We start from the raw sequence: 122,105 nt of genomic DNA, 5'->3' as shown, positions 1-122,105 counted from the left end.
ACACACACACACACACACACACACACACACACACACACACACACCTACCTACATGCACACCCTCAGCTGACTGAAACTATCATTTTCTTTATGGTGGTCATGCAATAAAGCCATTGTGTAGTGTCTCTATAAGCACTGTAGAGTTCTCAAGGTCAAAGTCAACTCATGAACTCCTATAAGACGTGATGTTCCCAGGCTGGCTAGGCAGGTAACCTTGAGGTTTTCACATGTTTACTTGCATTTGTCCTTTTCCCCAGCCTTTCATGCAAACTACAATGGGACTGTTTTGAGTTTCATAGACTACTTGGTTATGAGTTTGTTCTGGTTTTTGTCTTGGCACTTGCTGATGGTGTTAAACATCCTAAGAATCTTGTTTGTTTGTTGGCTGTTGTTAAAATGATCCTCCTGCTGTACAAACTGATGTTCTGGTGCAAATATTATAGACTTGTTTGTCTTTTTTGGCAGTGGACTGCCAACTGTGAAGGTCATTCTGGGGCTAGAACCCTTCCTACGGTTCTTTTCATCTCTAGAAGCGAAGCCATCAGGCCTGAGCCCGTCTCGGGTAGAACCTTGAGTGGTGCTCTTCTCAGAACCCCTAAAATCAAGGTTCCCCCCTCAGGAACACTTTTGCTTCTTCTCTTTTAGAACCACTACATATCTCGTAGTTGTTTAAGAGGAAGAGATGTTGATGCTCCCCTGTGCACTGCTATTAATAGTCCAGCTGCCACATTATATGTTTTCATGTGTGCCATATTATGCACCTACCCACGGCCAGCAGGGCTGGAGATGTTTCTGTGAATAACAATGAGCGGCACAGTTGTGTGTCTGATCTCACACAGAGGGCTTTGTGCCGTGGCCAATGATGAATAGTTACACACTGCCCTCTAGAGGATGGCGGCCAGTATTGCGTCTGTAGCAGGCTCAGGCTTGTCTCACCTATGGTTGTGTGTGTGTGTGTGAGTATTATGGGCTGTTCATTTGCAAGGCAGATCTGGGCAGGGGTAGGCATGGAGAGGCTTTTGTTGATGGCTTCGTGGTGCAGTGCCAAGCTCTTATCTCCTTAGCTGGGTAGAAAACGATTTTATTAATTGCTTCATTTAACCCTCCCTGCCACACACACACACACACACACACACACACACACGCATGCACGCACCCGCTCGCGCAGGCACACACACACACACACGCACACATACAGACACCACATACAAACACATACAGATACCACATACATACACATACATACACACACACACAAACACACATACAGTCTCAGTGCAGCCGTGTTGTTTATACAGGAGCCATTGGCTTGGCTCTTTCATCTCTCCCTGCAGGGACACACAGCAGCGTCAGTGGTGCTGTAAAGTCCACATGCTTCTCCTTACACACACACATACACACTCACACACACACACATACAGACAGTCATACAAACATGCACACACTCATACATGGTCATTCACTCAGATCAAATGTTCTGTATGCATACACTCGTGCAGTATATAGACAGGCCATTCTGTAGGCTACGTCAAATCAATATTGAATGCAGCCCTTTTTTATGTAGATGCACACAGTCACATGGCTCCTGTGCAGGTCAAAGGCACTCCACCTTCTCATGTTTGTGTATGCAACATCAAATGCATTTCCTGTGTCCTGCTGAAGGAGCTCTCTCTCCAGCTGAAGATCCTGCTGCTTGCGTTGTCCAGGGCATTATTATCCCTCATCAGCACCAGTGGTCACATCCCTTAAGATGCCAGCGCAGCGTGACAAAAGCCTGCCCATGCCTCATAACATGTACCCCCACCCCCCTTTAATTCAGAATCATCTGGGCTCTGTGTCCAGAAAAATCTGCCAGAGAAATCTGTCAGTGTGACAGTAATTAGCTTGTGTTCCATGCAGAAACAGTTACCCTTATAATGGGAAATCCAATCTGGAGTGTTTGGTCATTGGACCGGGGGATGGGATAATTGCACTACCTTCCCACGCCAGTTAGTTTCATGAGGAAAGAGGGTGATAATTAGCTAATAGCTAATCACCATTCTTTTATGAAAGGGACTGTTCCGGCCCGAGGTGCTGATTGGACAAAAAGCATCCAGCAGTGCGTGCCCTCCCCTCGGCTGGGGTTCATCTACCTGGTGCAGTTGAGCTAGCTTAAGTGCACAGCAAGAACAAAGTCAGGTTGTTAAATAACCCAGCAGCACTGGCTTGAGAATACTCACTGAAAACCTAATTGGAAATAGGAGGAATTTTCACATTATTATTTTACGAGCAGTATTGCTTAGCTACTTAAAGTTGCTCTTGTATATTTACTTATGGACTGATGACCCCATGAATGGTCCAGTTATCCAGCCATAAAACACAGGTGCTTTGTGCATTGCCTGTAGATTCAGCTTTTAATTTGAGAAATCTAATTTATGTGAAATAACTAATAACAACAAAAGTAGAAGTTGCCATTCAAAGTTATGTTAGTGCAATGCAGGCCATGCATTAGTTATAACATTGTATTAAAATGCTAATAACAAATGCACAGATCGTTTTTAGCAAGTAAAGCATTTTTAAAGACTGATCCGGTTGGTGGAGGATAAGTGTGATTGGTGTTAATGAGGGATTAGTGTGGAGCAGGCTGGTGTGTGAGGAGACATGTTGCTGAGGAGATTCAGTGAGCAGACTCCATGCTTCTCCAGGAGCTGCATTATTAAAGCTTTAGGAAGCCGTGAGAAAAGAACACAGTCGTGTAAGATGCATGTTCTATTCCAGCAGTCAGACGGAGCCCAGAGAACACCCAGAGCTCAGAGAGCCTCAAAGCTTAGAAGATAACACACACACACACGCACACACACACATAAAAACACACACACGCACACACACTTGCTTTGCTTGCTTGTAGTTGTCCATCGAGGCCGATGATGACGTTCACTTCTGACTCTCAACGGTGAGTTTTCTGGTGGCTGTATAGTCCTATCCTGGATCCACAGGTCTTGTCTGAGGTGGGACATGCGAATGTAGTAGTGGTGGTACTGGCAACTTTAGTTGTTTTTCTTGTATGCCTTCTTTCTTGCCGTTCCTGTCTCCTGGCTGTCCTGTCCTCCTCCAGTGCTTTGGTCCCATCTTGGCACATCTGACGCCAGGTGTTACGGTCAGCAGCCAAGCCCTCCAGGTCCCCAGGCCTGATTTTGCACTTCTTTAGCGCTGTTTTTATCTGGTCTTTATAGCGCTTCTTCTGCCCTCCAGCAGAGCGTTAGCCTTGGGCGAGCTGGCCATACAGCACTTTGTGAGGCAGCCGATTGAGGGGCATCCTTATAACGTGCCCCAGCCATCGTAGCTGGTAGTGGGTGATGGTGGCCTCAATGCTCCTACAGCCTGCTCTCCTGAGGATCTCGGTGTGTGGCACTCGGTCACGCCAAGTGATTCCTAGCATTCGCTGGAGACAGCGGATGTGAAAATGCTCCAGGGACTTCACATGGCGGCTGTAAGTGACTTATGCTTCACAACTGTAGAGGAGGGTGGTGATGCAAACTGCTTGATACACAGAGATTTTTGTATAGTGATATAAGTTCTTGTTTTCGAAGACCCGGCGCCTGAGTCTCCCAAAGGCAGCTGATGCTTGATTGATTCTGTTCTGGACCTCATTGTTGATGTTATTGTCCTCAGAGAGGATACTCCCCAGGTATTTGAATGATGGTACTACAGACAGATTCTTACCAGTGAGTTTGAAGATGGGTGGCGTGGGTGGGATGTTGGTGCTCCACTGACAGACTACCTCTGTTTTGGTGATGTTGATGGTCAGCCCCATCCTGCTGTAAGCCTTCACAGCTGCATCCAGGACAGCCTGGAGGTCTTGTGGAGTGTGAGCCACAAGAGCGCAGTCATCTGCATACTGCAGCTCAAGGACCCTCACTCTGTGCAGCTTGGTGGTTGCTTGCAGCCTCCTGATGTTAAAGAGGTTGCCATCTAGCCTATAGACCACTGTCACCCCGCTGTTGTCCTCAATTTCCTTATGGAGAAGCTGGGTGACGCATAGGAGGAAGATGTTAAAGAGCACTGGTGCTAGTACACACCCCTGCCTGACCCCTGTGCACACAGGGAAGGAGGCAGACTCTTGTCCTCTTATTGTCACCCTAGCATTCATACCATCATGAAACTGTCGGAGGATGTTGACAAACTTGCTAGGGCATCTAAACCGGAGCAGGATGTCCCACAGTAGGTCTCTCTGCACAGTGTCGAAGGCTTTGGAGAGGTCGACAAAAGCCATAAACAGGTCTTGATGTTGCTCCCTGCACTTTTCCTGAAGTTGCCGGGCTGTGAAGACCATGTCGACTGTACTCCTGTTCTTTCTAAAGCCACACTGTGATTCTGGGAGCAATGACTCTGTGATGTTGTTGAGTAGCCTCTGCAGCAACACCTTGGCCAGGACCTTACCAGCAACAGCAAGGAGGGATATAGCCCTGTGGTTGCCACAGATGGTCTTGTCACCTTTGTTCTTATATATGGTGACAATTTTGGCATCCCTCCATTGCTGTGGGATATTTTCATCAGCCCATACTTTAGTGATGTGTTGATGTAGCGCTCTTGTACAGAGGTAACCACCCTGTTTAAGCAGTTCCGCAGGGATACAGGGATATAGGGTGATACACACACACACATAAAAACACACACACACACACACACACACACACACACACACACATACTTATCTCCACACACCTTTTTCTGTACCAATGAGATGGTGTTTGAGATCTTGGCATTAGCCTGGTACATAATAAGTGCGAAAGTGTGTGTGAGAGAGTGTTGATGAACAGGTGTTTTTGAGATTTGAGTCTCTCCCTGCATATTGTGTAATGGGACACCAGCCCCATCTCCAAAGGTAAATACATGTAGACTGATTTGTGTGTGTGACCAAGAAGGCCTGGTTTTGTGTGTGTCAGGAGGATGCTGACAGAAAGGGATTATAAAATTAATCCTTGGAGATGATGTCACTTAAGTGGTACAGTGTGTGTGTGTATGTATGTGTGTGTGTGTGTGTGTTGCCTCTTCTCATCTCCTTCTCTGTCTCTTCCAGGGTCCTCCCGGGTCACAGCAGTCCCCTCACGCACAGCCTCCTCCACACAACCCCAACAACCCCATGATGGGACCTCACGGCCAGGTAGCACTCCCATACACGCATGCACACACACACACACACACATACACTTACACACACACACCACACACACACAGAGACATACGCACGCACGCACGCACACACACACACACTTTCTTCACTTTGTCAAGTTGCAGCCTTATGCTAAAATCATTTCAATTAATGTCTTCCCTCATCAATCTACACTCAATACCCCATAATGACAAAGCGAAAACATTAAAAGAAAAAAGAAATATCACATTGATGTATTTAGGCATTTGCAGTCCACCTATGGTTAATTCAATTGATGACAATGCATAACAGAGCAAAAACCAAGGCATGAGGTTGAAAGAACTGCCTTCAAACCTCAGAGAGGATTGTGTCGAGGCACAGATCTAGGGAAGGCTGCAAAAAATATTCTGCTACATTGAAGGTTCCCAAAAGCACCATGGCCTCCATAATTCTTAAATGGAAGAGGATGGAACAACCAGGACTCTTCCTAGTACTGGCCACCCGACCACACTGAGCAATTGGGGAGAAGGGCCTTGGTAAGAGAGGTGACAAAGAGCCTGATGATAACTCTGGCTGAGCTCCAGATATCCTGTTGTGAGGTGGGTGTGAGAATCTTCCAGAAGGACAACCATCACTGCAACACTCCACTGATATGGGCTTTATGACAGAGTGGCCAGAAGGAAGCCTCACCTCAGTGAAAGACACAGGAAAGCCTGCTTAGAGTTTACAGAAAAGCACTTAAAGGACTCTCAGACTGTGAGAAACAAGATTGTCTGGTCTGATGAAACCATAATTGAACTGTTTGGCCTTAATTCTTAGTGCTATGTCCAGGCACCGCTCATCACCTGCCCAATACCATCCCAACAGTGAAGCATGGTGGTGGCAGCATCATGCTGTGGAGGTGTTTTTCAGTGGCAAGGCCTGGGTGACTGATTAGGTTTGAGAGGAAGCTGAATGGAGCAAAGCACAAAGATATCCTTAATGAAAACCTGGTCCAAAGCGCTCAGGACCTCAGACTAGGCCGAAGGTTCACCTTCCAACAGGATAATGACTAAGCATACAACCAAGGACAATGACCCTAAGCACACAGCTAAGACAATAGAGGGGTGGCTTAGGGGCAACTCAGTGAATGTCTTTGAGTGGCCCAGCCAGAGCCCTGGCTTGATCCCAGTCACACATCTCTGGAGAGACTTGGAAATGGCTGACAGTCCCCACCCCACCTGACAGAGCTTGAGAGGATCTACAGAGAAAAATACCCAAAATACCCAAATCAAGGTGTGCACAGTTGTCACAGTCGTGTCATACCCAAGAAGACTCAAGGCTGTAATCCCTGCCAAAGGTGCTTCAACTAAGTACTGAGAAAAGGGTCTTAATAATTATGTCAATGTGATATTTCAGTTTTTCCTTTTTAATACATTTGCAAACATTTCTAAAATCCTGTTTTTGCCTTGTCATTAGGGGGTATGGAGAGCAGACTGATGAGGGAAAACATTACTTTAAATGATTTTAGCATAAGGCTGCAACAACAAAATGTGAAAACAGTGAAGGGATCTAAATACCTTCTGAATGGACTGGATGTAATAAAGCCAATGAAAGTGTCCTCCTGTGCACTAGAAATGATAACCAGTTTCAGCCACATTTAGTTCAGACGGAGTAAAACGTGTCCAATCCAGCATAGGAGAACACTCACCAGCTGACCACGCTCATGCTCTCCTCCTCTGCCTTCCAGCCTTTCATGTCGCCACGATACCCAGGTGGACCTCGCCCCTCCCTCCGCATGCCAAACCAGGTAAATACACACCTCCATGTTAGCATCAGAGTATCGTTTGATTTGCCTTGAGCAGTGATTAGAGGTGATGATGTTTTCAGGCAGGTGATTCAGACCGGTTTACACCATAAATATCTGTTTGTTCCCACACTTCACTCATTTTGTGTCGTTCTCGTTCACTCACTCATTCACACTCTTTCTCAAGTGTTGCAATTTTGTAAAACGTGTTGTTGCGCACTTTCATTATTTTTATCTCACTCCTGCATTCTATGTCTCTCTCTGTCTCTCTCTATCTTACTCACTTTATTCCTCATTGTCACTCTTTCACCTAGCCATTCATTCAGGCACTCATCCAGTCTCTCAGCAACTTTCCATTTCCTTTGTAGATCATCCCAAAGCATGAATATGATCTATTGCCTTTCTCTTTCAGCCTCCAGTTGGAGTTCCAGGATCACAGCCACTATTGCCCAACAGCCTGGACCAAGCCAGACCGCAGGGTAGGTCCTGTGTGTGTGTGTGTTGTGTGCGCGTGCACATGTGTCTGTGTCTTTGTGTATGGGTGTGTGGGTGTGTATTGATGTGTCTGATGTCTTCACCCTGCAGGACATCCAAACATGGGCGGCCCGATGAGGATGAATCCCCCCAGAGGCATGGGTGGCATGGGTCCACAGGTACACATCCTCTTCTCATTACCTTCCCTCTGCTTCTCCTCCTCCTCATCATCCTCCTCTCTCTCTCCCCCAGTGCTCGACTTTTTTTTTTTCTTCTTTACTTTCTGTCTTCTGTCCTCTTTTACATCCCCTGGTCCCCGTCTCGCTCTCGCATGCTCTCGTATCCCCCTGGCTGTTTGTGAGTGTGGTTCTTGTGTGGACTGAGCGAGTGAACGAGAGAGAGACAGAGACAGAGAGAGTGAGTGCTGAGGATGCAGCTGGCTTCAGCCCGGTATCGTGTGTGTGTGAGCGGTGTGTCGTGCGGCTGCACCAGCATCAGTATGATCCTCAGCAGCCACGCAAGTGTGTGTTTCTGGCAGGCAGAGACTTAGCAGCTGCTGTAACATCTGTTTGTGTGTGCGAGCGCGTGTGTGTGTGTATTTGTAATGACGTGCTTAGCTGCACTGAGCCTGACAGACAAGCTGTGCTGAGCTCAACTCTCACAGTGTGATACAGAGTCCCCTGCTGCATCCCCACATAGCACACACAGACACACACAAACAGAGACAGAGAGTCGCTCTCACACACACACACACACACACACACACACACACACACACACACACACACACACACACACACACACACACACACACATACAGACTCAGACAGACACAGACGCACAATGGAAACTTTGTCCCTTTCTCACACCCGTGCACACAGGGACACACACTATCCCACAAAGAACCACGCATTGCGACAATGTCACATCACATGATTAAATTATTGGCCATTTTGGTGGGCTTTAATGAACAGCTCTGACCTTGTACGTCTATATATATATATCTGTGTGTGCAGAACTATGGTGGTGGGATGAGACCTCCCCACAACTCACTTGGTGGGCCTGGAATGCCAGGGATGAACATGTAAGTATGGCTGCGCACCTTTCTTCCTTTCTCACTAATCTGAGGGCCTCCCAAGGGAAACATTCATTGAAATCTCATCCTAATTTTTTGGGGAAAACTGTTGAATCTGGAGTGATCTTAAAGTAAACACATTGTTTTGGCCAGAACTTTGGCACTTGTTTGGGATTTGCTGTGTCATTTTTATTTATGCTCTCTCTCTCTATCTCTCTCGCTCGCTCGCGCTCTCTCTCTCTCTCTCTCTCTCTCTCTCTCACCCTCTCTCTCTCAGGGGTCCTGGAGGAAGAGGTCCATGGCCTAACCCTAATGCAAACTCAGTGAGTTGACACTAATAGTACTGTTAGTAACTTCAAGTTTTGTTTTTGTTATTTTGAATAGTTCTTGCTTTCCCCATGGTTACAAAATCTTAACATCTGGGTGTCACTTTACAGATAGCGTATTCGTCCTCATCTCCAGGTAACTATGTGGTAAGTTTTGGCCATTTTCAGTGACTGGAATGCCTGTGTCTTATTTGTGTGAGTGAGTCTGTGTGCACTGCGCGTGCATTGGTTTGTTACCATACCTGTTTCTCTGGATGGAAGTATTGCACTGTTAATATCTAACGACTGCTCTCTGTTCTCTATGGGTTGCAGGGCCCTCCGGGTGGTAGTGGGCCTCCAGGAACTCCCATCATGCCCAGCCCAGGAGGTGAGAGTCATGTATCCCACCGTGTGTTTTGGACTTATACTATATCAGAACAGAAACAGAAACAGCACAGTGACTGTGATAAACGCCTGACTCGACACGATTATCTCTTCATGTATGGACCTTATGAAAGTGTGGCAGAGAACTTCTTAAAGGGATGTGTGTTCACCTTTTGTCTGTGTGTTCTCCTCATCCAGACTCCACAAACTCCAGTGAAAACATCTACACAATGATGAACCCCATTGGCCCCGGCGGCAACAGACCTAACGTAAGCGCTCGCGCGCACACACACACACAAACACTCAAAAACAAACTTTATTTGTATGTGACCGTGACACTGATGAGATTTTTATATATTATAATATTTTTCTGTATTCGTGTGTGTGTGTGTGTGTGTGTGTGTGTGTGTTTGCCTTTCGGCAGTTCCCTATGGGTCCAGGTCCTGATGGCCCGATGGGTGGTATGGGAGCAATGGAACCTCATCATATGAACGGATCACTAGGTGAGCCCCACACAGACAACACACAAGCACCTCATACACCTCATCGTCAGCGTTGCTTTTAAATGGAAATAGGATATGAAGTGATGTACCAGAGCTGCAAGATGGATAAAACATCATTTGACTGTGTTGGTATGTTTATGGTCGTAATACCTGCACCACTGATTCTTTATCTTTATCTCAATGCGCACAAGCAATTAATGGAGATGATTTGTGCAGTGAGAGTGGACATGGTCAGGTGAAACAGAGGTCACTGAGGGATTTCCATGAATGAGAACATATGGAGATGTGTCGATCTAAAAGGGCTTGTGTCAGACCTGAGTGATTAAGGGCAAAAGAAAAAAACTAATAAAGAGAGTGTTTGCCTCAAATGGTACTGTAGCACCCCCTTTAGGAAATTCAGGGGAACAACCCAAGAAGTCAGCTAGAATAGGCTGCAGAGGGTGCATATAGATTGTGCTGACAGGTGAGCCCTGGCCAATATCAGCAAGTCTAGTCTGCTCTGTTATCTCCTGAAATGAAATGACTCAATTAAAGTGCATCCTGTGCTGAATTGTAAGCTGCCTGCCTCTAGTGAAAGCTGAATTCCTTTGACTCCTGAAATGATGTACATGGCTCATTTATGTGGATTGTCTTCCAAAAACTTAAGAGAGATAATCTCTAAGAAGGAGGAGGCATGACTCACAGGTCTGGGTCTCTCCCACTAGTTACATTTTTGAATGTGCTAAGGCTTGGAATGTCAAAGCAGTAGGAAGGTATGCTGTGGTTGGTTAACATTCGTTTGTTTGTTTACAGGCTCTGGCGACATGGATGGGTTGCCAAAGGTGAGATTATATAACTCACTGCTTTTGTCTGTAAAAATATTTTATGTAGATGAACAATGTGTCAGTGGTTTGGTAAGTCAGTAACAAAACAGATAAGGATTTGCTGCTGGGATTTGCTTATTAAAAGAAATTGTGCCTAAACTGAAGCATGGTTTGGCTGATTTAGCAGCGGTGAGAACGCATTCTGATATGCCCCATGTGTCTCTGCAGACTAGCAGTCTAGCTCAGGGATTTTAAATGTGCCCTCAAGCGCAGAGCCTCATTCTTATTTGAAACTCTCTTGAGTGAAACTATATGCATCTGTTCCATATTCTAGAACTCTCCCAACAACATGGCGGGCATGAACAACCCCCCGGGCACTCCGCGAGATGACGGCGAGATGGGAGGAAATTTCTTAAACCCATTCCAAAGCGAAAGTGTGAGTCTCTAATCTTATCCTGTCTATCCCTACCCCTCTTATCCATTAAGCCTGAGAGTGATCAACATGTTATGACCACCACTGTGCTTATATAAACATGAATAAAATAGTAATTTAGTGAGATGTGTCATATTTGCTTATTGATCAACATTTGTGTAATGCTGTTCCTTTCCCTCTTCTCTTTTTTGCAGTATTCACCCAACATGACAATGAGTGTGTGATTTTCTTTTTTTCATTTTACTTTTTGTTTTTTTATTTTATTTCTTTTTTATCTCTCCCTTCCCTTTGTTTCCCATCCCTCTCTCTGCTGCATCTTGGCTCACTCCTCCCTACCCCTCAACCCACCTCGTCGGCCACCCACCACCACTTTCTCTCGGACAGCGGGTGATGCCCCATGGCCTCCTGGGATAGCAGGGAGTAGTGACAGCAGCCCAGGAAGAGCCACCTGACTGCCCTCTGCCACGCTCCCCACGCTCCAGCTTCCTGTCCAGCCTCACGCACTGAGGGCTCATGGGGCATGTCAGTCCTCCAGGAACCCTTCTCAGCAAACCAGCCAATCAGAAACTAAGGCTGGTGGCCTATTTTCAGACTCTTTTTTTTTTTTGTTGTTGGTTTCTTCTTTTGAATCTGAAAATATTTCATCGCCCAGCAATTGACCTAGCAGGTCAGAAACATCTGATTTGTTAGATGTATCAATTGTTGTGTGGATTTTTTAAAGAAAATTGAACTGTTGATATATTAGGGTGACACTTTTCATTACTGTTGTCTGTATTTTATTGATAATATTAATGATTATATAATTCTCACAACTGACATTGTTAAGATGACGTAGGAATAATGTTATGGGTTCACCTGCAAAGGGCACATTGAATTTCAACCGCATTGACGACATAATAAGCACACACTCAGAAATGCACAATGACACTTCTGTTTACATGATTTTAGGTGTTTGTTGTCTCATGTTATTGATTTTTAGGTTTGTTTGTTTGTTTAAATGTCTCCCTGCACATACCTCTTCCTGTGTCTTCTCTGTGGAACTTGCATCAGCACCACTCCACACACCTAAAGAGCCTCAAAATGTCTGCCAAGATGGCCACCCATGCTCTGGCTTTACTCCTGCTCTCTGCTCCCTCTTTCCTACTCCTCAGTCCAGCACTGGAAACCCCCAACGCACACACACACACACACACACACACACACACACACACACACACACACACACACACACACACACACACACACACACACACACACACACACACACACACACACACACACACACACACACACACACACACACAGACAGTCTTTTCCATGCTCTCTTTACCAGGCACCATCTGTACTGATTACATGTTTCCTCGTAGAAGTGCTCATCCTTTTGTTTCAAAGGAACTGCCTGAGTTTAGGCTGATCCTAATAACCAGCCTGTCACTACCACACATAGGTTAGACATTTATTTGTTTTTTTCAGAGGAGGGAAATAACGGACTCCTTGAAACTTCAGCTCCTCTTCAACCTTGTTTCTACATTTTTGTTGTTATGATATTGATTTATTTTGAAAGCACAACTTGGAAGAGTGACATGGTGATCAGGTAGGGGAAAATGTCGAAGCACTCTCTTTGGACATGGGCTCCTGTAAAGTCTATTCCTAGCCACATCACTCCGTACATACTCACATTCACTGCTTGACATGTCCTCCACTGATGTAATCATTAAAATGATTGAAATGTTCTGATTTTAATTATTTGAAAGAGAAAAGCCCATAATTATGCATGTATGTTTGGAGGGATGTAACTCCAAGGTCATCATTCAGCAACATCTGTTAGCAGTATTCCAGTCACTCTCTAAACTAATGAAGCTGGAGGTGTGTGTGTGTGTGTGTGTGTGTGTGTGTGTGTGTGTGTGTGTGTGTGTGTGTGTGTGTGTGCCTGCAAGTGTGTGTGTCTGTGTGTGCGTGCAAGTGTGTATGTGTTTGCTTTTAATCATGTACAGTAACACCACGTCCCTTGGTGGCGGTGTGCGGCCATACACCTCAGCTGTAATCACAAGCCCTGCTGACACCCTCTCCCTCCCCCACCCATAGCCCCTTGCCGCCTCTATAATATGTCTGTAATCTATTCTGTTGGTTTTTATTTGAACTGAGAAAGACTGCTGCTGGGCCATAGTGCAGTGACTTAAGCATAGCAGGCAGGAGGTCATGGACTCTTAGGGGTTGTCTGGAGGAATGTCTTGCCCAATACTCCTCAGCCACCATGAAGAGCACCACCCAACCCCACCCTCCTCCCTTCTTACCCCCCTCAGCCCGAAACCCCCACCCCATCCTCGTTCTTATTTGTAAATACTGTAAAATGCATTTTGATATCATTGACATGTTTTGATATGTCTGTCACTACCAATGAATACAGCTTACAAAATGATGATGATGATAAGAGTATAAATCAATTGTCCATGTTTTATTTTTATTTTATTTTTAAAGATGGTAAAGCTTCAGAAACTGCAGCCTTTCAGATAAAATCACCGTTTAAAAGAGTTTAACTGTCCCTTGGGAAAGAGAGAATACCTGAAATCTCCTTTAATTTCTCACAGCATAACATTCATGATCTCAAAAGAAAAGATTATCTGAATCAGATTACAGGTTTAGACACAGACAGAATATGGTCCAAAACTAGCAGAATGGGGCAGTTATTATACACATACTTGACCTGCAGAATGTTTCAACCCATATGTCTATATCTGCATCAGTGGTTCTGTCCTCATTGTTGTCAACCAGAGCCGTAGGAAGTGGGGGAACGGGAGACTAATCCCGACCTCAATACTGAATCAGGGCAGTAGTGTCTCCCTCATTAAAGTATGACCTCTGAATTTGTTAAGACCACAACCCACACCAAGCTACCAGTAATCTATCATTATTGTTGACAATGATGATCTAGTCAATAACAGGCTTACCACATTCTAAATAATAATGAGAACCCCATTTTGTGAAAATATGAAGGATTTTGTGTTATTGCTGAACAGAAACACCACAAGAATATATTTATTCTAAGTGTAACGCCAAGTTCTCTGACCCTTTTAAAAAGCCTTGTATAAACTGATGTTCACAGATCCTGTCAGTTCTCTGTTAAGCTGTTGGCCATCTCTGTAATTCTATTGTGCTGTATAATAGTGTAATATTAGAATGGATTGGGGGTGGGGGTGGGGAAGTGTGTATTGTGGACTTGGGTGGGGGGAGGGAGTTGAGGGAAGGGTTGATTTGAATCTCATGTACCGTTCATTGTCCTATTTGGCGGCACAACAGTATTTAATATGAAGCAGTCTGTCTCTTTAGGTTTGCTTTGTATTTCATGGTAGGGTAGCTTTGATCTTTGTCTTAGGGACTTAGGTGTCTTGTGTAGGTAATAAAGATGTCCTTTGTATGTTTCTTTATATTGTAAAGTTTCTTTAGACTGAACGGGAAAAATTTGCTTATCAAAAAAAGACTGCATCAATAATAAATGTAATTTGATATTTTGTACTGTTTGTGTCTTTTTTCCCATCTGATGTGTTCATGCAGATATACAATGACATTCATGGCGTGAAAGTTTTATTAGACCTACCTTTGGCGAATTAATCTGTTTTGAAAGAGAAACCCAGTGCCCCAATTGCTGAAACCTACTCCAGCACCTGCTTATTGGTATAACCTGGCAGATTTGACTCATTTGATAGCAGAAGAGCAACTACTGATTATTAGACAGAAAAAAAACTAAACATGAGGGAAAGTTTGAATAGACATGCACATTTGAACATGTTGGCTACGTGCTGCCCCTGATAGGGTTGAAATACTACACATTTAATGTAATTTACTCCATATTGGGTCAAAGAAAACACTGTTATGACAAAAGCTAAAACTGTAATATGTCAGTTATTTTGCAGTATACCAACCATAGACAGAAACTGAACTGGACTGCCAAAAGTTGTGATGTTGTAAGCAGGGAAAGCCTCCCCACCTCCCGACATAAGTGGGAGGTGGGGAGTGGGAGTGCATGAAATTATATTTCATAATACTACAGTACACATGCTTTACCTGCTGACTCTTCAGAAGATTTCTGGAAGTGTAGGTGAAGCTTTCATTTCTCTGTCTTTGTCGAGCAAAGTGCTGATAGACTTCTCTGACTCAAATAATACTTCTCATTGCTCTACAAGCTCTTTCCATATTCATATAACGACTTCAGCTACACAGAGAGGTACAGGTGTGTCAGCACAGACTCAACAATGTGATGAAAGCAAAAGGAAAGATTCTGTGAATATGCAGGATGCCCTGTAGGCTACACGTAGAGACACTACGATTAAAAATGGCCCATAAATCAAGCATATTGCCTTAGGATTTGATCAGTGTAGCCTAACTTAGGACAGCAAAAGGGAGCTACTCAAGTAAAGGAAACCTTTGAGTTTGAGTGTCTGAAATTAATGAAAATATTATTTTCAGTGATGGAGTATTCAGGGAGATGAACAATAATCAGTGGCACCGGGGAGAACAGCCAGTCTAAAACCTTCAAGTTACTGGGCTCAAATGTGGTTAATAAACACTAGGTTGGAATATTTCGTTCAACACCATACCTAGGCGTCACAACATTGTACACTCTTTTAAACTTTTATGGAGGCTGTGCCGATAGAGTTTGTGGGATGAGATGAGAAATTAAGACTTCTTAAAAAGATGTACAGTTGTGGTTATGGGTACAACGACACTTGATATCTAAAAAAAAAAAAAAATCCGCTCTCACTTTACTAGTCATTGAATAGCTGGGCAATGGTCTGACAAACTCATTAACACTTTAGCTAGTGGTGCGAGGACTTTTATCGATGTCTTGTTGTTTTCATTTCGTGACCCGGAAGCAGTGTAAATGCAATTCCTTACCAACAGAGAGACAGATGGGAGTAGAATCTGGTAGCATTGAGCTAACAAGACATAAACAGTGGATACTCGCAATCCAACAGTACTGTGACATCCTTCCCCGAGGTAATTCTCCTGACATGATCACTTGTGTTTTTTTTTTTCGAACTCTACAATTAATGTCGTTGGACAACTGATTTCTCTGACAATGGCTACTGAACAAGGTTGATGATTCCATAACCACAACTTAACGTTGCTGCTTTTCAGAGAAATTGGCTTCTGCTAGCCAGCTAGGTATGATACCTTACATGCTAAAAAGCTAGCTTGTTAGCTAAAGAAACTTCACAGAAAGTTCTGGAAACTAGAAAATAACAAGGTGTAAACATTTCGCAGGTTGAAAGTGAAATATTCTGTTGTTTGTTGGTGAGATCAAATTATGTAAAATATACCCTAACATTACATCTTGCTAAGTAGCTGGAGTGAATCAGAACGGGTTAATTTGATCCAAGTGGACTCGATCTAGCTGTCATTCAGCCTATGCTTGTTAGCCGCGTGTAACTGTCAGATTTCGACAAACTAGCCAGCTTGCTAACTAGCCCATTTTAATAGCTTGCTAACTCACATATCATAACTGAGTTTTCCCCCCTTGCGTTTGCGTGTGACCGACCTTTTCAATGTACGTTTGCTAACTTTGTTATACTTGATTTATATTTGGCGACTGTGTCTTGACCATGTTATGTGTAGACCTTAGTAAATGTTTTATTACAATTAAAGATCGTGTATTCCCTCTTACAATGATCAGTTGTGCTCTCGCAAATAACACAATGCGGTTGGCTGTTCACTGTGTATTGCCAGTGTATTAGCTCATGTGTTTTTGTATGTTTGATGTTCGCTATGTGTTCTAGTTGTATTTAATGTTCTATAACACCCCTTAAACTTACCATGATATTTCATGTTTGACAAGTGAATTTGATATGGTTCATTTGTTTTAAGTTAAAGTGGAATTTTAAATGCCCCAAACCCATACATCTTGTAATAATTACAGCATTACTTGTTTAAGTGTCTGATATGTATAAACCTTTAGTGTGCTTACTTGGGACTGTGCTCTACGTTGAAACTTTTCCCAAATGGATCAACTGACCCTTTGCCCTTCACTTGCCTCCAGATGGCTGATGTGGAGGAGACACTGGCGAGTGGTGCTGGCGACCATCAGGACTCGACCACAAGTGCAAAACATTCAAGCCGCACTCTGCTGCTGGACAGTGGAGAGGACTTTGAGATGCTGGAGAACAGCGAGGATGACGGAGGTGACGATGACCTTCCCCCACTAGAGGACGCCGGGGGCGGGGAAAAGAAGGGACAGGGGGCAGAGCACACTGCTCAGTCCGAAGACAGCACTCCACAGCTCTCCGCTCCGAAAGATGAATGGGTCGATATTCTCGGTAGGACTGGACTCATTGTTTGGGTTTTCTCGTCTTATTTTAGTGTCTGTGTGCTGGCCTTGTCCCAATGATTAGCTCAGTTTTCAACGGTGACGGGCTAATGGTACTGTAATCATCAGGTGGTAGTGTAGTACAATCTTTCATTGGCAAATAAAAGACAAAAGCAAAGCAAAACAGTTAACATCCATCATATTCTAGCCATCCACTATCAAGTCTATGTCATGTGTTCTGTACAGAAGGATAAACAAATTGTAAAGTCATGGGCTGGTCTTCTTGGCAACTAGGGGCGACAGTGGTACAGGAGGTAGAGAAGTCGTTAAGTAATCAGAAGGTTGCTAGTTCGATTCCCTGTCGAAGTGTCCTTGAGCAAGACATTGAACCCCTAATTGCTCCTGATGTGCAGTGTGCCATCAGTGTAAAGGTAAAATGTGTATACATCCTTGTAAGTCGCTTTGGATAAAAGCGTCTGCTAAATGACTAAATGTAAATGTAACTAACACCCAACATCAAATTTGCTTTGGTGGTTCTCAGGTTGTGCTGTGTGCTGTATTCATCATAAATTACCTTTAATGTAGGTCCTAGCCTTGTAGTAAACAATGTTTATGTGGCAGTAACTCACACTTTCAATTCAGGAGGTTTAATAAATATAGAGCATGCTCACCAACTGAATGCAATGTCATTTTGCACAAATAATGTGGATGTTAATTGAAATGTTCTCAGAATATTGCAAGTGCTTTGTAGAGGGATACAACAATGTTTGTGGAGCAGCATTCCTTTTTAGCTATGCTGAGGATATGGAATATGGCGCCAGTACTGGGTGGAAAGGTGTTAAATCAATGTGAGTCAGTTTTGTCTTTTGTAATGATCTTAACCCCATGTTTCCACAGGTAGTGGTCTCCTGCGGAAGAAAGTGCTGGAAGGGGGTGAAGGGCTAGACACCCGCCCGACGAGAGGGCAGAATGTCCAGATTAAGCTGAAGACCTTGCTGTTTGATGGTACTATCGTAGAGGAAGATTCTGAGCTTGCGTTCACGCTTGGTGATGGAGATGTCATCCAGGTACATTTCAACCAGCACATATCCTAACAGCACCACTTAAGCTAAGTGTTAAGCAGAATGTGCTCCAGATTGTTGTGATATTAATGCAGCAATAAGTATTTCCGTTCCAAAACTAGCAAGCTACCTACCTAAAAGGCATGCAAAAACCTTGCAAACACCACCAACGGCCCAGTTGCCACTGATGGAAGCTTGTCAACACACTATCTGGTGTCTTGGCAGTATAGCTGGCAATGTCATGCTGTGAAAGCTTTTATTCCATTTTTTCCGGGTGTTCCAGACTACATAGTACATATCCTGGATGGCTAGTGGGAAAGACACAGGTGTTTATCTGTCCTTCACATGACCATATGCTATCAAAATGAATTTGAGCATGGTACCAGAACTAGTTGCCTAGAAAACCATACCTCAAAAAGTGACAAATTGTTGCATAGTGTTGCCTTAAGTCTATAAAGTCAAGATTTCCATGATTTTCATTCTGTGCAGCCATTGATTGAGTGATTGAGCCACTAAATGCCTACCAAATGGCTCAGTAGGAGGTGTTAACCTCACCAGTGGAGCATTCAGCCTACAGAGACCACAGGGCTCAGGCTGGCCACCCGGCACACCATCTGCAGGGTGTGACTGGCACCACCTACGCACCTACGTACTGGTGTCACAGTGGGTAGATTGAGTGTCCAGTCCAATGCCTCTTGAGAGCTCTAAGTGTGTGTGTGTGTTTGTGTTTCCAGGCTCTGGATCTGGCGGTACAGCTGATGGAGATGGGAGAGAAGGCCCTAGTGGAGGCTGATGCTAAATATGCCTATGGTTCTGTGGGAAGGTGAGCCACCTACATTTTGATATTCGGCTAGGCCTGGGCTTCGCAGCAAACTTCGCAAGTTCTCCACAGTTTTCTTCTCGTAGTTCTCTTTCCCCTGTTATCGACAGTACAAGTAATTGGAACAGTCATTTAAGCCTGTTGTGTAAATTATTATTGTGATCTTGTTTTGAAGTCATATTTCCCATCCCTTTGAGTCAGCATGTCATGGTGGTGAACAGGACAGGACGTGTGTTACCAGATAATCCTTTGCTGATTTAAATGTTTTGTTTTGGACTTACACATCCGAGGGCATTTATCTAGTGGTGATAAAGTTGTGCTATCAGTCTGACATGCCCTAGCAGCAGAACTTTTTGCCCTTGACCAGAGAGATGAGTGCATTTGGAAAGAACAACCAGTGAAATCACGTTACGTGGTGGTGCTGCCACTGCACCGTGTCTGCTGGTCCAGCTCTGCTGTTTAATCTCAAACCTTGTGCACAATAGACTACACCACACTGGCCCTTTCAGCCATGTTAAATTGATCTGAGCATGAAGTGAATGAAGGTGTGTCCTGTGTTCCCCATGGCAGTGCCTGCCCACCGGTGGTCCCCAACTCCAACCTCACCATGGAGGTGCAGCTGTTGACTGCCCTCGATGGCCCAGATATAGAGCTGATGACCCCCGAGGGCCGGATTGCCCTGGCGGGGCAGAAACGTGAGCGGGGCAACGCGCACTACCAGCGGGGGGACTACGCCTTCGCTGTTAACTCCTATGGCATTGCCTTACAGATCACAGAAGCCAGCTCCAAAGGTCAGATGGGCTGTTGAGATGAGTTGGATTTGTGGTTGGAATATGAGATAATGTAGTAATTTAAGATAGCCCTCATAATGTACCGTATACAGCTCTGTTTAGCATAGTGCTGAGCTAGCGTTCATGTTAAAGTAAAGACGAGTCAAGTCTGAAAGAGTGTGTCGAAGTGGGCATCAGTCATCCATGCATGTAAGCTCAATGGTGTGTGTTTTATTTTTTTTTCTGTCTACATGTAACAGTAGACATCAATGCACTGTATCACGTTTCAAACACGGCTTGATGTTGCAGTATACATCACCATTCACTGCGTGCTCATCCGAGTGTGTTTGCCTTGCAGTGGACATCACATCGGAGCAGGAGGCGGAGCTGATGGAGGTGAAGGTGAAGTGTCTGAACAACATGGCCGCTGCGCAGCTCAAGCTGGAGCACTATGAGGCCGCCAAGCGCTCCTGTGTGTCCGTGCTCGTCCACGAGCCGGACAACGTCAAGGCCCTCTTCCGCTATGGCAAAGTATGACTACACACCACACCACTCTCCATGTGTACACACACACAGACTGACGGGTTTCAGACTACGTCAATTTGCATGGTCTTCATTTACGTCGGTGACAGTTTGTTTTATACAAATTTTCCCACGAAGTCAGTAGGCCTACATTTCAAACTTTAAATATAAACAAAAATGATCTGAAATGCATCTGAATTTTCGTGTGTATGTGTTGTTTCTGCACAGGTCCTGGCCTTAAAGGGAGAGGTTGCTGACGCTATCCGTACGCTGAAAAGAGCACTGAAACTGGAGCCTAGTAATAAGGTACAATGCCTAAACACCATATAGAATATTGTGCACTGTTTTAGTAAAGAGAATTTATTGCATTTATTTTCAATATGTCCGTTCCATTTCATGCCAGTTTCCACATACTGGGGGTGGGGTGGCGAGGTGTAGAGCTAGTCCCTGAAAGAGAAAGTGGCCAATTTTAAGCTAAAGAAAATGCTAATTTGTTTTCAACTGAAACGCTTAGCATTTATTCAAAATATGTCAACTGTCAAGTTGTGTTTTGATTTTAAGAAATGTTAACTGTTTTCTGACTATAATGTTGGGCAAATCGGACAACTTTCACGCTTGCAATCCTTTTTTAAATACCGGTAAGGTTTCAAACTTTCCCATTGCTGTCTTCCTGAGGTGTCCGCCAGCAGATGGCGCTCTCCCCTCAAACATGTTAGACTGCACATTGATCAACAACTCTGAGGATCTGATTTCTTCTTCTCTCCAGAGCAGACTGACTGTCGCTACACGATGGTAGTCCTTTGGCGGATAGTAGTCCCTCACATTGCGCATGCTCAGACACAAACGGTTTACGGCATAAGGCTCAACATCAACATCAACATATCTGGCTTGTCTTAACGCATAATGTAGGTTTATTTAACGTAATATTTAATAATGTTGTAAACGGTTTAAACGTCAACATATGGGGCTTGTCTTAACGCATAATGTGGGTATATTTAATGTTATATTTAATTATGTTGTAAACGGCTAACAGCATAAGGCTCTACGTCAACATATGAAACGAAACTGGGGAGAGACTTTTTGATCCTCCACCTCATCTGTTTTGTCCACTGTGACAACATCTTCTTTGTTTTTAAATAAATGGTCATGTTTTCAAAAAACTGGCTTTCGTAGCTTTTCTCCATGATTGAAAACGGATCTGTCGTTGTGACGCATGCGCGCGCGGCTTCGCTGTCGACAGCAGTCGACAGTGTCGCAAAATGACACATGCGCAATGTGAGGGACTACTATCCGCCAAAGTACTACCATCGTGTAGCGACACTGACCATAAAGCACAACCTTCAAAGCTCATGCCATTGGCCTGTTTGATCTATCACTTCGTCTTTCTTCCTTTGTAGCTTCTTCCTTTTCTTTCACTGTTTTGTATCTTGTTTGGCTATTACATGACAGACTGCATAGAGCCATCCTTGAGGAATTTGTCCACTTTGACAGTTGGGAAAGAAAATTTGCCGTTTTCTATTTTATCACAAAACCTCCAAACAATTGATTTAACCTTTTCTTATGTCGCCATCCTTCCTCTTGTTTATCAAGGGGAAGTTGGTTCACTGTTTCGGTCTCTGCCTCTCCAGGGCAAAATCGCTAGCACGATGTCCTGGGACAATAAAGTTTTCATGTCGGGCTACCAAAACTGTAACACCCTGTCCGACAGGCCATCAGAAATGATCCCCTAAGTCAGTGGTTCCCAAACTTTTTACAGTCCCGTACCCATTCAATCTCCAGCTACGTACCCCCCCCCCCCCCCTCCCGTAAAAAAAAAAGTTTTCCTTTTCACCTTTTAGGCAAATTCCGTTTCGGCTCATTTTTTTCACCCTGAGGTACATTGATGGCTTAAAATGAGTGAATAATATGTGCCACAAGTGACCCTGTTGTTTGCCAGCCATCAACAGAACATAAGACTAAAAAAACATTATTTGCAGGCGATTGGGAAGATGAGTGAATTCATTTGACAGGCTGTAGGAGGTGTGTGTGTGTCAACCGTTGAAAAGGGGGGACGTGGCCAGAGCGGAGTTCAGCACAGACGTGACATTTTCTCAGTGGTTTTGTTTTTTAATTAATGCTTCTTCATTGTTGCGATCGTTGTTGTGTTTATTAGAAATAAATACAGCCGTGCAGGGCAAAATACAGGGGAATTTGGGCGATTTTGATGCACAAAATTATGTTTCCTTCTGAAAGTTGCAATTCTGTTTCAAAGGGTACATTCCGCGAATTCCGTCCGTTTTCTGTTATCGCGGAAATTTTCTCCCCGTGTACCCCCTGAACCACTTCGCGTACCCCAGTTTGGGAACCGAGGCCCTAAGTGAAATACAATGACCTCCTTTTCACCTTTTATGCTCATCTTGCTATTTGGAGGAAAAACTTGGACGGTTGGTCGAATAGTTTGTCGCTACGAATTGTAATCGGAATGCGTAAATCGGAAAAGGTAGCCTACTTAACGCGGGTTGTATTTGAAGCCACACCATCATTCCACGCAAAATTGTGTACCACAAAAGCTGATGTTTTGTGCACAGAAAGGACAAATGTATACATCTTATGACAGAATTTAAAGCACAACATGATATGAGGGCTATAGGCAACGGTTTAGTAAAGACAAGGTAGAAAGGCAACCAAAGTCGGGAGTAGTAGAGAAAAAGACCGTCTGGGCCAAAGTTCTTTTCAACTTTACCTTACGGTACTTAGCCCCCTGCCGGTATTCAGCCTAGATGGAGTTTTGCTTAGGGTTTAGGGCCCCCTAAAGACCAGCATTGGCCCCAGAAGGAAGAGGAGGATAATGATGATTGTAAATTAATGTATTATTGTTTTATCGAATGTATCTACCTTTCTGCATGAAACATTGTGCTTTTTTATTTGGGGGTTTTCGTTTTGTGCAGCCAAAATCTAAAGAATGCCTGCCCGAAAGGGCTACCAGGGGTTTAGAAATGTTGCGAGCCCTACTCTCTTCTCTTTCTCCCTTTCTCTCCCTTTCTCTCTCTCTCTCTCTCTCTCTCTCTCTCTCTCTCTCTCTCTCTCTCTCTCTCTCTCATTCCCTCCCCCATGTGTAAGACAAATGGAGTGTGAGCTAAGACCCTGGCTCCACTGAGTGTAGGGAGAGGTTTGGAACAGACCACAGAAGGTAGCTCTGCCCACTGAGGAGGCAGCACTCCATCGCCATGAGAGCCTCCACACTGACTCACTATCGTTTCACTCATTTGTCCAAGTCGTGTTTGAGATCACTTTTGATTCTCGTGAGCTACGTTTGCTAGCAAAAGTAGCAATATGAAAAGTTATGGTCATGAAAAAGAGAGAGCACTGTGCAAAGTTGACAACTTTCAACGCTGACATGGCATGAGAATCAGTGAGCTTGGCTAAAACAAGTGTATTTTTTATTTTATTTTTTTGCGTGAGATGCATTAAAGTCAAAGGGATTTTTGTTTCATTCTAGCATGAGTCAGGACAAAGTGCGAGTTGGCAGCCATGACCGTGTCTGTGGCACAGTGCTGTAAAAAGAAATGTGTGATGTCTGACTCATCAGAGGGAGATGTCAAAGAGAGATTGCAGATGGCCTTTTGAGGGAGACCACCTTCCTTTCTCTAGTGTATGTCTTACACATGATCTCATACATGCTGCAATGCACTGTCTCACTGTGTGTGTGTGTGTGTGTGTGTGTGTGTGTGTGTGTGTGTGTGTGTGTGTGTGTGTGTGTGTTTTTTGCACAGACCATCCATGCTGAGCTGTCCAAGCTAGCGAAGAAGCACTCGGAACAAAAGGGTGCAGAGCAGGCCATGTACAAGAAGATGCTGGGAAACCCCTCAGACGTCAGCTGTGCCACGCCGCAGCCCAAGGCCTCATGGGTAAGAGAGCCTCACTTCAGCAGTTGATGTTATTTCTCTCCGAGTCCATTCAGACCAATTTGAATTGACTGTTAATGAGAAGTGGGTGATATTACAATGCGACACGACTGTGCTATGAAGCCTGATTGTTGTTGTCATTAGGAAACACAATCCCAAAAACATTTAGCTCTGCATCTACAGTAGTGTCCCCATAACCACAAAAGGATTTGTTCCAAGAACTACCGCAGATAGCTGAAACCGTGGATAGTAGCAAACACCATATATAACTTCTTTTGTTTCTTTTTTTTTTTTCGTGTACATACATAGCTATGGTTAAGTTTCATAAAAAATTTTTTTTGCTTTTTCCCTTCCTTTCTTTCGCTATGTCCTAGCCCCTCCCTTTGATAAAAACGTGAAGGAAAGGGGGACAGAATGCAACATTGATGGAGGAATCGAGGACAGACGTGAGAAATGGGATGTGCTTAAAAACATGAGTCACATTATAAGCACGAAGGTGCAGAAAGGCTACTCAGAGTGGCGCGGAATTTAAAACTTTAAAACCGTTTATTTTTTGATGTTCCACATAATATTTGCGGGCGGATAACTGAAACCGTGGTTACCGAATCTGCGGATACAGTGGTTCCACTGTAATTCCATTTGGCCTAAAAATGTACTATTCATTACTATACTATACATAAAAGTGGTTGGACTTGACCATTCTTAATAACTGACATGTGTCCTTACTAAACCATTCATTAGTCAGTTGTCAGTTTTGATTTGGTATAATAGTGCACTACAGTTTTGATGTGGTGCAATCAAAGCATTCTTAAATGACGCTATGAAGTGCTACATCTTAAAACCTTTTAACATCTTCTTAAATATGTTATCAGAAGAACATAATTGGATGTGATGGAGGGCCCTTCTGAAGTTCCCAGTCTCTGTGTTGTCTTTAGATGCTCTTTTTGATGTCTCTCCTCATCTCAGCTGAAGCCTCTGCGTGTGCTAAAAGAAAATGGCTGACAGACCAGCTGACTTGCTGTGACTGTCTGCAGGGAGAGCTGTGCCACTGATGGGATGGGATGGGATGGGATAAGGGAGGGAAGCTGGCTGTTAGAACCTGACAAAGCCTCTGTCTGTAGCCATGAAAAACATCTCACTTGTGATTTACGAAACATTCCTTTGGATGTTGATGCACATCATTGTTGCGATTGTGTTGAATCACTCATAAGCACATATTTTGAATTTGCTCTAGAATGGAAATGGAACGCGTGTATGGAATGCAGAAATTCCCCTATGGTCCCACTATGTTCAGTATGTTTGGTAATTAAGAACCATGTCCGCTTACTTTTTGAAAATTCTTTCCCTCTCTCCCTTAACCCTAACCCCATCCCCCACCCCTTCTCTCTCTCTCTCCTTCTTTGTCTCTCTCTTATTATAGGGGTTCAGCTGGAAATGGCTTTTCGGAGCAACCGCTGTTGCTATTGGAGGTGTAGCCTTGTCAGTTGTCATTGCTGCTAGAAATTAGGCCGAGTGCTGGCCTGGCCATGGACCACTGGGGCTCTCGCTAGCGGTGGCCCTCGTCATCACAGCTCTGCTCCCGTGGAAAGCAGATGCGCGACCAAGACGGTCCTAGTCTGCCACGAACCTATACAGACGGACATGTCCGAAACTGTTTTTAAGTTTTACTTTTGCTGGTGTTGTCCACTGAAAGAGCTGACCAAAAAAAAACAATATCAAGTAATTCCTTATTTATGTCTGAGCAGTAACTGAGATGTCAAAAGTATGTACAGTGTGTGAATTGTAAATGCATTCCGTCATTCCTGCAAATTAATTGTGTAATCTCCTCATGTTAACACTAGCTTCAGCGTGTTCAGATTTGTGAATTCTACCAGACTTGTCTGAAAGTTGGTTACATGAGCTTTTGCTAGCCATTGTAAATTTAAACCAGAAGATTGTATGCTTTTTCTTGCTTTTTCAACCCAAGGTTGTTTTACTGCTAAATCTAAATCAGATTATTTCCTATTTAGTATGCAGTTAATTCTTTCATTGGGGCGCTTTTGCACAAGTTGTAATGAAAAGCAAGCTTGCGTAAAACCCCTGTTTTGTCATTGTGCTTTTTCTATAATTTGTTTTTTTCTTTTGTACTGGAATTGCCTCACGGTCCTCTAATCTTGTGCTAGGGTTCTGTGATCAATCCTAGCCAATTGTTCTGCTTTGCCAGGTGTGTCTGACATTAATCCTGAATTAGCTCTCATATTACAGCTTCTGATACAGAGACAAAAAATACCTCACTTTTAAATGTTTCCTTAGCCAAACTTTTTTTTTTTTCATCCCATCGTAGATTATTTGAGTTCATGATGATTCCTTTCACTTAACACATTAAGTGTTATGTTTATGTTGTTTTGTCCATGTTTAATGTGAATGGAGTTCTAGATTTATGTTGATAATATCATACAAGGATTATTTATTTTAGTAGCTGCTGTTTGTCTCCACAGAGCCAGAATAACTATTTACAGTAAATGGGACATGTATGTAAGATCATCATTGTTCCTTATTCCATATAAAAGGCGTGAGTTCAAATCTTATGTTTGTTCATTTTATAATTCTTCAAATAAACTTTTGCACATTAAGTTTATACATGCAAACATTTGATTGCCATTCATATAGGAGGCTACATGTAACTTACTGTGAGTAATTGTCAGAAACGTATTGATGACGTGACCGTTGTCTATCGGTTCTGTGCAATTAATAATCGTTTTTCCCCCTTGTAATATATGGGGCATTCCCCAAACACTGACGTCTTTCTGACGAAGAATTGTGGCCTAGCATTTCCCTTTCCTTACGCACTTTCCCAATGACCAGTGAAGAGACGAGCGAAACACATCCAGGTCGGCCCATCTCATTAATAAATAATAACGTGTCTTGGGGTTTATCAGTTACATGCAATTTTACATTATACCTGATCGTGGCTTTACTGGATATAGTTGTGTGTGCATATTCCATGGTTCATAATGAATGTCATGAATATGATGGGTTTTAAAAAAGTCAAAACTTGTGTTGTCAGACCACGCCTCTCGCGGACAACCTCGTAATATGAATATTCATTCGAATCCAAGAGTTTTCATGCGTTTACGATAGGGTACGTGAGCGTGGTGGAAATGGTAGCAAGATGGCGGCGTTGAAGGAGGAGCAGTGTTACGGGCTGTCCTGTGGAAGAGTGAGCAATGGCAGCAATATCTCCGTCTTTCACGTCAAACTCACTGACAGCGCATTGAAAGCTTTTGAAGAATATCAGAACAGCAAGGTATGTTTACAGCTCGTATACAATTGTGTTTTACTAGCTGAGAAGCTATCGCTGCCTGCCTATTTGTGGTACGCTGTCCAAGCTAGCCTGAGAGACCCAGCTTGGAGTTCTGTAACGTTTACACCAGCTGCTTCCCATGCCATATAGATTTAATCGGACTGTTTAAGTTCCGTCATAGAAAGGCATGAACCAGTGTCGTTTTTATTAAGATGTATATATGTGGCTCTTTAACTCAAGTTTCTAGTTAATTCAGAAAGCTAGCTAGATAGTTTTGTATGTGGCCATGCCCTCAGACACGTAAGTTGGCTAACGTTAGGTATTGGACTTGCTAACCACTTCACTAGCAAGCTTGATTAACGTTAGGCCAATGATCTCAATTAGCTAAAATAGCGTGATTAGAATTGAGAATCTAATTGTTAGTATATAAAATCCATACACAACGCTAACATTACCACAAACGTTCATTTGTAGCTAGCAGATTTGCTGAGGATAGTTGATATTAGCTGTGTAACGTCGGTCAGCTAGCTAGTAAAGCTCTTCCCAAGATAAGCCAGTGTTGAATTGGTCTATTACTTCTATCTATATGGCTTATTAATAAAACTAAACTCATCAATTCAACTCGTATAAACTGGCAATTCGTGTCGTTGATTCGTCGTTCAACTTGTCATGTAACATTAGCTAACGTGAACTAGCTAGCTAACATTAACATACTGTTTACATGCTTAGCTTTACAGCTAAGCTCAGTTAGACATGTACTTCTGAATGAATTAGATACTTCCTAATCAACGCTAAATTAACAATTACACGAGGTACTAGGAGGGTCCGGGATATTTGCCAACATATTTGATTGATATGATAATCTTGGCTCATCGTACTTTTAGGGATTCTGCAGTGGCTAACATTGGCTAATGGTTGAGTTTTCCTGAGTGCTTTGTAGAAGATCAGTTGGCTTCTAGCTAAACAATACATGGTTAGCTTGAAAGTATTTGTATTGCTAATATCAGCCAGGTCTGTTACCTAGTTCACACAACTGCTATCCTAAGTGTCCAACGTTATGTGTATCCGATTGTAATTAGCAGGTGACTCATATCTCTCAATTCAAATGTTTCTCGTCGTATTGCACAATTCTTTCACGTCAACAAGCACTGGGTCAACTAACGTAACCCCTCATATTGGTAGTACGAACATGTCAAGTGTGCTGACTCTGAAACAGTTTGCTAACAATCTGAAAACACTTGGTAACGTTAGCCTGTCCACTTGACAAACTATCTGCCTACCAGATGAAGCTATCCTCGCTAACCAGCAAAACATCGAACGCTATACACAGCTTGCTCAGTAAAGTCGTAACGTTAGTCGTTTGAAAAAGCCAAAATACGCATTTGTCAATGTTTTTAGTTTCGTACTGAACGTATCAGGTTGTGTAACCACTGCCTACCATTAGCTAGAAGTATTAAACGGTCACACGGTGGCTTGGCTACTACGGCTGAAAATCATGGCCATAAATGGATAGTCATATCACATACTAGCTAGCAAGGTGGGTAGATACTATAATGGGGATATGCGGTCAGCCAGTGTAATAGAATATTGGTTATAATGTTACATTGAAATGTATCGATATCGCTTCCCTGTGGATTACCCCCGGATGTTGTAAGCCTACCTATGATTTAAACTCAAGGCAAAACTCACTAGATCGAGGCACCATAGTGTTCTTGTTAGGGGAGGCTGCTATTGTGAAAACGGAACTGTTGAGCTGTTTTCCCAGTGCCGTGTGATATGACGAACTGGATCAATGATTCATTGCTGATTAAGACCTTGCCATTATCTCTTAAGACCTCTTGAAAACAGCTTTATTGGGAAGTGTTAATTTCTTGCAAGATGGTACATTTAGTCATAGTTTTGGCATACCCCCTCACGTCCTCTCTGTGTGTGTGAGGGGGGGGGGGGTTCTTTGCTCAAGGAACCGTTTTAGAATAGCCCATGGTAGTTGAGCTGCCCCAATGGAAAAAAAGAAAACGTCATTTGACTTACCGCCTGCACCTTATATGTTTAGAAATTATGGGTTGTCTTTTTTTGGTAGTCATATAGAAGGGCAATGTGGTGAATTAAAGTCCCCTTGTAATGTCATCTTCCGCTACAGAAAATGTTAGCTCCAATGACAGCAATACCAAATTTGCAAGCAAAAAGGATGGGAGCAGACATCACATGAGCTGAGGAATTTGTGCACGAGAAGTTGGCTCGGGCCCCGTGCTGTCGAAAGAGTCAGCGGAAATGGGCCCGGCTGGAGGGCATTCAATTGAACATGCTTCAGCGCAGCACATCAAATGGCTTGCAGGGCTTGGACCACATCAGTGAGGCCTGTCATGATAGCTGAACGCCATGCTCAGATATGCATCCATCCCATAATTTCGGTCTGCCCCCCTCTCTGCCTACCAGGTCCTGTTAGGTGTTCCATTGGTTTGAGTAAGATGGTGGAGTTAAACCACCATCTTCCTTTTTTTTTTTTTTTTTTTAACAACACACTTGCTGCCTACTTTGGCACCATTTTACCATTTTATTGGCATTGGTAATGTCACTGTTGTTCCTGTTTGAAAAGCCAAATATAGAAACAGTCTTAACAAGCCGCAGTGAGAGTTAGCTGTCTAACGTCATAGCATAGCCCCTTTAGGAGTTGGAGCCATTTGGGTCAGAGGCCATTCCTGCCAGGCCTATCCCTGACTGTGAAAGAGCCTGAGGCTGCAGCCAGCCTGGTCTGGCGTGGAAGAAATGCACAATAGCAAACAGGAGGCAGAGGAAATTCACTAGGCAACTCAAGCCTCCTGCTCAAGTCTTCTTTGAGAGGTGGCCATGTAAACATCATTTATGACAAGGGAAGGAGTCTGTTTTATGGGTTGCCACTGTCTGGTAAGCTGCCTCTGAAACAAAGTTCAAACGCCCCTCTCGTTTTACTGGCGCCTTAAAGACCATGGCCTTTGCTTTCCTTTTAAAAATGCATGAGCGTCACTCAAACTGTGGCCTGAAACATGGCTCTACAAACACTGAGCAGGGCTACTCGCTGTCAATGTAGTCACACACAAAGGAGGCACAAGACCTGGCATTAAGATTACAAAGGAGAAAGAAAGGTAAAAAAGGAAAAAATAAGGCATAAAGATGTAATGAGTGCACATGCCACCAGGGGAGTTAGCCACAGTCTGTCAGGGCCATCAGAGAGTGGGTTGGGAGCAGATCAAGACCGAAAGGTTTGATGTATGTAGAGAAGAACACTTGTCTCTAAGTATTGGCTCATTATTCTGTATGCCGCAGTGTCCCTGAGGGTATTCTGCCTCAATCGAAACCTGCATGTCCCTAGCCCACCGACATCTACTGTAAACACTGGTGAACCACCTTAACTTCCTTAACTGTATGGTTGCACAAATGTGAGGTCTATGAGAGCTCTGTGTTAGGCAAATGCATTCAAAATATCACCAACATAAACTAGTAGTTGTAGTGCAAACATCATAAAGAAAAGAGCTAATGTTATGAAAAAATAGAAGACATGTTCACATGAAATGTGATGGAAAGAAATGAAGTTATGGCCTGTGTGATTGTAATGCCAAGAAAATCCCCCATCTAGTCTGCAAGCCTGAAAATACCCTTCCAGACAGCCTGAGCACCTTGCATTAATGCAGACCCTCTTTTTTTTAAAGTGGTGTAAATCTAGTGGACTGTACCAGACTGCTGTGGTATGCCATCTAATAAACTCCGCACTGATTTGATTTTTCTGAAGAGGACATGTCGTCTAATGTCTGCTGCCCTCTGAATGGCTTTTACTGCCGCATTCCCTGTCTGGGCAGCGGTAGCAAAGTTTAATCAGTCAAATGGCAGCAGCATTTGGTGTTTGTATATTCAAGTAAGTCTTTATTGTGTTACCTGACAGTGAGTCAAATTTGCAATCCAACTTGTTAAGGTCAGAATCACAAGGATATTAGAAACGTCACTGGTAAGGAGGGGGTGTTGGCAATATCACGTCGCTAAAACCTTGGGATAACTGCATTCCACAGCCATAGCCACCTTTGTAAGATGCGATATTAACCATAGACCCCCACCCCCCAAAAAAGAGGACCAACAGGTTTTTACCAACTTGTTCATGAACAGCAGTTGTAGCATCTATGAAACTGCATGATGAATTGCATGTCATGATTTAAAAAAGACTATACATAACTTATATAATGTTATACACTTTCTTAATTATAGAATCAACAGTGATGGATGAAATTGATTTAGAGTCTATCTGTCAAAACCTGTGCTGCAGCCCCTTACCTCTAGATGCCAGCTAAAAATCTGGCCCAGGGCCTTCTGGTGTGTGTGAGTGAAGTAATGCTTCGGTTATTCTTGGATCTTATGCAGGCAGTGTGAGTTTTTACAATATGCTTCTCACAGTCTGTGAAGAGGGCTGTGCCTGGCAACGATTCGCATGTTATTTCATTCCTTAAAGCTAGTGTAAATTGCATGCTCACATTTTCACTGTCTGAGCAACACATGCAACAACACACACCAGCTGTAATGAAATCGTAACTCCTCAAACAAATTATTTGTTCTGTCAGATGTGCTCCTTCTCGTGCATGGCTCTCCAGTTCAGGTTCACATGGTGGAACTTGTTTCTCAGCTGTGTGTGTTAGTGTGTTAGCCCTTGCATGTGCATGTAAGCGCCCAGCCTGCTGATGCTCTGAATCAGCCTCATGTTGGTATGATGTCAGCTTCCTGAGCCTCACAGTCACGTACCCGCGAGCTGCGCTCTGAGGGTGGTGTAGTGGAGGAGGACGCGTGGGCATCTGCCGTGCTGTGCTGTGTGATGCCACCCTGAGGAGGATGTGCCGGTCTCTCTCTCTGTGTTAGCCTGTGATCTAATACAGTCCTGTCATGCGGAGGATGACACTGATGATCATGCTGTAAACGCTTTCTGGAAGTGGTTGTATGAATCTGTTTCCTGTCATTGGTGTCATTGCGCAATGATAATGGTATGTGTCTTGTGTGTTAAGTAAATGACACACTGAGAGTCTTCATTCAGTACCCCTGTGTATGTATGGATTTGACTCTGCATTGCCTGATTGTCCAACAGGGGAACAGTAGCCCCTAGGATTAGGAAAACACACATACTGGTATGCCTCACAGCTGTAGCCTAATTCTGTAGCACAACAAGGACGTGCACTGTCTTAAACAGACTGAATATCCATGCTTCCTGCTGCACTCTTGCACTCAGGGACCTCGGCGTGGTCTGTCTTTTGTCTCCAGAGATGAATCACTTAATCTATACTCTGGTTCAAGAGGAGCTGTCCTCCTCTTCCACTGAGGTAGTACTTTCTGTAGATCTTTTGACTGGCCATGACCATTCAACAAGCATCTCTTTTTCTTTCTCTGTCTCTCTTGCTTTTTTCTCGCTCTCTCGCTTTTTTCTCCCTCGCTCGCTTTTTTCTCCCTCTCTCGACTCATTATAGCCACTACCCATTCAGGCTGTGGTACTGGACACTGCACTAAGCCTTCATTAGCACCAAGTACACTTGACGAATCTCAATTGAGAATTTCGGAGGAAAAGTGTGACCATCCCAGTTGCATCTCGAAATGATTGATGGAGTACGCTGGATGAGCGACTAAGCTGACAATAACGTCATCCCACCTGTGGCTGACTGCATTGGGAAGTGTTTAAGGCTCTTGCTCGGCAGCCGGTAGCAGGTGATGCAGTGCCAGGAGTAAGAGCTCGGGTGACCCCGCAGGCTCAGAGCCTGAGCTATAGGCCAGCCATCACCGCCGCCTGCATTAAACCTACATTCTGTACGGCTAATGAATGTCAGTCATTTGAGCTTGACAGATTTCAGTGGATCAGTGGCACACTTTTTTTTTTTTTTTTTTTTGTGTTTGTTTCATTTCTGCATTTTTTTTTCAGATGGCAAAGCACAAACCAAAATAAGACCCTCAAGACAGTAAGCCCATTGTGGTCTCATTTGGTGAATGTAGAACCAAAACGTAAAGCCTGTATATGTCAGGTATGCAAAAAAATCTTCTTTGCAGCCTTTGTGTTAGAAATGTGATGTATTTGATAAACGAATGAAACGCCACACAAATATATTGAAGTTGAAGGTGCCCAGTGTTGTTTCAGTAAGTCAGTTGAGTTGTGGTCTGTAGCCCTTGTAATAAGCCCAGTTTACTTGCAATAGGGGTGAGACCCCATCCAACTGGCGTGCCTGTAACCTTTCTGCTGAAGCGTCAGCTATGTCAGGCCAGGACTCCATGTTTAGGTCAGCCGGTGTGCCATGGGATATTAAAGGAATGCTGAGTCAGCAGATATAGGCGGGATACCAGGGTGGAATTGAGCACTGGTGCCAGATGCAGCTACCAGAGGGACACCCTGTCCCGCCAGCACCCCCTCACGTGGCCTAGCCTGGCATAAATACTCCCCCCCCCCCCCCCCCCCCCCCCCCCCCCAACCCTCTGCCGTCTCACTCAAAGGAGTCCTGGGGGGTACTCCAAGTGTGTGGTTTAGTGACAAACCTGGGTAAGTTAACTCCTAGTAAGTGGTAAACCTCCAAATAGATGAGCCCTTTTCCTTTCCTTCACTCGGAGTGAACTTACCCAGGTTTGACACTAAACCACGTGCTTGCAGTATCCCTCTGATAGCCCATGAAGGTCCAGGCTTATGTTGCCTAACCACCCCAGCTGACCCGAAGTCCGTTTGATACAGCTGGGAAAAGATTTAGGAAACTTTCATGAATCAGATCAGATGTGAGACATCTGTATTTGATCTCATCTGTGGTAAATTGACCTTCACATTCATGCTGTTTCCTTTCAGAGTATGCCCAGATAAAGTACATTTCCACAGCTTTCTTGAATTCAGTGAAAGGTATCCTAGTTCTCCAGTGCCACACCGCGATCAGGTATCTAGGCAGTGCTACTCATGTTCCACCTACTGTTGCAAACTGTGGGTAGGGACCCACGGGTCATTATGTATGAGGAAAATTCAGGTCTTAAAATTTGTCTGACAACTCAATGACAGCACTCGCACATCAGTACTGTATTATATTTTCAAGAATAGCAGGAAAAAAAAGTAAACACTGAACATTTGATATTGCTAGTTCAGTTTAGGCTGATCTCTGCTCCATTTCAGTCACTGCTCCCCCAACAAAAGTTGAATAGGACAAACCTGGTTGTCATTGAGACTGGCAACAGTAAGCAGTCAGCTAAAACTAGTTTGGGAACTTACCAATCACCATAGAGACTTTAGGCGGATACATACAGTGTGGTAGTCCAACTGTGAAACTCTTGGGACCCTGTGCGTGTGTGTTTGAGGGTGTTTGTGGCCATGTGTGAAGGGATTGTTCATTTTTCTGCTATACCACAATCCACAAAGAATGTGTGGGTAATGCATGAGAGCAGTAAGGGATACACTGGAGGTCAGAACAGCTCTTATTGCTGTTGTCACCAAGCAGGAACTTTAAGGGCCCTAGTTTGGCAGTGGAAATTATGTGAAGATGGCCTATTCCGCCCAGGCAGGTTGTCTTAAGTTCCGGCGATTTTAATTATTCTCGCCAAGGCGTGGGTTTTGTATTTAGGTGTGGCGACATTCTTCTCTGACAGGGCACATTTGCATGTGCCAGTCACAAACCAACACTGCCCAATTCTGATTTATCTATCTGCAAAAAATATTACATTCCCTTTATTGAAAGAGTGGCCCATTATGCCTACATACTTCTGTACTAATGAGGAAGCAGAAGTTATGGGTTAGTCTAATTAATCTATCTGGGATATCCTCGAAATTAACACACATCCTAGCAGGCTTTTAAAAAAAGAATAAAATATATTTTTTTAAAGGTTAAGCCGCTTTAAAGACTCCGGCACCTGGGAAGAGGCAGGCCTAGTCTAATTTGTCCAACTTGAATTAAATGTGGTCAGCAGTAAACGAATGTCATCCATGATGTAAATACACAATAATGACTTTACGTTACATTATCTGAATAGAAATAACAAGTAATTAGACTAAGGTAGAAGAAGAAATACGTGCCACTTGAATGCATTTCCACACCAGAATCCAGAGAGAGAGAGAGCATTTGGGTTAGTCCAGGTGTTCAAATCCATCAATGTAAACATAAAGGCAACTCACAACCTCCCATATCTCATGCACTCCCCATTCATTTAGTCTGACTGCTTCTTTCCCATGCTGACCACTGTCTCTTAGATATCTCAGAGCGGTAGCAGTATATCTAATCATTGTGCAAATGGTACATTTATGGTATGTGTCTACTCTAAAGTGAAATGTCTCATGTGTTGCAAATGTTAAATACACTTTACCTGCTAGGCTAAAATACATTCTTTAGAATGGGTGCGTTTATGGGATGGGCTATATCGATCTCGACAAAAATAGCTTGTCAAGAAATTCAATTGAACAAAACTATTTTACAGACTCAATCACACCCTGATTAACAATGTAACAGTCAGTCCAAAGGGATGTGACCTGGGCGTTTTTTTAAAAACATGTCTGACGAGCTACAATTATGTGTCATCAAATGTAATTGTTCTGGACAACCGAAGTAGAACTATCGTTCACACCTTGCAAAAACGCTCCCGTTGAATACTATCCAGAACCCGCAGAGATATTACGATTTCTTTAAATTGCAATCTCGTCTGACTCATTCCGTTTAAAGGGATTGCTCAGCACTGCTATTAGTCGTCTTTAACCAAACCTTTCACTAATTAACCTCCACCTGGCTTTGCCCACACCTTAACCTCTCTCTCTTAAGCGTCTTTATTTTGCACAACAGTGTGCATACGCTGCCTTTTCCACCAGCCATTTTCATTCTCAAATTAGGGCCCTAAATGTTGATGTGCGTGTTTTCAAGACCGCTTTCCAATCACGCGTTTTAAAGTCTTAGTCTTGTTTTCTGCACAATTTTATATTCATTCCACATCTGATTATATTCACAGTGAGCTGACTGACGATGACTACTCCCATTATTGGAGAGATGCCATTGTCTCAGTTGTTAGAAACTAAAGATTTCTGCTCACCAAATTCAAGTCAAAGTCAAAGTGTTTATTGTCGCATGCACCAAATTGCTTCAGCGTAGGGAAATTCTCAACACTTGGCAGGCAACATCTACGCAGTAGACGGCATACAGATAACAAAATAACATATAACATTACCAGCGAACGAATTTCCAGAAGTGCTAGTCGATCATACTGTATGAACGACAGTGCAGTGTGTACAAAAAAACAAACAATAAAAATGGTAATAAACATAAAGCTGCGTAGTGCATGTGGAGCCATTGTCAGTGCGACCTTTCTCTATGGCGCACCAATCCACAAATTCTTCAGAGTTTCACACAGTGTGCACATGGAACAGTTTCCCGATACTTCCTTTTTCTTTTATTTACACTTCAGTCATAACTCGGGTTTTAAATCACTCGCACACATAAAACATCATCTGTGTTTCTCAAGCTCAAGTAGTAGAGCAGTGTGTTGCCAGACTAGATATAGCCTAGTTGGAAGTGGAAGTAGGCAGGGTATGGACAGCAGAGAGACTGCGAAGCTGGTGATTTATGGCTTGCATTGTTTATGTATTTTGAAAATTGGTTAAAACATTAGAGCAGGAAATAAAAAATGTTATTAGTATATGCCCCTCTACAGCTATGTTGACAGTTAGGATGTGTTTGAATTAGCAACTCAGTATGGCACGCTAACGCCAATCCTTTGTACATGAAACTAATACTTCATTAGGTGCAACTCCTGTATGTGAAATGCTTCCCCCCCCCCCCAAAAAAAACTGCAAGTCCGTGTCCTACATGATCATGAGTTGCACGGCCTGCAACATTTCATAATCCTGGGCCAATATGCAAATTAGATTGCATAGCGAACATTTCAAGCAGTTCTCATTGCAGCTTATAATGCGTAGCAGTTGTAGCTTTTCCCATGACCTGCAAGCACAGATTAAGTAGTTTTGCTGCTGTTCTTTATCCCGCTACTGTTCTGGTCCACAGGCTTTCCTATTCTCATTTTGGTCTAATATTTATTTTGCATCGGTCAGACGCAGCCAAAGGTCTCACTTTCAGGAGCTGTTAAAAGAGCTGTGCATACTGTGTGGTTAAGTGGCAGCTGGAAGCCCCGCTCCGCTGTGTCCTAAGGTTAGCCCTGTGGAACGTTCTAGGCTGCTGTCCCAGAGAATAGTGACATGTCAGCAGGCCATTCAAATGAACAGGCTGAGTATTGCACTCTGTGGGTGTGCGGAGGGAGGGGTAGAATGAATGAGAGAGGGTGAGTGAGTGGTATGACTGGGGGAAAAGGGGCTAAATTTGAGTCCCTGCTTTGGATGATCGAGAGCTTGAGTAGGAGACGGGGATTCAACTTTTTGTGTGTTGGTGTGGTAGTCACTGTGCTACAGCTGATGTCAACTGTATAAAACTCCTTAACATAGTCTGTTTTTGGCAGGAGTGATATTTAATGTTTGTTTCTTGTAGGTAAACATTGGCTATGAGCCCCCTCACTCATTAAAATTATGTGATGTGTTGAATTGCAAATTGTTAATAATCACGAAGCAAATTCCTTCCTTCCTTTTTATTTACTCGTTTTGCTTTTACTATTTGTTTGACCCCTGCTAAAACTATAATTCTACAGTCACTAGGCCAACATTTAATAACTACTCACGATCAATGATGAGGCTGGCATATTGCTGAGACGGTTATTACAGTTGGACTGATGGTGCCAGCTGGATTCTTTCTGCATGCCAGAGGACTAGTGGCTGAGGGCCCCCGCTGACCTGGTCGGCTCTGGTTCCATAGATCTGTCTGAGTGACTCGGTTTGATGTTTACACTGTTTTTCATGTATCTGGACATCTCCTCAGACTTCTCTCCATACTGCAGGCACTTGAGAAGGCTTCTGCTAGATCCTTTCCCTTACCTGTTGTTTTCCCTTACCTCTGTTTAGCGTCCATTTTGTGAATCTTCACTCAGTCTGCGCTATCACTGCCTGCTCCTCTGATGTGGCTGTCATACCACTCAGGAGGAACTGCACCACTACAGTCTTGCTTTCACCAGCTGTAGTGGTGTGCCATTACACTGACAACCTGTGTTTAGAAGGTGGTTTGACTTCGCCAAGCCCATCACCATCTTCATTCCCGGGGCGCACCAGGTTGCTTGTCAGTCAGTATATCAGCAGGAGTCATATAAGTGGATAAAATTTCTAACTTAGGATTTCTAACGCAAGTTGCCAACTGCTTTTCTTAAACCTTTGTTCAAGCCTCTTATTATTAGTAGTGATATAGTACTCCGTGTTGTGGACGCCAGAGGTGTTAGGAGAAGGCATTGAGCTAGCTTATTTTTCCACCCTTCTGTTTTTCTCTCCTTCATACTCCATCACCATGAAATGTTGGTTGTACTTCATTTATCTTGGGTGAGGAGTGGCTTGTATTTTTTAAATATATATTGCTCAAACCTGTCTGGCTGGGTTTCGAGTGGAACGAATTTCTGAAAATAAGACCTCTATGGTCAAATGTGCGAGTATTCCTCCATTACCTGTGTTTTTTGTCATACTTGCTTTTTTTGGAATGACTCAAAGGAGCACACTCAAGAAGTAGTCCATCTGTGCTTCTGTTCTTTTTACAGCCCTTTATTCAGCCATGGCACGTAATGTTTAGAGTCTGTTCCTCTCATTCACGACCCTTTTACTGGCCTGTATCAATGCTCAGATGGAGAGTCTCTTTTTATGTTCCTGCTGAACAGCTGTGTAGAAGATGTGAGGTCAGACCCCTCTCCTTATCCCCGAATCTCAAGCAGGGACTGTCACCACCTGTATGAGGCCACAAGTCCACAACATGTGATGGTAGTGTCAGCATTCACATGAGAGGGAATAATCTTCTCTTAAAGGAGATGGAGGCTTGATGCAGACTTGTTATCTGTCTTCAAACAAAAACAAAATCACCCTGTGCTAAGCCTTCTATCTTCTTGTTAAATAGGCAATGTGGAGTTTGTCTGAAACTAGTGCGATGGCTAGGGAACAGTCCAAAGACTTGCCTTGCAGAGACCAAAAACAGAACAGATGGCACTGATGAAAGCTAGCATGCTTGTCTGGAGAACCTTCTGAATGTTGCATTCAATTGGTAGTCAGATTTCATTTTCAGTGTAGTGCACATTATATAAATAGTAAGTCACTGCTGTGGATCAATCTTGACTTTTGTGAGTGTAGATACAGCCATTCTAGGTTAGAGGTCAGACGTTGGGATCTCAGTCTGTTCTCCTGGTGGTCCTGGCAGATTGGACTAAATGCATCACCACTTTGTTATTACAGCTCAATGTCTTCTGGTATTCATTTATTCACTTAATTTTTCTCATTCTTCTCTGTTTCAGGCCCAGTCATCTCAGCCACGCATCCGGTTTAATGGAAACCAAGGGGTAAGACTTCCCGTTTTCCTTGTTTCTCCCTCTCTCTCACCCACCCACCCACTCCTGTGTGTGCTGGCACCTCACCAAAAGCTTGCTATGACTGCATCCTGTCCAGGAGGGGTTTTCGTTGTACTTGTGAAACTTGAAAGAGCAAAGATGACGAAGCAATTGGGGTTGAGTCGGAGTATATGTTCCAACTTCTGTCTTTTCTGTCTGGAGTAATGTGTGACACCGTGTGTACTTTGTCCAGTGTATTCTGTCTAGGTTATTAATTCAAGCGTGTATTGATTTGTGATACTTATTTGGACTTAAACCACTTCCACAAGTTTTTCAGCTGTTTTTGTCAGTTGGTTAATGGAAAACATGTCAACATGCCATGTCTCAGTGTTCAGTGTAAGACTGAAGGCAGGGACGTTCCAAAAGGTCAGTGTTTGTGTACGAGTTGGACAGAGTGTTGAGCTGTAGTGATCCAATAAGCCGTTGCTCTTTGGTCAGTGCAACATTATGGAGCCCAACTTTATTTATTGCCATGTGTCTGCCAAAGGGAATTACAGCAGTGGTCAGAATGCTCCAAGTCCACTGGATTGTTGATTGATGTGTCTAGAGGGGCAAAATGAGCCTAGCTATGAGCTCTCCGAGAGGAATATCCAACTACTTGAGGACAACATGGGTACAAACCTAGCCTCTTATCACTATACTGTTATCTTTATGAGTTAAGCATTTCTGTCAGTGGTGGAACACTGCCTGGCTCGCCTGGGGTGGCTCCTTCCAGGGTGGGTTATCTGGCTGCGGGGCTCTGCTGCAGGCCCTGGCACCAGGCGCACCCGTCTCTGAACCGCTGGCCGAGGTGCAATATTTGCACACGTCCACAAGTGCAGTGCAAAAAGATGTTTGTACCCTGTGCTGCTATGTTTGCAGAGCCTCTCTGTTGAAGGTGCTCCAAGGACATTGTGTGTGTATGCGTATGTTTGTGTGTATGCGCCATCTGCATGCATGCATTTTTGTGGGGGTGTGTGTGTACACAGCCGTAGAAATGTGATGGATTATTATTGTAAAGTTTCACTCCTGATTTCTTGGTCTAGACAATCATGGCAGTATTTTGATTTTGTTCTCCTCCCTATAAATATGAAAGTTTGAAGCTTCTATCACACTTGTGCTGTCATCTTGGAAGCGCCTATACTTTTTGAAAAACGAAATACATTTTCAGGGCATCCTGATGTGAACCCGGGGCAGAAAGCATAAGGAAGGCTTAGAATCTTAAAGCCTTCAGCTCCATATATTTGTAAGAGACCAGTGGCTTTGCCCTGGGCTGAGAAGAAGCTGATGACGGTAGGGTGTGATCTGATCGGGTCAGACGAGTCACATGCTCAGGGGCAGCATTAGCAGCTAAACGCTGGAAGGGCTTTAAAATGGATTTCCTCTGAGGCAAGCATTGTTGTCGCCCTCCGCACCACTGCCACACGCATTCCTGGCATTAGCCGAGCTGGAGCCTTGGACCCCTACCAGCGCATGGCACTCCCATGCACCAGCACACAGGCCATGTATGACCTGTCATTTGAGATTTCATCCTGACGTTTGATGTCTGAAAACCAGCGTAGCATAGTCGGGCTAGGTCGGGGTGGGGTTGCACATGCGCTGCTTCCTAGTGGCTAAAGGTTTGATCGATCACAGCAAAGTGCTCCGTCACTGGCTCTCCAGAAGCGGTAGGCCATCTCCTGCCTTCCTACGATTGCTCACTACAGAAGAGTAAAGTAGAGGAGTATGGCTGCCTGAGGCCCTTTGCTGCCATTCCTTTCATGTGATCTTTCTCTTCCTCCATCAGAAAAAAATGGAGTGTTGTGACTCCAACACACACAAGCAGTACAGGCTGTTGAGACAAGCACTCGGCCTTTAGCTCTGAAAGCACACAAACGGAGATGGACCCTTGCTCAATGGGATGCGTATAAAGGCCTAGGTTGCTTGGTAGCCTGTGAACCAGAAGTTAAATGGCCTCCTGGGAGCCTTCACTGAGCTTAAGAGTCTTTGGCCTCTCAGTTAAAAATGGGGGTGGAGGTGACCCTGTAGGTCAAGGCAGAAGAGAGAATGGGCTTTGCCGTAAGAAGCATTGACCTCATTTAACCCAGGGGTTTTATTTAGAATTGCTCAGTGCCTTTACAAGCCAAGAGCAGCATATAATTTGTGCTGTTGCTGTCCCTCCTCTCAGATATTCCACTGATGTGGATTTTTATTCACATATGAATATGATCAACCATCTCGAAGTGAGAAGTTCCCTGGAGCCCCAAGAGTTCAACTTTTAAATGTTAGAAAATTATATCAGTTTTCGGTGTAGTACCCACACAGTCTGCCCTCCAAACATACGGCACAAATGTTGCTTCTGCTTTTTTTTCTACTGGTAGATGCCAACAGAATGGAAGTAATGGAAATGTATTGCTGTCAAAAAAACATTACTTCAGATATATACCCATGTCTTTTACACACAGTTGTTTTTGAGAATAGCAGTCAATAAAGCAGGTCAAATGTCCTAGGCTAGTGCTAATCTCACTGACCGGGTTGCTAGGTAAACTAAATATCTGTATTATAATCTGATGATTATAATAAAGCTTGAATGCTAATATCATGTGCAAAAGAATGTATCCTTATTGGAAACAATTAGCCTAGTCCAATGACTAATATCGTTTCACATTTTGACAGGTATGTGTGAGATTATTTTATTTAAATTCTAACTATATAATATTGCAAAAGTGACCATACTATTACCTTTCCTTTAGTGTGTTGTATAGCTTTTTGTGCATGCAAACATTCTGCAAAGCTACAAAAGCCCAAAGTACATGCCAGAAGGAGTAACTCACTCCCACAGAAAAAAAAAAAAAAAAAAACTTTTCTCAGCTGCAAGCACAAGTCCTCTTTAACAATGTTTTTCCCATGTTGTGCAAGTGGCAGTAAAATCACAGATGAATCGTCACTAAGCTAACGCTTGCCTGTGTTTAGCTGTGTGGCTCAGCAGAGCAGAGGACGTGTGGTTTGAGAGGAACAGCACGGGGGTAGGCAGGGGCACGGTGGAGGCCCACTGAAGCCACACGCGTGTTCCCAAGGCTGCTGAGTACCTCACACCAGACATGGTCATGGGCACTTGGGTCAGCCTCTACCCAGCCTGAGACGTGTGTACATGCGTGCACGCACGCACGCACACACATACTCACGCATGTATCCTATGTGTGTGCACACACTAGATCTCTGCCATAGTTGCCCTTTTAGCCCTTACCTTTTGTTGCTGACACAAAAATGTTGCGCAGTATGCTTCCTCCTTTCATGAGCAACATCCATGGAAGTGCGCCTGTGTTTCCTCACAGAGACGGAGTTCACATCATCTATCTGCTAAGATTACGAATGCATGAGTTCTGTGTCAATGAGCACGTACACAGGGCAGCACCTCTGGATTTATCTGTTTCTCTGGAAAACCCCTGCTGCTGTTATTAGTCTCAGTTGAGAAATGATGAATACATTATTTGATTAAATTGATGAAGATTCTGATTTAAAAGTTGTGCAACAGTAGTTGGTGTGCACATTTAAAAGGGATAAATAGCCTCAGTAAAAATTGGAAAGTGGTGTGTGTGTGTGAGTGTGAGTAGTGGAAAGCTCCCAGAGTGGAGGCAGGAACATGGTGTTTATTTATAGTTGGCCACCTGCAGGCCTCACACGTGTGTGTGTGTGTGTGTGTGTGTGTGTGTGTGTGTGTGTGGTGCAGCTGAACTGACCCGAGCGAGAGGAGCCACTGTGTGTATCATCAGCAATGCAGCAGGGAGGTTTCCACGCACACACGCACACGCACACACTTCTCTGTCCCTCTCTGTTTCAGACCAAAGGTCAGACTCTGTTGGTTGCCTCATTCTCCCCACTGAAATATAACTGGAACTGGCACCAGCAGAGTTGTCTCAAGAGGAGTAAACAAACCCATCAGCTTTTTTTCCCCCTCTGGTTCCAAACTCTACTCTGGAGGCACTAATGAGCCTGTGATTTTCACTGCCAGTTATGTGTTGGTACTCTAAAGAGATTACCTGCTGCTTGTATAACACAAGCATCTTAAGGCCTGCTGGCGCACACGCACATATATATACACTCCTACACATTTGCCTAAGCTGTGATATACAAGAAGAGGTGTGTGTGTGTGTGTGTGTGTGTGTGTGTGTGTGTGTGTGTGTGTGTGTGTGTGTGTGTGTGTGTGTTAGGGCTGCACGATTAATTGAATTTTAATCGCGATCACGATTTTGGCTGCCACAATTAAATGAGGATGATCGTCTGCGATTAAAATGCGTGCTCGAAAACCGTTATTCTGTCTCTTCCGGGTTTATAAGATACCTTGAAATCGACCGAGTGACGGTCATTTTTCAAGGTAGCATTGATGCAGCCTTGAAGCTGCCTATTATCCATACAACTGTGCGCCAGCTCCCTCCGGCAACTGCAAATTGTAAATAAAGATGGCTGACCAAACTCCGCTGACAGCTGTGTTTTGTATGTAAATTATTCCTTGTTTTCTCGCTTAGATTTTTTTTAAAGTTACAGAGAAATAGACACTGTACCATCCGATAACACCGTTTATGTAACCAGCAATAATGGTTGATTTGATTTTGCGAGGCGTCAGTCTGATTGGTCCAGATTTGACAGGAGAGTCTCATATTCAGGACAACCGTTTACATTTAATTTACATTTAGTCATTTAGCACACGCTTTTGTCCAAAGCGACGTACAAGGGAGAGAATAGTCAAGCTACGAGCAATAGAACCTGGTGTAACAATAAATACTACTTTACATAAGAAATATAAGCTACCGTTTACCAAACTCCGTTACGTAGCTACATATGCCATGTGTTTGTATGGTGAAGACTGATATTTAATGACAAAGTAGGTAACATAGCTAGCTACTAGCAAGCGTTAGATTCCTGCGCTAGCAAGAAGCCTTTGCTTGCTAACTGTTGTAGCTTGCTCTTGCTCCTGAGTTTTCAAAGTTGACTTCAATGTTTCAATGTAATTTATTCCATGATCAGGGTGTTTTTGCTGCTTTCAACACTGCTAGCTACAACAGTAAGCAAGCAAAGGCTTCTTGCTAGCGCAGGAATCTTCTGAGGCAGTCAGCGGAGCTCTAGAATCTTAGCTAGATCAGCAAGCTAGCAGCTAAACAATACAATGTAATAACATGAGAGGACAAGCCACGTTCGCAATTACAAGGGCTAACTGTAAGAATGATGAACACATTCAATAAAATGATCTTTGTGACTGAAATTACTGTTTACTGTGTAGTGCTCAACATTTCATACTAGCAGCAAGCTTAAAGCTAGCTAGGAGCCATGTTACCTACTGGCAGATCAACGTCAACTGTTGAACAGGGGGGCGTGGCCGGAGCGAGATCAGCGCAGACGTGACAGTGGTTTCAGTGGTTTTGTTTTTTAATTAATGTTTGTTCATTATTGCGATCGTTGTTGTGTTTTTTGAAAGAATGCAGGCCAAAATACAGGGGAATTTGGGCGATTTTTATGCACAAAATGATAATATATAATAATCGTGATAAATAATCGTGATCTCAATTTTGATCAAAATAATCGCGATTATGATTTTGGCCATAATCGTGCAGCCTTAGTGTGTGTGTTCATTTGCACATACAGACTGCTTTGTATGGGTGCCACATGGAGAATGAGGGGGGCTTTCAGGCTTTTACTCAGCAGGGCTATAGTTGCCCATTACTGGTCACAAGGTCTCACCACCACCTGTGCCTGCACTGCAGAAGCTGGGATGCAGACTGCTTGACCTATGACCTTGACCCTCGGCATTGGTTCTAGAAGCTTGGTGTGAGGGCGTGTGTGTTTGTGTTTGGCCAAGGAGTACGTCTGCAGAGCTCCATGCGTGGGTTCACTGACCGCTTGCTGCATACACACCAGAATCAATCCACAGGATGGACCAACAGTGGCTGCAGGCAGGAAGTGTGACAGACACACGAGTCATGATGACACACTGGTGACTCAGCTGCTTACACCCCGCCTCAGACGGCGCGGGTGGGGAGCGAGCCCTATGGTTATCCTGGCTATTGGAACGCACCACAACACAAAGGATCCTGGAAATAGAAAAATAGAACAAAATTGGTACCAGCCAGATTTAGATGCAGCTGAAGTGCTTGTTTTGAGACTGATAGATTGTACATGCGTGTTGGAAACACAATAGCCAGGTTTCTGTGACATTTTTACAGCCCATCTCTAGGCTGACACACGCACGCAACACGCTGATTTTTGAATGCTCTTTTTTAACACGTGACGTGTCTCCTGTGAACAGAAAATCTCCATCCCTTGCTCGGACAGTCCCAGTGAGCTGCGCACATTCACGTTTTACCTGTCCAACGTGGGCCGGGACAACCCTCAGGGCAGCTTCGACTGCATCCAGCAGTACACTACCGGGTGAGACTTCCGCCCCACCCCTCATTCATGCTCTCTTCACTGTTTCACTTTCTTTCAATCTCTCACTCACACTTCCTGTTCTGTCACTCTTACTTTGTTCCATTGACTGTCTCTCTCCTACTCACTTCCTTCGACTCACTCATCTCTCTCTCTCTCACTCTCTCACTCACTCCTTTACACTCTCTCACACACACAAACAGATTAATTTTAATGCTATGATTTATGCTTGCTCTAGGCCTGAGTCTGAGACATTGCAGCAGGTCATTTCTGTAAGCTTGTTTAAAGACCATGGGCGAGTGGGTTTGTGCATGTCTCTTCAGTGTTGAGAAGATGGCTAGACGGCTAGAGGGCTTGTCCAGTTGTACCCCCATCCATCAGAAATGTGCGTGCTGAATCCCTGGCTTTGGTCCAGCACCAGAACACCAGCTGCCCAATTACCTCATTGGCCACTGTGCAGAGGGCAACGGCAACACCACATTTTATTCCAGCAGATGGCTAATGGGAATCGGAAGCAGGAGCGTAGTCTGGCCCCAGCAAGCCACTGTGTCCAGCCCCCTCTACTACCCGATGGGCCAGACAAACTGCCCTTAGCTAGTGGCCATGAGGAGGGTTGGGATGGGTGTTGATATGTAGGAATGGGTCCCATCATCATGATGATGATTTTGTTAGTGATGACAGTTTTATCTGCTGAGTTAAAGTAAAGCAAAACTTTGACAGTACATTGTTGTCATAGAAGACTGCATGGTCAAAATTAGGTCAAGCCTGAATTGTCTTCCCACACATGACCCTTCTGATGACCTATCTGATCCTACACTCTGTCAGCTTCTGTCTTTTTTGTCGTGCCTCTGTCCGTGTCTTCTGCTCGTGTCTGATCTGCCCCTGTGTTTGTCTCCTCTCAGAGAAGGCAGTGTGGAGCTGGACTGCCTAGGCGGGATCCAAGACAAGATCACGGTGTGCGCCACGGACGACTCCTACCAGAAGGCCCGGCAGAGCATGGCTCTCGTCGAGGAGGAGACACGCAGCAGGGGTGCCATCGTCATCAAGCCTGGAGGCCGATACGTGGGTAAGACACACAGGCAGCCTGCGCTGATCAATGCTGTTCAGTAAGGAGTTGACCACTGCAGTGTCCAGAAACGACATGCCATGCAGCACTATTCAGCATCCGGTAAAGACAATCGCACTGAATTATTTAGTGTTCAGTAAGAACAGCCTCTGTTCTGGGTTCAGTAGGGGATTGCATACTGCGCCATTTGGCCTTTGGTAGGGACTGTGTGTGTCCAGTTCTGTGTTCAATAAAAACGTTACACAATTCAACGTTAGAACTGGTGTGCCACGCTCTTCGATTTGTGTGGATCAGCGCTGTACACTCCCTGGTTAAGCAAGCAAAGATACACTGCTCTCTTCTGGTTTGGGTGTAATTGGCACGGCTGGCACGATGACGTCTTTGCTTGAGGACTGGCAAGCCCCACCACGCTCCTCCTGGAGAGACGGGCACAGGTTTGCTTATTGTTTACCCCCCTTGGCCGAGGAGTGGACACAAGCTGTACTTGCGCCACTCCTAATCTGGTTCCCTCTCGCAGCTATTTAGAGGATTTCCTGTGCTAGAAATTGTGTGAAATCTTAAGTGATGCTGCATGCTGTGTCATTGTAGGGAGGTGTTAGAGTGCAATGACTTTAGTAGTTTTCTGTGAGCATGTTGGCGCTCGCTGGTGTATGCTAGTACCTTATGACAAGTTTTGAAGCAATACCTTGCAACAGTATACCACATTTGCCCCAGCTAAAGGCTTGACATGATTACATATAGGTCTGTGAGTACAGTTCCTCTTGTTTTACCATATTCTGATGAGAGGACTGACTTACCCGAAGGAAGTTCTCGGGGGTTTGGCAATATAGCTCCAGCTCTCATGAGCGCCACTCTGTTTGCCCCTTCCTCAGAACATTCCTCTGCCCTCTCTGCGCTGAGGAGTTTGCCACCTTCATTAGAGTGCTTTTGTGTAGATTTGGTCAGGGTCAGATTTCTAAGTGAGCAGCGATACTGAATACAAACAGTGTGAGTTAAAATGTTAGCGTATTTATTAGTTTGTCTATATGCTGAAAGAACCGCAGAGCAATCGAGAAGCAACGTTTTCATGTGAATGTATTCAGTGCTGTAAAGATTACTGAAATGACTTACTCACAGGTTATGAGGCATACTTGCTGTGTGTGTGTGTGTGTGTGTGGCTGTAAGGCAGCTCCACTGCCAGGTAGGGTTCACACCAATCTCCTGCCTGATGGGAATTGAGTCGAGCGGTGGAACTGCTGGCTGTGTGGGTTCGTTTGGACCCGAGAGCAGGGGGACTCGGCGCAAGGTGTTGGCATGCGGTGCCAAAGTCTAGGTCAGCAGCCAGAGCTCTCTGTGTGGCTTAATCAGAGATCTGTGGGAGGTGCGCACAGCTGCTGTGATGGAAAGAGAAACTCAGACTCATCAGAGAGAGAGAGAGAGAGAGGAGCGCTGGAGGTGCTTGAGGCCAGTCACATGATTTTGTTGTCATATGACCTGCTCTCACATGATGAGTTCCACTGACACTTTTAAGGGCTCATGCCCATGGATCACTCAACATGAGACCAAATTTCCATGAGCATATTCCAAAGGACCCAAAACAGCCAGAATTTGAAAAGCCAGCACTGACTGTATTTAATGTTTATGCTTCGTAAACTGGTTGATGTGTCTGTGTAATTGCTTAATGTTGTGTATATTTCCTGGTATGTGCAATTGCTTAAGTGTGTGTGTGTTGGAGGTAATCACTGATGGTGTTTGCTATTTCCTGTATTGGTCGCTGATTACTGAGTTGGAGTTGTGCTGGCACGTGTGCAGTGCAACTGGCATAGGAATTGAAGCCTATGTAATGATTTAAGTGTGTGTTATCACTATATGTATGTAATAACACGTGTGTGTGTGTGTGTGTGTGTGTGTGTGTGCCCCTAGGGAAGCGTGTGCAGCGGCGCGGGCCGGCCGCCGGCCTGACGGACATTGCGCCGTCACGCCGCACCTCGCGGCCCGTCATCATCTCGTCCAGCGCTCCGCGGAAGGGTGGGGGGGGCGGGGCACAACTCCGCCCCCTGCGGGAGAGGCTCACCCACCTGCTGGCGCTCAAGCCCTACCGCAAGCCCGAGCTCATCCTGCGCCTGCAGAAGGACGGCCTCACCTTTCCAGACAAGGACTCCCTGGACGCCCTCCTGCAACAGGCAAGTACCACCCACAGCTCCGTAGAGACGGCGAGAGAGAGATACAGATTGTGCACAAGGGGCGGACCGAGAGGGGGAGCAAGGGGTGCGGAAAAGGAGATGCACGCACAGACGCTTGCACACACACACACACACACACACACACACGCACAGACACTAACGCACAGACACACACGCACAGACATTAAGGGAGAGATGGTGAATGAGAGAGACTGTGAGGCACATACTGACAGGCAGGGTTATGCAATGGGTGATTTTGAGGTGCTTAGAGGAAGCGTTTAGCTAACACCATGAACAAATTGGAGAAGATTTGCTGGATTCATTGGAGGCTAAGACACCAGGGAACAGTGCATGAAACAGAGTGCATTTAACATGCCGGCTGGATGGTCTGTCTCTGGGGTTTGCAAATTCATGCGCCTTGTGTTTTCCCCGTGCTTTTAACGAGAATATCCGCTCCAGATGCACGGAAAGCCCTTTTAAAAGTGTCCGCAGAATTCCCAAGAGTGGCTCGGCGGTGTCTGGCGGTTATTTTCGGGCGTCGCATTTTCTGCTGCTCTGGGTGTCACCCCGCACACGCTGCAGAGAATTCCATAGCGCAGCAGATTCCACTCCTCTCACGCAGCCATTGTTGCCTTGAGTGTGCCCTGGAGATCACTGAAGTGTGCACCGTTTCCATCACTGAGTCACTGTGGTGTTCAGAGTGCACCCAAACTGCATCTATACACCAGCCATCTGTGGGTGCATTTATGAAAGGGCTACAGGCGTAACCCAGGTCACGCAACTACACAGCAAGCTGCTATTAGGGTCTTAGGGCTTTAAAAGACAAAAGGATTGCTGGTTGCCACGGGACACAAACTGAATCTAGTAGTTAAAGTCTTAAGTTTGTGATTGTGTGTGTGTGTGTGTGTGTGTGTTAAACTGAGTAATGGTTAACATTTGGCTCCTCCACCACTCCCTCCATCTGCAGGTGGCTAACCTGAACGCGAAAGACAACACCTTCACGCTGAAGGACGGCCTGTTCAAGGATATCCAGAAGGACTGGCCGGGTTATGCCGAGGTGGACCAGCAGATCCTGAAACGGATTCTTGTACGGTAAGCAAAGCCCCTCGTCTCCTCAACCTAGCTTCAAGGAGACGGTCCCGACAGGGGAAACGGATTGACCACATTTGTCCCAAAAAATGCTGGGGGGAAAAAAAAAAATCTAAGTGTTACGTGAAAATTCACTCAAGTTACCTCAGGACTCGGGGAGTTGCATATAAGTATATTTATTCAACAACAACAGGCCTGCCAGGACGTGAGTGAGCCTGACAAGCAAGAGAGAGGCACGGGCCCACTCTGAGAGAGAGAGAGAGAGAGAGAGAGCGCGCGCCCGGGCTCACTCCCAGACTGCAGCAGACGAGAGAGAAGCAAAGTTAAACACATCACACAAGGTTTATATAGAAAGAAGTTGGCGTTCTCTGACGTCCGAGGTCATCTAACTATGCTTTTTGCAACATAATGCATCAGCAAGGCAGAAAAGAAGGACTATCTTCTTCTTATCAGCCCTTGCTCACACACACACACACACACACACACACACACACACAGAAGGTACACGTTTAAGCACATACAGAGTTAGAACAGTCAGCACTTAAGAATCAAATATATATACAGAAACAGAACAGGCATATCATTAACACACATACATACTTGATTAGAGTCAGAGTTTCATATTTCCCCATCACAAAGTCTTTGAAATGGGTGGCTGTTCTGAAATTCAAATTTTTTATTTTATTTTTAAAGGTAAAAATTATTTTGTATTTTTTGTATGTCAGCCCCAGATGAGTCCCTGAAGCCAGCCTTGACGAGGACAGACCATGGCCATGTCAGTTCTGTCCCTTCAATGAAGGTTGGAGGGGGCAGGTGTTTCACGGCTGGCTTTTGGGGGCGGACATATTGTGTGCTCTGCTGGATTACATGAAGTTTCACATTTCCCCATCTTGGTGCCTCACTGACATTGAGAGTGTAGGTTGGCAATTGCTTTTGGTGTGGGCTGTATTGGTCGTATTTAGAGTAGCACTTGATGAGTTTGGACCAAAGCTGGGTGGGTTTTGATTGGTGTTGAGCTTGTATGAGCTGGATACGGTCCTTGGTGGAGTTGTGGTGGTCACTGCGCTACACTGCACTACATAATGAGCTTTGTTTCAGGCTCAACATGGCTGAGTTTAGTACAGTAGTGGGCCTGTGGTGGCTGTCCTGGAGCAGGGGCTGTGTCCTGGCCTGAGCTGGCCGGTGCCGTTCCAAGTCGCTGAGGCTTTTCTGTCTGTTTGTCTGTGCTCCTCGCTGCCCCAGTGGAAAACTCCGGTTTCTCATGAGCTCAGAACGGGCGGCACAGCACAACACAGCACAGCACGCAGTGCAGCCAAGCAGCTAAATATAGCGCTGAGCAGTGGGATGCTGGGTAAACCCACACCAGCCCAGCAGTCTGGACACCACTCATCAAAATATTTTCCCACAGTCTCGTTTTCTGAATGAGCGCCCTTTCAGAAATAACATTTACGCCGATGGGCCACAGGTCTAGTCTTGGTCAAAATGTTGTCATGTCCTGTGCTCACTCATGCGTGTGCTCGGCGTGTGTATTTAGGCTAAACTTGACATGCACTGGGTTCGACTGGGACTAAATGTCTTAGCAGAGTTGTGGTGGATAGTAGAGCGGTCCTGAGAGGCTGTGTGGAAGGGCCTTGCTGCAGTGGGTTGCGGTGAAGAAGACACAGGGGACGTTAGTAATGGCAGACTGTCCCCGGACATGCTGATCCATGTGAGAAGGTGGCAGCCAGCCAGCACTTGGCTTCAGGCCCTCCCCTCAGAGCTGCTCTGTTGGTTCGACCTACAACACGCACACACGCACACACACACACACACACACACACACACACACACACGCACGCACACACGCACACACGCACATATACGCACACATATACATACATATACATACGTACATACATATCCCTGTGCTCCAGAGAAACACTCTTTGGTCTGTGACACACACCCCCACCTATCATTGGGCTTCAACACACACATGCAAGCACTTTACTGGGCTCTTGCACGCACACATGCACACAAAAACTACCCCCCACGCTCCGAATCACTGCATAACAAACGCACTCTTCTCATGAGTGGGCTGGAGCCATCTGCTGCTGCCCTCTACTGGCAAACTGCTAGCAATGGACCTATTGAGTCACACTGATTGCGCTGTGATTTGCCAGAGCTCAATGAATCATTGAGAAGAGCCTGTTGCCATGCGTCTTGTGGATAGACCTTTTCTAATGGAACATCTTTCTTTTTTTCAATGCTGCGCTTCATCGATTTCCGACCTGTTTTCATTGTTCACCTTGCCAGCCCTCTCTGCTGTCATGCTAGGCGTGAGCCAGCAGTCCAGAAGCCAGGCTCCAGACCTAGATCCAGCGCTTGCATCAGGCAGCCTGTGATGTGGCTGGTGTGCCTGCTCATGGTTAATGAGAGGGGGTGTGTAGGCCTCTCTACAGCTCCACCATGGGAGGTGTGTGTGGGGGGAGAGCTGAGCACTGATTTTGTGTGTCTTGGGAAATGAGTGATTTGTAAGTGTGTGTGTGACTATGTATGATTGTGTGTAGGATAGGTGTGTGAGTGACTGTGTGATTGTGTGTGCGTGTGTGTCTGACTATGTGTGATGATTGTGTGTAGGATCAGTGTTTGTGTGTGACTATGTATGATGATTTATGTAGGTTCGGTGTGAGTGACTATGTATGATTGTGTGTAGGATCGTTGTGTGTGTGACAGCGAGTGTGATGGAGCTGAGCTGGTGGTGCGTGGCTGGCTGAGTGGGCGTGTGAGTGGAGAGCAGTCTGCCATGTCCTCAGCTCCTGCCCACAGCAGCACTGATTCACTCAGGCCTGCGAGTCCATTCTGTTCTAGGTGATTTATCCAACTCCAAACTGATTCAAACTTTAATTTGCTCTAGTATCAATATCTTGCTGGTCATGTGTTTGTTTGTGTGATATGTTAGTCATGTGTGAGTCGAGGCTCGTCACCAAGTTATGAGTGTAATGTGTCTAGAGGTGGCTGCTGTGTATTCATTGGAGTGTGTCTGCACTGGTGTACCCACAGGAAACTGTGCAAGGCTCCCCCCAGCAGGACCCCAACTGCAGTCGAGGCTCCTGGAAGTCCCCCCAAAGAGCCAGCCAGCAGCTCGCCATCTCAGGTTAACACACACACACACACACACACACACACACACACACACACACATATATTACTTGTTCAGAGATTTTATCATAACTGCTCAGCTCATTTGTTTGTTGTGTTTTTTTATTTTTTTCAATAATGAGTCCTTTTTTCGTACTACAGAAACGCCCAGCTACAGAGTTCATTGACCCTTTGGCCAACAAAAAGCCTCGTATATCACATATGGTCAGCAAGGCTCCTACACCAATTAACGGCAAGCTGAGCTCCTCCAACGGCAAGGAGGCATCATCTGGGCCGTCGCACCAGACGACATTGCCGTCGCACCAGATGACATTGTCGTCGTTGGGCGAGAGCGGCGCATCCAACTCGCAGCCCCCGCTAGACTTACCCAAGCTGGACTTGCCGCGGCCTTTCGACCCACTCTCGGACGTCAGCAACGACTCGAGCCACAACGGCCGCGACGGGGAGGTCCGGGAAGCGGCGGTGGCGGAGCGACTGGCCCAGCCAGCCCCCCAGCCCCTCTCGGGACCAGCCTCCAGCCTGCACCCCCCTGCGCCCCGGACCCTCTCCCCGCCCCTAGACCCCGCACGCGCCCACGCCAAGCCGCCCTCCCCCACCCCGCACGGCAAGTCCAAGAAGAAGTCCAAGAAGCACAAGGACAAGGACAAGACGAAAGACAAGGAGAGGGATAGAGAGAGGGAGGGCCGCAAGGAGAGGAGGGGAGGGGAGGAGCGCGTGGCTGAGCAGCGCGTGGCCGAGCAGAGGAAAGCCTGCGAGATCTCCTCCAGTCCGGAGACCATGAAGGCTGGCAGTGGTCCACACAAGAGCACAGGTATGCACCTCTACAGAAACTTGCATTTTACAATTGAAAACCCCATCGTCAAGTACAAAACCCATAGGCACCTGTATCCGTACACTTATTTCTTTCTTCAATGCCCAGTAACCTGTATTCTGTTTTCTCTTGCCATGAATTTTGTTTCTTCTTTTGTTAAACAGTTAATTGTACTGTTTTAATCGCTAAACTGTCTTCAGATCTCAATGGAACGTGTGACAGCTCCAGTACCCCTACGCCACCAGAGGTGGCAGACTATTTATTGTAAGTCTTTTATTGATTATACAGAACAAAATTGTGTTCTGTAGTGGTGTAACTGTAGTGTGATTGCATCCAGGACTCCTAACCCTAACCCTCATCTTGTTCATTCATGTTCTTGTTCATGTGTGTGGCGACAGGAAGTACACTGTGATTGAATCCCCGGAGCAGCGGCAGACCTACAAGAATGACTTTAACTTGGAGTACAGCGAATACCGGGGGCTGCACGCTCGCATCGAGGGCATCACTCGCCAGTTCACCATACTGGACGCCGAGCTCAAGCAGCTGCAGCAGGGCACAGACAAATACAAGGTACATTCAACACGCGCACACACACACACATAATCTCTCCTCCTTAGTCGGTTCACGAACACAAACCTTCAGAAGCCGTACATGTAACACAACGCTAACCTTTCTCAGTTTTAGGAAGAGCTTGATTTTTGTCTAACCCAGTGGAGTCTGTCTTGGTTAGAGCAACATGTTGCCTCATTAGTGTGCTACAGGATGTGAAGAGCATTTAAGCTGTGTCTGCTTTAACTAAAATACCTTTGCTATACTGTTACGGTCTATATGCTGTCCATTTAGCAAAGCGGGCAACTGCCAGTGAAATACACTAATCATGAGGTTTGATCCCCAGCAGTTGATTGGCTTAGAGTGAAATACTCTAAGTACTCTAAATACTCTAAATACTGCTGTTGAGCTACTGTTCAATCAGACAATAAATATGTGACTTTACCAGCACATGGTTAGAAAGGTCTCCACACAGCTGCTCAGTCACTGCGTTATGTTACCACCATCTGGTCAAGTAGTCCCTGCCAAACGTTTTCTGATTGACATATACTCTGTTTCTGTGTCCACAGCTAATCCACAATCAGATACTTGAAGAGTATCGCAAAATTAAAAAGGTACTATATTTTTATTTATGTATTTTTTGGTTTATTATTTGTATCACTTTCTCCTTATCATCGCTCACCACTCTTTCTGTCTCTCCCAGACTAACCCGCACTACAGCCAGGAGAAGAACCGCTGTGAGTACCTGCACAACAAGCTGGCTCACATCAAGAGACTGATAGCGGAGTACGACCAGCAGCAGCTGCAAAGCTGGCACTAGCTTCTCCGCGTGCCGCCTGCCCCGTCTGGAAACCAGGCCGGGGGTGCAGGCGGCCCCAGGACTGGCTGGCGTCTCAGGCTCACGCCACAAACAAGCTCTAATGTGCCACGCCACGGAGGGATGGGCCCACCACTCCGACAGTGTCCCCCCCGACCCTCACCTGATCTCCCCAGGCAGGGTCCCTCAGTGCCCCCAATCTCTTTCTCTCTTTCTCTTTTTCTCTCTTTTTCTCTCACTTTTTTTCTCCATCTACATCTCCATCTCACTTAATTTTCCTCTGTTGATCCAACTTCTTTGGGAGAAAGCCTCAAGTCCCTCCTCAACCCACTGCCCATCCCTCCTAGCACACAGAGTGTCTGTAGAGAGTGCCTGTGGAAAATCCACCTCTCTCCGAGGACCCCCTGCATCAGCTCCCACTCCCCCTCCCCTTTTGCCCTGGCTGCTGACACTGAGCTCGGGTTGGGCAGAATTGCTTCCCGAAGTGCTAATAGTTTATAAAAAAAGTACAAGATAAAAATGAAATGGATTATTATTTTTCCCTTTGTTTGGAAATGGAAAGCTCCTATGATATTTTATTAATTTTTTTATTTATTCTGTAATTTTTGTTTAGTTTTTTTTTTTTTTTTGCGGACTTCCATGGGGATCTTGATTTATTTACACTCCGCAGTATGGGCGCCGCAGAGCCTCTGCTCTGGGGAATCTGCTTTCCTTTCGGTCCTCTCCCTCTTGACTATCAGTATTTTATGCAAAAGCTGCCTTTGGCTATCAAATTGTCCCAGCTGTAGCCATTCATGACAAGTCTCCCCTCTCCCTTAACTATACAAGCAGTATACGTTCAGCCAGTTAAAACAGAGGGCTGTTCAGATCGTTCACTGTTGCACACACGCATAGAGCAGGCTGGTTGAGCTTTGTCGGCTGCAACTGGGTTCAGGCCATAGCAGTGTTCCTGTATGTCAATGAGATTGTAAAGTGAAGCTATCAGTGTATTGGGACTGATAGCAGCAATGGTGCCACTAAGTCATCTCTCGCAGTATAGACCGCCACTACTGACTCGAAGCTGTGCTCAGATTACACACCACCTTTCACCCTCCACACATTTCATTCAGAGCCAACCTACCACAAGTCCCAGCTCTGTGTTTGCATTACATTTGGGTGGGTTAGGCTTTAAAACATTAAAAATCTCAGAACTACAAAATAGTGTTTCCGGTATGTGAGATCCAAGTTTGTTTTTAGCATTTCTCTCTGATCATCTGCCATCCATTCCGGGCCTTCTGTTGGTCAAGGCTTCCTTTAATGAAATGAGTCCCCACGCATTGAGCTTCACTAATGGACGTTTACACACCTACTGACTGGCTGAATGTCAAATCCACACAGACACACTCACTCACTCACACTTCCATGCCCCAAACCTGGAAGAGACTGTTATTTTAAAAGAAGATTAGGAAAAAAAGAGCTTGAAGCTTCTTCCATGAAGAGTGGATTGTATGTTTTTCTTGATCCCTCAAGGATACAGAGCCTGGAGTCTTCATTCTCCCAACAGCCAGGGAGGATCTCCCCACCAACCCCTTTCAGACTGTCACTGCCCTGGTTTAGTCCGGCAGAAGGACCCATTGTATTTCTGATATTGATCTCTTTATGTTGATATTAAAACTCAGCACTTTCTTGCGTTCCGCCTCTTGCTGTTACTCTGACCTGGGTTGTGTTCTGAGGGAGAGTGTCTTTTTTGTTTCGTTTTTTTTTTTTTGGCCTTGTCCCAGCGGAAGTGCATGCTTTCTTAGTGAATGTGTTTTAAGTACAGTCAGACCAGTATTTGCAATTCAGTTTTTAAACTGCTGTTCTAAGGCATTCAAATCCAAACAAAGACCTACACCCCCCCCACCCCCTATTATATTACCATGAGGAGGGATTTCACATGTATTTAAAACATGCACAGGAACTAAGCCACTCCTCAACCTTCAATGAACACACAAAGCTGAAACGTTCAGCTAAACATCATGGTGCTTCTACCTGCTGCTGTCCAGGCAGTCAGACAACTGTAGATTTACACTATTAACACACAGGGAAGACCGTGTGTGTGTGTGCGCGTGTGTTTGTGTGTGTGTGTGTGTGTGTGTGTGTGTGTGTGAGAGAGAGACATGTTTACGGCATATCTGACCTGTGTGATTGAAACACCATATGTGTTTCTCTTGCAAGAGTGCAAGAGTCTTCTCCCTGCCCTGAAATCTCTCCCATGGTTTGAATTCCTCCTAGCAATGGCAGTGTTCACAATGATCTCTGGTCATGAGGGTGATGATTACCAGGGTTTTGTTTGGATTTGGAGATACCTGTGTTGTTTTGTTTTTGACTTTGAGTTGCAAGTACACAACACCACATGGGTTGAATGTGCCAGATGAGCTGCAGATGCAGATTGTACAGGACCTGCTGTTGCCAATTCAGCATTAGAGGGTCCCACGACTCGAGAGGGAAGCACCAAAGCACGCTTTCTGAAAACAATAAGGGACTGGGACTGAAATTTCTCTTGACATTTGAATAAAAACCCTAGAAAATCAAGTCTTTTTGTTTCTTTGAAACCTGATTATTAGTTTATTTGTGAGTGCTCAAACCTTTTGTGATCTTCCCATATTACTACATGGTGGAATAGGTTGATTGCATACGGGCACACTTTCATGCAAGCCTTTGTAATAATCCTGAACCGAGATGTCCACAAGGGGGCAGCGGATACTGGCGTTTAAACAGCCCCAAGGCTATTGTAAATACTGAATGTGATGTGATGTCTGAAATGTGCGAGGTGTTTCTGGAAGCCCACCCCACCACGGTAACAGAGAAGGATATAACTGCAGTGTCATCAAGCGGATGTAACCATACAGACGCAGTGTAGCCTAATTGTCTCCTATGTGAAATATCGAGAGTGTGACAACGTAGTTGTGACTTATTAAATTAAGGTAAGAGATCTATTGCATCCAGTTTCCATGTGATTGGAAAGGGCTTCCATATACATATTACAATTATTCCTTAAACTCGAGGATGGAAGGCTAACCATTAGTGTACGTATGTAATAGATGAAGAAATTGGGAGGATGTGATGGTGAAAATTGTTTAGGGGTGACTAACAGATTATATAGATAGGGCAGAGTTGTGGCAGTTCTCAAAAAGCCATGCTAGGCTGAAGTTGGCAAGTCGCACAGCTCTTGGCTGTGGCTCGGTAGAGCGCGCTGGCCTCAATCCGGGCCGCTCACGGAGTGTCAGTGAGTTCAGTTTGGCACGGTGCCCACTCGAGCTCGCTCACGGTGCACACTGCCCCTCCTTTGACCATCTTATGCATTACGCGCGCGGACGAACACGCCAGAGTGCTCAGTCACTTTAGACAGCGTCTACTGTGATTTGTTCTGGCACATTTACTGCAGGTTACATTTAGCGTATTCGTCACGTTGCTTGTATTCAAAGTGCGACAAAAAACACAACATGTTGGGCCCAGCTCTAGTATAGCTTGCTGCAGAAAGTGTCTTGTGTACCCAACAGACTAGTGTGGACCTACTGTCCTAATGAAAGTACGTCCTGTTTCAGATGCAAAATTAGTCATTCAGCCTTTCTTCATTCATCAGCTATAAATAATCATCACCTGATGGACAGAGAACGTCACAGCTCAACAGACAGATGGACGGTGGTAATACTGTGAAATTGCCTGTTGTCTCCTGGCATAGATGAGCAGTATTTGGACTCCACCATAGGCGAGGTTTTTTATGCTTCAGCGCTAAATGGCAGCCAAAGTCAGAGGGTCCAATCCTGTTGAAATCACATTTATTGAGCCGGATCTGCCTTTCGCTGAACTGTAGGCTACAATTCAATGGCTGAAAGTGCAACTGGATAGGCCTCAGCCTAGGCGCCCTAACCTCAGCAGTGATTTTGCTCAGACATCATCTGTGGGGTTTTGATCCTCCTATTGTGCAACCATGTACCTTATCTCTAACCCATCACATATATCTTTAATTTGTGGTTATTGCTGAGCGTTATGCATTGTGTGTTTGTTACTATGTAACTGTCTCATTATGTACAGTTAGGGGGTGAATAACACGCCACAGTATCTAGGAAACCTGACCTGTACGGCCATGTACTTTCAGGTGAATATTATTTGGTTATAATGTTACCCTGGCATAACTTCCATATGGTATATTCTGAAATATAGGCTACAAAAAACAGCTGCTAATAGGTGGAACACTTTACCTGAGATACCTTTAAGGTTGAAATATGCTTCTACGACTGCGTTACTGCATGGTCACTCAGTTGCATACGTCTGAGGGGATTTGCGAGGTGTCTAAGCCAGCTATCTAATGTTAGCATGATACTGCCCACAAGGTAAACAGCGATCATTTATGTCCTTGAATGTTCCAAAACCATTATTTTTCATATAATTTATCATTATAAGGTCCTCTTTAATTCTACTGTATGTAATTGTAAAGAGAGACAATGAATAACCATTTGGGTTGTTGCAATGATTTGTACCCACATTGACACAGCCCTACATTTCATTTTATTATTCATCATGATTATTTACTTTGTCTGTTATGCCAAATGTTTGTATCTATTTAGATAGTAATACAGAGGTTATTTATTCACAACTAAGTATCAAATCTAACCACCTGACTAAGGATGAAACACAAGGAGACCTCAACATGAAGGCAAGCAAATTCTCACACATCTTCACCTCAGTGGCATTGACTGTACTGGAAAAAGCGCCATAGTATGGCTCCCCCTGTAGAAATGAAGCACAATCATCAAGCACAAAAAGCCATACATGGTTGGGCTCACTGATAAAAATGCAGAGCATTGACATGTCTTATCTCTGCATCAAGCAGCCATCTCTCTGCGAAGGACTGGCCCGAGGCGCTGAAATAGCCTCCCTCTGACCGGGTGAAATGCCACTCCGTAGAGTGAAACTCAGCCTTTGCCTACGGAAACCTGTGCGCCTGAATGAGAGAAGGCTGCATTTGTCCTGAGTTCTTCTGTATATATTCAAAAAGAGTTTTTTAACAAATCTTACAGGATGAATGTTATGCATTAAAATGTTCAAATGGTCCTTCCAACTGTTAACAGGTAACAAGTTCACTGATGCGTGTCAACTACACGAGAGTGAGGGAGACTAATTCTGAAATAGCTTACCTCTGCCCAGGGTGAAATGCCACTGTAGAGTGGAACTCTGCAGATCGTGTCTGCATAGCCTCCACCTCAGGAATCCTGAGGCCTGGATAAGGAAAGGCTGCACTTGTCCTGGCTCCTCCTTTGTATATCCAAAGACAGTTTTTGAATTATCTCTTAGGCCAGTTACAAAAGAATGTTAAACAGCTGAGATGATCACATGATCGACAGGCCTATCTGTAATCTGACCTGAGAAGTATAAGAACCGAATCCTCACAGGCTGTGAATGACATAACAAGCCAAAACGAGACAGCAAATGATTATGACAAACAGCCAGGAATATCACATAAACGGGGAATAATTATTTAATGTCAACCAAGTACACGCCAGTATGGCCTCAAATATCAAAGCAAATGTTTATATGGATGGATATTTCATTACAGCTGGCAAAATCCTGCAGTTCAGTTACTTTTTCATTTTGTTTGTCTAATTTGTTGACGGAGGTTAATAGAGGCTTCTAAATTTTTATTTAATTTAGCCCTAAGCTACGTAGACCAGTCTACTAGTTAAACAGACATAGGCTAGCTACTCAGATGCCTTTGTCCAAAGCCACAGTACAGATATTTTCATCAGCAGGCATATGTTTGCTCCCTGGGTACTGAATCCATTGGTGTTTTTTCATACCTGCTATCTACCAGTTGACCTACAGGACTGTGCTGGGAAAATGGAAAAGTTAGTCCAAACATTTATATTATATCTAATGTAAAGAGCTCAGTACAAGGGAGATCCACACAACCAAAGATGGCCTGGTGAATCCCAAGTACAGCTCCCAATCATATCCTTTGTAACCCAGCATATTTCAAAGACATCCCCTTCTAGAACGTTTACTCTCTTCAATCATTCCTTTTTTTAAACTGATGCCCATTTTTGGATGTCAGCATCATACTCTCACGGCCTCAAGGGGATGGATGTCTTCTCCCCCCTCCATCATACTTTCTGACAAATACTCCCTCCTTTCATGTAACTGCTTTCTTTCACTTTCACAGTATGACATGTTTGTGCATATAATATTTGAACTTAAGGCTCAAGAGTTTGTACTGTATGTGTGTGTGCACATTATTACAAATAAAAAATAAAAAATTGATGTACAATTTGTGCATGCAGTGTATATTCTTTAATGAGCATATGGCAAAAACAGATCTTCTTATATACAGGCCTACTAGGCTGAAACAAATTTGCACACCTTAACAATCACCTCAATTTTACTCTTTTGTCATCATCTTACTATGTTAGTGCTATATTTTTAAGCAACTTTGTTAGACACTATAGTAGACGCTACATTCAACAGTTCTTGGTTCCCGGGTCAAACAGAGGTCAGGTCGTGGTCATACATGTGTAAGCATAAAAATATAATATAGAATATAAATATATTACCCTCAAGACTACTGTACTCCAACATTATTGCCATCACCATCCTCACAGGTTTTGGAGCAAAATAAACTTCAGTCGGAGAGCTGCCTTTACACCTTGTGTTGTGTGCTGGTTTGGAAGTCGTGTGTGAGGACATCTTCATAGTTCTGATCGTGAACTGGAAGTGAGGTTAAAACTTTGGAGCATGGTTTTGTTCTTTTAGCTTCCAGTGTCTGTGGTTGAGCCAGTAAGCTTGAAGAACTGAAGACAACCAAGCAAGTAGAACTCATAAGGCAGTGGAGACCATGATGGTTTTGTTGCATCCAGCGGCCTGGGCCAACTGCTTGTGCCCATCCTTAAAAAATAACTGCCCTAGTAACCTATTTTCTGAGGGAATTGAGGGCAGGTCCCATTGAAGAGATAATTTAGCACAGAGTGCTTTGGAAATGGCCATACTATAATTTAAACACTGAGTGGAGTACTAGGTGTGTTTCTGAGGTAATCTTACATAACTAACATCTGCAGGAAACATGCTTGCTCAAAAGCATGCTGGTGTTCATGGGTTCAATTAGGGACATCTGTATAATTACCTAGTATCTATCGGTTTTTCTAAGTTCAATCTGCATGTCAACTTTGCCTCATAAGTGTTCTTATGTTTGATGTCACTGGAGGAATCCTTGTTGTTCCTAGTGGTACTCCAGTTGTCTTCACTTCCTTGATGCTCATGCTCTAAGACAGGGGTTTTCAACTGGTTTTGTCCCAGGGACCACCATTCTGACTAGAAAGTAATTTGCGGCCCACTGATGTGCCTGCACACGCGTGTGTGTTTGTAACCGCCGCCACCACGCCCCCTCCCCCTGCACAGATATTCTGCCTATAACACTTAAATATGTGAAATTATCAGGGTACATCGCTAGCCGCCGCCACGCCCCTCCCCCTGCACAGATATTCTGCCTATAACACTTAAATATGTGCAGTTATCAGGGTAGATCACTAACCATCGTCGCCACGCCCCCTCCCCGCACGCACATATTCTGCCTGTAGCACTTCTCAGTGTAATTCCTTCGATATTTTTCACGCTATTCAAGAGTAATCTTGAAATGTGTTGAAATATCCAAGCGAATTTATAAAAATAAAAAAATTCAATGGTGAACTGATCAACATAGGCTCATGTCGCGGACCCCCTGCAATGCTGTCGCGGACCACCAGGGTGCCACGGACCCCCGGTTGAAAACCCCTGCTCTAAGACCTCATTCTCCTCATCATTCCTTCCAAATCCTTGTAAAAAAAAATAGCTCCCTCCTCATCCTTCACCTTTCTTTCCATTTTTTTTCTCAGCAAGCAATCTTAAATCACTCCAATGCAAATTCACGTGTCAGACTATTTCAGCCATAGGATTAGCCTAACCTTACTCACGCCGACAGAGTAACGTAAGGCATGGTTGAAAGTTAGGCGCTACCCTGGAAAGAGACAAAGGAGCAAAGATTTGGAGATCACCATCAGTGTAGTGGTAGTTTCTTGGCTTTGCGTCCCTGTTTCCTCAATATAGATGAACAGAACACACAACTTAATAAAATACGGTAGGTGTGTCTGGGGGGGTGGGGGGGGTTGCAAGGTCCCAAACAGACAAGCGATGGCAGCAAGGAAAATCACCCTAACTGGAGGAATCAGAGATAGACTGAATAGAAATGAAGGTCAAGAGACAGGAAAACAGAGGAAAGAATCATGCAAACTTCAAGGTGTTCTCCTACAACAGAGATGACCTATTTCAGAAATGTCATACCTACAAACAGTCCAACCTTTCTCTTGTACAAAAAAATTATCACATTTCCTGCTGCAATATTATAGGGGTAAATCTAGGTCTTCATGCAGTGGTTGTTTTTGGTCTACTACAAGAGGGATAGAGATATCATAATGCAAACTTCATACAAGAGACAAATGTATGTACCATTTCTTTCTCTGGCCTTCATGTGTCTATGGCTTTTCATTTCACTCATTAATTCATGTCACTTATTGATTTCCATTCTTAGGATACATCACATCCTCCACCAGTACTCTTCAGAAGATGCCAGATGTTGGAGACAGAGCTTGAAAAATGACATTACTGTCATATGCCATGTGTAAGTTGATGAGTGTCAGGCATCACATAGAATTGGTTATAGGTGAAGTCCTCAATCCTGCCGAAAGATGCAACCCTCCCTTCAGTGCTTCTGGAGTAACATTGTTGATTAGCTGGAATAGTTTATTGCTTGGTCCAAGCCAATGTGTTTGTTTCCCATTCACAAAGCCAGGACTGTGTATAAACACCAGATTTGCTAATTCTCTCTGCACTTAAGTGATAGATATAATATATAATATATAATCTTGTGACTGCGGGATGGACAATCCAAGTTTGGTCATTCTTGGAGGTCATTTGGTAACTTTTAACCACATCTGGAATCTTTTTTCATCAACTGCAAACCCTTCTACTCGCCACATGAGTTTGCAATCTTCATACTGGTCAGTGTTTACATTCCACCGCTGACCAACTTTTGAGAGGCACAAACCAAGATCACAAAACATAAACCTAAATCCCACCACTCCATCAGCGACTTGCATCTAGCCAACGAGCTGAATGCTTTCTGCTGTTAGTTTAAAAGACGGAAATTACGACAGAAATACTGTTGAAAGACAGTCCTGACACCATCCCCCACAACCTCAGCAGTCAACATGAACTCCAGCTCCAACTTTCCCACTTCAGCAGGGGCTCACTTCAGAGACTCCCTCCTCCCTTACCCCAACAAGACTCTCACCATATCAGAATGGGATGTTAACAGTCTATTCAAGAGACAGAGCAAAGCAGCTGGACCAGACTCTGTCTCTCCTTCCACCCTGAAGCAGCTCTCTCTGGGGTTCACAGACATCTTTAACACCTCACTGGAGACATGCCACGTTCCTGCCTGCTTCAAATCCTCCACTATAATTCCTGTCCCCACAAAGCCTATAGGTGCACACTGCACAGGACTTAATGACTACAGACCCGTTGTACTGACCTCTGTGGTAATGAAGTGATTTGAGCGCCTGGTGCTATCCCACCTTGAAGCCATCACAAATCCACTCCTGGACACCCGACAGTGTGCCTACAGAGTAAATAGATCTGTTGACGATGTGATAAACGTGGCCCTCTACTACATTCTCCAGCACCTGTCTGACAGGAGGCAGCACGTGAAGTTGGGAAAGCCCACCTCTCCACTTAACCATCAGCATTGGTTCCCCATAAGGCTGTGTTCTCTCCTCTTTACTCTTCACCCTGTATAGGAACAGCTGAGCCTCCAGTCATTATCAGTCTGTCAAGCTCCAGAAGTTTGCAGATGACACCCTCATCAGGCTCATCTCTGGTGGGGATGAATCTGCCTATGGGTGGGAAATTGACCATCTGGTGCCACCAAAACAGCTCAACGCTCTAAAAACAGTGGAGATGTTTGTGGACTTCAGGATGAAGCCTGCCCCACCATATTTCTTATTCCTTTCATGCCCAGTGGTCACAACAGTGGACAGATATTCAAACACCGTTTTAACCACATTATTTAAAATAATTACTTTAAACTAGCAGAGGACCATCTCCTAAACCTTCTCTTTATTGTTGTATGATCATTATCTTCATTGATATTTGTTACCCTTTGTAATCCAAAATGGCATATGGTAGTGTGTTGAGTCTGTCAACTCTGGATTATTTGTTAAATCCTTTTATTCTAAAAGGTACATGCAAATGCCAAAATATTTGCTGATTAACTATAGTGTAGGGAATACTTTGCTGAAAGTTTAATCAATATTTTTTATCTATGAGTGAAAATATAAACTGTCCACTGTAGTGGACGTTATGCATCAATGGTCATATCTTATTATCCTATTATAAAATGTTATAGGATCCCCCCATGTGTCTAATTGATGAAGTAGCCTTGGTTTTTGTATGTGTGTTCGCGGGTAAGCAGGGTGTTGTGATCCCATGTGAACACACAGAGCTTGTGTGTCTTTGAATGTGTGTGTGACAGAGATAGAGCAAAATGGAGAGAGGGGGAAAAGTGTGTGTGAATATGTGTATGCATGTACATGTGTGAACTTGTATATGCTTGTGGGGGCAGGTTTAAATGTTACCTTATGTCCCCCTACAAACCCGCAATTGGTCCTATAACTGCTAGTTATCAATATTTAAGAATAATATGCCATGGCATTGAAAAGGAGGAGAGGTTTACCATGAGTTTACACCTATAAGGGTCTATTCTTTACTGTGGGGGCACCTTAGAAGGCACATTCATGGCATTTTCTCATGGGGAACAGGGGGTGAGGGGCCAGTTTTTGATGTTGTTGGTTGTAATTATATTTTGTATATTCATATTGTTATAGATTTTGGTTGGTTGAAAAGTAATATTAACTATTGAAGAGCATTTTATACCACCGATGGCCTGTGTCCACTGTAGTGGACAGTTGTGTATCTTGCTCAAAAGTATAGGCTTTGTAATAAAGATGAGAGATGTTTGAACAAGTCCTGTTGGAGAAGGCTAATATAAAAAAATAGTGGGGGGAAATTCTCTCTCAATTACTTAATAATTTGTGCATGAAATGGTTGTTTTAGTGTGTTCTGCATCAATAATGCATATATATATGCTCCGGTAGGCTATTATGCGGTTAAGTTACGGTGTCCCAAAGATGACACAGACTTGTCATGAAACCACAATATCAACGCAAATACTTGTGAACATCTCTTAACTGCTATTGTTTCTAGCGCACATGTCTAGTTCTACCAGACCATCTTGAAGTGGTACCTCCCGCCCATTTAACGTTACAGCCACCGGGAACTTTATTTCAAAACTTTCTAGTGGAAGAAACTGCCTCCCCCTCACTGAATGAAGGTATTAAAAAATGAAACAACCCGATCGCACATTCATGTTTACAGCTGATGTCCCCAGTGTTTGCGCTAAGCATAGAGAGTTTCTCCCTGTCGTTTTCGGTCTTTTGGTAGTGTCCAAACAAGCAAGAGTTTTTTTTTCACGCCGGTCAAGATGGCGGCTGTGCCGAGGGAAAGCAGCCGCTCGGCATGAGCATTTTTTATTGAAAATTCTATAATTCACAGTGGAACTCGGACTTCGTGTATACCTAGTCACTTAGGTAGCATTTTGAAATCAGTACCAACCTGGTTATACATTTTTCATTGATATCTCAGTCATCATGTTCAAATTATATTGCTAGTTCAGTTCGGACATCTAGCATAGCTAACGTTAGAAATCGCCGGAGAAAGTACGGTAGAATGGGAGAGAAGCTAGAACTGAAGCTAAAATCGCCGGTTGGAGCCGAAGCAGCGGGTTATCCTTGGCCATTACCAATATATGTAAGTATACAGTTTGTCGATTTCCAAATGTCATTAAATCACAAAGAAAGAACCGACAATTCCACGGGAAATGGCACGGGGGCTAGCTGGTTGACAAGCTAGCTTACCACCTATCCTAGCTAGGTTACTGCTCTATTTCACATCGAATGAGAGATGCAGTCATGGCCAACTAAGCTGTCTAGTCTGTACAACGTTACAACATGATACCGTGGGGAAACTTATTATCTGCTGAAGAGTATTGCACATGATATCATATCTCTGCGTATTAGCTGCATAGGAAAACATTGTCTTAGGGTTACTAATAGACGTTATACACGTGTTTGAGTAGCTCGCCAGCCATATTAACCGTAAGAGCTAGTTAAGTTAACTTAAATTGCCCTAGTAGCTACCATTGTAGTGAGCATATTTAACATTACTCCGCTGACCGTTTGTATTTGGTTGTGACTTGGTGGTTAATGTAGATAGTTAAGTGGCTATGTAGGATAGAGTTGGTAAAGTTTAGAGGCATCACTGAGTTATTTAGCTTGATACATTTACACCAGATTAAAGGAAATTGGTTATAAGCACGGACGGCCTGATTAAACAAAACGTAGATCTATGTTAAGGTATTAGCGTGGTTCAAAGATAAACATGAAACATCAGCTAGGAAAACAGGCTGTTACTCGTTCGCCAGTCAATCTCTAATAGCCAGCTGACAACTTGTGAGCCACTGGATTGTTGACAATCTAGCTTGGCCATAAACATTGTACCCAGGCTAATTTAAACTAACGTTAGTTTTATGAATGAAAGCGCATTCAGTCTTGACACTATCGATTACAAGGCTTAAACACAACAACCAGCTAACCTGTTATACTGGCTTTTTGTCGGCAGTGTAGCTCGGTGTAGCCAACTACATTTGAACAAAAGGTGCCCATGGTTGGAATCCCAGGCGTAGCTAGTTAGTTAGCGATATAGCTGGAGATTACTTGTTCTCTACGTTATATTGTCCTGTTTTGGGGAACGTCAATATTATTGGCGAATATTTTCAGAGCATGGATTGTATGTTGTTATGGTCACATTCTGTAAGTCATTGGGACCATAAGCGTCTACTCGGCTGGTTGGACACCTAACGTTAACGATATGGCTAAAGAAAAGAAAAATCTCCCTTGGTATTTGAACCCGTGAAGCTAAATGGCTGGCTACCTAGCTAACGTAGTTGATTTGGAGTGGGTTAAGCTAAACCGGCAAGATGTCAGCCAGGGCACCAGTCACAAAGCTAGCTTGCTATCGCTAATAGCGCTACAACTGCCTAACGTTACACGGTGAAACAAGCTGTCGATACAATTCTCCCAAATAAATACAATAACATTCCATAACATCTCGGCTTTTTGTTTAAAGTAACAACACTCAAATTGTCGTTTACTTTTTAGTTGTTTCCACCGCCAATATGTGGTCACTAACTTCATGGCTGGAAACGTTAGCCTTGAGGTTGGTCGAGGTAATGGTTGGTATGTTAGCAATCGAAGGAACTGACACGAACAACAAAACACGATTCGAACCTTCGTGTTACTGTGACCATTCCCGTCTTGGTTGTCTTTCATCAACTATACGTATGTGGTGTGTATTTTAGTTAATTCATGTCAGCTATTTGGCTAGTTACCCTAACGCTACGAGTCAGCAGATGTTTTGTTTTGCTCTGCTCTTGCAGGCAATACTGATGATGACACTTCATTGTCGATCGGGAAATTAGACCAAGGAAACATCTGTCTGTAGTAATATTTATCATAATCATTGTACATAGAACGTTACCACCTATATTGAATTGGTAGAAGTGCATTCTTAAGCGAACAGATTAACAAACGATTTGGTTCGTGGTAACGAGTCGGGCTTTCTTAGGCGACCCATTGTTTACATAGCAAGCATAGCACTCTGTCCTGTTGTTGGACCCGAAAGCTCCCAGAGGTGTAAGACACCCTAAACGAAACTGTGATTATTTCAAATATGCCAGTGTCAAGATTAAAATTTCGATTAATTGATGTTACTATGACAATCAACGTTGTGTCATTGTTTCGCAGTTATTCGCTTCACCTACTTCGTTTACCTTAAGTAACCCCCCTCGAAACTGATTAGGCTTTGGCTGGCGGTCTTTGCGAATAGTGGTATCAGCGAAATATGTCGCCTCTGCTTAACAAAGCAACACCTTTTGGCTTTGGGTGCGAAGAGGAAGGCATGATGTCAGATGAACGAGTAACGTTTTCGGCCACAGTGTGTTGTTCCTCATTGGTAACATATGTGTATCCGTTGTCTCAGACATAATGCGTTTATGTCCTTATGCCTGCGGCTAAGGAATGCTAAGTGAAAGGGAGACTGCTGAGCGTAACCATCCCAAACAGAAAAATGGGTGTGCGTTGTGAAGAAGAAGAAATTATAACCATGCTTAAGTCCTGTGGGATGACTGGTAATGGAGTTACAGAATTCTTGAATGAAGAATGGTCCTGTTAAAGTTGCTGAGTGTCGTCATATTGCCTGAAACTGAAGGGGATGAATCACATTCCATGAATATTTTTCTCTGTGGAAGTAGTTATTCATTCCGAGATTTGATGTAAAGCACTTGACAGAGCACTGTGGCAGCCATACATACTGAATTGTTTTCTTATGGTTTTAGGTTGCCACACCACTGTTCAAGCCATTCTAAACTGCTGTTTTCATATATGCACATATGTGCACCATTGTTTTTGCTTTTTTATTTGAAATGTTCTTAATTCTAACATTTGTGGTGAGCTAAGAGTGTGTGTTTGTGTGTGTGGTCTACACAATCCTCTCTTGGAACACGCTGAAGCTATAAATGCATTAAGTGGTACTCAGACCCCATGCAGACGAAGCCTAGTTTGCCTGAACCCGGGTTCATTTTTCACACATATCAACTTTTTAAATCTCGTGCACATGAACCCAGCGAATCCGATTGACTCAGCTGTAGTACATCCCCACGCCTGTTGGTGGCGCTTTGGTGCTACAGACAACTGAAGAAAACGGAGAAGAAGACAGGAGCATGCTATCAAAGTAACATATGACAGTAGTTGAGCTCCAACTAGCAACGTTTAGCTTAGCCGCATAGCCTACATTTAATCTGTACAATAACACATTATGGTGGTTTATAAAATCAGTTGTAAGAGCAGACTAGGTTAAGCGAAAAATAATTATATTTGTTATTGATAATAAAGAGTTTAGAACAGTGCAACAAAGCAATGTGCAACATGACATGTCTGAGTTGTTTAAATGCCTGTGCTTTATGGAGATGCTGAGCTTGAGCACGAGAGACCACAATGCAAGTGCTGTGGATCCTGGATGTTTCATGGTTTACAATTGCTTCCAATTTCATGGTTTTATTACTAACAACAAATGTAGGCTATTGTTGAGGGCTTTGTCCTTCACGTACTGTAGGCTACCTCTGAAGTAACGTTAACGCTAGCTAGTAGTTATCGTTGTCTGACAGGACTAAAGCTAACGTAACATTCATCTGTTTTGAAACTTCCGTCTATAATAAAAAATCTTTTCACGTCAGATTTGCTCATATAGGCTATTGCTGACGCTTTTAAAAACTGGTTTTGAAAAATGGTCTGATGCAAATAGATTAAACAGTGATAGATTAAAGTGTGGCTTGTTAATGTCATCCCTTTCCTAACAACAGATAGATAGATACATTTGTATTAATCCCGTTAGGGAAATTCACGTGGAAAAGGAGCAAGGTAATAGGAAGAATTTTTTTTTTTTTTAAACTGGAGAGCTGTTATAACTGGCTGCCAAACTCACTGCGCCATGGCAACCCATTCAGTTATTAAATAATGCTGGTTGAGTCCGTTGTTTTGGCTGGTCTAATGATGCGATCACGTGGGGCAATCCGATTAGGTATGCGGATAGCGTGCAGACGAACACCAACCGCGATCGGATTTCGAGTTTACTCACTTTGGACCCCCGATTCGAGGGAGTGCGGATACAGTGTGCGGATACAGTGCGTTCGTCTGCACGATAGGGCTATCCGGAGACGGGGTTCTCCGGGTTCAGGCAAACTAGACTCCGTCTGCATTGGGCCTCAGTTCTGAGGCGGGGAAAAAGTGGCACAGGAGGAGTAGATGAAAGGCTGAGGCTCTTCCCCCCCCCCCCCCCCCCTCCTTCAATGGGAGCATGTGTGTCTCAGCTGTGGCCTCCACACTTACACATTCATAGCCTAGACACAGACAGACAGACAGACAGACAGACAGACAGACAGACAGACAGACAGACAGACAGACAGACAGACAGACAGACAGACAGACAGACAGACAGACAGACAAGACGGTGTGATGAGTCAAATCATGCATGAGTTTCACACCGTACGAATTAAAAAGCAAACTCAACCGCATGAGGTTTAATGTAGAAAGTGGAGGTGTCTCTCCTGCTTGTGGTGTGGTTAGCGTCTGCTTCCCTGAGCACTCATGTGCACAGACGCATACTGTGGTTTTGACACAACCGCACTGAAGCAAGCCCATCCCGGCACCGAGTCAAGGCTTTGGCCACTGATAAGACTAATGCTCCAAAAGTGCCGCACCCATAGAAGTACACACAGCGGAGATTATAGTTGATGCTAGCTCTCTCGCTCTCTTAGTCTCTATGTGCAATCTGACAAAGAGCTACTGAGTGCACTCGAGCCAGTGAAACAGTGCCGGCGAAATTGCTCAATAGGTGAGAGGTTCAGTGAGAGTGTATGACGGCTATTACGTAGGATGGAAGGATTTTTCTACAACACCCGTCAGGGATTCCATATATTTGTAGATGACATTGCATATGGCTAAAATCCCTTTCCCTTATGTTGTGGAGTGCATCTATAGAGTGGAGTTTCTCCATGGATCTCCTTCAATGTTGGCAGACTCAAAGTCAACTTTTGCAGTAGCCTTGCAGACCCACTGATTCCCATTCGACATGCTTAACAGTCCACTCATCTGCAGACCTCAGTCATCTGCAAGTGCTTCCACATGATGGTTAACCTTTCTCCTCAGTCAGTGTGTTTACATGATGGTATAATTCGAATCTTTGCTTAGTCGGACTATGCTTTCTTTCGAGGGTAGGTGCTATTATCCCAATATACATGGCAGTGAATAAATCGAATCATTGGCCGAAAGCATGTCATATCCGATACGATAGGTGGCGCTGTTTTTATTACAACTAGTGGTGATACAGCCCTTTCCGCTTGACCTCTTCACCACTACCAATAACAACAACAGTTGATTGAGCATGAATCGCGTCTGTTCATCGGTCCAGAAATGCGTGTTGCCTCTTGGGTGGTTTGTTTGTTTGTTTGTTTGTTTCTGCCAGGCCGATGTGTTTATAAGTTACATTATTCAAAGGTGAAAGATAAAAGACGAGAGAAACGCACGCACATTCACACACGCGCGCAAATAATGGGTTACAGCCTAAACGCAGTGCCCTTCTGCCAGTTGCATCAAATTGTTTTAGTACTTCTTCGCTGTCGATTTCCAAATCTGTGTGAATATTCATGAGAGCAAGTCCAGTCAGTCTTTTCGTAGATAGATACAAGACCTTCAGGACGCAATGAATGTTTGGCTAGAAATTTGCCGAACTTTCCAGGGCTTGATAAAGTTCACTGCGTAACTCATTTAGCTGTTTCCAGCTCTGTATCTGCATCGTCAACGCTGGGCATTAGTTGTCTGTACTCCGATTTTATAGTTTCCCCATTTTAATAAATGTATTAATTAAATGGGGAAACTATAAAATCGGAGTAAAGACAACTAATGCCCAGCGTTGACGATGCAGATACATATATGCGTTCATGATATATTTTTCTTCTTCTCGCGTAGCAGAAGGTACGCACAGTGCGTACGGCTGCATGCGCCACTGGAACTCTGTGCAATTAATACAATACATAATAGGCTAATTGATACAATATCTCCTCGTTTGAGTGTGGTTGTTTGAGTGCAATGGGAGTGTATGATCGATGTTGTCTATAAAGGTATTTAGGTAAAGGTATTTACGGGAAAATATCTCGATCCACCTGTCACGTCTCTGTCTTTAGAGGGCAGCGCCAAATAACTGAACACAACTAAAGTCACGCGTGCCTCGCGGGCACAATACCAAATTTCATCATATTTGATAGAATGAAGGACATATTAGTTGTGAATAGTATCACCGAGTTTGATAGGTATTGGTCAGGTAATAGCCGAGTGACAGCTGATTTGCTTTCTGATTTAACAGTACTTATTCGTGGTTTTTTTCAGCGCCAGATAACTGAACACAACTAAACTCACGCGTGCCTCGCGGGCACAATACCAAATGTCATCATATTTGATAAAATGAAGGACAAATTAGTTGTGAATAGTATCACCAAGTTTGACAGGTATTGGTCAGGGGAGACGGCCCAGTGTTCCGAAAGCCCGATATTCCGAAATCTCAATATTCCGAAAAATAGTCCCCCTGGCAAAATTTAGAAATATTTTAAGTGGCACAAAACACTCAAAGCATTTCGTTTGCACAGCAGAGCGGAGACGCTCACCGGGCTATCACGCATATAACTTTTCCTAGGCAATATTTGTTAACTTAGCCTACTCTGGTTTTGAATATGGGGTAGGCTACCACTCATGCGAAGGAAATCACCGGCAGATTGTCGCAGGACATTACGCAGATCTTGTCAAGCACTGACAAAGCATGCATGCGTTGGCAATCATACAAATATTTTTGTATCATCGCGATGCAAATGCATGTGTGTATAATAATATTCTGAATTCAAGTTAATGCTTGTGAAATAAAGGCATTTATATGTTTATGATTGTGTGATTCATTGGGATGTGCATGTGGGCAATAGTGGTTCACGTTGCTGTACTCACAATTTCGGAACAGCGGGCTGTCGGAAAAATGGGCTTTCGGAACATTGCCATGGAACCTTGGTCAGGTAATAGCCGAGTGACAGCTGATTTGACAGTACTGCTGTTGTTTTAAGCAAATAAAATGTGGAACGTCCTTATACGTGTTTAAGGGGTTGTAAAGGTGCTCATATCTTCGGACCTCTTCTGTTATGTTTGTTCATAATCAACAAGAATAAGCTTGTGAGACAGTCTGCAGGATATTCATAAAAAACCGTGTCATTAGTATGAACAGTTGAGACAACTTATCCCTCTTTCGTCTTCCGGGTCACGACCTGGCAGGGAGAGAGGGAGCATGCGCAAAGACGCAAAGTCCAGTTCCTTATCCAATTCACCGTTACATGCCGCAATAGTCGAACTATCAACTGGATCGGATCGAGTTATCCAGGGGTGTTAGTCCGACTATGTGCGATCCGACTAAGGTGCTTACATGAAACGGATAATGCGATTTCAGTCCGACTAAGGCAGTTATTCGAATCCATGTAACCACGGTCAGTGCCTTCTTTTCTAACCCCCCCCCCCCCCCCCGTGACCCTATTTGACTCTGCCTTTTTCTTTCTGTTTCAACCCCCAGTCTTCCTCGCAGTTTGTGCCAACTCTGCACAGAAAAGTAAAACATCACCATTGCCACTATTACCACCACCACCCCCCACATTCAAGCAGATGTGACCTTTCCCCTTAGTTTAAAAGATAAGAGAGGATTATTCACTGACATGTCGAGACAGACTCTGTGGCCCACAAACATACTGATTAACACTCTCTTACACACACTCTCTTACACACACACTCTTACACACACACTCTCTTACACACACACACTCTCTTACACACACACACTCTCTTACACACACACACTCTCTTACACACACACACACACACACTCTCTTACACACACACACTCTCTTACACACACACACACACACTCTCTTACACACACACACACACTCTCTTACACACACACACTCTTACACACACACACTCTCTTACACACACACACTCTCTTACACACACTTGAGTCTACTGAGCTCAGTCCTACACGGGAGGATGGTCACGCGAGCCAGGAATGCGTCAGGGCAGAGAGCTGTCGTCATCTGGGGGAGGGGGGAGGGGGGCGTTGGTGGAGAGAACGTAGTGGACAGGAATTTCTTGCCCTTTTTGTTTTCGGTGAAAGAGTGCTGCTGACGTAATGGGTAGTCACGTATTCCGTGGGCTTTGTACTAACAAGGTGTAGTCCCCCCCACACATATACGCCTTCAAGTGTGAGTCATGCTCACTGGCGAGAAGGTGTGTGTGTGTCAAACGCAACACTGAACACGCCACTCACGACGTAGCTAATTGTAATAAGGGAGAGAGGGAGGTGAAGAGAATGAGAGAGAAACCGGGTCAGATTTGGTTGTCATGGTTTCTTACACTCTTTCTATTTCTTTCTCTCGTTCGCCCTCCCCCTTCTTTTGGGTGTTTCTTTTCTCAGCCAGAGTTTATTTTTAGCTGCCGCGCTAGTGTTGCTGTGCGCCGTGGTAGTGTGTGAGCCTGCGTGCGTATGTGCGTGTGTGTGTGTGAGAGAGTGAGTAGGAGCAGGAACACCTCCTTCCTCTCACACGCAGAGGACACAGTGTGTGTGTGTGTGTGTGTGTGTGTGTGTGTGTGTGTGTGTGTGTGTGTGTGTGTGTGCACTCACTCACATACTCTGCTCTCTTAGTCTGGACTGGCCTCCATTTTGAGAGGTGGGTGCCATGAGCTTAACCCTGCCCTACTCACGACCTACGTGAGCTGCCACTCTGGTGACATTAGCAGACTTAAGACCTCCGAGTCTGCACTGGTTCTGCTGAACACCGTGCAATTCTGCATCCTGGAAGTTTGAAATTGAGCTGCCCTTAATCTTTGTGTGTGTGTGTCCTGGCAGGAATGCAGGCGCGCGAAATATAACGGTTTGATTATAAATAGGAGACGTTTGTGTTTGCATCTGTCTGTGTGTGCGCGCACACAGGACGGCAATGTTGAGCGGGAACCCTATGACACTCCCCAAAGGAGGAGTTTTGTTGTGGCAGAGTGCCACTGCTCAGCTGACGACAGGCTCTGGGCCGGAGCGTGCAGGACGGGGCCAGAGGAGGCTGGCTGGAGCCAGCGGTGGTTGCATGGGGCTCGTGCAGGGGCTGAGCAGAGCCTGAGGAGGAGGGCTGGACTTGGCTTTAGCCAGCAGAAGGGGGCTGTATTTGGACTGGGGCGGGCAGGAGGGGTTGTAGCCTGGCGCTTAGCAGCAGCAGCAACAACAGCAGCAGCAGAAAGTAGGTCATTGGGTCAGGCAGAGCGGGAAAAGAATTCTGCGGAGCAGCTCGGGAGTGAACTCGATGCACTGCCCTCTCTCACTCGCTCCGTATATTTTCGGAGGTCCACCCATCCCCATGTACCCTCCTCCCTCTTTCCTTCCACCTCCTCCTGTTCACTGCTTATCCTCACTTCTGCAATTCCCCTCCTTTCCCCCTCCTCCCTCCCTCTCTCTCTCATTGCAGCATTTCCTTTACCACAAGCACAGACCGGCTCACTCTCTTATGTTTTCCCACAGGTCTGAAATGTACCTATATTGGCATGCCAGTCCTGCTTCACAGGTATTGCATTCCAAGGAGCGAGAGAAATAAAATCCACTCATGTTGGAGGAAAGTAAAGCCATTAAGGAAAACATTCTGCTTAGTCTAGCATGGTGTAAGCAGAGTAGGTCTACCAGAGCATTTGGGGAATGCCACACAACTGTCCCTGAGCTCTTTGCTTGTGAGGGGTTGTGGGATTTTTATGCCTGAGGTGTCGAGTGGTCTCGATGTTGTTTTCTTTCAGGTCTGTGTCACTCTGAAGTCCTTTTGACATGCAGACAGTGAAGTGGCTCCGTAAGGTCACCCCCCTGCAAACACTTGCTCAGAGTGGCGGTCACGCTTTCACGCGTACACCCTACGTGTGTCACAGAGCCAAGCGCTAAATGGGTAAGTGAATGCATGAGATCAGCAAGATATCCGAGATCGTAGCGGAGTCTCTCTACTGCTCTGGGAATCTGTGAACCCAGCTGCAGCCTCAAGGCCAGTTTCTAGGGCCAGGTGAAGGGTGTAGCTTGAAAATGAAAAGGGTGTTGTGACAGTGCAGCACTTGTGGGCTTTCTGTCTGTCACTGATGACAAACTGGCTCAGAACAGAAAGCGTAAATTCTATGCAAACTCAGTTACCTGGCTAACATTAGTTAACTAGTTCAAGTTGTAAAAGGGTAACTCATTCATGTTCATTTTCAGTGTTGATAATTACATTTTTTGGGTCTACTACAATAGATTAACATGCTTCAATAATCCGAAACCACATTATTCTTGTACTGAACATCTAAATATAACCTCTAAAATGAGGTTACAGCTCCTGTCTTAAAGTTCCCCCAACTCCCGATGAGTGCGTCCAGTGTGCTCTGATTGGTCACCTCTGCTGGCAATAACATCATCGGACAATAAGGAATCTGTTACGAGATTGCGTTATCATTTTGTCTCTTTAGTCTTTTATGTCAATTGTTTGTTGAGCGCCACTTATCACTGGGACTATGAATTGGCCTTCAGGCTGCTCCAGTAACTGGATAAATATTCTGTTTTGTCATAAGCTCCACGGCAACCTCTGTACAACCTCTGTTGTATCTCTATGTGATCTACTCAGTTTAGTGGCCTAGTGGGGCCTGGCAGGAAATGGGGTGGTGGAAATGGTGTGGTTGTGGAGTCCTCAAATGACATTTCGCCTCTTGACTTTTTCCTCTTAATGACATGTAATTGCTCAGAAAATTGTTTTGTAACCTTGTTCGTTCTTTCTTTCTTTCTTTCTTTCTTTTTCTCCTCTCTCTTTCTCTCCCCTGTCTGTTATCCTCTCCTTTTCTTTTCAGGACAAACACCATGATGCTGCGCATGAGATCATCGAGACCATCAGGTACGCGACTGCCTCCTTATCCTTACTGCCTTTCATCTGGCCAGACATCAGAGGACTGTCATGCCTGATAACTGTTTCTCTTCCCTGTTCATCTGCAGGTGGGTCTGTGAGGAGATCCCCGATCTTAAGCTGGCCATGGAGAATTATGTCCTCATTGACTACGACACCAAAAGGTGAGCTCCAGTTCCCCACAAATCCATCTTGGACAGTATTTATTAGAAGTGTAATAGAATATCACAGATGTTGCGGTGTTGTCCATGGGCTGTCTTAAAGACCGAAACTGTCTTGAATATAGCCTGTGTTGCTCTTCTCTCCTGATCTATTGTTTTTACTTCCTGCAGCTTTGAGAGCATGCAGAGGCTGTGCGACAAGTACAACCGGGCCATCGACAGCATCCACCAGCTGGTGAGTACAGACACACGCACGCAGACACAGACTTACTGGGGAACAAAAACCTGACACCTATGCTTTTGCTTTCGAAACAACAGGCCACAGGCAGGAGTCCCTGCACAGTGTTAGCTTGTCTGCACTGCTCTCCCTGGCAGTGGGCTGCTGTAGTCGCCTTCCCTACAGTGCGGGATGCAGCCACTGCCAGGGAGCAGAGAGTACTCACACAGAAATGTGAAGATCCCTTACAGTCTGGCTATTTCAGGACTCTTAAAGCTCCTGCACAACCCTCATGTGCTGTAAAACCTGTCCTCGGTCAGCAGACATCTGCAGTTTTGCCTTTTAAGAGCAGCCAAGCCCCCTAAAAATTGCAATCCCTCCTGTGAGCTGTCTTGCATTTTCCATGTTTGAGTAAACACACACACACACACACACACACACACACACACACACACACCTGACGCTTGCCACTTGACACTGGCCTGTGGAGATTTTCCATATGCACCACCCGTGTTACTGACATTTCTCCTTTTTCTGTGTGTTTTTGTTTGTGATTGTTTACATGGTGATGCTATTGTGTGTGTGTGTGTGCGCACTTGTGTTAATGCTTGCGTGTTTGTCTGTGCGTTCCTCCTCAAAGTGGAAAGGCACTACGCAGCCCATGAAGCTGAACAAGCGGCCGTCAAACGGGCTACTGCGGCACATCCTGCAGCAGGTCTACAATCACTCCATCACCGACCCCGAGAAACTCAACAACTATGAGCCCTTCTCGCCTGAGGTGTACGGCGAGACCTCGTTCGACCTGGTGGCACAGATCATTGACGAGGTGGAGCTGATGGAGGAGGACACCTTCGTGGACCTAGGCAGTGGTCAGTTCAGACCTCTCAAGCTGCCAAAGAGCTATTTTCTATAAAGCCGGTGAACTGTCCACATGGTGTTGACTAGGCTTGTTCTGTGCTCTTTCATTGCAGGTGTGGGCCAGGTAGTGCTACAGGTTGCCGCAGCGACCAACTGTAAACACTACTATGGAGTGGAGAAAGCAGAAACCCCTGCCACTTATGCAGAGGTACAATGAGCTGAATTTACACATATAGACCTCCCAGCATATTGTACTTGTTAATGGCTTTGTTGAAAGACGTCTTCAGTTTCCATACTATAAGGTGCGGATGCATGACTTAACTCTGCATTTCTGCAGGCAATGGATTCAGAGTTTAGGAAATGGATGAAGTGGTATGGGAAGAAGCATGGAGATTACACGGTGAGAGACAGCCTGGATGTGCATTTACGAGCCTTTAATCAGGGCGACTTCCTCCTTTTAATAGCTACTTGTGTACTCATTGTTTTCTGGTTCTCACTCTCCAGCTTGAAAGGGGTGACTTCCTTTCGGAAGAGTGGAGAGACAGGATAGCCAACACAAGGTAGGGAGTACTCCTCCTTCTCTTCCTCATCCATTCATGTCTCCTCTATAGCGTAATGGCAGCTTTTTTTCTGCTGGCAAAATAGCTAGATTTGACACAGATAAGCTATAGCAGCATATACAACCTTCTGATTCTGATTGGAATTTTCCAGATTCTTCCCCTGCTTGCAGTGACTATTTTTTATTTTTTCATTTTGTTATTTTTTTGGTTTATAATCTCTTCTTCCCTCTTGACAGTGTTATTTTTGTGAATAACTTTGCCTTCGGTCCGGAGGTGGACCATCAGCTGAAGGAGCGCTTTGCGAACATGAAGGAAGGTGGGTGGCTCTGGAGTTGGAAAAAGCTCCTCCATGTGGCCTGTCTCTTGTACTCAGTCCAAATTCAATTTAGAGCTAGCGCTTCCATTTCAACTGCATGCTTTCAGTCTTACCATGTCCTCATGTGACCCCACTCTTATCCATTTCTAAACGAGAAGTGAAGTACGATCTCGGCTGCTAACTCCTTGCCCTCTGATCGGTTTGGTCGGGGGGTGGGGGGGGGCTGGGTGATATGACCTTCAGTGTCTTAGACATGACTGGTCTTTGAGGCTGTCGGTTTTGTTTACTTGAGTTCCTCTTTACATTCATGTACTTCCTTTGTCATTTGTACAGGTGGAAAAATTGTATCCTCAAAACCCTTTGCACCTCTCAACTTTAGAATCAACAGTCGAAACTTGAGTGGTGAGTTGAATGGAGGGTGGGGGCGTTCTGGTCAGGGTTGGACTGCCGTTGGGCTGTGAGCTAGAGTGTAAAGGCTATGCATTCTCTGTGTGTGTGTGTTGCAGACATTGGCACAATAATGCGAGTGGTGGAGCTTTCCCCCCTGAGGGGCTCGGTGTCCTGGACTGGGAAGCCAGTTTCTTACTATCTCCATACGATAGACCGCACCATAGTGAGTGTCTGCCTCCCGCTCATTCCTGGCTCTTATCTGTATGCCTGTATTTTTGTCAGCGTTAGGAGCTCTGGCCTGTCTCTCACACTCTAATCATGACTTTATGCTTGTCTTTTACAGCTTGAAAACTATTTTTCTGGCCTAAAAAATCCTAAACTCAGGGTGAGTACATTTTGGTTCTTATTCCTCAACCTCCTGTAGTAGTATTGATGAGTGTGACTAATCAGACCCTCCAGGAAGTTGCGATGTTGCGATCGCACCAATTCACGCGAATTCAGCGATTCCCCGCAAATTCAGCGCGACGTTGCAATTTTAAAACATCACCGCAACTTTCCCGCAAATTTGACAAATCATTGTCATCTCCCACAACTTTCTCCCTCCCCCGGCTACACCAAGGGCGGAAAACTAGCAGAGTTCTAATCCGTTGTAAACAATGAGAATGGCTACACCAGAGGTGGAAACGGAACGCAGCCCATGTCCTCCGATAATTCAGAAATAGATCTAGCTTCAATTTTTATAATTTTCTGCAAGGTGTGCATGGCCCTTTCTACATAGAGTCTGGTAATACATCTATGAAATGTAATGAAAATTATATATTTTGCTGTGAATAATAAAGGAAGCAATGAATCCGATTATTTCCCAAACCCTCTAGAGCTGTTGCCATGGAGATTTAACGTTACGTTCTGCTGATAAGGTAGCAGCCAGTGTTGAAGAATGGATAACTTGAAATTGGACGACTTTAAATTAATATATGAAATTGAACAACATAAACACCTATACGGATAAAACAAATCAACAAGGATAGCAAAACATATTGATCAGCATAGAATGAGAACGGCAGAAACGCAGGAAGGACGTCAGACAGACAGATCAGTGACACAGGCTGTTTTTTTTTTCGTTATATGTGAAGGCTGAGACATTCATAACATTTCATTCAGTCTTACTGGTGGTCCTTTTGTAATACCAACAGCTTACTTCGTTGTGGATAAGTAAAGCCTATGTACTGTTCCCGCTACGGTTTTACACCACCAGTACATTAACGTAGGTAAACATACAGCCAAACTCGATTACACAAGCTAAGTAGCGAGCGACTTGCTCCTTTATTGATTGTCAGGTGAAATTTATGAGTGAAACTGTAATACAGAAAATACTTAGAAGGTATACTAAACACAGCAAGTTACTATTATACTCGTTACATCAAGAATCAGAGCAACAACAGATTACAGCACAGCTGGCTAACAAGTGCTAACGTTAGCCATTAAAGGAATTATGAATGAATAACGGTCATATCGCTATATTACTAATAATTACAGTACAGTATAACACAGTTCATGGAAATTAAATTAAGGTCACTTAAACATGTTTATCACAGTATGAAACAGTCAAAACACGTAGTCATTGTTTTCGAGGGTGTGAGGGAAACAGCTGTTGCCATTCTCATGACACGAACATTTTAATGATGTCAAAGTAAAAGTCCAATACTATACTGTTTTTGTTTCTATAACAACAATACAAGCAATACACATTTGCTGACCTAAATAAGCAGAGGGCAGAACAGCCTATTTTGCTACATTTTTGTCGTCATGGTAATCTTTTGTTTGGCATGTTGGTAAGGTTATTTAGGGGACCATTTATCAATAGTTTTGTTCTTTAATGAATGTTTGTTTATTAATTACTTATTTTTCAACCAATAACTAAATTATAATTACAAAGAGGGAAATTCGCAACTTTTTTATCGCAACTTTCACTTACTCCCGCAATTTCATCCAACAAACACCTAAAAAACACCGCAACTTTCATCGCAACTTTTTGGAAAAGCTCCCGCAAAATCAGGAATTTTAGGCCGCAACTATCACAAAAAAGGCCCGCGAAATCCTGGGGGGACTGACTAATGGCCGGTCTCAGAGTTTCAAATATAAGGTGGTATCTTGGCCCGAGTTTTGACGGTTAAATCAGCCCCTTTTGTAGTAGGACAGCAAGGGTTTTTGATCCTAGGAAGTTACTGCTCAGTCTTTGTTTTCATCATTTTCAGGCGTACAATGTTCCAGTGTAGGAAGATGGGTAGATTGTTATGACATGTGGATAGACCGTGTGTGTGTGTGTTTGTTTGGCAGAGTGTTCTTGGCATCATTGACATGTGCCGCCTGTGTTTCAGGAAGAACAGGAGGCAGTCAGGCGGCGTCAACAGAAGGATAAGGACAGCAAGAGCAACACCACCACCCCCACTAAGGCCCGGGAGCAGAAGGTACGGAACGCGGCCCGCAACACACCCCCTCAATACGCACGCGTGCAGGCACGTACTCCAACATTTCTTTCCACACCACACATCCAGCTCCACAAGTTTTCAGTTATGGTTTTTGTTCCTCTTCTAAAGTTCTATATCAACTTCAGCGGGTTGCTCTGTGGAGGCGTAAATAACGGTTGTGTGTTTGTCCACGTGACTCTGTGTGTGTGTGTGTGTTTGTCCACGTGACTGTGTATGGGTGTGTGTGTTTGTCCACGTGGGTGTGTGTGTTTGTCCACGTGTGTGTGTGTGTGTTTGTCCACGTGACTGTGTGTCTGTGTGTATGTATGTGCTGCAGCAGCAACAACAACAACAGCAGCAGCAGCAGCAGCAGCAAGACTCGTGTGGGGAGGATGAGAGGCCGGGGCTGCTGAGCGTGACCAAACCTTCGCCCAAACAGCGCCGCTCTCGCCTCATCACCAAGGGACGCAAGCTGGGTAGCAAGAAGAGAGGCCGGCCCAAGAAGGCCCCCGGTGCTGCCGCCATCCCTGGTGTCACAGTCGCTGCCCAGCGCAAAAACAAAAAGGGCCAGAGCGCTCTGGAGCTGTTGCACGCAAAAACGCTCTCTGCCGCACCATCTCAGGGTGAGCCGGCTACTGCAACAGGGCAGCTCGTCATGCCATTCTCCCTCGTTAGAACCTTACACATTCGGCCCAGATACAATTGCATGTCCAACTCTTCAGATGTGGCAGTGCAGGTCACTCCTGAGAATTCCTGCTTTCCACACTTCTCTATCTTTGCATTCAAGCACAGCCTGCTGTTGCTAGTACCCTGGCCCCAGCTGCGGCTCTGATTTATAGCTTTTTACTGTCATACAGCAGGTCACCTCGTGTATGTCTGTAGTATGTTGCCCAGAAGAGTTGATGTCTCAATTGATTTGGTATTGCGTGTAAGTTATGTGAGAATGACTGAGTGTATATTTAGGCCCGTATGCTGCAGATGGACTCATTGTTTTCTTGCTCTCTGGTTGGCTTTGCAGATGCATTCCGGTCATCTCAGAGCCCCTTCTACCAGTTACCTCCCAAAGTGCAGCACTACGCCTCCAGCCAGCTCCTGCAGGGGCCCACCCCACCTGCCCTTCAGCAGCTGCTGGGTAAGATGGTCTCCTCTCCCTCTGTCTCCCCTCTTCCTTCTCTCCTCTCACCTCCCCTCTTTCCACCACACATTTCTCATTTGTATTCTGTTTCCTGTCTTCTAACCTCACAACCTGGCTGTACCATAGTTACATGTGCCACCTCTTCTCCTGTTCCCATTACAACAGATTCTGGAATGTCTAATGTGTGGTGAAATGGCCTTTATCTTCACTTTTTGAACGGTGGCTTATATTGCGTTCTTGTTGTTCTTGCACAGATAACTTCAAGGTTCAATACATGCAGTTTATGGCCTACATGAAGACTCCTCAGTACCGTGCCAACCTGCAGCAGCTCCTGGAGCAGGAGAAGGTAAAGTCCACACACCCGAGTCCAGTCATGCCCAGTGACTATGACTGATCATGGGCCGCTGCTCTTTCCTCTTTGAGGCTGCAGTTCAGCTGATATTGCTTTTCTTTTATGGTCAACCCTGGACTCTGTTCTCTTCACTGCAGTGTTTATGTACTCTTATTACTTCTGTATTTTTGACACACACACACACACACTCACTCCCTTACACACTCTCATCGGCTCTCCCTCACTTTCTTCTTCTATGTCTCTCTCTAGGTAAGGCACAATGAGCTGTCCGGTCAGGCGGAGCAGTTGCTGAATGTGTGTCAATCTCATAAAGATAAGATCAAAGGGCTCTTCCATGCAAAACTGGAGGAGGTGAGTATGTGTCTCACACCCATTGCTGTGCACATGATGACTGACCACGTATTACCATATTGTAAGGAAAATATTTCTTGGTATCAAAGAAATCTCTGGCTGTTAGTTCACTGTATTAGTTAATTTTAAGCTTTCTGTTGGAGGTTATTTTGTCAAAGTCGCACAGCTCGGTTGTAGCTAAGCTTCAGCGGTGATGCCTTGAATGTCCGCTCATAACTCCTGACTGTGCCCCTTTTCTCCAGCTGGGTGTGAAGGCCCTAACACTGGACGATCTGCTGCAGGCCCAGACGGAGATCTCTACCCACAATCAGCAGCTGAAGGAACACACCGGACAACTGGAGCAAGACATGTCCAAGCTAAAGGACCAGAGCCTGCTGCTGGTGAGGCCACACACGCACACACACATATGCACACACACATAAACACAGACCCAACATCATTGTAGCATTCATCACCTCCATCCAGTTTTAAAAGCCATGTCACATCAAGGCATATTGGAGGTGACCGGGCCCACTGAGCACCTTTCTAAATTCTGTCTTTTCATTGGGCACATGGCATCAACGTGTATGTTCAGCTGAAGGCACGCTGTGAGGAGCTAAAGCTTGACTGGGGATCTCTGTGTGTGGAGAGCCTCCTGAAGGAGAAGCAGAACCTCCGTCGGCAGATCTCAGAGAAACAGCGCCACTGCCTGGAGCTGCAGGTACATGCACATCTGCTGTTCACTTCGACCCCTGAAAGAGCTGTTACTCTACCCTTTTAGTATAGGCTTAGGAAAGTCAAGTGCATTTTAGATTATTGCAGTTTGGTTCATATCTGTGGAGTAGTCCTTTTCCATCACTGCCCTCACTTTACATGCAACCCGGGGGGGGGGGCGCGCGATGTCACAGACGGAAAAAAACGAAACATTGCCGACCTGTCACTGGTTAGTGAAAGCTCCCTCCGTGGTGAAATGCAAGGGAATGGACTGGCACAAACAAAAAAAATAGTTTCGTTTTTGATCCACCAATTAAAACGGAGAGTTATCATTTGAACGTGAGTTGCACCTACGCTTCCGTGAATAAAAGTAACCGCAGGCATGTAACGAGTTCACCTTCACTGAGACGACACCCTGCAGAGTATGTGCGATCTTTCTCGTTTCCTCGATCATTCATATATTAATTGCTTTATAAACAGTCTTTTTAAAGACTCACTCCACTTACCCTCCTGCACTTGCAGTAGGCCTATTTGTAGCATTATCTAACGACTAATTTGAGTAATTTCGACATATTTGTGTGAGGAAGGCTTCTCAAGACTGACTGCGCTCAACTAAATATTGCAACCGTGCACAGATCGAGGATGACTTGAGGCTATGTTAAACAAACATTGCACTACAACTAAACATTGCTACCTTTGCAAGGCAAAGTAGGCTAATTTCTCACGTTGACAGACTTGCAAGATTTTTGAAAAAGATCACAAGAGGCCCGCAAAAATAATAGTAGCCTAATGACACCAATAATAAAAATGGGTCGATTATCATTAGTTATAATAGTAATAATATAATGATGGTGATTATAATGATAATGATTATAATAATAAGAAAGCATGCAGGCTCACATAGCTGCTAATAATAATAGCCTACTAATATGCCTGCTACTACTGATAATAATAACAATGATAATAATAAATAGAAGTAATAGTAATAATAATTGTCTGTATAGGCCTAACAATAAGGATAGCCTAACCTTGACCAAAGGTATGACCATAGGCCTATCAACAACTATATGCTATCTATCTATCTATAGTGGTGTAGTGGCGGGGTTGGCGGGGCCCCAACTACACCTAACCAGCTTTGCGGGGGCCCAGCTTGCAAAAGTTTGAGAACACCTGCTATAGAGGATTTTGAGAGACCCACAGAACCAGCAGCATTACTACTGTCAACAATGATCACCAGTGTAGCAGTGGTTGTGTGGCGTGTAATGCTGTGTCACTGTACACATGCTAATAGCGCCCCCTGGTGTCCAACCCACAGATCAGCATTGTGGAGCTGGAGAAGAGTCAGCGGCAGCAGGAGCTGCTGCAGCTCAAGTCCTACAGCTCGTGCGACGGCTCCCCTTACCGCAAGAACCTGCCCGGCTTGGACCAGAGGCACTCCCTGGAGTCCGACAGCCCCAGACTCGGCCTGGGCCCAGCCGCCACAGCCGCAGCTGCCCTCAACGGCATGAGCCCGGAGCTGTCCATGAATGGCACGGCCTCGCCCTACTTCGAGCGTGGCGGCAGCGCCAAGAACGAGCTACTGTCACGCTACCTGCCCATCTCACCTGACCACGAGCTGGTGCCCCCCACCCCCGACGGCCGACACAGACAGCTGGGCCAAACGCAGCCTGACTACACGCGCTTCTCCCCAGCCAAGATTGCCCTGCGCCGCCACCTCAATCAGGACTCGGGCCCCCTGCGCAGCTTCACCACACACAGGTGAGAGGACTGCTCTTACACAGGTCTGCTAGTATTAACAGGTGCCTTTGTTGACCCATCATGAGACTATAATTAGTGAGATATGAAGGTTAACATGAAATTGAAGCCATTACTTAAGTACCTAATTGTCTAAACCTTAATGCTCAAAGGCACGACTTTTTTTTTTTTTATAATAACTGAGTTTATTTTATTACAGTGTGTGTAACATTATACGTTTTTATTTTCTGTGTGTGTGATCTTCACGTTGTGTGTTTCAGGGGAGATATGGGTGTGGTCTCTTCTCCTCCATTAGGATTTAAACAGGGCAGCCCCTCCCCCAGCCCAGGGGACCCCCAGCAGACCAGAGGCTCAGAAAGGGTATGTATTTCATCAGTGTGTAAGCAGGAGGTCCTGTACATGGCACATGCTGTATGGAAGTATGTGTGTGAGATGTATTTACTGTGCATGTGTGGATGTGATGCCACTCTATTTGGTAAATTCATTGGCAAATTGATTGGTGGATTCCTACAGCTCAACACAGATCATGGTTCAGTTCCAAGGGAGTGAATGCACACTACTAAAAACAAAACACTACCTGTACTCCGTGCCAAAGTGTCAGGTTAAGGAATTGATGGAATGGAATGTCTGTAGGCTGTGAGGTTGTACATTTCCTAGGGGGCTTGTTTCGTGGTTAGTGAGTTGATTAGTCGCTTACATGTGTACATTATGTAGTTACATGTGTGTTCATGTGAGATGATTTGTCCTTTGTGCTCAGGGGGGGAAGGACACCATCACCTCTCTGCCAATAAGCATCCCTCTCAGCACGGTGCACCCAAACAAGCTGCCCGTCAGCATCCCTCTGGCCAGCGTGGTGCTGCCCAGCCGAGCCGAGAGATTGGTAAGGGTCGCCGCTCCATCTTTAGCCCACAGACCTCGGGCTCAGGCCACACACCCTAGATGCTCGTCTGTTGTCACCTTAACCTAAGCACACGTTCAGTTGGTCTAGGAAATTTAGCAAAAGAGTAATTTTTTGTGTCTTTTTAACTGTTGCAGTTTTGTAATGTGGAGGTGATCTGTGAAGTCAACAATAAAAGCATTCAGGGTGATAGCCTGCAGAGAGACTGATTTGCTCTTTAACGCCCAAACTAATGCCCCGCTGTTTGTCTTCAGAGGAGCACACCTAGTCCTGTGTCCCAAGGAAGAGACCCCTCAGCCAGCCAGACCAATGGCAAGCAGCCTCTCACTCCTACCTCAGGTGGGTCCCTTCCCTTAAGTCTTGTGCTGATCTTCCTAATCTAAGACAATGTATAAAACTCCATTTCTTCGTCAGTTGAGACATAACCGGAGACAGTTATTTAAGGAACCAGCTCTTTGATAGCGCAGTTCTCTGATAGAGCTTTGTTAATTGCCTTATGTGTTGTTTCTCCCCAGGGTACTCGTCCAGCTCCGGGTTGGTGAACGGCGGGCCTCACTCCTCGGTGCTGTTATCTGACCAGGACTCTTCTGCGTCTGGCCAGCCCTCGTACACCACCCCTTTGCTGGCCCTGCAAGGTCGCAGCCCCCCCAACTCCACCGGAGGGGTGCTTCAATACGCTGACGGCCCCCCCAGGATCCTCCCTGAGGACGGTGGCGGTGGTGAGCGGGTGGGTGAGTCGGAGGGTGAGGGCCCAGACAGCGAGGCTCCACGCCGCATGTTCTTCTCCTCCTCCTCGTCCTCATCATCATCGTCCTCCTCCTCCTCTCGCCTGCACCACAGTTCGGCGAGAGCCAGTCAGCATCACCAGAACAACAGCAACCACCACCACTCGCCGGGCACGCAGGAGGGCCGCAAGCGAGGCCGCCGGAAACGCGGCTCCACCGGGGCACCATCTGCCTCAACGTCCCCCAAGAGGAGATCCTTCTCTGGGCTAGTCTCAACCGGACACCCCTCTGGTTCTCCACTCAACATCAACTCCATGGTGAGATTTGCCAGGCTTTGGAAATACATGGGAAATGTTTGTGTGTAGAGATCAGTACAGTATTACCCTCCTGCAATGTCTATGTAAATATATGTAACTGGGGTAATGAACACATAACATTCTGGTACTATAAGTCTTGAATTGTGCATGTTCAAAATGTGGTTTAAACACCTGAAAAGTCTGTCACGGCAGTAATCTAAGTAACTAAGCTCATCTGTAGAGTGGGTGTCTGCCCATCTGCTTCCCTCAGGTGAACAACATCAACCAGCCCCTGGAGATCTCGGCCATCTCCTCCCCGGAGCAGTCGGGCCGCAGCCCCTGCCCAGGGGACCTGGACCAGCCTCCCGTGCTGAAGAGAGAGCGCCCTCTTGAGCTCAACGGCTCTGGCCGCTACCCCTCCACCCCCAGCTCAGAGGACGAGGGCTCAGGCTACCCTGCCGACAGCTCCAGCTCCAGGTAGACACCCAGTTTCACCTCCATTCTTCCTGCGCGAGGGGGGGCGGGGGGATCTAAGTTGGAGGATGTATGGGTTTGGGAAAGGGCCCAAAGAAGAAGAAGAAGTTAGTTAGAAGAAGTTTATTTCAGTCATGACCTATGACGATGCCTGTTCTGCTGTAGGATTGAAAGGAAGATTGCTACAATCTCCTTGGAAAGCAGAGGAGAAGAGTCTGACAGAGGTGAGAAACCAGTGACTTCAGGATACTTGTTTAACTTGCTTCATTCAACATCTACCTCTCATAATGTAGCCATGTCATAAATCACATTTGTCCTGTTTTTCTCTCTCTCTCTCAGGGTCTCTGGGCCGTAAATCAGGTGGCAGCTGTGATGTCTCCTCTTCCTCATCCTCCTCTTCCTCTTCTTCCTCCTCATCCAGCAAGTGGAAGTCCACCTTCTCCCCCATCTCTGATCCCAAGCCCACGCCCCCAGAGCTCCGACAGGGCGGCTCTCCATTTCGGGCAGGGGTGTCTGACACCGAGCACAAGGCAAGCGCCCAGCAGCATCGACCTGATTCGGGAGCAGGGATGGGGGGCAGCCCTTCTCTCTGCCTCCCCTCCAACCTCTTCCTCAGCCAAGACCCGGGGGCCGGTCGGCAGGGGGGCACTGGAACTGGCGGCCTGACCAAAGCCAGGCCCCGTGAGTGGGAACTGAAGGGCGTCGGCGGTGCCGGAGGCAGCCTGGTCAGCCAGAACCTCTTCATCTCTGCCGCCACCAGTGGAGTCAGCGGCATCCTGGCCGGCAAGATGGGCGGCGCCGGCGTGACCTCCAGCGGAGGAGGAGTTGGCGGCTCTGGGGCCCAGTACGTGGGCACCCAGTTCCCCCTGGGCGGCGCCTCGGTGCTGCAGTCGCTGTTTGGCAGCCAGGCAGCCATGCCCCCAGTCAGCGTGCCGCCGCGCCTGGTCAACGGCCACAGCAGCTTCTCCAGCGCCGGCCTGACGGGAGGGGCTGCCGGAGGTAAGACACCAGCCGCAGGGGTCAAAGGTTACTGCTAGGTGTGGGGGTGGGGTTCGAACAGGAATGATTCATTTACATGGCGGAAGGGCCTTTGTTGGGTTTGGGGAATTTTCGGATGGGCTACTAGGGATCGAAAGGTCACAGGGAAGGTGGAGTGTACAGAAGGGTGGAGGGTGCATCAAGGGGAGGTGGAGGTGAGGGGCGAGAGATGGAGGTAAGTGGCAGAGCTGTCCATCGCTGGCCGCCCATAGCTGCCCTTTGCTGTTTTGCTGTGCTGTCCTGCCTCGTGCTGTGCTGTATTGTGCTGTGCTGCTTTGCTATGATGAACTGACACAAGCCCTTTGGCTTTAAATGTAACCCTATGCTGACCGGTGACTCAGAAACTGAGTGGGTCAGACTCTAAACCTTGAAGTATGATGTGACTGAACCTGGTGAATTGGATACATTTTGATTGCCAGTCAAACATTGAAGTAATTGAACAGGGTGCCTTGTGTCGTCATGGTTGTTTGCCCCTGATTTTTATAAAAACAGAGACATTTCACAGTTGTCCAGATCCACTTTGCCCTCGAACATGACCCTTCCAAACTAGTACCTGAATAGTACAAGCTGTGTTTAAAGAGGGTCTTGGCTCACTTGTGAAATGCCTCTCTTGCTTTTTATGTTCATGCTTGTATCAAATCAAATCAAATCAAACTTTATTTGTACGGCGCATTTCATACAAGGAAGTAACACAATGCGCCTCACAGTAGGAAAGAAAAAGGGGGGGGGGGGTTACACTTGTATAAAACACACAGATTTTCAAGAGATAAATGAATAAAATAAAATAAACGTACTAACCGCACTGGCACCGTAAAGGACTACTCAGCACGGTCATCGTCAAACTAAGCTGCTGGGGGGGGGGGGGGGGGGGGGGGGGGTTACAAACACTTGTAAAGAGACACAGATAAGTAAATAAATAAATAAATGTTACATTAATGTTAAATAAATACATTTTACAAGTTACAAAACACTTATAAAAAGACACATTTTGCCAGAGATAAATGAACAGGAAATTACGTACTAACCGCACTGGCACCATAAAGGACTGCTCAGCACAGTTATCGTCAAACTAAGAGACAGCTGCTGGGGGGGGGGGGGGGGGGGGTACAAATACTTGAAAAGAGACAGAAATAAGTAAATAAATAAATGTTCCATAAATGTTAAATACATTTTACAGTGAGTGATAAGCGAGATCAAAGAGGTATGTCTTAAGTGCATGTTTAAAGGTTTCAACCGTTTCGGCCATTCTTAGGTATTCTGGCAGAGTGTTCCAAAGGTTGGGGGCATAGAAACTAAAAGCTGCTTCCCCATGTCTCTTTGTCCTGGCTTTTGGAACTGTTAGAAGTTCAGTGCCGGAGGACCTCAGGGATCTACTGGGTGTGTACCTTGAGAGCATGTCTGTTATATATTCAGGTGCATGACTATGGAGTGATTTATAGACTAGTAGGAGAACCTTGAAATCTATTCTAAAACTAACAGGTAGCCAGTGCAGTGATTTTAATACTGGTGTGATGTGCGCTCTCCGTCTTGTTTTAGTGAGGACTCGCGCTGCTGCATTCTGTATTGTTTGTAGTTGACTAATGGCTTTTTTTGGTAGACCAGACAAAAGCGAGTTACAGTAGTCTAGCCTGCTCGTGATAAACGCGTGCATCAGTCTTTCGGTGTCAGCCTGAGCGAGAAACGGTTGCACCTTAGCAATGTTTCTTAAGTGATAAAAAGATGTTTTAATTATATTTTGATATGGGTTTCAAAATTGAGATCTGAGTCAAGTATGACGCCTAGGTTTCTGGCTTGGTGCTTGGTGTTAAGTGCTAGTGTTTTTAAGTGTGCAGTTAGTTTCTCTCTCTCGTTTTTTTCACCAATGACTAATACCTCTGTTTTATCTTGGTTTAGCTGGAGAAAGTTTTGTGACATCCATACATTTATATCAGAAATGCAATTTACCAAACAATCAATAGAGCTGTAGTTGTTGGGTGTTACAGAAATATAGAGCTGGGTGTCATCTGCATAGCTATGATAGTCGATGTTGTGCCTCCTAATTACACTACCAAGGGGTAGCATGTATAGACTGAAAAGTAAGGGCCCTAAAATGGATCCTTGAGGGACCCCACAGGTCATACAAATGTTTTTTGAGCTGTGGTCTCCGAGGGCGACAAAGTATTCCCGGCCAGTTAGATAGGTCCTAAACCAGTTTAGGACCGGACCAGTGAGGCCAACCCAATTTTCAAGTCTATCAATAAGGATATTGTGATCAACAGTATCAAAGGCTGCGCTCAGATCCAGAAGGGCCAAGACAGATAGTTTTTTGGAGTCAGCATTAATCCTGAGATCATTTACAACCTTGACTAATGCCGTTTCTGTGCTATGATTGGAGCGAAAACCAGATTGGAAGGTGTCAAATGCACAGTTAGCATCTAGGAAATTATTTAACTGTTTAAAGACAATTTTTTCCAGGATTTTGCTTAGAAAGGGAAGGTTAGAGATGGGTCTAAAATTGTTTAGAACTGAAGAGTCTAAATTGCTTTTCTTCAGGAGGGGTCTCACCAGGGCAGTTTTAAGTTCTGATGGGAAAATACCTGTAAGCAGGGAACAGTTTATAATGGCTAGAATGTCCTTAGACACAGAGTCAAAGATGGTCTTAAAAAATTTGGTGGGAAGGGGATCAAGAGGGCATGTAGACGGCTTCAGTTGTGACACTATTTTGCTCAGCATTTCTATATCAGCCAGTGCAAAAAAGCTCATACTGTTACAGCATGGTGGAAGGGGATCAGAAAACAAGACATTTGGAATTTCTTGAGCAATATTTTTCCTAATGTTCGTTATCTTATCTCTGAAGAATGCTGCAAATTCCTCACATTTGGAGGTGGAAAAGAGACTATCATCTACTTTAGGTGCAGGATTTATAAGGCTGTCTATTGTTGAAAAGAGGACCCTGGAATTGTTAGAATTTGTAGATATCAAATTAGAGAAATGATCCTTCCTAGCATTTCTTATTGCTTTATTAAAGACTGAAAGTTTATCCTTAAAGATATCAAGGTGGACCTGTAGCTTGGTCTTTCTCCATGTACGCTCAGACCTTCTGCAGGATCTCTTAAGTTTAATAATTTCCTCATTTCTCCATGGAGCTTTTTGTTTGGCTAAAACCTTTTTTTGTTTCAATGGTGCTACAGAGTCAAGTGCTGTCCTTAATTTTGTATTTAGAGTAGTTACTAGATCATTAACACATGATGGCCCCGTATCTGGGTTTTTTGCACTAGTTATGTTCATCATTACTTTGAAATTCTCAGCTGCTGCAGAGTTAAGATAGCGTTTCTTAATAAAACATTCAGCACTATTTCTAACTTTAGGTACCAGTGCTGTAAAGAAAATACAAAAGTGGTCAGAAAGAGCAAGGTCACAGATAGACGATATAACAGTTGTAAGACCCTTTGTAATAACTAGATCAAGGGTGTGGCCACGGTTGTGAGTGGGTTCAGTGATGTGTTGTGTAAAGTCCATGGAATTCAAGAGATTCATAAAATCCCGGGCCTTTGAGTCGTTCCCATTATCAACATGTATGTTAAAATCACCAGTGATAATAATCTTATCGTAGTTTGTGTGTATAATGGAGAGTAGTTCTGAAAAGTCTGTTAGAAAAGTGGGACATTGCTTGGGTGGCCTATACACAGTTACTGTCAGAACAGGAGGCTGGCACTTTAGAACTATGGCATGATATTCAAATGAGGCAAAATCATCGAAGGAGATGCTCCTGCAGCACAGGGCATCCGTGGTTATGGTGGCTGTCCCGCCCCCTTTTTGTATGTGCTTGTGGACTTGCTTGCAGCTATGCAAAACTTGGCTCAGCCCCCTCCCGTTCTCTCCCTCTCTCTGTCTCTCGCTCTCTCTGTCTCTGTCTCTCTCTTTCTGTCCACTCTCTATGTACCTGTGTCTGTCTCTGACTCACTATCACTCATTATCTCATGCTCTCTGACTGGATCTCTCCCTCACTCTGTCTTTCCCTCTCTCGGGGATCTTGTCTGCTCTGTCTCTCTGTATCCCTCATTCTCTTGCTCTGTCTCTGTATCTGTCTCTCTCTCTCTCTGTGTCTCTGTCTGTCCTGCCCCCACCCCCACCCCCATCTGCTGTGTATTCACAGGTATCTTTCACCACACGCTGCCAGTTTCAAGCTCCGCTGCTCCGTTTGGCTCTGCAGGCCTGGGTTCTCTGCTGAGCCTCTCCTCCTCCTCATCATCATCCTCCTCCTCCCATCCCCGGCCGCAGCAGCAGGACTCCTCTCAGGCCAGAGGAGGAGCCTCTGGCCCCGGCCTGGCTCTCACGCTGGCCCCAGCTTCTGCCTCGGCCCCCCTGCCCATGCCCAACCGAACTCAGTCTGTCCTGCACACGCCCGTGCCCCTCACGCTCTCCCTGCCCCCGCTGCCCCCCCTTGCTCAATGTCTCCTCTTCGTCCCCCCTCCCTCTCTGCCACCTCTACACTGCTGCAGCATCACCACAGGATGCACGTGTCTTCCGCTCCCTCTGTCTCTCTCTCCTCTTCCTCTGCATTAGTGTCTACTGCCTCCGCTTCTGCCTCTGCCTCTCTCTCCTCCTCTGTCATGTCCTCCTCATCTTCCTCCCGCTCCTCCTTCAGCATGCACTACCCCCCGCACCTGGCCCCCCTGCCCCCCTCGTCAGGCTCAGGCACCTCCTGGAGGACTGTGGGGCTGCAGGCTCAGGCCTCGGCCAGCCGGCCCAGATAGCAGCCAGATGCCACGGGGAGGGGGGTGTAGGCTTTAGGGACAGGGGTGGGAACAGTATGGGAGAGAGGAGCGGCAGTGAGGGAGGGGGTCAGGGTCTTGCCCACACGGCCCCTCTCCAATAAAGGTACGTGGGGTTGAGGGGGGGGGGGGGGGGGGTGTTGTTTTCACCCAGGGTTTGCATGTGCTTAGGAGAGATGTGTTTTTGTGGTGTGTGTGTTGGTGTGACTTTCATGAGTTGCCACTAGGTGGTGCCTGAACCTAGCGTAATGATAGTTTGAGCCATGTTCCTATGTACTTCTAAAAGTTATGCTAGGATATTATTTACATGGTAATGATTTTCTAATAGCAAACCTCATGTAGTTACAGATCATCTTTGTTTGACATGGTGAATTTTCATAAGCCCCTGGTTGACTTTAAATCCCACCGTAGTGTAGAATGTCAAGATGATCGTAGTTTATAGAAAATACACCATCTTCAATGTTACAAAACAGTCTGAGGCCAAAACCTGTCTACCAAAGCACTCACTCTGCATATATATATATATATATATATATATATAGAATGGCATATAAAAACATTTTGCCCTGTTCAAGTGTATTCTCAGACAGTAACTTGAGCATTGAGGCCCCCCCACCCTTGGCTCTGTCTGAAGTGGCTTTGCCCTGTCCTCGACAGGAATATGAAGAAATCTACCTCAACCCAGCGGAAACCTATGCAAAGCTCAGACGGACAGGTGTGGACCAAGCCAATCCTGTCACCCCACCGCTCGCCACTGCTCTGACCTTCCCCTCACCGCTCCACTGAAACCCAACGCCGGCACAGACAGCACCACACACACACACACACACACACACACACACACACACACACACACACACACTCACTCACTCTGAGACACAGCAACCACGGTCACTGTAAAGCATACGGATCAGAGGACTGAAAGTACTTGGCACAGGTCGGTCTGTCTCTGTCCGTCTGTGTGTGTGTGCGCGTGCGCAGGTGAGTTCAGACTTCTGACAGTGACTGTGCTACGTAGCTGAAATGATGTGCTCAGTGTGGATGCGGTGTCTGGCAGGTGAGCTGACGCGGTTCTCGTGGCCAGTGAGCTCTCAGTGCTTCTCCGCTTTCACTCCCATCCTCTCTAACTATTCCTTCAAAGACCTTCCTGTTTGCTGTGCAGGTCGTCTGCACTGTTTTCAATAGATTGCTGTGTGTGTTATCTTGTGGTGCACAGGAGTGGAGAGGGGGTTTATGTGGAGGTATAAAGAAGCTACCCCCTCCTTGTCTGTCTGTCTGTCGGTCTGTCCCTCTCCTGCACTCTCACACACACCTCCCTTACAGCTGCGTTGGCTTAGTGTAATGATACACTGATGCATGGCAATGGGTTTGGGCAAAGCTACACAGCTCTGACCTCCAGTGTACACACAGACAGACACACACACACACACACACACACAGCTGCATCTGTGCAACCAGACGCTACCACAGCACAGTCAGCTTCAACTTCAAGCGCATATACACAAGCAGACACACACACACTCTCTCATACACAGAATACTTGTGAGAAGGGGTTTGTGTGTTTCAAAGGTGCTTTGTTTTTCTGTGTTTTCTATGTGTCTCAAACACACACACCTTTTTCACGTATGCCGTGTTTGGCTACAGCAGGTGGTGGAGTGAATTGTGAGAATTCTCAGACAGAAATTCAGTCTTTATCAGGTCAGCCACGTCAACTGCCGCTTCCCTGTCTCCTCCGGCTGCACAGGAACACCATTCCAACGCAAGACTTTATTTATCTGATGCTTCCTTATTTAAACGAGAAACGTGACGGCTAGCATCCTGCTGAACCCATGCTATTGAAAAAGACTGTACAAGCCTTTTGGGGACTGGTGGTGTTTCTGCTTAGTCTAATGATTCAGGTAATTGTGGTTTTTGTTTTAAAAAAAAAAAAAAAAAAGGGTGTGGTGCTTAAACGTGTCGCTACGGGAACCCTGCCTTACAAGCCCCCCCCCCCCCCTGTTCTATCCCTGACTCCCCCCCCCCATACCATCTGCCCACCGCAGCCGTAACCCGTGGTGGTGTTTTAAACCAGTTCAACCGGCCAGCACACACTCAACACACTCACACAGCCTCAACACACCCCTCACACACTGGGAAATGCAAAAAAAAAAAAAAAGAAGAAGAAAAAAACACAAAACTACTGGGCAACCTTCACTCTTTCTTTTTGTTTTTGTTCTGTTTTGATGTGTTTGTTTATTGATGGGTTATTCCTTTTCTAATGTAATGAATCTTGTACTGTGAATGGAGGGTCTTCTCATACTGTGTAATTGTGCATAATTTAGGTTATTTATCTTTTGTGTCTTCCCTAGCAAAGGCGATGGTGCGTGTGTGTATCATATGTTTTTTCGTTTGTTTGTTTTTTAATCTATTGACAAGAGTATAATTGTGTAGAACGCAATAGATTGTGTAAAGAATATGTGCTTGACTCGCAGTCTAAAAAGAAAACAGAAAAACAACAAACATGGTGCTACAATCTGTACAACTCTGGACTGTGCCTATTTATATGAAGAACATCAGTAATAATAATTATCGATTCTTGGTGCTTCTTTTTCACAGGGATGAAACAGGCCGCTTTATGGTGCTCTGGTGTGTTTGTTTGTTTGTTTGTTTTCTATTTATAATGTAAATGACATTTCCTTAAGCGCATAGTGAGAGTCCCTGCACGTTTCGATAAATTTAGTTGTGATGTTTGGCACAGACTATATATGTAAATATATATACAGTATTTTGATATATAGCTCAACACCTGTTTGTTGTTGTTTTAGACATTGTTTTGCATTCAGGATGATGTGCATGTGACATCGACGGGTGTGTCTGTAGAGCTTTCTCTAGCTGTAGAATTGTTATACAGTCTGAAAGTTGGCAGGCGAGGTAAAGAGCCAGAATAATTCCTCCGGTGCTGAGCTCTTAAGGTGTGACCCTTCACCCTTAACCTTTTAACTTTCTGACCTTTCCCATTAAGTGGTGCTGTAGGCCAGAGAGTCCAGCTGATTGAAGTAATTAGCCAGTCAGCTCCACGCGGGCTCTCTGGAAAGCGGGACTTCGGCCCCGCTGGGTAGAACATTGTAGCCCCCTTGAAACTGCTCAATGCCAACAGGGTGCTTTAATGGCCACACCACCCCCTGGCCTGCACGTACACTTCAGGAAGAAAAAAAAACTTCACCTGATGCTACACAGTTGTCTCGCTCGTAGCCTGTGCACAGTTTTCCTGCCGTTATGTCATGGTGTTTGCTCAGACACACGCCTTAGCAGGGCTCCTCACTTCTCTCTCCCCCCATCCCCCCCCCCCCCCTACCCGGGCCTCATCACGCGCTGCAAGCCTCAGAAGGCACTCACAGCTGTGGGAATGCTCAGCTCTATGCCTTACTGCTTCTGGAGAGAAACAGGGAGAGCGAGAGAGAGAGGGGGGGGGAAATAGCAATGTCAACAACTTATGGTGCTGCTTGACCCGCTGGAATCAAAAACAGTGATAACTGGTGCATCCAATACCAAAACCCGCCTCACCGACCTTTAACACTTTCAGCCCCTCTGTGGTTGGGCCACGTCATTAGTGATGATGTTAAAATGCGAGCTGTCATACAAATACTAGCACACAGACTTTGGACTATTTTTCCCCAGTTTGTCGGTGTAGCCGTCTGTGGGTCACTCAACTTTCCCCCCCACAATCCACTCATCAGGTTGTTCTCTTTTCTTTCCAATTGATTTTGTACACGTTCAGGGAGAGCTAAGACTCACCTCAGCTTTAGAGTCTGAATGCTGTCGGGTAGGAAACACTTTTTCTTTTCTAATCAGAGATGTTCCCTGAGCCTTCCTGTCTCTGCATCTCCCAGAAACGAGGACACACACAACTGCAACAACACAAACACCTATGCTGTGGACCAGAGAAACAAGTCCCTCATTACCAGCACTGAAAGGGTTTTTACGTTTATTTGTTTTTTTGTTTGTTTATGAATTGTTATTGTACTTGTTACAACTTTGATTTTATTCGTGTTTGATATAATTGCAAATGGTGATGCTTTTAATAAGACTTATTAAGAGATCCAGATCGTTTTAATACTCTTTAGACATTAAGGTGCTCTCCTACACTTAAAACAAGGAAAAATGCAGCTATGAACATAATGAGTGCCCTCTCCTGTGCTGTAGAGGTGCGTCTGTCTAATAAACTTTAGTTCAAACCTGGCCTGTTGCCATGTCTTCCTTGTATCCCACTCCCATCCCCCTTTTTTTCTTTTTTTTTTACAGTGCAACAAGAAAATGTTCTGCAATCTAACCACGATCTCATAACGATATGACTTTAGAAGGCTTCATCATTAAGCTTAATATAGTGTTGGTTAAATAATTAACAGGAATGTCTGGATGTGTCTGGTCCACTCGGTGTTGCCTTTGCCATGTCCATGTCCAAAAGCTGTACATTACCCAGTAGGTTCGTCTGTATTTTCCATTCAGTGTAGTTTTCCTCTCAGGTGTACCCTGAAGCATGTGGGTGTAAATGGCCCTCACTGACCTGTGGCCTGCCTAAATAGTTTCACATAATTGTGAAAAGGCCGTTGCTTGGGTTATGCGCTGTTAACAGTCCAGTGGTCAAATATCACTGTGCGCACACACACACACACACCCTTAATACCCTTCTGCTCTGTCACTTTGGTGACCTTATCCGGTTACTGATGTTCCATGATCCCTGTTGTCTGCACTGAAAGACTACTGCAAACTGCAAGTGACCAAAAGCACAGTAAGGCTTGCTGTCTGAGTATTTCTAAGATTTGTCTCCCCCACCCCCTGCACATAGTTGTACATAAACAATGCACAGGTACATCAGTAGGATGCTGAGCGGGTATTGTATTACTGAAAAGAAGAAGAAACGTGAAAAACATGTTGGAAACTTGAACCTTTGAAGTCGTTGGATACCACAGTGTGTGTGTGTGTGTGTGTGAGGGAGAGAGAACGAGCGTAGCAGTGGGTGCTGGCAGCTCGGCGTGGAATTGCTCGCTTCTTGTTTTGTCCATCTGCAGGGGAGGACAGTATGTGCAGAGCCTTATCAGCATACTCACCAAATATGGGTCTGACTGTTTTGGGAAATTGCCCCATGGGCTTATTAACATGGAACTGATGCTACTAAGATCTTTTTGTTGTCCGTTTTTTGTTTTCAAGACTTGCGAAAGTATCCCCAGCTTGAGTTTGTCTCATCGTTCAAGTAATGAGCCACTGCAGAGCAGAGCTATACTGCAATATTCAAGGTGTACTGACCCAGATAGTCAGGAGTCGGTGAACAGTATCTGCCTCAACTGAAATTTGAAATGTATGGCTGCATTAGAATGAGTTTCATGTAGACTTGAAATGTAAGTAAAGTCTCTCAGTAGTTTAATCAGGAAGAGGACATCCAAAAGCAATAGAGGTGTGGCCATCTTATCTTGGTCAAAGGGGTTTCTCTGAAGGACAGGCGTCTTAGTGAAAATTATTTCATCCATAGGGGTTAATAAAGATGGACCTAATTCATTCTGTGGAGGCATTTGACTGTTTCTAAAAACACTAACCGAAATAGGAAATCATTCTTCTAGTATTTCTCTCAGTGATTGCTTTGGGTCCTGTGATTTATTTTTTTGCGTGGACCTTGACATCTGTTGTCACCCAGCACCCCTGGAAACAGAGGAGAGACCTTGAAAGTCTGCAAAACAAAAATGCAGCTGTCTTCCCTCTGGTCAGAACACAGAACACATTCTTCCTGAAGATAATCTTCAAGCCGATGCGCACATACCCACTCATGCACATTACTCCACCGAGGGAAAAGAGTGGTGGATTGAAAGCTATAGTCCCATAGATTACATAACCAGAGGTGTAAAAAGTACTGAAATGTTGTACTCAAGTAAAAGTACAATTACTTTGATGAAATTTTACTTAAGTACAAGTAAAATTACCCATCTAAAAATCTACTCAAGTAAAAGTAAAAAGTAGTTCATTTAAAATGTACTTTAAGTAAAAGTTACTTAGTTACTTTCAACAACTTGATGGGGGCCGCTCCTATATAGTGCAAAAAAGGACAAGGGGTCATAAATCCAATACAAAAACTAGTTATTTTTTATTAAAGGAGAATCTTTAGAAATATAAGTGCAATGACATTAAACATGTCAAACATTAAACATGTCAACACAACATTTAAGAACTTTTGGGAGGACATGTCAAGACATGACAGCTAAAATAAAAAGTTAAAATACCGCTGCCCCACTTAAACTTTGGTTACTTTACTTGTGTCCACCTTTAGAGCATTAGTCTACAAACTTCTTGTTGAGTTTGAGCAGCAGCTGATTTTCAAGATGAGTAGAGTTCATCCGGGCTAGCTTTGCATTGAACAGCAATCCAGCACAGCTGAAGAGTCGCTCGCAGGCGGCCGAGGCAGGTAGGCCAGTATTGAGTTTCAGGGACAGTTTTTTGATATTCTGAAAGGCGTTCAGCAGATCCATATTGACTGAGACACAGGCTAGGTACCCTTCTAACTCCCCTGTACCTTCTGACCTTCTGGACTTCATTGAGGAAAATAAATCATCTTCATCTGATGAATGTTGTCCAACTTGCTCCAGCCTCCAACATCCGGTCAAGGTGTTGTCTGACATAGACTAGACCTGTAGAATGACAAACAACATTTCTGACAATTAAGTATTGAGCTGCCATCAAGATTCAAGAGTGCATCATAACACAGAAATAGCTATAAATAGCTACTTGAGATGACAGACCTACAGTATACAGAATTATAGCATTATTTTCTATTTCTACATGCATCACAATTCATAATCCTCAATTCTTGCTAACCGGGACCCCTTAGCATGAACATGAAAGACGTGCACGTTGCAAAGCCACCACTTATCGTTATCAATATCTGACTAAACATCGTGATAAATTGCAGATAACGACATATACATTGACTTGTCCAACTGTCTGAAAACGATGGTGTGCGCATTCACATTGTTCTGTTTCAAGGCATGGGAGGCAGCCAAATGATTAGCCTAATATCAGTTTATGTGGTGTATTTCATTGCTGATGACTGATCTGCAGTTTTTAACACAATATGAGAGACTGAACATAATAATTCTATGACCTGAAACGAATGGAAGACAGGAATGGTATTATTAGTCTATTGGATGACCGCTGTCGACGTTAGCATACTCAGGTCGGTTGCAAGTGCTAGCCAAAATTAGGCTACTACCTACTAGTGCCATGAAACGCATATTTTGCTTAATGGAGCAAAGCTAACTAAATGACAAAAACGCTGTCTGAACTACTAATGGAAAGGGACAAATACTGTACTTACCAACACATGCTTGCGCAGATTTGAAGATGAATTTGTATAAGCAGAAAGTTCTGACTGACGGATTAGGCACAGTTTACACAGCATATAGCTGTTGCCTCTTTTACGTTGGAAGGCAAACTGCTTGCTGAGATGTGGCCACGGGTTTTCTTCATCTTCTTTAATTTCAACTGGCGGAAAGTTCGGTGCTTCAGCTTGTTGGTGGTCCGCAGCTTGTTGGTAGTCCGCACTATCATCTTCCTCCATATCTATCTCTCGTGACTCGGCACCGTACTGGCGCCTTGCATCGACTCCATCATCCACTCTATGCAGCATCCACCACTGCAGTGAGCATTGTGGTGCGCGATTCCTGCCTTGAACTATGTTTTTTTTTTTTACTCAGTAACGGATGTAATTTCCAATGTAGCGAAGTACAATACTTCAGTCAAAATCTACTTAAGTAAAAGTAAAATTACCGATTTAAAAAACTACTTAAAAATTACAAAGTACACAAAAAAACTACTCAATTACAGTAACGTGAGTAAAAGTAATTCGTTACTTTACACCTCTGTACACAACAGCAACCTATCTAGGACTTCTTGAACGCCCTAACAGAGTTACATTTACATGTTCCATCATATAAATATTTTATTCATAGCGAAGCTCCTTCATCTGTGTTGAGGGAAAAAAGCATCGAGGAACTGAAGTGTACTTAAGTAATGTAGTGGTGAGGGATGTTTCAAAGTACACACATTCCTCTTGAGAACAGGAGCTTCGCATTCTACTACATTATAACCTTAACCACTAAATAATATATGGTGGGGGGGGGGGAGATTTTAACATTATTAACAGTTAGAAGAAGTTAAAAAAATATCTCACCTCGCTTGATGATAACAGAATTGGCCAGACAGGAGGGGATGTGGGAGTGTGTATGGCCATATGTATGGCCTCCAGCCCTTTCCCCCCACCACACACACAGTCAAGCAGTTGTAGTAAACAATACTTCTGTGTGTGGACAGTGAGTTTCATACCTCTTCGTGAAACAGTGCCCAAACTCCACCTCCCATAACCCATTCAAGGCCAGACTCCTGTGCTTCGGTGACCAGCTCCCGCTCTTGTGAACCTGGAGAAGCTGATATAAAACCAGTCTCTCTCTCTGGCCCACCCTAAAAACAGGAACTGATGCAGGCGAGTCAGAACGTCTTTGACATGTGGATGCCCTTGTTCCTACTTCTGCCCCTGGGCCTTGCCCCCGTCACCACCACAACCCTGGAGGAAAGCAAGGGGCCCACCTTAAAGCCTCCTGCACCAGAGGTGGGCCAGGACCCGGGATCAGGACCTCAGATCTGGAATGCTGGGCCACCTCAGACATCTGCCACGCGTGCTACGCTCCTTGAACATGTGGGGCTGTTGGGATCTATGATCTTCAACGGAGATACTCGTGATGCCCATCGTGGGGGAGGAAATGGAGAAGGTGTGTGAAAGCTTTTTACGGAATTTTCCATGTATGGCAGATGTGTGAATCAGCCGTTGTGATTTGCTGATGACCCTAGCTTTTTTGAGTTTTGCATTTCTGTATCATTTGCTATTGGCTACAGTCCACTTTTGTCATGTTTGTTTATGAGAGTGTGTGTTTTTTGGTCACATTTGAGTATTGTTTCACCCATTTTTAGATTTGATAAATTGCCTAAATGTAACACGACTCAGTATTGTCTAATTCTTCTGTAAGGAGCACGTTGTGGTTTGTATTTTGCCCTCAAGGAAAGCAGGTGGATGTTCTGAAATCCAGCCTGAGCACGGAGGATGTGCAGAGGGGAGAGGACTCGTTCCCACAGCCTCCGGTGATCAGTACGAGGTCTGTTCCTTCTCTGCGCAGTGGTGTGTCTGGGGAAGCGTCGTGTTTTGCAATGGCTGGGAATTTAGGCGATAGACTGGGAGAAGTCCTATCTGCACTCCCAGTTGGCTGGAACAGGAAGAGTGAGTTGGGAAGAGACACCCTGGCTCAGTTTGGGATTTGCACTGGCAGTGATAGGTCGACTGATGCTGGGCTCTCAGCTTTGTCCATCTTGGCTGCAGTCAGAGATGGAGACAATGTGGGCCCTTGGGCATTGCATCTGGATAAAGGTACATTTTTACATTTGTTATCATGGTACTTTGAAAAGATATATATATTTTTTAGTTAGTTAGTTTTAATCATGTACTTCCAAAAGTTCCAAAGCAAAATTCTTAAGAAATTCATTGTTAGGACTTGTCAAGTCTGCAAAGCCCTCTCAAAAAGACAATGTCTCATCTCATCAATGTGCATCTTCTTAAAGAGAAATACTTCTCTAGCTCTAACCCTTAAACGCTGACCCTGCTTTTCTGCTTTAAGAGCATTTTGAAACCGCTATATGCCATGAATTATTGATATTCTTTACTTTGAGTTTCAGAACGCTGGGTTCCTGGAGAGGAAGCAGGAAGCTTTTCTTTGACCTTTGAAGTTCCTCAGGCCTTTGAAGTGAGCACACACCTCAGCACAGTGGCTCCCACAATGCTGTTGTTCTTTGTAGCCTCCAAAAGAACAGAGATCCTTGAAGTTACTTTCAGCAGCGATGTACTCCTTCCCATCAAACAGGTTCACCTCAGAGCTTTTTTCTTGTTAGTTTTCATGTCTGTTTGTAGGAATGTTGTATGTGTACTAAGATGTGGCGCTTTTAAAGATTCAGTCTAGTGCATTCTGACAATAACAATTGAGTCTTTCACAAGGAAAACTTATGTCCGGTAGCTTCTGAGGCAGTAAATGTTTTTCACTGTCCAGGGAATTAAAGTTAATGACTAAATCAAGAATACACTCTTCGTGAAAATGGCATTGACTTGTTTGTCTCTGTCTCCTGATTACATAAAACGTGTCAGTGACTGCAGAAGAAACCCCAGAAATATGTTTACCTAAACTGCTCCCTGCACTGTATTAATCACCCCTACCTGCAGTAGAGGCAGGTGTAAAAGCAACTCAGAGATCTTCCATCCTCCGACAAAATTTCAGTGCAATTCCACTGAAAGGTCTCGGGGGAAGAGAGGACAATATGTTACTCATGCTGCAGATATACTGCTTCACATGCTGTGTCTGACCAAATCTCATGGCCCTTCTCCCAGACAGCATGTCTTTCAGTGGGAACTCAGTTCACCGTTCTGACCAGAAGAGTGTCTGGACCAGGGAGTCCAAGACAGCAGACCATACGAATCACTGTTGAATCAAAGGAACCAAACAACGGTGAGAACCTGTCTTCTACTAGAGTAAGGTGTCCATTCATTGTTTGCTTGTTTCTTTCCTGTCTGGACTATGTGGAAATAAATATAAAATCTGTAACCGTGAAACTGATGTTCTCTTAGAGGCAAAGCTGTCTTTGTCTGAAGTGCAAGACGTGTTAATGAGTCGTGTTCGAGGGGACGGTGCCCAGAACGGACCTCTGCTGGTCTTTGTCCCAAACAAGTCACCAAATGAGGATAAGCCGGGGGGTTTCACCTCAGCTGATCACAGGTATGGTCTGATGCGTTACAGAAACTTGCTTGGTTGTCTCTCTGAATGTGTATTGGACTACAACCCCATCAAGGATCTTCACACATCTTTGTAATTCTGTCTGTAATTGGCTAGCAATATCTTTGGAAGATCTTTTCAATTTGTTTACATGAAACTGAGATGATCATTACTAAAGAGTGACTGGACTTACTTGTAATTTCCTCTTGTTTAACAGTGCCCAATCTCCAGTTCCGCCTTCACCTTCCAGAACCTACCAGTTCTTGTGTGAGCTCCAGAGGTTCCTTAGCGATGTTCTACGGCAGATGAAAGTATCATCTCAGCCTTACAGAGATACTATTGCTCTCCCGCTGGCATCACTGAGCTCTCTGCCACCACTGAACCTGGGCATGTCCTCCAGCGAGAGCCTCTTGTTGGGCCTACTGAACTCCTCAACGCCAACACTCTTCTCCTTTCCACAGTGGGGCGCTGGGCTGCTGGGCCACCGGGTGGCGCTCTCTCTCCAGCCACCACTGCTGTCTATGCTTCAGCAGCGATTGGTTGACGCCAGGGCCCAGTTTCGGAGCGAAGAGTTGGGACAGAGCTTGATTGACAGACTACAGACGCTCAGTGTACTTAGTGCCTTGCCAGCTGAAGGGATGGATCAATCAGAAGGTGAGAGGAGTAACCTATTGTATTCACTTTTGATAGCAACAGAATGATTCTAACTTTGAGACTTCTATCTAAATGATTCTCTCCGTTTAATCCAACCATGCCAATCAACTCAGCTGGTTGTACTTAAACACACACTCACACATACACCCACAATACTTACAATGTGATATGAATTAGGATGTAAAATACCATTTCCACAAGTGCCAGCTTTGTCCTGACACCAGCATGTCCCTGCAGGTGATGGGGAAGCAAGTGAGGGCCAGTACCGTGCCCTGCTGTTGCTGAAGGCGTTACAAACGGTCCTGGGGGCCTGGGAGGCAGAGCGAGCCAAGAGGGAAGCCCGCAGTGGAGAGGAGAGTCCAGGAAAACGCAACTCCTGTCGCCTGGAGAGCTTGACCATATCCCTCGAGGCCTTCCTTCTGGAGCCTTCTGTGGCCACCATCAACAACTGTGAGGGTGAGTGTGGCTTCCCTTTGCCCAAGGGCAACAACCATGCCATCCTGCTGAACTCCATGGTGCAGAAGGAGGGCTGGACTGGCCGTGCCCCCTGCTGCGTGCCCACAGAGTACGGCGAACTGCTGGTCATTGAGCTGGACAAGGATGGCACCACCATCACCGCCAAGACAAACATGGTGGCCAAGGAATGTGGCTGCCGCTGAACTCATTGCGCTGCCAACCACAGCCCACTAACAGGGCAGCACACAAATATATAAAGCATGTTTTTGTTTTTTTTGTCACTCACTACCATCATGTATAGTATAACAATTACTGTGTAAATACTCCACAACTGTATTTATTTCCCTGTCTATGTGTTTAGACATGACATTCCTTAAGACAGAGAAAGTTTTTGTATGTATTTAGAGACTCACAGATCAGATGCGTTTTTGTCTGCAGAAACATTAAAGCCACTTTGGTTATGTAAAGATGAAATGTTGCTCGGAGGGTTTGCAATGTTGCATAAAAGGTAAAGATTAAGACTAACATTTTACATTTTATTAATAGCCTTTTTAAGTGAAGTTATTGTAAGTATTGATCTTGGCTGAAATAGCTTGTGAATGACATGCTATGGCAAACAGTACATTTAAATAGACCAACAAAATATTAGCAAACAAAAGATGATGTAACTGTTCATGGAGTGATGCTTCATTTATTGTGACAAAGAAAGTACTGTTACAAAGACACTGATTTATCAAATTATACACTGTTTCACTTTCTCTGTTCTAATGGCAGTGCTGAAGTTGTAATTATGTTGGTGCCGAACACAATGTGAAATTTTTGGGGTACATAAAATCTGCCCTAGTGGCACGACTCATATTAACATCCTGACATTGACTGAGTTTCTGAGCTTGTTCAGTCATGCAACTGTCTGATGATTCAGTCATCATCATCATTGTCTCCTCTTCCAACATATCACTCCCCCTTTTGCTTTTCGTGCTCTCACTCGCGCTCTTCATCTTCCTCCTCAGTCATCTCCATCCACTGCCCCCAGTGCTGATTTCTCCTTCATAAGTCCGTTGGATGGGTCCCTCTTATGGATCTTTCTGCGTACTGATCGTCTCTTTAGCGTGGCTTCGTCCGAGCCCCAGTTCCAAAATGCCATGGTATCCCATAGCAAGTTGCCAAGCTGTTACCGAGACAGAGGGAGCAGGTCATGTGATCACAGCAGCACTTTCCAATGAGTTTCTGTAATTTCCTCCCTAAGCTAATTCTAAAGTGACCATGAACCAAGCAAGGTCTACCTGATCAGTTCCATCGGTCACGCTCAGACCATCCTCCTCCTCCAGGAAGGCATCCAGGGCCTCTGAAAGAAAGCAGAATGTTGGGTAAAGCAGAACCATGTATTCACCAACACAAAACATGGGTCACTCCTGGAACAGGTAAACAAAAACACTGAATCCTGATTTGTCTTTAATGATTATAGTACACAGGCCCACTGGCAAAGTGTACAATCAAATAAACAGACTGACAAAAACATAGGAATTCGTATGCATCCATTGCATGGGCCAATGAAATAGTTCATGTTCAGAGTCCATGGCAAAGAGTGAAAAGAGCTTTTACCTTGCATTTGCTCAAAACTCGAGCTGACCACCACAACGATCATGGCCAGGGCAATACAGCGGTTGAGTGAGATACCTTTCCATGGATTCTCCACCTGACTCAGCGATTCAACAGGAAGTTTCCGGCGATAGGGCACTAACGTAACATAACAACACCAAGTCAACAGGCACCCCCTACCTTCATGATCTATGACATACCTATGCTTCCACACTTAGTTCTCCACTTGCAGCGGACTCAAACTATGGCAAACCCCATTGAAACTACATCAGGTTGTTACCCTTACTTATTAGTGCCTGGTATTTTAGGACTGTGATGAGCTAAAGGTGCATTGCAAAAATGTATAACTAAACTTGTAGACATCCTAGAGTAGGACTGGGCCCCAGTGCTATGTAATGGTTTTACATATTTGACAATATGTTCTTGTTCTCACACAAGCATGCATTACTTTGCATTTTCATACATATACAGTATATTTTCAAAACCACTGTGTATTGTTTAACATTTAGCTATATAACACAGACGCTGTCAGATAAAAGGGTAAGAAACAGACTTGAAGGCGGGTCTTCTTTGGAGCAATCAGGGAACCTGAACATAAGAAACCATGATTAGTAGGCTAGTCCTTTCTATGTTTTCCAAGACAAAACGTAGCTTCATGTAGCAAAAACGCGTAGGCGACAGAATATTCAGCTGAAGCAGAAGCTTTGTTATGGACGTGAAATTCTTATATTTTAATGCAAGATGATTCCAAATCTGTCTGAAAAACAGTGTCTCTGCAGATGAAAACGTTGTGACACCCCAGAGGAGTGTAAGCTACAACGACTTGCTTTAAATAGCCAGGCTCAATCAAATGGAACCAAGAGTAAGTTAACACCGTTGGCTGTAGAGCAAAATTACAAGCTACATGCCTGATTCACATGCAAACAAATCAGAGACAGCCGTAGCCATGACAGTGAATTAGTATAAAAGCGCCATACCTGGATTAACCTGTTGTGTTGTGCGATTGGATAAGAGCTATAGACTTTAGAAGCAGGGTGTTAGCCCACGTCTCGGATTCTGCTTCAAACACTTGACACTGACAGACAGGCACAGCTGGGTCAAGAGCAAAAAAATAAAAGCGCTGGCGGTGATATGGACAATGTTTTTATTTCAGGTTTAAACTCATATTGTAGGTAATGTACCTCCAACGAGTAGGGTACATTCCCATACATCTACGTTTTCTAAGACCTAATATTGTATTGTTAAATTAGCCTACAATAATGAAACAGGCAAATGTTAGGCTTTAGGGCAACAAATAAAGCACAGCTGCTCGGACATCAACATAAAAGATAGAAACGCTTCGTTGACTTATTCAGTCTTGAATTTGTAACGGATATTATGTCAATCAATGTCCACAGTTGTTTTAAGGCATGTAAATCTCGGTTACGCAATGAAATATAGCTTAAGATCATTTACGTAAGATAAAGCGCTCTGCCCCCATTATGACTCCACTCGGATAACGCCCGCCCCGTGCTGGCAAAAGTGATCGTCGTTAGAAAAACAGTATCATTTGGTGGGGAAGCGAGAGAGATCTGCGGGCTTGGACGTTGGCCGGATGGTTAAATCCAACCTACAGACGATACTGAATAGCCATTGTTTTGTGCGCGAAAAAGAGAGAAATATTTCCAAAATGCCTGTCATTGAGCTGAATAGTAATAACCCAGAAAGTGAAAGGTAAGTTCTGGAACACTGAGTTGTTGACATGGAAAATTGGGCCTCGCTGCTATGTTACCTGTCGAATTAGCCATCCTGTCGAGCTAGCTAGCTGCTTAGCATGTTTTTTTTTTTTTATCAAGATTTGTGAATATGGTAACGTTAGCTAGCGTTTGGCCCTCGTGTCTTGTTGACGCGTAATAAATTTCACCGATGTTGTAATATTTCAAATTTGAGAGGTCATTACAACGAATTTACTTCAGTAAATACACTTATATGCTGTATTTCCCAGATTGTCATCTGCGTTAAATTCAGGTTTATGCAGGGAAAGAGTTGAAATGAATAACGTTGGCTATACTGACTAACCAATTGAGACTCTTGTAAAGCTTAATTAGCAGTCCGACATGGGTAGCTAGATAGCTATCTAGGTGGCCCGCTAACGTTACGTGTTTACATTGCTAGGTGAGGTAGCTAGCTCTGAAGTCAAGGGTTAGCTTTATGCGGCTATCTGTTGGCTGAATGAACAGACTTTTTGATTGTATTATTAATAATACTTTTATATTATGATAAAGGGGATGTTATGGGGTGGAACACTCCCTCATCCATTAATATATATCTTGGCGATTATTAATGTCAGGTAGTTGCTCATTAATACTAAGGTAAGTTAACGTAGCTTGCTAAAAATGTGTATGCTATGCTATCAACGCCTGTCTACGAATTTTTAAACACGATTTGGCATGCTAGATAGCTATTTTAGCGAGTAATTGACCGCTAATCTCAGACGTCGAAATTTGCTTGAAGTTGACTATGGATTAGAAGTACGAGTAGCCTTAATACATCTGAGGGAGTCGAGTGCATTTATATAGCGTTTTGTGGTGTGAAAATGTCATGGTAAATGGATAATACAATATTCTAGAAAAGGTTGGTTACCAATCAACGGTACCGTAGTCACAGTAGCGTTAACCCCTGGATTATCACAACAAACTAGCAAATATTACGAAAGCATTTTAAAGGAAAACGAAAAATCTTAAAAGATAGGTTAAGTGATTGCCTATGCTGATCAAACCGATCATCCCTCAAATAAATGTGTAGATATAAGTCATTAGGACTGAACTAGGAATGTATCTCGGCTCGCCTAATTTCTGTGCCCACTATCCTAGTGATTTAAGCCTTTTTGTGTTGCGTAGCTAGCAAGCCAATACCCATACCCTCTGATTTGCAGAATTGCGTTATTCGTGGTACTAGTTTGTTGAGGCGTCAAGAGTCTGAAAGTACTGATGCTTGGTCGAAATTGACAAACGGTAAAGCCTAGTTGGCTGAACGTTTGAGGTGGTTTAGCATTTTACAACGATAGCGTTAACTCCAGTTCCACAGGCAATGTTAACCCGAGCGGTCTCCCCCATTCCTAATGGGTCAAAGATGGTACTTAGTAAATGTGGGTCATTCAGGGACCACTTATTGGAATACGACTTAAGGCCATTCAGATGTAGGCTAATTATATTATTGTACTTCACGATTTTCGATCATTTGCATCGTATCCTGTGCGCATGATTGTCAAGACTTGGAATACTTACTTACTATTTTTATTCTGGGCGGATAAATTGTCAAGTGAAGGGACAATTCAGTTCAGTTTTAAGGGAAGTTGGTCACGGGTTTCCACACACCGTATGGAGCCGACAACATTTTGAACAGTTCCAAAGAACAGTTTCAAACACCTAAGTTGAGTCATGATATTTAGAAGCATCCAGCAGTCATTTAGTCTTCTTTTTTTTGCCAGTAAATGATTCCGGTGGACATGACTCATTTGTTAAATTGTCCAAGAGGTACATTATTCCTCATCACCTTAACTATTCAAGTCTGAATCAAAAAGTGGCCATTGTATCTACTTGTTATTAACCCAAGTTCATGTATATAACCCCATCCCTTGGTTTTAATCAGTAGTCTCAACACCCAACAACTGTGCTGTTTAGCACACCAGCTAGGCACTTAGTGGGGAGTTGCTGGCATTCAATGTACTTTGCATGTTTGTGGTTTTAGTGACAGGGCAGTACAGAGCAGTCTTGCATCGTCATCTGCCTCACTGATTTCCATGACGCTCCAATCCCTTCCCAGCATCCCTTACACAAGATGTATTCCCCAGAGCCCTGTCCTGTGCAGGCTTTTTTGCGGATTTGCATCTTGACCTATGGGATTGGATGGGAACTGTTATTTTGGCCACTCTAATCCCCTGGTGTAATGCTTGTGATTCAGCCAAGTACGAGCCACTTCATTCATCTGCGCTGTGATTATACAACAGAAAGCTGGTTTCCTGCGTCAGTCCTCCCACCTGTCTGATGCTTTCCAAGCCCTCCTTCATCTGGGTATAGTGTTCATGATTCAATTTTTTTTGTTTGCAGAGATGTTTGGTCATATAAGTTTTATATGTAAAGGAAATGCCAAGTACAGTGGCCATCTGAACTGGTGGTATGTGTGCAGGTGTGAGCCTGTATGACTCATGCTTGTTCAGACTGGAGTTGTGTGTCTGTGTGTGACACAGTGGTGGTTCAGACATCACAATCGCACATTCACTACACATGTCGCACTACCTTGATGATGACTTATTGTGTGCAAGTTGCTGCTGTAATGGCCGTCTCTAAGATGATGCACAGAGAGTCGATGACAACACTTCCTCATGCTTGAAACCCGCCTACTGCCCTCCTCCATGCCTCACTTGGATGTCCTGAGAACCCCAGACATTTATGACGATCACGTCAGCAGAGTCTTAATAATTAAACTTTGACCCTCTGAATGGCACACTCCTGCGGTAATGTTTGACAAGGACAGTTGGTGCACAGAGGAGAGCAGCTGTACAGTGCAGTGAACTTGATCCCACGTTTGCTCAGGGGTTGCCTTAGAACTACTCCTGAGAGTCACAGGCCAATGATTGTGACAAACCAGGCTCTGAAACTACCTCATTGTAAATCCACTGGCAACCTTAGCAACCAGGGTTCAGTTCATCATGAGATCCAGACTAAAGCAGGACTGCCATGATGTGCAAACAAGTTAAAATCGATTGAAATGGTTTTTAAATATGTTCAGTCAAGAGTAACTTACCATCAAACCTTGCAAATTTTAACAATGGGAACAAACTTGTAATTATCAGTGATTAGTGCCTGAAGGCTTACAGATTGGTTTATGGTGGAATCTTGGCCTGCAGTGTTTTAAGTACTTTTTATTTAGCAAATCAACCATGTAATGCAGTCCAGATGTATTTTGGCTCTGTAGTGCCATTGCTTACCTTAAGCATGTCTTTGGCTTATTAAGTGAGGAACAAGGAAATAGGATGTTATTTGAATGAACAAAACATCTTGCAGACAACATTCCTAATGCAAAATGTTTCAACAAAGAGAGGCAACAGTTTGTATTTCCTTGACCAAAGCATGTCAACAGTTCGTAAGATGGCTATTTTGAGGCTTTGTGAAGCCAGAACCCAAATTCAAATCCTGGTTGTCTCTGGAGAATTTGGACTGAAGTTTTTTCTTAAACTACTATTTTGCTCTATAAACTAACAATAGCTTCGGTCAGTTGTAAACAATGGAAAATTAGCAGAGTTGAAACTCTGAGATGGTTAGAAGATTCAGTGGTTCATGTTCTGAAATAATGTTGGGAAGAGTTTGAGGTTTGTTTGTCCAATTGTTTTTTAGTAGGTCACACCCAAAACTCCTCTACTTTGAATAAAACAAGCACATTGACTTTCAGAAATCAAAAATGTGGATGTGGTTGTTCACATTACCCAAGAGTTGGGAAGGTAGCCTCATCATTGCTTGACCTCTTGCCTGTCTGTCTGCCTGCCTCTCTCTTCCAAATGTATTGTTTTGAGGAAGTCAGTCACAGGGTTTTCTCTGGAAACAGATCCTATCCAAATGTTCGATAATTAACCTTTTACAAAACCTGAGGTTAAAATGAAAGGAGGAGTAAAATGTCTCTCCCTCTCTCTCTCCCTCCCCCAATCTCTAGTGTGCGTCGTTGCTCCCGGTGTTGCAGTAACCCGTGTCCGGGGCCTCTGTGGTGTTCCTGATGCCCCTCTCCCACCCCTGAAGATCCCAGGTGGGCGGGGGGACGGCCAGAGGGATCACAATCTTACAGCTAAACTATTCTATTCTGTAAGTACACACACACACACACAAACACACACACAGCCTCCCAGCTAACCCCCGCCTCTACTGTCATTCTGCCAAGAATATAAACTATTTTATTCCATAGTCTTGGTCAATTATTTAGTTAAATGCCGTCATTCATCTTGACACTCTGTGAAGACATACAAGATTGCTTTAATCATTCTCATTAAAAACACAGCGTGCTCCAGGTAAAAAAAAAAAAAAAAACCTATGGAATAAAACAAAACGTGTGCTTCTAGTTCAGCCACTCTCCCCTGTAAGGCCTTTGACCACTTTCTCCACCAGGCCACGATGTTCTCTCTCGGCGTTGGATTTTCCTTTTTTGGCTGAGCTGTGCTGTCCTCTATTTTCCCATGTTCTCTGCTGCAGTTAATCTGCCCAGTCCCATCGCCACTCTCAATCTCCAAGTTAATCTGCTCTCTGTTCTCCCCGTCCTGTCTGCCCTCTCCGAGCTCTGACAGCGACAGTGTCCTGCTTAAGCTGTTCTGTGTCTCTCCCCAAGTGACTGGCTTAGCTTTCATGAATGTTTCTCATTTTTCTGTAAATCTGCTTGCAAGTGATATTGTAAACCTGAGTGGTCTCGCTCATCACAAGTAGACTTTTTTTTTGGGAGGGGGGGCACAGTGATTGACCGAAATAGCTTTGTTTGGGAAAAACAAAAACGACAGATTTACGAACGTAACTACTAATCAAGCTAACCGTAACTCTCCCTCAACTGAAATGACACGCCAGAGCTGTCTACTGTGTCAGAGCCAGCGGTTGGTCTTCTGGGCTTCTCTATATCCATTGGGTAGGAAGATGGGGCACTGCACAGCCAACCCAGCCATGCTATATCTATATCCTCAGCCCGTCCCCCCTGACCTTTACGGTAGCATGGCTATTATTAACCTAGAGGGGTGAATCCTTAGAGCATTTTTTTTTCTCTGTGTATCCTTTGCTCTGCTGAGGAGCAGGTCTCACACTCTGGGCACTCTGTGTGTCAATGCAGGATAATCATCTGCTGGTTTTTGAGGAGCCTGCCCAGCTGAGTGGCCGAGTGCGCTTCCTGCTGTTCGAGGCGCAGCGCGCCGAGGCCAAGGCAGCGGCCTGGAGGGCAGCGCTGAAGGGGACAAGTCTTTATGTAGAGATTCCCCCTGGAGCCCTGCCTGAAGGCAGCAAGGACAGGTAGGTACACGCGCACGCACGCGCACACACACACACACACACATTTCTTAAATGTACCACCCCTAATATGTAGTATTACAAAGATGCTTGAGAAATTGATCTCATTCACTTTAACCTCAATATGAGTACACCCATGTATACGTGATGGCAGGGGTAAGGCCATGTTGAAGACAAGCAGTCGGGATGCGCAGACATGTGTTTTTAGCTGGGTCTGTGTGTTTCTAGCTTTGCTCTGTTGCTGGAGTTTGCGGAGGAGAAGCTGCACGTGGATCACATCTTCATCTGCTTCCACAAGAAGCGAGACGACCGAGGTGAGTCTGCTTGGCAGAGTGTTGCGTCTGTCTGCTTCCTCTTTCACTTCCCCCATCGCAAAGAAACATTAAACTCACACTGTCTCTGTCTCTTTCTCCCCAGCATCGCTGCTTCGGACGTTCAGTTTCCTGGGCTTTGAGATTGTGCGACCAGGTCATCCCCTCGTCCCTTCCCGCCCTGACGCGTTCTTTATGGCTTACAGCATCGAGAAAGACTCATCCGACGACGAATAAGCTTAATACACACACACACACACACACACACACACACACACACACACACACACACACACACACTCTGACTCTTTAATACACACTCTTTCTCCACCATCATTCTCAGTGAATGACAAAGAATCAAGAAATTAAAACTGAGCGTAGAATTTTTCAGTGACACTTGTTTTTCATTTCACGCCACCTCTTTGAAGTCGTGCTGTAGAAACGTGACATTTGCACTTGTTTTGGATCTGGATCTCATTCAAGCTTACACCTGGCACACATTAACTTGTTACTTTTCCTACCAGGGCTTGTCCCAGTTCACTGAGGCATCAGCCTGCCCTCCTCCACAGAGTCGAGGGCACTTGAGAGAGAGGGGGCAGTCGGGCTGATAACCCTCTCACTCTTCCTATCAAATGGCCCAGTGGAATGTCAGCCATTTTGTTTCTGCCTGTCCAGTTACTTTAGTGCAGTATGAGGAAGGGAGGCAGTGCAGGAAATGAGCTGGAACAGATCCCCAGGATTTTTTTGTTTGTTTGTTTTTGGTTTAATTATTCTCTAGTCCTCCAACTCCCTCCATCCTCCACTTTACTGATCATCTCTAGGGTGTAATATTTATGATTGAAGGTGGCCATGCAACATTAAAACATTATGTGAGGTAGTTTTGTTTCTCATGGCTATTTCATGTTGATTTTAATGTTTGTATTGATTTTTTTTTTTTATGTGTGCATGAATCTGAATTTTAGTTGTGATTCTATTGAAGATTGAACTCTGCATGTTGTAACAGTGCACAGAATAAAGTGCTCAAACATATTAATATGAATGGTTTTGTCATTGGATGTCGTTTTTTTTTTTTTTTTTGGTATCCTGAGCCTCTCGCTTAATGGTCTTTTGTCCTGGGGGGTATTCGTCGTAGCTCGCTAAGCGGTTTAGCGAGCTAATTTTCAGGCTAAGATAAAAAAAAAAACGCCCCTCTTTGGTTCGTGGAAGCAACTTTCGATAAATCACCATAGTAACAGATCAATTAGCACTAACCTGCTCCAGTGCAGGCTAACTTAAGTGTAGCTGGATAAGCTTGCCACACCCCCGGAAAAAGGAGGCATCCCATTGACCAAGGAGCCATATTAGGTAGTTCGATTAGCGTAGGGAGAGAGTTCTTTGCGATCGCCAAGATCCATTATTCCATCATGATGAGTTCTTGTATGGGCGCTACCGATTCAGCCGACAAGGAATAATTAATTTACGAGACCTTCTCGAGTCATTTACTGCAAACACCACAGTCGAACATTGACTGTCTCGCTTTTTTGCGAGTGGTACATTTTTGTAGTGTCGATGATGCGGAGAACAAAGCACTCATAATTATATGACCGTGTTATTAGTACACCATAGCATATAATTATTGTAGAAAATGATTAAGGTGGACTCATGATAAGATTAGAGAGAAATACACACAATTAATTTTCACTGCTTCAATTTATTGCATTTGTTATTAATACATTTATATTTTGTCATTTAACAGACGCTTTAATTCAAAGCGACTTACAAGGAAATGTAAAACTACACCGAGGTAGGAGGTGAGCAGAATCAAACTAGCAACCTTGCAGTTATTAGCCGGTAGCGGTATCCTCTGTACCAGTCGACACTTGCCGTGATGTTTTCATACATAGATATCTTCCTATAAACATCCCAACACACCGCCTCCTGCCTTGCTCTCACAGCGGTGGCGGTGTTGAATTTTGCCATGATTATGGTCTTGTTTTCTTCATTAGCGTTCATGTTCACCTCCTGCTCCCCAGCGGAGAAAAAAAAGAGCCCCTTTCTTTGAGTTTAGAACCATTATACCGTTAGAAAATCATTGTTTTGGTGATCGACCTTTCCTGCCTTTTGAAGTAGGACGTGCACGCGCTATTGCCCTGATAAGTTTAGCCTGGTTGAAATTAACCACATGATTTGGAGGCGGATGAGCCGTTGACAAACCGATATTTGCTGTTCTCAATCAGCTCGCTAATGTTAACGGGCTAAAAGGACAATTGATTAACTTATCTTCAGCCCTTACGACGAACGGGGCCCAGGCTACTATGCTAATGTTTTGTTTTTGTTGACTTATTAAATACCATTGTAAATATCTTTAGTTTTTGAATGGGAAGGCTCTCGCAGTTTAGTACATTTTATAGATCATCCTTCAATTCAGAAAACTAGATGTAGCCTACCGCATCGCGGTGCGTAATATGACCGCGACACAAAGTGAGAGAATGAGCACGGATGGATTATGAAATCAAGGGCCCCTGGGCAGGAAAGACTCCTGGGTCCTCCAACTCCTGGGTGCGCACAGCAAGAAGCGACAACAACTCGCATAGACACACCCGACCACCCTGTATTGCCTGCAGGAGTCACACCACATCAACACATGATGCAAGAAGATAGATGAATGTATTTGGACTGACCAACGAATAGCACAGTAATGGACAAAATAAAAAGACACCTGTGTAGCCTACAATACAGGATTTACGAGACTGATACCTCAGGCAGTAGCTGTTTCTGTTTGCGTTGTTTCTGGCCCAGTATGCTTTGCCACTGACCCTGAACTTTCACAACCAATCAAACAAGGCAGGCTTGCTTAGCGTATGTAATCACAATAATTGTATTTACTATTTGTAAAACGAAAACAAATATGCCCGTGTTCAAAAATGATGATTTGGTATTTGGTTCGATTGCCAGGCATGGTAAAAAGATTATAGAGAAATAATCTGTATAATTATGGCATCAACAACATATCCAATCTGACTTATTTTCCCCCATGCAATTTCCTTAGATGCATCTTCAGGTGTAACCATGATACAACTAAGTAGGCTATAAAATGTGAATTCATCCGACTTTTATAGGGAAAAATGGAATTCCAAATCTGAAGATCTCTGATGCCTGTCTGACAACATGGAAAGGTTCCCTACAGAGATCCTGTAGTAGTCGATTGGCCTAATGGTGGTGAAGGAGTGGGCAAAGGAGAGTGCCTCGCTTCGATAATCAACTACATGCACTAAATAGGGGTGCTACATCAGAGACGGGAAGAAGGGAAGGGTAAAACACTGACTGTACAAACAGTCATTTTCTACAATTTCTTTACAATTGTTGAAGTAAATAGTCACAGGTGTAGGGCTCCTTTCCATGTTGTCAGACCCTCATAATAACATTTACAAGCCTGGCAGTGGCTGTTTAGTTTGATGTGCCTGCTTGTCCCATAGGACCCAAACATATCTAATCTGGCTTTCTGGTCTTTTGCTGTGGTCTATAACATTTTTGCCAAGTGTGCTAATACTGAGTTGGTTTTATGAGAGTCGTTTTCAAACACTACTCTCTAATGGTTTATTGCCCGTTGTGCACAAATAAAGTAATGTCATAAATGTGTTGGCAGAGGTGTAAAGTAACGAATTACATTTACTCACGTTACTGTAATTGAGTAGTTTTTTTGTGTACTTTGTAATTTTTAAGTAGTTTTTGAAATCGGTAATTTTACTTTTACTTAAGTAGATTTTGACTGAAGTATTGTACTTCGCTACATTGGAAATTACATCCGTTACTGAGTAAAAAAAAAACATAGTTCAAGAAAGGAAACCTAAAGGCGGGAATCGCGCACGACAATTCTCATTGCAGTGGTGGATGCTGCATAGAGAGGATGATAGAGTCGATGCAAGCCGCCGGTGTCGAGTCACGAGAGATAGAGATGGAGGAAGATGATAGTGCGGACTACCAACAAGCTGCGGACGACCAACAAGCTGAAGCACCGAACTTTCCGCAAGTTAAAATGAAAGAAGATGAAGAAACCCCGTATCCACAACTCAGCAAGCAGTTTGCCTTCCAACCTAAAAGAGGCAACAGCTATATAATGCAGCGTAAGCTGTGCCTGCCCCGCCAGACAGAACTTTCTGCTTATAAAAATGAATCTTCAAATCTGCGCAAGCATGTGTTGGTAAGTACAGTATTTGTCCCTTTCCATTAGTAGTTCAGACAGCGTTTTTGTTGTTTATTAGCTTTGCTACAATAAGCAAAATATGCGTGTCATGGCACTTGTAGCCTCATTTTGGCTAGCACTTGCTACCACCCTGAGTATGCTAACGTCAAATAGCTAGCTAGCTAGGCTAGCTATACACTCATGTACCCATCCTTCTGTTAACAGCCGTCATCCAATAGACTAATAATAATTCCATTCCTGTCTTCCATTCGTTTCAGTTCATAGCATTATTATGTTCAGTCTCTCATATTGTGTTAAAAACTGCAGATCAGTCATCAGCAATAAGATACACTGCATAAACTGATATTATGCTAATCATTTGGCTGCCTCCCATGCCCTGAAACAGGAACGATGTGAATGCGCACACCATCGTTGTCAGACAGTTGGACAAGTCAATGTCAATGTGTATGTCGTTATCTCGAATTTATCACGATGTGGTGGCTTTGCAACGTGCACGTCTTTCATGTTCATGCTCAGGGGTCTCGGTTAGCAAGAATTTAGGATTATGAATTGTGGTGCATGTAGAAATAGAAAATAATGTTATCATTCTGTATATATACTGTAGGTCTGTCATCTCAAGTAGCTATTTATAGCTATTTCTGTGTTAAGATGCACTCTTGATGGCAGCTCAATACTTAATTGTCAGAATTGTTGTTTGTCATTCTACAGGTCTAGTCTATGTCAGACAACATCTTGACCGGATGGTAGGGGCTGAAGCAAGTTGGACAACATTCATCAGATGAAGATGATTTATTTTCCTCAATGAAGTCCAGAAGGTACAGGGGAGTTAGAAGGGAACCTAGCCTGTGTCTCAGTCAATATGGATCTGCTGAAC

General features: G+C 44.6%; 7 protein-coding genes across 17 annotated transcripts in view; 6 read left to right on the top strand and 1 right to left on the bottom strand.

Annotated features, from left to right (window-relative positions):
* The window catches only part of ssbp4 (single stranded DNA binding protein 4), a 61,438-nt gene extending 49,301 nt beyond the window's left edge, over nt 1–12,137 (top strand). Inside the window, exons 6-18 of one of the 2 annotated variants that reach the window (XM_031575385.2) lie at nt 5,060–5,143; nt 6,861–6,920; nt 7,330–7,396; nt 7,503–7,570; nt 8,408–8,475; nt 8,744–8,789; nt 8,904–8,939; nt 9,105–9,159; nt 9,354–9,424; nt 9,580–9,658; nt 10,451–10,479; nt 10,796–10,897; nt 11,089–12,137. In XM_031575385.2, coding sequence (XP_031431245.1) covers nt 5,060–5,143; nt 6,861–6,920; nt 7,330–7,396; nt 7,503–7,570; nt 8,408–8,475; nt 8,744–8,789; nt 8,904–8,939; nt 9,105–9,159; nt 9,354–9,424; nt 9,580–9,658; nt 10,451–10,479; nt 10,796–10,897; nt 11,089–11,118 — 795 coding nt within the window. In that variant the 3' untranslated portion in view covers nt 11,119–12,137. The remainder of the gene's footprint in view (nt 1–5,059; nt 5,144–6,860; nt 6,921–7,329; nt 7,397–7,502; nt 7,571–8,407; nt 8,476–8,743; nt 8,790–8,903; nt 8,940–9,104; nt 9,160–9,353; nt 9,425–9,579; nt 9,659–10,450; nt 10,480–10,795; nt 10,898–11,088) is intronic. The other variant, XM_031575386.2, reaches the window with a different exon arrangement.
* Nucleotides 12,138–15,739: 3,602 nt separating this feature from the next.
* Nucleotides 15,740–26,014, top strand: fkbp8 (FKBP prolyl isomerase 8). 2 transcript variants are annotated; one of them, XM_012839616.3, is made up of 9 exons: nt 15,740–15,889; nt 16,929–17,205; nt 18,093–18,262; nt 18,991–19,079; nt 19,647–19,867; nt 20,205–20,377; nt 20,597–20,674; nt 24,121–24,255; nt 25,673–26,014. In XM_012839616.3, exons 2-9 carry the CDS (start codon nt 16,929–16,931, stop codon nt 25,757–25,759), a joined length of 1,230 nt encoding a protein of 409 aa, XP_012695070.2. In that variant the 5' UTR covers nt 15,740–15,889; the 3' UTR covers nt 25,760–26,014. The 2 variants fall into 2 exon arrangements, with proteins under 2 accessions (XP_012695070.2, XP_031431244.1); XM_031575384.2 differs by lacking the exon at nt 15,740–15,889 and adding an exon at nt 15,911–16,057.
* Nucleotides 26,015–27,188: 1,174 nt separating this feature from the next.
* ell (elongation factor RNA polymerase II) lies at nt 27,189–58,554 on the top strand. The gene is made up of 12 exons (XM_012839595.3): nt 27,189–27,538; nt 39,899–39,943; nt 46,251–46,372; nt 47,272–47,435; nt 49,338–49,597; nt 50,565–50,689; nt 53,726–53,819; nt 53,966–54,635; nt 54,836–54,899; nt 55,034–55,205; nt 55,754–55,798; nt 55,888–58,554. The coding sequence occupies exons 1-12, from the start codon at nt 27,404–27,406 to the stop codon at nt 56,002–56,004; spliced, it is 2,013 nt and encodes a 670-aa protein (XP_012695049.1). The 5' UTR covers nt 27,189–27,403; the 3' UTR covers nt 56,005–58,554.
* Nucleotides 58,555–67,396: 8,842 nt separating this feature from the next.
* Nucleotides 67,397–98,106, top strand: dot1l (DOT1-like histone H3K79 methyltransferase). Of its 8 annotated transcripts, none has more exons than XM_031575376.2 (29): nt 67,397–67,911; nt 78,696–78,739; nt 78,838–78,912; nt 79,081–79,144; nt 79,767–79,995; nt 80,098–80,192; nt 80,322–80,384; nt 80,489–80,544; nt 80,781–80,860; nt 81,194–81,262; nt 81,367–81,473; nt 81,594–81,635; nt 83,638–83,766; nt 84,056–84,341; nt 84,737–84,850; nt 85,108–85,199; nt 85,455–85,556; nt 85,799–85,936; nt 86,131–86,256; nt 87,565–88,007; nt 88,265–88,364; nt 88,762–88,884; nt 89,157–89,241; nt 89,418–89,944; nt 90,165–90,400; nt 90,563–90,621; nt 90,737–91,396; nt 95,571–96,295; nt 96,847–98,106. In XM_031575376.2, the coding sequence occupies exons 1-28, from the start codon at nt 67,831–67,833 to the stop codon at nt 95,978–95,980; spliced, it is 4,635 nt and encodes a 1,544-aa protein (XP_031431236.1). In that variant the 5' UTR covers nt 67,397–67,830; the 3' UTR covers nt 95,981–96,295; nt 96,847–98,106. The 8 variants fall into 8 exon arrangements, with proteins under 8 accessions (XP_031431236.1, XP_031431240.1, XP_031431235.1 ...); XM_031575380.2 differs by having other exon boundaries at nt 67,398–67,911; nt 83,638–83,718; XM_031575375.2 differs by having other exon boundaries at nt 67,398–67,911; nt 83,629–83,766.
* Nucleotides 98,107–104,543: 6,437 nt separating this feature from the next.
* amh (anti-Mullerian hormone) lies at nt 104,544–108,990 on the top strand. Of its 2 annotated transcripts, none has more exons than XM_031575383.2 (7): nt 104,544–104,978; nt 105,266–105,628; nt 105,934–106,001; nt 106,637–106,754; nt 106,874–107,021; nt 107,236–107,672; nt 107,910–108,990. In XM_031575383.2, exons 1-7 carry the CDS (start codon nt 104,687–104,689, stop codon nt 108,329–108,331), a joined length of 1,848 nt encoding a protein of 615 aa, XP_031431243.1. In that variant the 5' UTR covers nt 104,544–104,686; the 3' UTR covers nt 108,332–108,990. The 2 variants fall into 2 exon arrangements, with proteins under 2 accessions (XP_031431243.1, XP_012694976.2); XM_012839522.3 differs by having other exon boundaries at nt 104,545–104,978; nt 105,934–106,118.
* Nucleotides 108,800–111,113, bottom strand: LOC122133213. Its single transcript, XM_042708855.1, has 5 exons — nt 110,705–111,113; nt 110,281–110,315; nt 109,731–109,865; nt 109,412–109,473; nt 108,800–109,296 (listed from the first exon to the last, which is right to left on the bottom strand). Coding segments are annotated over exons 2-5 (360 nt in total). The 5' UTR covers nt 110,282–110,315; nt 110,705–111,113; the 3' UTR covers nt 108,800–109,134.
* Nucleotides 111,114–111,227: 114 nt separating this feature from the next.
* On the top strand, nt 111,228–118,077 carry oaz1a (ornithine decarboxylase antizyme 1a). The gene is given in 6 exon segments (XM_012839523.3): nt 111,228–111,440; nt 115,416–115,473; nt 115,475–115,561; nt 116,565–116,740; nt 116,966–117,051; nt 117,155–118,077. Coding segments are annotated over 6 exon segments (657 nt in total). The 5' UTR covers nt 111,228–111,321; the 3' UTR covers nt 117,286–118,077.
* The last annotated feature ends 4,028 nt before the right edge of the window (nt 118,078–122,105 follow it).

The sequence above is a fragment of the Clupea harengus genome, chromosome 10, assembly GCF_900700415.2.
Source record: "Clupea harengus chromosome 10, Ch_v2.0.2, whole genome shotgun sequence".
NCBI classification, from domain to species: domain Eukaryota; kingdom Metazoa; phylum Chordata; class Actinopteri; order Clupeiformes; family Clupeidae; genus Clupea; species Clupea harengus.
This window is presented reverse-complemented; position numbering and strand designations above follow the sequence as displayed.

Bases quoted from the DNA above. Each gene is read 5' to 3' on its own strand.
- fkbp8 (XM_012839616.3), top strand. From the start codon at position 16,929: ATGGCTGATGTGGAGGAGACACTGGCGAGTGGTGCTGGCGACCATCAG. The intron at 19,080-19,646 runs GTGAGCCACCTA...TCCCCATGGCAG, and splicing joins GCCTATGGTTCTGTGGGAAG to TGCCTGCCCACCGGTGGTCC. The intron at 20,675-24,120 runs GTACAATGCCTA...TTTTTTGCACAG, and splicing joins AACTGGAGCCTAGTAATAAG to ACCATCCATGCTGAGCTGTC.
- ell (XM_012839595.3), top strand. From the start codon at position 27,404: ATGGCGGCGTTGAAGGAGGAGCAGTGTTACGGGCTGTCCTGTGGAAGA. The intron at 39,944-46,250 runs GTAAGACTTCCC...TCCTGTGAACAG, and splicing joins GGTTTAATGGAAACCAAGGG to AAAATCTCCATCCCTTGCTC. The intron at 49,598-50,564 runs GCAAGTACCACC...CTCCATCTGCAG, and splicing joins TGGACGCCCTCCTGCAACAG to GTGGCTAACCTGAACGCGAA.
- dot1l (XM_031575375.2), top strand. From the start codon at position 67,831: ATGGGAGAGAAGCTAGAACTGAAGCTAAAATCGCCGGTTGGAGCCGAA. The intron at 86,257-87,564 runs GTACATGCACAT...TCCAACCCACAG, and splicing joins GCCACTGCCTGGAGCTGCAG to ATCAGCATTGTGGAGCTGGA. The intron at 90,401-90,562 runs GTAGACACCCAG...GTTCTGCTGTAG, and splicing joins GCCGACAGCTCCAGCTCCAG to GATTGAAAGGAAGATTGCTA.
- amh (XM_012839522.3), top strand. From the start codon at position 104,687: ATGCAGGCGAGTCAGAACGTCTTTGACATGTGGATGCCCTTGTTCCTA. The intron at 104,979-105,265 runs GTGTGTGAAAGC...TTTGCCCTCAAG, and splicing joins TGGGGGAGGAAATGGAGAAG to GAAAGCAGGTGGATGTTCTG. The intron at 107,022-107,235 runs GTATGGTCTGAT...CTTGTTTAACAG, and splicing joins TTCACCTCAGCTGATCACAG to TGCCCAATCTCCAGTTCCGC.
- LOC122133213 (XM_042708855.1), bottom strand. The intron at 109,474-109,730 runs GTAAAAGCTCTT...GCTTTCTTTCAG, and splicing joins GAGTTTTGAGCAAATGCAAG to AGGCCCTGGATGCCTTCCTG. The intron at 109,297-109,411 runs GTAGACCTTGCT...TCTCGGTAACAG, and splicing joins TGACCGATGGAACTGATCAG to CTTGGCAACTTGCTATGGGA.